Source organism: Pezoporus wallicus, unplaced genomic scaffold (assembly GCF_028554395.1).
Source record: "Pezoporus wallicus isolate ANWC-B61680 ecotype Strahan unplaced genomic scaffold, APGP_CSIRO_Pwel_v1 contig_13817, whole genome shotgun sequence".
NCBI lineage: Eukaryota > Metazoa > Chordata > Aves > Psittaciformes > Psittacidae > Pezoporus > Pezoporus wallicus.
The window spans coordinates 71258-204362 of NW_026637726.1; the positions used below are offsets into that span (position 1 = coordinate 71258).

At 42.3% G+C, this 133105-nt stretch overlaps 5 protein-coding genes across 8 annotated transcripts in view; all 5 read right to left on the reverse strand.

Annotated features, from left to right (window-relative positions):
* Positions 1–20088: 20088 nt before the first annotated feature.
* CUNH3orf52 (chromosome unknown C3orf52 homolog) lies at positions 20089–31371 on the reverse strand. Its single transcript, XM_057407393.1, has 6 exons — positions 30362–31371; positions 26380–26503; positions 25690–25823; positions 24675–24745; positions 22513–22712; positions 20089–21466 (listed from the first exon to the last, which is right to left on the reverse strand). Coding segments are annotated over exons 1-6 (699 nt in total). The 5' UTR covers positions 30530–31371; the 3' UTR covers positions 20089–21464.
* A 2771-nt stretch (positions 31372–34142) lies between these two features.
* On the reverse strand, positions 34143–55796 carry LOC130598194 (suppressor of tumorigenicity 14 protein-like). The gene is made up of 17 exons (XM_057407397.1): positions 55507–55796; positions 55016–55184; positions 54249–54373; positions 53330–53397; positions 51783–51964; positions 51648–51686; positions 50669–50888; positions 47854–47993; positions 46239–46336; positions 45113–45225; positions 44089–44222; positions 40278–40385; positions 39093–39212; positions 38272–38455; positions 37573–37844; positions 35870–36006; positions 34143–34440 (listed from the first exon to the last, which is right to left on the reverse strand). Exons 1-17 carry the CDS (start codon positions 55585–55587, stop codon positions 34282–34284), a joined length of 2349 nt encoding a protein of 782 aa, XP_057263380.1. The 5' UTR covers positions 55588–55796; the 3' UTR covers positions 34143–34281.
* Positions 55797–57306: 1510 nt separating this feature from the next.
* On the reverse strand, positions 57307–98680 carry TMPRSS7 (transmembrane serine protease 7). 3 transcript variants are annotated; one of them, XM_057407394.1, is made up of 18 exons: positions 98562–98680; positions 84029–84227; positions 83073–83203; positions 80796–80863; positions 79809–80002; positions 78873–78911; positions 75354–75582; positions 73869–73999; positions 72530–72642; positions 70800–70906; positions 66697–66833; positions 65641–65748; positions 64703–64813; positions 63631–63747; positions 62052–62229; positions 61604–61872; positions 59632–59768; positions 57307–57548 (listed from the first exon to the last, which is right to left on the reverse strand). In XM_057407394.1, exons 2-18 carry the CDS (start codon positions 84204–84206, stop codon positions 57378–57380), a joined length of 2418 nt encoding a protein of 805 aa, XP_057263377.1. In that variant the 5' UTR covers positions 84207–84227; positions 98562–98680; the 3' UTR covers positions 57307–57377. The 3 variants fall into 3 exon arrangements, with proteins under 3 accessions (XP_057263377.1, XP_057263378.1, XP_057263379.1); XM_057407395.1 differs by lacking the exon at positions 65641–65748; XM_057407396.1 differs by lacking the exons at positions 84029–84227; positions 98562–98680 and adding an exon at positions 83610–83672.
* A 6927-nt stretch (positions 98681–105607) lies between these two features.
* TAGLN3 (transgelin 3) lies at positions 105608–117699 on the reverse strand. 2 transcript variants are annotated; one of them, XM_057407401.1, is made up of 5 exons: positions 117328–117699; positions 116715–116896; positions 115706–115880; positions 110476–110578; positions 105608–106162 (listed from the first exon to the last, which is right to left on the reverse strand). In XM_057407401.1, the coding sequence occupies exons 2-5, from the start codon at positions 116892–116894 to the stop codon at positions 106021–106023; spliced, it is 600 nt and encodes a 199-aa protein (XP_057263384.1). In that variant the 5' UTR covers positions 116895–116896; positions 117328–117699; the 3' UTR covers positions 105608–106020. The 2 variants fall into 2 exon arrangements, with proteins under 2 accessions (XP_057263384.1, XP_057263383.1); XM_057407400.1 differs by lacking the exon at positions 117328–117699 and having other exon boundaries at positions 116715–117072.
* A 9768-nt stretch (positions 117700–127467) lies between these two features.
* Positions 127468–133105, reverse strand: part of ABHD10 (abhydrolase domain containing 10, depalmitoylase) — a 7471-nt gene continuing 1833 nt past the window's right edge. Inside the window, exons 2-5 of the mRNA XM_057407398.1 lie at positions 131210–131393; positions 130297–130408; positions 129189–129326; positions 127468–128140 (exon numbers count right to left, since the gene is read on the reverse strand). Of these exons, the coding sequence (XP_057263381.1) occupies positions 127799–128140; positions 129189–129326; positions 130297–130408; positions 131210–131393 (776 nt within the window). The 3' untranslated portion in view covers positions 127468–127798. The remainder of the gene's footprint in view (positions 128141–129188; positions 129327–130296; positions 130409–131209; positions 131394–133105) is intronic.

The window sequence follows — 133105 nt, forward strand, 5'->3', positions numbered from 1 at the left end:
CAAGTGGCACTGCCAACAGACCTGTCCTCGGGGTCTAATGCTGTTGGGTGTGCATCACCCAGCCCTTTGAGCTACCCAAAGCCAACACATGTGGATGGTGTGTCCGTATCCTACATGATAAGGAAACCCTGTGAGTCCTTAGCAGAGGCAGGGAGGCTGAGGCACACAGGGGACCTAATGGGCAGTAAGACATTGTATGCCATCACCCAGGGTGCCTGCATGGTCCCTGGCACCTCTTCTATCCCTCCCAAGGACCTCTGAGGAGTTTCCTGCTCTAACCCAGGAGGTGTTTAGTGGTTCCCTCCCCACTCCAGAGCAGGAGCAGGATTACACACTGACCCTGCACCAGGCTCTCCGTGGGCAGAACCAGGGTCACGTTTAGAGAGGGGTGTTGGATCTCGCAGGTGATGGGGTACTCCTGGAGGATTTTGGAGAAGGTGTGGGTGAAATTGCTGATGACAGCCACGGTCTGGTTGCCAAGCTGGACGTGGTACTCCCTCGGTTTCTGCTGCAGGATGCTGGGAAGATGCCAGGTGATTTTGGGAGCTGGCTTTCCTGTTGCTGAGCAGCTCATCCCCACCACTTTCTCGGCATCCTCAGCTTTGTCTGGGCTGGGCATAAGCTTTGCCTCCACTTTGGGGTCCGAGATGGCTGTAAAACACAAAGTGACAAAATCCACTTCTTTCTGCTCACATTTGAGCAAAGAGCAAATGTTTTACCATTATCTTGGTGGCCAACCTTGATATCTGATCTTACCTCTCCCTCCCCATAACTCTGGCTGTGACAAACATGAAAGTGATCAGGCAGCGGTCTGGAAACAAATCGTGGAATCATAGAATAGTTATGGTTGGAAAGGACCTTAAGGTCATCCAGTTCCAATCCCCCTGCCATGGGCAGGGACACCTCACACTAAACCATGGCACCCAAGGCTCTGTCCAACCTGGCCTTCAACACCGCCAGGGATGGAGCATTCACAACCTCCCTGGGCAACCCATTCCAGTGCCCCAACACCCTCACAGTAAAGAACTTCTTCCTTATATCCAGTCTAAGAGCTCGGAGAAAACAAAGGACAAGAGGGTAGAAGCATCTGTATTTCAGTTCTGTTATTCAGTTCAACTGTTACGCAGTTCAATACAGCAGCATCCCAACATCCCAACTGGCAAGTGGTGATTATGGGTGAATAAAAAGCAACAGGTAGTGAAACCATAAAACCACACGTCCTCCTACCCCTGCAAGGGCTAAGCTGCTTAAATGAGCCAAAGTTCTTGTCCTTTTGCCTTAAATGTACCTGCAGGGTTAGCTTTACTGCTGTTTCACATGTGAAGGTTTTGTGCTTGTTCAACTCTCTTCCCTCCAGTGTTGTGTTTTGGGGGCATCATGGTACCTCTTAAAACCTTCATTAAAGATCGTTTGTTCTGAGCTCCATCTCACCCTGGAAGATTTGTTGATGCTGCTACATTTAGTCTTTGCAAGAAAGATGAGCCGTAGGCGTCAGTCATTCTTACTCCCATGAAGCCTGCTTGCTGATCCCCATCTATACCAATTGTATTTGCAAGGACTAAAGAAAGGGAGGAGTACAGGAAGCTGTTTTCAAAGTGGGTAGAACTTGAGGGAAGATCTGAACACATAGGGAGACCTCCATCCAAGGACATGAGGACACCAATCTAATCCAAGCCCCTGCTCAAAGCTGTTTTCTTAGTTTGCTCAGGCCAAGCTCTATAAAGGCATGTAGCTCCATTTGGGAGAGCAATCCACAGGTTTCTCTACGGAAGCTCACCAGCCTGCCTTCTACTTCAGTGCATGTGCTGACAAGTGAGGGGTCCAAACCGCACTACTTCTAAGTCCCTGGTTTTGAGAGTGTTAGGGGGGTTTACCATTTAACTGCAGTGGTGATTCTAGTTTTATTCAATTCTGAGTTACTATGAATGCCCTCTGTATAAAAAAGTCTCTATCATTATACCTAGTAGTACTCCATATTGCTATTTACATAGCAAAGTAACAATGGTGAATGCAAATCACCATTTTTGTTAACATATCACTATCATTTAGTGATCCTGCTTTTGAACAAACAAAATAAATCTGTTTATTCTTCTTAAGGAAAAGTGATATTATTTTCTTTGGGGAGGTCAATTAAGACCTGCAGATGGATGAATAGACACCAAATGATCCTTTGAAAGGAGGAAAAAGCTTGTGCCACATGCATAATGGCATCTATAACATCCTGATACAATTCCAAATGCAACCTCACATGGTTATCTGACTCCTCCAAGCCATAAGTAGCAGAGGGTGAAAGCAAGATGTTGTATACCATCAATTTTGCTCTTTTTCCCCCCTCTTTTTATGTCTAGACCTTATTTATTTACTATGGTTGTGCCAGCCTAAGGAAAAAAAGTAGGTATTTCTCCTTTTTTGCATCACCCATAGACAGAAACTCAAACCCCTTCAGAGCTGATGGAACTCACTAGTGTTGCTCTGAGAGCAACAAGAAAAGCACGTAGGGGGATTTCAGCTGGAACTTCTCAAAATCTCCCATGTATTAAAAGGCAAGTGTCACAAACACTTTATGTTTTGATTAATAAATGACCTCTGAACTTCTTCTTTCGCTCACAAGACACATAAAAATAACATATCCACAGCAGTAACTTCAAAGGTTAGCCTGCAGTATCCAAAACCTGCAAAGGAAAGCTGTCAAAGATGCTCCCAGAAGGGATTGTCCAGTGTCAGAAACAGATGCACTCCACATCTGCTCTTCTCCTGACTAAGCAGTCCTTTCTCTTTTCACACTGGACCCCAAGGAATGGTAATCATGTGAATATAGATCATGTTGGGTTGAGCTTCCCCTTAGTGCCTGTAACAGATGCACAGTCAAAACCTGGAAGTGCCTGCTTCTGCGGTAATGTCCCGCTACGCTCTTGGTTAGCGTGTGCCCACTGTTGGTGCTCGATGCATACACTTCGACTTCTTCTTTTGCCTTTCATCAAGATATACACTTCTGGTGAACAAGTACCCACAAGAGATGTGCAAGTGCTTGCTTTAGTAGCTCTTGCAGAGCAGCAATGCAGATGTTCCTAAATTCAAGCTGTGACAGTGTTCCCAAGTGTTTGGAAAAGGGACTTGTTAGTGAAGTACATCAGCTTTGACTTTCTGTAATGACCTTATTTAATGAAAGGGGGACTGTCGGGCTATGATGTGTTTTTTACCTTAATGGCTTGACAGTGGTCTTGGAGGGACAGATAAGTGTAAGAATTACAGTATGCCTTGCGATGACAGGCAGCCTTTTCCAGCTCTGGGGGTTCACCAGCAGCACTGTGCAGCACCTTCCCGGTCTAAAGTATAGCAATGGCATTTCTTTGCTGTGCTCAAGACTTCCAGGTGAATGGTGCATACAGTGAAGGCGGAAAGTCTCTGAAGACAGCCCAGCAAATCCCCCAGGGAATTTTGTCTTTCCCATTCTCATGAGGCACGTCATCCTCTCCATGCTCACTCGAGCCCTGAATTGGGTTTCGTTATCATTCTCTTGGGTGATGAAGGTTGGCAGAACCTTTCCGAAGCAAAACAGAGGGGAAAGAGGAACAGACTGCTCAAAAGAGACCCTCCAAGCACACTCGAAACTCTTCTGGTCCAAAAAGGGGTTTGTTACAGGGTAAGAGATTTCTGCTTTCTCTTCAGTTTGCTGTTTTCAGCCAGGCAGGTCTGAGGTTCCTCCACTCATACCTGCTTCTTTTCTCAGTGTTGTATCCAGTTCTTACGCTGTTTCACTTCCTCTTGTCACGCAGTGATGGTGCCCATCCCTCTTGCGAAGGCTGCTGTAATCGGGCAATTACCAGCTTGTAAACTCCCTGGTAGTCCCCTCTTGAGGGCAAAGACATGGCAGCATTTCGTTTCCAGCTGCTGACTCTGGCTTGCTCATCTCACCCCGAATCCCTGAGTCTTGGGAGATTCCTGCTGCCTTCACACTCTGTCCCTGGGAGTCATAGAATCATAGCAAGCCTCTGCCACAAAAGTCCTCCGGGCTTGCTCAGACAAGTGGTTCCCATCATTATAAGCTGGGGAATAAGGGAGTAAGACTGTGGCTTTTAAGTAGGGTCACGTAAAACAGCTACAAGGAAATACATCATATGTGAACCAAAATCTTCTGTCACGGTGCCGAAAACTGGTTTTATCCATGATGACTTCCCAGGACATGTGCTAAAGCACATTTCACAGAGGCCTCCATGACCCCCATGAGCCAACCCCTGGCACTGGTCCATAGCCCACGCTGGTGAAGCAGGAGCAGTGACCTCCCTGCCCACAAGAGAAGTAAAACCCTTCTCAGTTGATGTGCTTTCATATGGGATGCTCATGGGAGTGCGCATGGCAGCAGAAGAACACCTGATTTTAAAAGCAGTGCTCTGCTACAGGACGAATCATAGTCACAAGGCTGGTGATTTGGGCAAATATTTCTCCCCCTTGGGTAAAAATACCCAAACTAAACACAACAGATTAGCTCTATGTTTAGATTTACATGACAAACAAGCATGGGATCCCTCTGCAAGGCACTGCCATGTTTTCTTGTAATTTATAACCGATGTTTACCCTCTGAATGACTTGATTCAGAGCTGGTTGCCTTTAGGAACACCTTCCAATTCATATCTGAAATATTGAGTTAATATTTTTCCTGATTTCTCTTTTCTGCTCTAGGAGCTTTCCCAATAGGCAGGAAAAAGAACTTTTGTTCCAGACTTCGTTTTCCCTTGTATTGCCCTCCACTTTCTTTCCTTATTGCTTAAGGCATCTTTTACCTATAAGCCAGGGGCATCTTTGTCCCCACACAGGACTCCTGGCACGTGGGTATGTGTGTGGACCTATATGTCTGTGTCTTTGTCAGCAGAAGGTACTAGGGATAAACAGAATACTCTGCAGGGGTCATACCACCAGCAGCAGGTCCCAGACGCTGATATTTCCCACATGGGAATTGATCTTTGGCCAGCATCCCCACAGCAGATTCACAGATGAGAAAGTCAGGAGCCCACAGGCTGCCCTCAGGGCATGGTCAATGTCTCAGCTTTCTCACTGGCAGAAAACCAAGACCCTTCCTCGAAAGATAAAAAGCTTTTCAGTCTTGTTCCATTTGAGCTCATCTATTCGTTTCTATTTCAGCTCGTACTTTCTACTTGACAGCATCCTATGCAGGTGACAAATATTGCCACCTTGATTCATGAGTTGTTTTCTCTCCCTTCTTGAAGCTAACTGATGCTAACCTGCACAAGATATTCATGTAGCAAAGCCCATGAGCTGCACTGTATTTCAGCCTTTTTGGTGTGTTGCCTGCCTTTCCTGAGCCCAGCCTAACTACTGTCATTTTTACTATGGTTTTGAAGCTATACTCTGCAAATGCCTCTCTGCCTTTTAAATACATTGAATTATTTTAAGACCCAAGGCAGAGTAAGAACAGAAAGTGCCTGATTTCCAGGCTTAGGAGGTGAAAGAAGCAGTGAAAGGAAGTCGAGGAGCATGGGGTTGATTGTTGTGGCAGGCCAGCTGCCAGCGCAGCACATAGCCAGCAAAAGTTGGAGGAAGTCATGGGGTACACATCAGCTTTTGGATCTCCCTGTTGTTGGTTTAAAGGGGAAGAAAAACCTATTTGAGCAGTTGGCTTCCCCAGGGAGGTAAAACCAGGCAGGAAGCTGAGCCACCTTTCTCACTGCAATTTAGCAGTGACTAGCAGTCAGGGAAGGCTTTTTTGGTCAGGGAAAACAACTTGCCCATCTGGTGACAGCCCATGAGCAATTATGACACCTTACCGTAAACCTTGAGACACGTCCTGCCGGTGAGAGCCCCGGAGGGGAACGTGTTGAAGATGCACTTGTAGCATCCTTCATCTTGGAGGGTAACTCCATGCAGTGAGATGGCCGAGGCTCGTAACTCTCTGTGGGCAAAGCTCACGTGGCCGACGTAGCCCTTCGCTATCTTTTGGCCGTTCATCATGCTGTAAGTCGCTATGTTGTCTTCAGCCCCGTCCGTCTCCTTCTGCCAGGTCACCTGCAGCACATCTTCTTTCGTGACTGACTGGCATGCAAATGTAACGTTCCCTCCTGCCTGAACGGATTGGACCTTTCTGTGCATCACCTGCACAGAGCCTGGGGGAGAAGGAGGTTTCTTACCACCATTCTGCAACCCACCTCAGCAGAGGCCCCCCGCAACCCCTTGTCTTCACTCCTGAGCAGAGCAGCTCTGGGCAGTCTCTCTGCCCCTTCATCCAGGGAATAATATGAAAAAGCAGCTCAAAATAGGTGCCCTGAGAGCTTTGCTGGACCCAACACCTCTCGCACAAAGCATCTCTCCAGCCTGATACTTGTGCTGCAGAGAGCACTATGAGAAAGGCGGCACTGATGTTGGAAGGAACTGATTTCTATCTGCTAGGATTGTTATCCCACTGGCAAGTGTGGAGGTGTTCCCTAAATGTTCAGCTGTGCCTATGACCAAACAGCCATCGGTGCATCACTGCTCTCTGAGCACCCCTGTGGCACAGACAGAAGCAAATTGGTAAAGCTGCTAAAAACTACTATGTGCATCACTATACATTGTGCATCCACTCTTGTTAGAGACTGATGAGAGAACGGAAAGGCAGCAGGAAAAAACAAGGTAGGGAGGACCACAGGCAAGCTGCCTGTCTCAGGCTTCAGGCGGTGCAGCTGGGAAACAGCTGAGACCTTGTTAAAGGCCCACAGACAGAATTCATAGCATGAACACCGTGATATTAAAGATCTCCAGGGAAGAAAAGAAACCATCAGTCTCCTCTGACAAATCACAAACACATGTGGAAAAACTGGTAAGGGGAGAAGCAGGCAAAACGGATGCTCCCAGGTTTGACAGTTCAGCTGTGGCCATGGGTAGGCAGAGCTCTGCTAGAGACCAAGAAGCCAGCTCTGAAGCTGTGCCGGTCATATTACTTGTCAGAGCTCAGTAGTGCCATAGGCAGAACACAATCCATGACCATGGGAGCTAGTCTGAAACAAACTCAGGCTTTTCTACAGGATTTTTAATGACAGAAAAACCAAACAAAGTAACACACATAGGCTTTTAGTGACCTGAGCAGATACCTACAAGAACCATGTTCACCACTACAAGTACTTCTGTCTTGACTAAAACAAAGCAGTGCCATACTCTGACCTAAATCGCAGCAACAACAGGAGATGAAATCAAACTCCAGTCATATGGGTCATTAGGGACATCTGGACACTTGCTTCACTTATGATTTGCTAATTGCAATAAATTCATAAATTTGCCTGCAGCTTATAGGTGCAATGGTGGTAAATTAATTAGAGGATGCCACCAGGGCAGTGACACGTCTGACGCATCATGCAAGCGGTGCGGTCCCTGCAGTGCCCTGTCACCACTGGGCTTGCCTCAGGGGATGCGAGGTGGGGACCGCAGCACTTGGCTGCAGCAGGCTGGCAGGGCCACCGAGGTCCCTAATGCTGTTACAGTAAAAAGACAGACAGACAGACACGGAGTTACCTGATGCAAAGGCCCAGATGCAGGAGAAGAGCAGAGGAGCGACCATCGTCTTCGCTGCGTTCTCAGCGAGACGAGAGAGTGAGTGACCTATTGAGCACAGCTTCCTCTTTTTTTTATACACTTTGCTCTTACTCTTGGGACATTCCCCTTCCCTGCACGTACGGTAAAAGGCACCTCATGAAAACCTCCTGCCCCACCAGCACTCAGCTGAATAAGAAAACTTCCAGAGGACATGACAACAAATGACAGAGCCAGAAACCAAAGATTTCCCAGCTGGGCTGCAGACAGGCAGGGGTAATGGGTTACAAAGCTGGGTTTTTCACAAATGCCTTTTCCATAAGGTTAGGTTTTTGCAAGTGCCTAAATACAAGCTCAGGTTTCTAAGCTGGCTGAGTACCCAGCATCTGCGGGGCAGCTGAGCTCAGGGAAGGGAGCTGTGGTCAAGAGTCACGCTGCTATGAGTGGTACAAATGTCCCCATCAGATGGCCCAGTTAAGGGTCTGCACCCCATCTATAGATCAGTGGAGACCCTGGAGCTGATGATGCTGCTGTAACACAACTCTCTTTCCAGGTAAGGAGATCAGAGCAAGCCAAGCACCCAACCCAGGATATAGGTCATATGTTGCTCCAGTGAAGAATCAGAGCCTCTCCCTGAGGTTTTCCCCATCTCTGCAGGTCCCTCGGGTAGACAGTGCTGCAGTCCTAGAAGCACACCCTTTCCTCGCCACCCTCATCTGAGATGGCAGAAAGTTAGCTCACACAGCAACCCTGAATCATTGGTTTTGTGCCTTTTTGCCTTGTCATTTTTACACCGGGGTTTCTCTTCCCTGCCGGCTGTGATCACATTGCTGAAACCAACAAAACCCTCATCCTGCGGGTTGCTTATGCACCACGCAGTGGGGCAACTAGCCTGCGAGACCTTGTTTGCTAATCAAAAATACATTGGTAAAGAACGTTTCATGTTCCTGATTTACAGCTAGGATTTCCTTACATGCATTTTCTTATAGTAGAATTGCCACAAAGATTACTCCTGAATCATGCAAATAGGTTGGGGAAAGCCAACGGGCCCAAATCACCACATAATAAAAACAATCTCAGTGATGCTTACACATACACAGTTAATTTTCTCCTCCCAAGTGGCAATTAATTAATTAATATGAAAATAGAAACATCTTAAGTATCAGTATTTCCTTAAAGAAACAATTTGGGTGTGCTTTTGAGTAGGTTCAAGTCATTTCTTCACAGTACTGTCTTTTCCCTTTGCGGTATCACATCTCGTTTCCCTTTCCTTGTGTTATTTTCATAGTCTCATTTTCCTGTAAGTTTTCCGGAAGGACATTTTGGCCTGACCCAAATGTGAAATCAATGTGGGGTTTGCCAGACCGTTTTAAAGCTATTGAGCAGCTCAAGTATCTATCTCCAAAGGCTCTGGACCAAATCAGAAGGAAAAATGCCAGCCTTGAAATGGAGATTCACAGGCAAACATTTGATTATCAGCCTCTCAGATCTTCCAAAACTGAGAATAGATAAATAAGAATATTGCCAGGAGGTTTTTCCCCAAGCTTGCAGATGCTGCTGCTGAAATCCTCATGGCTAAACTTCACCACTTAGTGATCACAAAAGGAACTGCACTCGATTTAAAGACCCATGCAAGCCCGGTTGTTGTCTTTGTTCATGGAAAACGTTCTTGTCAGCTTTAAACATTTTATTTTCTGCCAGAAACACTCTAATCTTCCAAAAATCCTTCCAAACAACCTGGGTTGAAAACCTGGGTGCTGCTACGACGAAGATCTTCTAATAAAGAGCAAACCTCCAGTCTTAGCAACATCCAAGCAAAGGACAGAGATGGCAATTGCAGTCTTGACTTTACGTTGTTTCCAGCATCCCTACCTGGTGATAAAGAACCACGTATGCTGCCTGCTCCTTCCAGGCTCTGCCTCTCCTCTGGCAGCTCCTGATGCCACAGGGAACCGGGCATGCAGGGCCCTCCTTCTGAGCCCATGTGCTTGGGCGCTTGCATGTGTATCTGACTGCTGCAGCATCCCTTTCTGACATCCCCCTTCCTCTAGGGACTAGCCAACATCAGCATTTGATTCATTGAAATGTGAGGTGCACCCATTAACCCCACCACTTACTTCAATTTTGTGAGTGTATCTTTAAAGGTATTTATTCAGATAGTTCCCAATCTGCTCATCTTTGCATAGACTTTAGGTGGATTAAAGCCCTCCTCCTTGCTCCTCAGTCAGATCTCATGCTCTCCCACTTCAGCTGCACAGCAACTTCATTTATGAGGATAGCACACCATGACTAAGCTTCAGGCACTTTCCAAAGCCAGTGAAAGCATTGGGATAAATTAGGCACAAGACAGTTATGAAACCACTGCTTGAAAAACCCAGTGATTCACATCGTCCCCTTCCCTTCTGCTGCACTAGGATGGTGTCTCTAGCTCCCAGTAAATGAGAAAAGGACATACAAGACTTAGTTGCACAGTCACTAAGTGACAACATTTCCACACAGCCCAAGTGACTAATGATATCAATATAGTAGAACTTCTGGAAGACACTGGCAATCAATAGACAGCACTAAGACCCAATTGTAGTATAAAACATTGTTTTATCAACCATCAATCTAAACCATTCTTTTTTCAACTATCCAAACCAGGATGAACAACTGGGTAGGTGCCTACCTTGTCAGCAGGATTCAGTGCCACCTCTCAAGGCATTGCCTGTAAAGAGAACGAAACAGGTGGAAATGGTTTCATCCACTGCTAAATTGTAGTGACTTTTGGAGTTAGGTCCATCAGTACTAGTAGTAGGTACCACTATAAGGAAGCAGCTTGTCGAATGCAATTGAGCAGGCTTGGCACTTCATAACATGCTCATAAATAATGCCTGCGTATTGCAAATCCCTCTGCATCTTGGCTGGAGTTGGAGAGCTGCAGTACACTGAGGTAAAGATGGCACACGTATCTACTGACATACGCTGCAGCCCATATCGCTGCACCAGGGCTGGCTGCAGCAGGAGCTGCAGTCAGGAGCAGAGGGATGCTGCAGGACCAGGAGGTGCTCATTTGCGCACAAGTTTTAGATCAGAGGGCACAAGGGCAGTTTGCATGCAGCCACGGCTGTTTATCCTTGGTAGTGCTTCACTCAGAGGTATTTGATGTGTGATCTCTTCCTAAGTTCTTGTGTTTTAATTCTTCCTTGTCGCTCAGAAGAAATAAAAAGTGATCGAAAAAATAGACAAAAAAAAGAGAGGAGGAAGCAAAACCAGATGACACTGGAAAGCTTCACTAGCAAAGGCTGTGCTCTGTTGGGGTTTTGAGTGCTCGTTTCTCACCACTGGGTTCGTCATGCCATTTCTCAGAACACCAAGACGGATAGGCATGTGGTTTCCTCTTGCTGAGAGCACCCCGAGCTACTGCCTGAATCAAGGGATCCTGGATGGTGTTCATGCCACAACGCTTGGTGGAGGCCACCAGCACGCCGTTGCTGGCCCTGGCACCCCAGGAAGCCACATCACTCACCCATCTTCCTTTCCCACCCCCACTTGTCAGTGGTAGAGGGTTTGGGGTGCTTTTTGTGGTGCGCAATATCTGGGTGCTGTATATGCTTTCAGTGTGACATATAACGAGCCTCTTTGGTCACAGAGTTTTGTTCTGTCACACAGCCAGTGCAGAAAACAACACAGCCAAGCAGGGAAACCGTGCCAAAATTGGCTATCTAAGGGTGCAGAGACCCAGTGGAAGGATGGGAAACTGTCTACCAGAAACGAGGTAGGTTCAATACCATTTTGTATTTAATTACAAAACAAGAGGGCTAAGATTTTAGTAAAAATGATACCTCCAAGGAATCAGCCTTAAGGGACTATGTCAAGCACCATTGAGGAGCCTTTTGATTAAACAAAGGTAATTCAGCAGGCAAATTAAGATGAACAATGTAATTCTTAGTATGTCACAGTATTGCCTCAGGATGACTTTTAGGGAGAGAGCCTGCTGGAGGGAGAATGATATGGCTGAGGAATGCAAGGAGCAGAAGATACTTGCCATCTCCGCTGAGTTCCCAGGCAGGAAAACTACACTTGGAGGTTCACTTGGCCATCTTTTGTCTGTTGGCACCGTGTCTCATAAAGTCAAGCTTTTATATACACTACATAGAAACAGATGAAATTGTACAATAGATGTTGTATATGGGATGCGTAAGTATGCTATAGTGGCTAGAAATAGGTTGTCTCTTAAGGAGCTGTGAAGACAGAGGAGGATGCTTGTCAGAAGCCACTTGGGACAGGCGGGTTGCCTTCAGCACTGCTTGTGCCAGAGATGCTCAGTGCATGGACTGTGAGGCACTGGCCAGGCTGCCCCTTTGCTGTGGCCAACAGGCTGCCATCACTGCCCTCCATGGGGCAGGGGTTTCCAGCAGGATTCACTGTTATTCAGCGATGTCTTTAATGTCATCCATAGAAGGGGGGCAAATTATACTAGCAATTTCCCTTTTACCTGGAATTATGTTAGAGATTTCCTTCTGAACTGGATAAAGTAAAATACTTGGATTTTTCTGAGTTTATCCCATCCAAACAGGATACACAGGAAAGCTTGGGCTCTTGAAGCAGCACAATGCCAAGCAGAGAAAATAAGGTCATGTAGCTGGAGGTCTTTAAGTACTAGTAATGAAGACCTCCCCAACAAATCTGGCTGCCTCAAGCAATGACTTCTTCCACCAATGTGAGCAGGAGGTTTGCTCTGGGAAAGCAGCAGCTCACAGGCTACCTTACAGCAACCTGGGATTTTCAAGGATGGTGCCTAACCCCATGTTATAAATGTGGGAGAGCTGAGAGTCAGAACCCCAGGTACAAGTGGTGAAAGCTGGTACCATAGCTGGCCATGCTGCCCAGCAGTCATTTCAGCTGCTGGAGATGTGATGCATCAGGACCTGGCCTGCTTGCCAGCAGCTTTGCAGCTCATGTTACACAATCGCTGTTTCTCTTCCCTTTGATTTTCACCGAGTCACACTGCAGGGTAAATGGATGTGAATGATCTGGGGGCAATGGGGCTGTTTGTCTCCTGTCTCTTCCTAGTATTTACTGCTCACTCACCCATGTCCATGTATTTAATACGGGCAAGCCCAGAAATGTTGACTGCTCCTAGAACCCACAAAGTTTGCTGAGCTATTGCCAGGCTCCTGCGTGGCACGGAGGCTGTACTTGGCAGGAACAACTGATTGCCATAGCGCCTGCCATCAGCTGATGCTTTGTCCCTGCCATCCCTCCATCCACAGACCTGCGAGCAATGCCTCTCCTCGCCTAGAGCAGCTCCTGCAGGTCCCAGGGCAGGGCTCAGTGCTTGTGTGGGGCTGCATCTCTGGGAGAACAGAGGAAAGGCTGAGAGAGTAGAAGCAGAGAAGCTGCATAAAGTGACTTGTCAAATAGAAGCTGGTGGAGGGGTCTCCCTGCATGGGTGAGGGTGCCTAGGGGTTGGCAGTGGGGAGCAAGGACGATCCAGTGCCAGACCTAACCTGACTACCCTTATTCCCATGCCCTAGGTGGAAAGTGTACCATCCCATCAGGAGAAAAAGATGCTCCCACAAAGAAAGTAAGTAAAGAGGGTCCTCAAACACCCCAGGGGTTGGTGTGGCATGCTGTGGGAGGGACAGCCCTCTGCCAGCACCCAGCATCGCTATGGAGGCAGCTGGTGGGCAGGAGCATGGCTGTGGGCAGCAGGCATGGCAAAGCACTTTGCATTCCAGCCAGAGAACACTGCCTTGTATCCAGTGGGGGGTACCTGCGCTTTTGCTGCCCCACTGCACTGGATAATCTGGGGCCTCTTTGGGGTTTTTATGTTTCTGGAGAAGGGAGCGTAGAAAGGGGTGTCTGTCCACTCCAGCCTCCTAAACTACGTGTGCCTCAGCAACTGCTTTACAGCTGCATCCTGCAATGGCAAACTCAGCTTTCAGATGTCATATTCAGGCCCAGAGGCTTGCAAGCACACGCTCCACAGGACACCTCTGCAACGTTCCTTACTTTGTCCCCTGTGAAGGAAGTAGAGGGCTGCTGGAGGAAGGATGCTGCCAGCACAGCACACCCTGCATTTGTTCGTGTGCCAGCCCATGCTCCCCACATAAAAACGCAGTTTAGGGCTTTCTCTCAACACACATCAGTATGAGGTATTCTCCTAAATGAGTTTCTGCATGTTAAATATGCAAATAGGGAAGACTCACATAGCAGCCAGGATCACGTGTGCCCACGTGAATCACAGGGTTTTGGTTTCAATTCAGACTGTTACCTTTTCCAGCAGTGGGTAAAGCCATTAATGTACGTTATAAAATACCACTTTCACAAGCTGCAGTATTTGCTTAGAGAGGAACAGCTTCTTGTTACTTATGTACATCAGCAATTGCATGGCAATGTCAAGGCAGTACTGACATGTTGAAAACACTGCAAGTTCTCTAAGATGGTAGCTTTAATGCAATACTGAGACTCACGTCTTCCCTTCAATCAGGTTGCAAAACAACTGTGCTTAAAAGCCCCTTTATATTAATCCAAATTGAACGCTCAGCTCTGAAATTTTACGGGACCAACCAATAGCTCCATCAACTTCATAGCAAGAACCAGTTAGGCAGATAACAATAAAGTTGTTTGCATCCTCTTTTCACACAGACCTCTGCTATTTAGATGCTTAAGGACAGAGAGACAAATGTCCAGGAAAGCTTAAGCCTGTTGAATCTGCACACACAGGCACCCCAGCACCCAGCCAATGATCCCAGACAGAATTAAGGCTGCATTGTCCCTGAAGCTGAAATACATCCAGAGAACAAGCAAGCAAGAACAGCCATTTCCAAAAGAGCCATGTAAAACCGATTCCAGTTAAAAACAAGCAGAAAGGTTGCGCATCTAGGTATTACTAAGGTTGATGAGCAGTGCTGCGTGGTGTAATTGTGTGTTAAACTAGAGAAAAGGCAAACCTTGAGAAGATGCAATGTATCTGGCTCTCAGAGATCCAACCCTTTCCCCAGCGAATGTCACATGAGCTCCTGCTATTGCACAGCCTGTGCTCAGTCGCTAAATGACTGAGTAAATCCTGTGCTGCAGAAAGTCCGTGTGTCCCATCACTGCACCATAGACTAAGTCACATGTGTCTTCTTCCTCTTCCCTCAGCACAGACCGACAGTGACCCAACAAGTACCACCAAGGTAATGACTAAATGTGAATGGTTTTGCTGTTTTTTGGGGCAATTGAATCCAAAACACGCATGTGTCACAAAGACAAGCTGCCCATCATACTCCTGCTGAAGAGACAAAAGACAGTAATCAGAGTATTTGCTTGGGATGCAGAAAAACATCACCTTAAGCCTATGTATGAAATACACGTATGTATATGAACTATAATGATGATATGCAACAGCCAAACGGACTGCAGCACTCAGAATTTCAGAGACTGAGTGTAATGCTGCCTGGCCTGACAATGCAGGAGGCTGAACCTCAGGATTATGCCTGATACAAGGGGCCTCAGTCACGGGGCAACTTATGGCTGTGGGGGTACTTTTTCTCTCCTCCTCCTTCCCTTCTCCTCTCAGCTTTCTGATAGCCAGCATAACCTCTCTTGCCTACAGTTTCACCAAAACTGATGTGTTTCCACAAACGTTTAGATTTCAGTCATGGTACCTTCTAATAAAAACCCATTTAACTGGGCTATTACGAACCAGCTTTAGTAAGAAAACAAGTTTTTAGTTGAAAGACAAAGGGAGATGTAATATTTGGAGGCTTAAAAGGTTTTGTTTAACCTTCCCATTGTGAAAAAATAGCACATATCTCAATGAATGGCTAAGTCTCTACTGGAACAGAGTAAGGTTTCACTTTCCAATATGCCACTGCCTCTAGACAGAAGGAAAAATAATAAGAAGAAAATCAATAAACCAAAAACCAAACCCATGCACTGTTAGGTTGAACATTCAGTTTCTCGACCATTTAGTTTCCTATAAAACAGAATGGATCAAATGGTTGTACTGCAGAAGAGGACACTCGGGGAAGACTGGCAGGACAACCACTTTGCGCAGTCCATCTTACTTCCCTGAACTGGGGTTAGATGCAGGAGCTCTGAATACCCCTCCAGGGTTATTTAAGAGATAACTACATCACTTGGTGCGTGCCCTGCTCCTCCGCCCAGGCTCAATGTCCTGGAAGCAAGGGTTGGGGAGCAACCACTTCTCAACTAATGCAATTCACAGCCTTGTGGACTTGTTTGTCTGTTAATACACCAGGCTCCCAGAGGCAGCAGCTGAGTACCTGTGGTTTGCTACCTCTCCTTTGTAAGTAGTTCATTTTAGCAGAGGGCAACTGAAGTTGTTTCTTGAGTCACCCAATGGCAAACGATCACCAGAAGCCCTACGTACCACAATAAAGTGCTGCCATTTAGCAGCCTAACCTGGCTCTTGGGGTTTTTATAAAGATGACAGCAGTAAAACTAAAGTTGGTGCCCAGTGGATATGTGGGTGTTTAGCAGAAATCTCTTAAGTGGGCAAGATGACAGAAAAGGGAGTGATTAAATGAGCTCATCATCTGCACATGTGAGCGTGGGGTGGACTGTGGGGGAAGAGAAAGCAAGGGGGTGGAACTGTAAGGGGGAAATCTGCCAACTAGCTGTCTGGTTTTGAGAGATTCTGGTGTCCCAACTAAAAGCCCCAGCGTGTGGTTTGAAGACAGTCCTGTGAGGGTTGTTAGTGTGGTAGGAGAGATGCCACATCTGAGTATTAAACTTGGCCTGCGAGTAACAGGAGAGTCAAATCATAGAATCATAGAATAGTTAGGGTTGGAAAGGACCTTAAGATCATCCAGTTCCAACCCCCCTGCCATGGGCAGGGACACCTCACACTAAACCATCTCACCCAAGGCTCCATCCAACCTGGTCTTGAATACCACCAGGGATGGAGCATTCACAACTTCCCTGGGCAACCCATTCCAGTGCCTCACCACCCTCACAGTAAAGAACTTCTTCCTTATATCCAATCTAAACTTCCCCTGTTTAAGTTTTAACTCGTTACCCCTTGTCCTATCACTACAGTCCCTAATGAAGAGTCCCTCCCCAGCATCCCTATAGGCCCCCTTCAGATACTGGAAGGCTGCTATGAGGTCTTTCCTTGTGCACTATCGGTGTGTGGGACAAATCACAACCCCTCTGCACTTCAGACTCCCCTCTGAAGAGAAGGTCAATGACAACAGGCTTCCAAAACCTGCACACCGGAAGGATTCTGGGAAGTGGCTATGAACAAGTTTTGAGTAGACCTGTATGATGGAAGGGACAAGAGGTGCTCCAGACTTCACACAGTGGATTTGGAGCCAGGCACTCATGAAAATGAAGAGCCTACCTGTCCTCATTTGACAGGCACATTAAGACAAGTACTGCTTGCACCCCATTGCAACAATGACTGGGGGAAGAGAGAGCCATGCCCCTGCAGGTAGCCTGGGAATTCCTTTTGTGAAGCAAGTCCACCCTGATTGCTCTGCTCCATGAAACTGTAATTTCTAAATCGCTAAATTTTACAAAGCCTCAAATCAAAACTAAGGAATTATTTTCAGTGAAGTGTTCTCAAAATCAGGAAATCTTTCACACCAAGCAGACAAAATTATCTATATAAGCTGGGAAGACCTGAGGCAGGCTGCAGGAATTGCATTTGAACAAGTCTTTCTCACTTCCAGGTTTGAAAAATAAAAGCAAACCCTTTGGGTTTATCAACCCATGGAGCAGAGAGCTCTGTTCTACTTACAGAGTACAAAAGGTAGCCACAAATGTCAGCATGAACTCAGCAACACCCACTTAAAACACTACTACTACTGCAGACAATAGAGAATACTGCTATAAAGCACATACTTATTCAGTAGCTTTATTGCCCAGTGGGTTCAAATCAAGAGCGTCAGGGCAAATAAACTTAACTCCTGGTTCCAAGTCCTTCTTCAGTTCACATCAGTCCTTTAGACTGAATGAGTCATTCTAACTATTTAGATGCACAATCACCCACGACCCATTAGCAAACACTTTCAAGAGGCAGAAGGAAGGACAAGTCTAAACAGAGCTAGGAAGGCACTTACCCACACAGTCTTAACTCTGCCTTCATTAATGGCTCTTCCCTCATTACATGAGGGCCACGAGGGAGGGAGCTGGCCATTGATGCATTTAACCTCCATCCACACCAGGTGTGCATATGCTGTTGAGTGCTCCTGGTGTTCAGTCACAACCTGTATGGCAGGGAAATGGCTGCAGATACTCAGTAATAACGTGTACTGCTCAACACCGCTGCATGAGCCCAAAGGCCATACCAGAGTTGTCCCCATGGCAGACTTCTTCATAGTACAATTACATTGAAGCTTCTCTCTCTCTCTCTCTCCCTCCCGTGCATCCAGAAGCATTTTGACCCCCAAAAATCTATGAATTCCAAAGAACTGTGGTACTCAACTGTCAACCACGACGTAAAACATGAAACCTCTGTGATTAACAGCAATAATCAAACCGAATATGCACTTGTCAACATACCCAAGAGGAAGGAAAACATCACCGGTGCTGAAGAGCAAAGTGATTATGATTATGTGCTCATAACTTAGAAAGGGGCATTTTCTGCTCTTTTATTTGGATGTGTGCAGCCTTGATAATCACTCTACCTCTGCTGTCAGGTCTTCAAACAAAGGACTCGCTCGTTGGCAAGCTTACTCTTGCTTAGAACACATCTGCCAGTCATTTCCAATAAGGCAAATTTGTTTCATTGAAAAGGTGATCAGAGGAAGAGACATGAACAGGGTACAGGACCTCACAATTAAACCAGGAGGAAGAGTAGGAGCTACCATTGTAAGATGAAGTTTCTCTATAGAAAATAAGGTGCTTCCTTACTAGAAGCAACCGAGATTGCCCGCACCACGCTCTGACTGCCTCACCACACCTTGTCACTCCATGCCCTGAATGCCTGCTCCATGCTGTGTGTGCACAAGGACTGCACACATTGCTCCAGGTGGGATTTCAGCAGAGCAGAGGGGCAGGACCACCTCCTTCGACCTGCTGTTCATGCTTCTTTTGATGCGGCCCAGGATACGGTTGGCTTTCTGGACTGCGAGCGCACACTGAAACCAGCTCATGTTCAGTTTCTCATAGACCAACACCTCAAGTTGTTCTCATCCACCAACACCCTCCACAGGGTGCTCTGCAAAGCTATAATATACCCTCCTCATAGCCCACCACCCTTCTGCAAGCAGCATTTCTTGACATGCACACAGGACTGAAACCAGATATTCAGCTATTAACCAGAGCCCATACAGTGATTGTACATAGAGCTTCTGTTCTTGCTTCAGCATGATTTTTTTGCTGCCTTCCATATTTATAATAAAACACTTGGAAAGAAAATGTTGATGAGATTTCCTGATTCTAAATCTTGTATGTAAGTGATTGCTGGCTTCAGCCCTGGCTTTATGGTGTAGCACCTTTGTGATTCCCACCTGCAGTGCCTGTGCTGGGGGGTAGTCCCACAGGTGAATGCTTGCACGCAGCAGTGGTAAGACACACTGCTAGCATGATGCAGCAGCACTGTACAGCTACTGCTGGCTCTCATAAGGGGCAGATGAATCTGCCCCACACTGGTATTGCCTGCTGTGACTGCACAGATGACTGCCTGCCATGGGATGCTAAAGGGCTGATTGTATATTCCACAAGCTGGATTACCAAAACTATCTTTTCTCTTTCTTTTCAACACTGCCTCAGTTGCCTGAAGTGTTACCCACACTCCTTCTAATGAAATTAACATTAAGCATCCACACAAAACACCTACCTTGATGAAATGATTTGTTTTCACATTGCTTTGTCCCTAATGGATGAAGACTCGATTAATTCACTTAGTTATTTTCTGTTACGTTAGTAATTTACCTCAACGATATAAAAGAGAAGCCATATTTTGTCACTTTTTGACATTTCCTTCAATGAGAGTTCAAAGCTTGACTGGGGGTAGACTGTGAAGTTGGACATATTCTGCTGAATATCACATCCTGCTCCGACTCCACCTCCTTCTTTCCTGTGAATTGCTGTGGTACTTAGGTAAAGGAGGATGGCTGGAAAGAAAAGGAATTCTTGGCGTCTCCTTTTGTCTGTTAACTCTTAATTCCCATAGGGGTATCACCATAAAGAAGAAAAATCATTACGTTAAAGTTCTTAGAAGCAGAATCAAGATAAAGATGCACCCAAGGGTAGGTTCAGCAATGAGATCAAGCAGCATCACAAAGGCAAATTATTTCATCACTACTGGTATTTTCATGACCTGATGCTTTTGGGACAAAGCATGCAAACCATGAATTTCACCCTTCCCCAATGTAAAAATCAGAAGGAACATCTCTCCTAGTTGTACACTGCATATAATATTGCATCAAGAGAAATTATGGCTCTCACAACAAGCACTACATCTTACATACCAACACGCGATCAGAATTAGCCGCAAATAAGAGAGCCATGTGAACTACTGATTTGGTCCAGGCTGTTTCCTAAGCTCAGTTAAAACTCAATCAACAACAAATACAGGTTTGAGTGCACAGCTCTTTCAGACAGATGATTCATACAGCTATCAGCATTTGCAGTTCCAATGGTTGTTTTCCAACTCAAACCAGTGAAAGACTAAAGCTACCAAGTAATGAAAGCAATCACATTAAGAGTAAAAATAAATAGTTTAATGCATGGTAAAATTGTCAGATTGCTTCTTAAATAAACTGGTAATATTAGAAAAAAAAAGACATGCAATTTCCCATATTTCTTACTATACAAAAGGTTTCTTAAAACAAATTTGTCTCTCCAATAGTGCTAACGTTGATAATGGCTATAAACAAATGACAAGAAGCCATCTTTCACTAACATGGTAGTGAATCCATTCCACATAAAGTTAATGCTCTAATATTGTCTAACATGTTAGATAAAACTAACCATTACTAGCTGTAACTCTCATGCCACTGTGGCCTACAAGGTCTGTTTCAGCACCTTCCTCTTAGCATTCATTGGTCTATCTATCTCATCTGATCTGTTGTCAACAAGAAGAGCCATTTGCTGCCTTATGAATGCAAATATCTTGCATCTGTTCATTTTTATCCCCACTGCTGGGACAAGGCCTGTAACTAATAATATTGGCTAGTTTCTCTTTGGACTTACAAATATGGCTCAAATAGTTGTCTATTCTCCAGTACCACTAGCTAATTATTAAAACACACAGTTAATCTGACCCTTGAAAGATTCCTATAGCATTCAAATGCATTAGTGAGCAAGATGTATGTCTTACCAATGTTTGTTCCTTCATTTCTATTTCACATTACAGAAGAGAAAAATAAAGCAGATACCACCTTATCCAGTAAGACTGTAGGATGAACAAGGAGATGATGGGAATTGAAGGCCACTTAAGAAGATAGTACAAAGGTCTTGCATGTAATTAAAGAAAATAGAAAGTATATTTAACTTTTCTGCTTGTTTTATGAGGAAAGAACAATGGGGAAGCACAGCATACGTAGTTAGCAGGGGAAAAAAGTAACAGACATGAACATGAGTGGAAGTGATCATTAAGGATGAAGTTGTGCAGATAATTTTGGATGAGACAAGTGAAGAAGCAATGAGCCATATGCAAGACTGCTTTTTAAAGGTCATAATGGAATCCAGATTCAATTTTAAGGTAAGACAAAGCAGAGGTTTCGAAGCCAACAGACCATACATGATTTTCGTGAGTGACATGAGTTATTGAGATATCAGGACAACAATAAAGGAGGAGGTAGTGGTGTTATAGGAGTACAACACTGTTACAAATGTACTACATTTTCCATTAACAATACTGCATCACGGACAGCATGTGCAGGACAACGTCTTTAGAAGTGTTTCTACTAATGAATAACTCGCTATCCTGGGGTTACTAACAGATAGGAGAAGCCCCCTCTTCTAGGTGGTGAGGAAGATGAAGAGTCCTTCCATTTTTTCTCTGAAAAATTAAAAGAGTACAACATTAACATTAAAATGAAACTTTAGCTAGATATTTCAGCATCTTCTTTCCTGCCTCTTTCACACTGCATTTTCTATGAGTCCTCTCAATTATACAAGGAACAAAATGATACTGAGAATTGAAACTCATTGCTTCTTATTCTGCTAACAAATCCTACTTATATACAGTGTATGGTGATATGTTAGCCTAGAATTGTTATAAAAGCACATTGGTCTGGCTCAGTAAGTTGCAGGTGGATGAAAGCAGCTCCATGCTTTCAGTAAAATTGCAAAGAACATAGGACTTTTATAGTGACATTTCAATCAAGACAACTGTAAATGCATAGGGATCACTAGCTAGTTACTGGTAGTCATTGGAATCACTACCTAGACAACCTGGCAGAATAAATGTTTGGTTCCTTTAAAAGGTATGTCTGTACATAATAATTAAAAAAAAAAAAAGAAATATTGAAAAGACAAAAATCAGGAGGGTTTTTCCTCCTTGAAAAAAATAATCCTAAATTTACCCCCAGATTACTTATCCTGTCTTACTTGGATTAAAATTTGTTCTATAAATGTTCAAATATGAATATAGAATCATAGAATAGTTAGGGTTGGAAAGGACATTAAGATCATCCAGTTCCAACCCCCCTGCCATGGGCAGGGACACCTCACACTAAACCATGTCAATATAGAATAAGGAGAAACATTTTTAATTAGGCTCTCTGTTCTGGTACACACATAGGAGATTTTCTGGTTTTAACTATTTTTATGCATAAAATGCAAAAGGAGATCTAAAAAGTTTGGTTGGAGACCGTAGCCAATCAGTCTCATTATCACTCCCTTTCTCATCAGAGGACCAAACAGTGAATTCAAGGTTATAAACTGTGCATAACAAGACTTCCTTGAAACCCGAGTATTCCCAATTTTCTTAACACTGTTGTGCCAAATGTATTTACAAACAGATCCCAACATCTTCCAGAAGGATTTTCTTTCAAGTAAATACTTCTATTCTTTGTAAGGAAATGGTCTTTTTAATGTACTCACATGTCAGTGTGAGAGAAGCAGGGTCAAACTTCAACTTGTTACATTCAAGTGTCCCAGGATTAGAAATATCATCTTCATCATAGATATTTTGACGTAAAACGTTCTTTATAAAGTCTGGGTTCATTGTGTTTTCCATAAACCCCTCTGTTGGTGGTGGTACAGAGAACTCTAGCTGATAAAATACAGTGGAGTTTTCATTACTGAAAAACAAAGCCAAGTATCAGTGCCTTCAAGTCCCCACTGGAACTTTGCTTTTTTGACAAGACTGACTTTTTATATCAATGTTGGGGTGGATTTTTTCTTTTTTCTTATTCTAAAGAAAACCATTATAAAAGAAAAGGGCCAGAGATTCATTTCCTCCTCCCTCTACCTTCTCAGAACAGCTCTTCACATTAACAGAAACGGGGAACATACTTGAATCTAACCTTTCAAATAGATAGAGGTCAATTGGATGTACATTCTAACAGGGTGAGGTTTACAAAACCCATGCTCTACAAGCACATAATGATAAGAGATGCTGTGATATCTCAAAGCATAGGTTGCTCTCCCACTAGCAGGACCTGGGGCCACTCAGCTGTGCTCCTAACTCAGCTCTGGAGTGTGTTGTGAGAACAACCAGGCCAAGTCCATCTTTGGAAATTGCATTGTTTGCAGTCTACCAAATCCACTGACTGCAATTTGGCAGTTACATTTTGCCCTCACTGCATTTAAAACATAAAGAAGTATTTGTGTGGGGGGAAAGACACACAGGGAGACAAGTGAGGAAGAAAGGGGTGGAGGGACAGGGAGAGGTAAGCTAGTTGATATGTATGCAGAACTATAGCTTTGCACTTAATGGTCTAAATCATGCTTCTTACCCCTAAGGCTAAGGAGCTCCATCTCACTCAGTGAACAAGGCTGGCATGCCCGAGGCTGGCAGTGCAGGGGAGCACACTCCCCAAAGTGCCCTCAGGACTACCCCTTGCAGCATCCCAAGGGGACTCTTCCTCTGTCCTTGATCTCTTAAGGGTTTTGGGCCTTTTAAAATCAACTTCCCTCGATTTCCTATTGTCTTTTTAATTCCTTTTGTAACAGTGCTTTTCCTGTAGTCCTTGGGGAAGCTCTCCAACTGCCTTCCCTTGCCTTTCTGCTGTCTCTCCACAGCAGGACCATGCTGTAGCTGATCTTTCCAACTGCCCTTTTCCCTTTGCTGCTCAGCCTCCCTCCTGTTGTAAACGTATGGTATCTCCATAGATCAAAACTTCACGGTCTCAAGCACAGTAAACTTCTTAGCCTTCCTCCAGTCACAGTTTTTGCTGAGAGTAAGAGCCTCCCTCTCTTCCAGCTTGAAGCTTTCTGCTGCCTATGCAAGGCAGGCTTGGATGCTTTCCCCTTCTTACCACTGCTACTCCTCTGGCTCTATTAGGCTTTCGGTGCCTTTCTTCTTCATCTCCCACCCAAGCTAGCCTAGACTACACTCTGTCACCTGCTCTGCCTCTCACTCCTGTTCCCCAGTCTCCCCAGCATGCTGCTGCTTTTAGATTTGCTTCTCTGGTCCAAAATAAAGAGAGGGGGAAAGTGATGCAAACAAGCCAGTAACGCAGTATTACTGTTTGGGCTCTCACAACTTGTATGCCCCTGTTGCACTTAGTTCTTTTGGGAACAAAACTAGTTCAGCCCTCATCCCTCCCCATGAATCCTGTTTTATTTACTTAAGGCTATTTAAGTTATGTCAATCCCAAATAATTCCAGCAGCTCATTTGCCTTGTCATAAGTATCCTTGAATATTATTAAGGGCTGCACTTTGAACCAAAGACAGTAGAGATAATACTTAACAGCAGGAAAATGTTACTCTCATCATAGAATCATAGAATAGTTAGGGTTGGAAAGGACCTTAAGATCATCTAGTTCCAACCCCCCTGCCATGGGCAAGGACACCTCACATTAAACCATATCACCCAGGGCCTCGTCCAACCTGGTCTTGAACACTGCCAGGGATGGATTAGCAGCACTTGCCATTTAAACCAGAGGATCCTTCGACTGCTTTTCACTACCTATGTATATAACTTTCCCCCAGTCTATTTTTCACAGCTTTAAATGTCGTGCATATCCACATAGGCACATGTATGTCTCATCAAAAGCCTGGAATTTTCAGATACCTTTGGTGACAAGAAATTGCTTACCTGAAAGAAACCACCCGAGCTGACCTAAAGTAACGTCCTAGAGCTGGAGATGAACTGTAGACATCTGTTAACTTGTAGGGAAAAAGGAAAAGAAAAAGAGGTTTCTTCCATTCACTGCCTTTTTTCCTCCATAAAAGAGAGTACAGAAAATCATTCTTACAGGGTGCTTGAAGGGGCAGAAACACAGGCGCTGAAGGGTCAATAACAGCAAACCTCTGCCCTAGAAAAGGTACACCATCCCTTTAAGCTCGACAGACAAGTTAATCTGGGTGTTTGAGTGATTGCTACATTACCTTAACACAATGGAGGCACTCAGGGTGAACTAAAAGTGTGTGTTCATGTTGCCTGTGCAATTTAGGTTGTTTGGCTGGGGTTTGTACTAATACCAAAAGCCCTTCTGTTATTACATGACAGAGGAAAGAGTCTCTCTACTGAGACTCCCTTTCCACGGTAAATCTAAATATGCACTGCTGTGCCTGCTGAGCTTAACTCAGAGCTGGGACAGCTCAATGGAAATAGCAGCTATAAACCCAGGCTGCCACCGTGTAGTTACAGGAGAACAGGAGGATGCAAAACACAGTATTTTTAGCCCCCATTTGGTTTAGATGACCTTCACAGGCCTCTCCTAACCTGAATTATTCAATGTTTGCATGGAAAAGGTGAAGGTGTACCAGCCATTAATCAAATTTGTGGGAAAAGTTAGGCACCTTTCTTTAAAAAAACCTAACACATTACAACCAAAACAGGACAAAAATCAGTGTAAACTGCTTGTGTGCTTAAAAGCAGATGCTACAGGGTTAACCAAGAACTGTGGAGTCAATCCGTGTGTCACAAACAGGTCTGTTTTCTAGATGAGGACTTAAATTATGCTAGAAAAAGTACATCTCCTAACTTCTTGTGGACTTGCAAATAGCTGAATTGCTGCACAGAGAAACGGAAACTTTTCAAAAGGGAAAAACACTGAATCTATGTTGCAAACAGAATCAGCTCTGCCGAGAAACGCATCAACACATACCTTCTTAGTAATGTCTTCAGAGACAAGGTGTGGGAGATCACACATTAATTCCAGCGTTCCCAAAAAGCTGTGACAATTTCCACTATTTAGGAGTGCATCAGCATCCCAATAGTCATCCTCATCCGTGTAAACATCTAATATCCAAAAGGGGAAAGTGGAGGAAAACGTTCCAGTTAGAAGAAGTATCCGAGAGAATAACTAACTAAATAACTAACTAACTAAGTCTCTTCTTGGCTTTCTCCCAGATGGCTTCCTCCCAGATTTCCTACTGGGAATGACAAAAAGAAAGTGCAAGTGATCTAAAGGAAAATGACAGCACACGAAGTTCAACCGCCAACTCCCGTTAGCAAAAGTCCCATTAGGTTGGGAGCCTGACAGGCGCTGACACCAGATAAGGGGACCAGAACACTCTATTGCACTTGTTGCAATGTTACAAGCATCCTTTCCATCCTCATCCCAGACCCTGTTCCCGTAACGTTTTCTCACTTAGCTACACAAACTGGAATTGCCATGTGATTGCTGCCTGCTAAAATGAAAGTGTTTAGATCCACTTCTCAACACACCTCACTCTGCAGTCAGCATCCCAGACCCTTCAGCAGTTCACGGAAGTTTAAAGGATGCTACCATTCATTTCAGATTGTGCATATTATACATTTGTATTAGAGGATGAACCAAAAGTGGGATACTTACTAGAATAAAGAATTAGGCTGATGAGAATGACCAGGAAGAATACTAGAAAAATTGTAGCTATAACCATCCATAGTTTACACTTCCAGAAGACGACATTCGTACATGATCTCCAGTGACCTGTCTCCTAGTGTAAAAGGAAAGGGCATATTGATTAATGAAATAAAGCAGGGAGAAAATATTGAAGCATGTATCTGCTGTCACATTTAGAAACAAACAAAACAAAACCCCAGACCCCACATAGGTGGGAGAGCCTCACTGGTAAGCAATGCCCTACATCAGGGCTTTCCACCCTTAACTACTACTGCAGGTGGGAATGTAGACCTGCAGAAGACAAAGAACATTCATAGGCATGATGTTACTTCATAGATGTAAGGTTTCCAACTCCTGAATTGCCCATGCAGCTGAGGTCCTATGAAGGTGCTGTCACATCTTCCAAGTGTTTTTTTAGACTACTGGTGTGGTTTAATCCAATCTGGCAACTAAGTACCAACAGCTGCTTGCTCAATCCTCTCCCTTCCCACTTTCCCTGGTGGGATGGGGAGGGAAATCAGAATAAGGTAGAACTCATGGATTGAGATAAGAATTAAAGAATGAAACAAAGTAATAATAGTGAAAATGAGAGAAGGAGGAATGAAACCCAATAAAATCAAGCGATGCACAGCACAACTGGTTGCCAGCTGCTGACAAATGCACAGCTCATACCCCAGCCTGGAGGCTTCTGGTGTAGTTTATATCCTGAGCATGATATTTTATAGTATGGAACATCCCTTTGGCTGTTTCAGGTCATCTGCCCTGGTTGTGCTCCCTCCTGGCTTCTTGTGCCCCTCCTCACTGGTGGAGCATGAGAGACTGCAAAGTCCTTCACTAGGGTAAGTGCTGCTCAGCAACAACTAAAACATCAGTGTGTTATCAGCATTGCTTTCAGACTAAATCCAAAACACAGCATTGCAGCAGCTACTGGGAAGGAAAATAACTATCCCAGCTGAAACCAGGACAACTGCAACAATTTGATTTACGTGTTCTAGGAGATGATCCTTGTAATATTTGCCATCTCTGGCAACCAAAGAGCTGCTGTGGAAGAAATCTCCAGGATCATTCACCTCTGTGGTGTTGATGATACCAATCTGCACAGCTCCTGGACGCAAGCACCCAAAGCTATTCATTAGATACTCTTGCATTGAAGACCACTGTAAAATAATTAAGACTTTCACAGTTGACTTCCCTTTTGTTCAGAAGATTGGAAACTTAAAGGCTATGGAGTGAGTTTTATTACAAATCTCACCTGTTCTAGGAGATCATAGATAAACTCTCTTCAAAGCAGTTGTACATTCATGCACATTCGTATGGGAGAGAAAGGAGAGTACTTGCCTTTCATTTACCTTTTAATAAGACCATGGCAGAAATTAGTCTTTTAATTAGTTACCCCTAATTAGCAAGTACTGATTAATTAATTAATCATTACTTATATTAAAAAATAAGAAATAAAAATTAAAAAGCTTATGTGAGTATCTGAAGGGGGGCTATAGGGATGCTGGAGATGAACTCTTCATTAGGGACTGTAGTGACAGGACAAGGGGTAACAGGTTCAAACTTAACCAGGGGAAGTTTAGATTGGATATAAGGAAGAAGTTCTTTACTGTAAGGGTGGTGAGGCACTGGAATGGGTTGCCCAGGGAAGTTGTGAATGCTCCATCCCTGGCAGTGTTCAAGGCCAGGCTGGACAGAGCCTTGGGTGGCATGGTTTAGTGTGAGGTGTCCCTGAACTGGATGATCTTAAGGTCATTTCTGACCCAAACTATTCTATGTTTCTATGACATAGGAAATACAACCCAACTCCAACTGTTTTGTTCCGCAGCCAGAAGACTGAAGGAAGAACACCAATTCACAAGTAGACCATGCTGCTCCTTTATTTCCTCTTCCTCCCCATCCACCACAAACGCAGCAGTAAGCTGTGTCCTTTTTGACACCAGTACCAGGCAAGGAAAAGCACATGCTGTAGGTTGTCAGTGCCACACACGTGCAGGTTGGCAGGAGCCAGCTGCTGGCTGGAGGCACTAACCAAGGTTACCTTCCTTTGCTTTTTTAGCTTCCTAAGAGCACAGTATAATAGATAGCCCTTCACTGAATTTAACTCAAGCCCACCAGCTGGCCTATAGCTTCTTTGGGGGTGGCAGATGAACAGGGAGAGAAAACAGACACCCACAGAAAGATCTTAGAGAGGCATTGCTTCAGGAGCACAGGGAGAAAGGGAAAGCCCTTTCTGCACACACCTCTGCATGCAGAACTTTCCTATAGTGGGGAATGAAGGGCAAAGGCAGAATACAGTTTTGCTTACAGCATCCTTTCAGGTGCAATAGTGATTTTTAATATGATTTTTAGTATGATTTTTATAGGTTTTAATATTTTTTAGTTTTTAAATATGATTTTAATATGATATTTATTTTTAATATGATTTTCAATGGATTAGAATATAGTTTTTAATATGATTTTTAAAATGTATTGGAAAAATAAACATTCAATTTATCCAAAAAGCTATGCTAGTGTCAAATACCTGAAAAATTAAAAGGCCAGTAACTACTGCCTAGGGTGCAACTACGAAATCAGCCATGGCAGCATCAATTGAGACAGACAGCTATCAGATCCAGGTTTGGATTAAGTCCCATATTTAGGCCCCCACAAAATAATAATGATAGAATTCTTAAACACACATAGCAGACTGGTTTGATCTCCAGCAAACATTCAGTTCCCTATCACAACACCCTCAGACTTTGTCTGTATATATGGCAGGTCTGTGGGGAAGGAGCAGCAGGAGAGAAAATCAGACTAGTTCTGATTAGCCTGCACATGAGCAGGAAGCAGAGCACGATAAACTTCCAGCAGTCCCAATAAGATAGGAAGCCAATGGCCAGAATTAGCAGAAACAGAGCCCAAATGAAAACTCAATGCTGGGAAGGGGAAGGCTAAACAGAAACCTAAGGGTAAAGTTTCTCACAGCTAAATGGGTCTGACTCATCTCTGCTTTCTCTCCACCCTCTCCCATTCCTCTCTGCACTTCCCTAGAATTAATTTGACCCTGAATTAATCCAGTTTACCAGACTAGAGGAGAAGTAACCAGCCCTCCATATAATAGAGTAAATGGGATCTTTGCCTAGCTGGCAGAGTAAATCAGCCTACAGAGATGATCAATGGGGCCCACACAAGGAAGCAGTTGTGGTTGCTTGGCTGGGAGCAGGGAGGGGTGGCCTGACTAATAGAGATGAGCTGTCTTGGAGGGCTCAGCCAACCCTACAGAAGAGTGGAAAACTTCTTAGCTCTGCCATAGACATACTCTCTGCTGTAAGTGATGAGAATCATTGTACAACAGTCACCTGTGAGCGTAACCTGCCAGCATGAGTCTGTTCCGTAGCTTCAAGCTGAACACTGCGAGTTACCTCCATGGGGGCTCACGTGCTGGCCTTTATAGAGTGCCTCAAAGCCTCAGTTCATACAAATTCATTATTGTTAGCAATTGCAAATGACTCAAAGATAGAGAGAATCCCAGCATGGTCTGTTGCAGGACATCCTAGTCTTATTTGAGTAGTAGTTCTCCCAATTGATTTGATCTGAGAGAAAGCTTGCTTATAGTACAGCTTCCAGTCCTTGTCCTCTCTGGCTTTGAGCCCAATCCCACCAACAGCACATGAAAAGAGAAAGCAAAATCCAGAGTACCAATTACATCTCCATTTCCTAAGTTAAAGTTCACAAACAGCTAACCACAAAAATTAAGAGGGGTTCGAATCCATTCCCATATCAGAACACTGAACCGAGAAGAAGAAATACATCAAACAGGTTTTCAGCCTTTACTTTCAAGTGAATAACCTTTCCCCATCCCACAAACAACAAATTAAACCACCCCTACAAGATGTTCCTGCTAAGTGTCATTTCTCTTGCTGTGTGGTATTTTCCCAAGAGTAAGGATAAAAGGAGCAAGTGAAATTCCTACCTTTCTGGTTTGAGCGTTTGGAGGCTTGTCGTGACCAGCCTCACTTTCCTCCGTGTTATCTTCTCTTAATTCAATGATCTCATGCTCCTGAACACAGCCTTGCCTTTTCATAGCCTCCGTCTCTGCGCGAGGACCTCTGTCTCTGAAGCAAGCAAGAAGGCAGCTCATTTCCTTCTGGTTTCAGCTGCAGTTATGATCAGTAACAGTTTTTGTACGAGGCTGGAGACAGTAAGAGGGAGAGTCTGGATAGTTTTCATGGGAGTGATCTGAAAACACTGGCAAATAAGGGGAATTCCTTGGAAATGACGTTGTCTGCAGTAGCCACAGAGAAACTGGATATGGAGGAAGTGTCGATTTGCCTCGTCCTCAGAACTACACCTCTCAACTATGCAACACCAGGTTTTCCAGTTTGTCTACCTTATCACACCAGCCCTTGGCAAGCAGGTGACTCAACCTTCAGCTATGTTGTCATTTGCCGAGGCGGTTTTGAAAGGAACCGGGTTGCTTTCCCTGCTGCTGTCAGCCAAAATGGTGAAATCCTCTTGCTGTTATCCACACAGCTAAACAAACAGATATGATTCTGAACAGCACAATCTGAGTAAAGGTTCACACGGCTTGTAGTCCGGTTAGGCTGTGAAGGGCACGTACAACATCCATCAGCACTTCTAATTTTAGTCTCTTTATAGTCAATAAAGAAATGAACACTACTGACCTTTGTGCTGTGAATTGTCCACTCTTTAGCTGTTACGCAGGCTAAAATCATCTCTGGTGTAAAGAAATCATTAATGTCTACTCACATTCTACCCAACCTAAACCTGAGAAGCTGCTTCCATGTGAAAGCCAAAAGGGCAAATCTGAAGACAAGAGGAAGATGACCTTCAATTTCAGCCTATGGTCCACAAGGCATGCTTTTATGAAGAGAATCATGGTGTGAGTTAGGATCTGCTCTGCACTAGGATGAACTCTCCTATGCTACTTCAAATCACAGCTTGCTGCAGCCAGGGGCTGATTCCTCCTCTCCTTCCCTCCCTTCTCCCCCAGTTTCCTTCATCCTACCTCTTCTCACTTTTCCTGTTCTGACTCCATCCTCCTGTTTCTTCTCCCCCCCTTGCCCCTTCTCCCTTCCCATTCCCCAAGCACCTCTCCCCCTCTGGATAAAAAGGGTTGGCCAGGCAGCTGTAACCACACTCGTGTTCACCCTCTTGTCCCAGCAGAGAAGATCATGTATTAAGAGGGAAACAAAGCCTCTGTCTCCAGCTCCCTCCCCTGCTGGCTGAGTACCCATTCGTAGCATTGCTCCTTTTTCCTGCCAAATGCAGAGGATGCTTGCTTCATCCCCAACTCTTCATCTCCCCTCTGCCTTCTGGAGCCAGATTTTCTCTTTGTGCAACTCATCTGGTGACTGATGCCTGAAGCATTCCAAGATTCCTGATGTCACGTCATGGCCATCCAGGCAAAAGCACTCCACAAAGCTGAGTACAAGTCTCGGCTTCATTCACCAAACAAAACCAAATGAAGATTGCATATCTCACCTTTTTGTTCTGGAGAATCCTTAAAACTCCAGAAGATGGAAACTGAAGCTGAGCAGCCATCAAGATCAAAACATGTCTTCACCCACAAGCTTTTACTTGGAACATCTTCCCTGGAAAAGCCTTTACCTGCTCTTCTCAGTACTCCTGCTAGATGATGAGCTTCATTTATTTCATTTCCACTCACAGTAAAAGACCTTACCTTCCTACTGAATTGTCTGAAACCAAACCAGTTTTTCCAAGTCAAATGAGTTAATGATTATGGGTCTCATGCTGCAAAAGCCAAAGTCCTTTTATTTACATCTGTGAAGGAGGTCCTTGAGTTTCTTTCGTCTGGGTGATCTAGCTTTCACACTTGGTGCACTTCTTGTGTGTGAAGTACTGACCGTTCTGGCACATAGAGCTGAGAAACTCATAGAGAAAATAGGAAGTCAAGAACTGATCTGAACCTTCTGAGCTAGGCTTTTATCTAAAACAGAACAGCAGGAAAACTGTTCTCTTCCCTAGTGGAGACATCTCTAGTTTCAATGTAAAGAAAAGGAACTTATGCCCTTAAATGTGCACTTCAGTAAATAAGCAAGTTAGCCTCAGCGTTACAAAAAGAGGAACCTCCAAGAATGAAATGTGTTCTGATTTCACCTGGGGATTAGAGTTTCAGAAGCACAAGCAAATGAATAAATCACAGCCACTTGCATTTTTACCACGTGTTTATTAAAAAGAGGTGAATGACTGGCTAGTCATTAGAGATAAACCCCCTAAAGTATAGGTTTGAGCGTAGTTTACAGAGCAAGTTTGACACAACCATGGTGGGCAGGGAGTGGGAATGCCCACCACTAGGGCAAGGAAAGAAGGAAAAGCAGTATCAGTGTTAGACATGGAAACCTCACTGCCTGCAGATTACAGTGCTAGCTCATTGAAGTGTTTTCCTCACATGATGCTGTGGTGGGTCTAAAACTAAACAAGGATCACACATTTACGTACAGCAGAAGGGTGCTGTGGGGACAGCAATGATTGGTATTGAAATTCTTTGTTTCTTAATATGTTAAAGGTGAACACTCAACACTTCCAAATATTGAGCACAACTTAAAGACCATCGAGACAGAACTTTCATTAAACTCAATGCCAGCATTCCTAAGTCCCATAAACAGCTTTGGTAACGGTAAATAATCTTGATTTGGGCTGATCTGCCAATCAGGAGGTTATGATTGTCAAAGCTAGATTTACTGCTAGAGTTAAAGAGTGTGGCTGTCATTTCCTCTTCCACTATCTTCGATTCCAAGGACACATACAGACACATAAATCCCTTTTCCTTTTATGTCCCTTTCAATATAGTGTGACCACGTGAGCACAGCTCAGGAAGAGATATAAAACAAAAGACCTGACACTGAAATTCTGCTTGCTGCAGATCAAGGACATCAGGAGAATCAGTGTGAACCCATCAGAAGCATGCTAAACGTTCACAAAGCATGCAGGAGACAGAGCTGCAGAAATACACTTGTAACACACTGCAAACATCAGACCCTACAACTATGTTTGAATGGTAAAGGTAATGTCAAAAAGAACTGAAGTTTCCTTTTGTTTAATTAATTAAAACTGAGTATTTCTCTCCTCTTATTTCAACATCATCACAAAAAACCTAAATAGAATCATAGAATAGGTAGGGTTGGAAAGGACCTTAAGATCATCCAGTTCCAATCCCCCTGCCACGGGCAGGGACACCTCCCTCTAAACCATGCCACCCAAAATGCACCCAAATGATGCTCTTCCAGTTCTTGATTGAAAATTTCTTACATCCTAACATTTGTGAGATATATATTTGGTGTTTTTAGGAAAGCATGAGAGTTAACAGGCCAGAAGGTAGAGTCATGCAGTGGTAGCATAACTAGAGGATTAGTTAATCTCAGCTTTTCACACTATACTGATTATAGTATTTGTATTTTCAAGAAATATGAAATAACAATTTATGTTTAGAATCCTGTTACACTACTAAGGTCATATATGAGTTGAGTATATATGGGATGTGGCCATGAATATCTACATACGTGTACGTGGAAACATGGATATATAGGCAGCAAAGGAGATGGGAAAAGGGGAGAAGATTCACAAAAGAGAGATTTGGCTGTATTTTGTGGCAGGTCTTAATACATTTTATGTTGTTTTTATGGTTGTGCTGTGTCTGCTGCTGGGGATAAAAAAGAAAAATCCATAAGGAATCTGAAGTTGCTCTGAATCCGAGCAGTGAACAGCACATTATAGTTTCTTCATTAAGAAAGTGCACATTCTTTCATGAAGAAACAGCCAGTGGCATTTCATGTTCTATCATCAGTGTGACAGACTGCTTTAGGAAGCAGCTTTCATATGGGAGATGATCTGCATTTTCTCCTTGGCACATCAGTTTGTATTCTGACGAATCCAGTCATAAAGTGCTGTCACCTTAGTGTATACACCAGGCCGATTGCGTCGAGCACATCCTTCACCCCAGCTCACAATACCAGCAAGGTACCATCTATTTCCCTTTCCTGTGCAGGCCAAGGGACCTCCAGAATCTCCCTGAAATGAAGGGAGTCCAACCATTAGTGCATGCACACATACACACACACAGAGAGAACTGTAACAAAGGTTAGGTTATTCAAAGACAGTAAATTCCTGCCCCTCTTTCTCAATTCCAAATTTAATATTAGAACCTTATTTCTGGATAGAGTGTACCCAGCTAGATGTCAAATTCCTTTAATTTGTTTTACCTTACGGAAGTAGCACCTTCATGGATATAAAACAATGGCAAGAAGTAGTTCTTACAAAGACTCATTGCTAATGTCTCATTCCAGGGTTCTTAAGGTGCCTGATGACAGGTTGAATGGGGAGAGGAGACAACAGGGAGGGAAAGCAGGAATTCTGCTACCGTTTGACCATAGACTGTTCACCTTTAGGTTGAAGGCAGAACTCTTATACTGTGTGTTAAATAGGAACAGAAAGATACCACACGCACCCAACCAAATGAAATAAAGCAAACCCGGGCACAATCAAGTATTCTCAGCGGTTTCATAATCAAGACTGTGTCCACATGCATAGATAAGAGGAAGGAACAAAGACCAAGGAACGTGCAAATAAAAACTGGCTTCTCAAAGGGAGCACGCAGCCCTGTAGAGCAATGTAGGAAAGTAAAAATGGCCATTTAGCTCAGTTCACAGGGTCAAGCTGCATTTGGGCTCACAATGCTTTGTGCCCTTCGCTGTGTTAACCTTGTATGCGTCCTGTAAACACACCACTCCACAGAACTCTGAGCACTTATGAGCACAGCTCGTCTCTGCAGCTGTTTCGGATGCATACAAGGCACTCCTCAGCCTCCAAGTTGACCCTGGGGTGTTGCTGGGGTTTGCTTGGAGCTAAACCGTGGAAGGGGTCAGAAGAAAGCCATGTACCATGAAAAAGGGTAACATCAGAAAGCCTTCATCACCAAACCAAACAAAATTATCAAGAAATAAGAAAAGAGCCACAGCAGTTCTTCCCCAATCTCAGGCTGCTGTCATACTGCCAATTGTGATAACCCAAGAGGCTGATCTCAAAGTGACTTGAGACAGCAGGCTATGCAGTCTGGCCAATTACACAGCTAGTTAGGAAGGAGTGAAGGGGCTGTATGCTGGTGGAGAGAGGGAGGATCCTAAAAACAGAGGAGCCAAGATGAAAGAACAGCCTAGAGTGATGAGAAAACAGAGTCTGAAAGAGTAAAAGTTTTATTTCTCACTCTGAGTATTGCATCCTCTAAAGATGAAAGGTACTTGATATTTATGTCAAATTTCCTTCCTTATTTTGGATACCCTTCAACTGCCATGTTAAGTTAACCACACACACTCAAGACATCTCACTTTACTACTAATGAATAATGCCCCTGAACAACAAACTGCCAACAGCCCACAGCTTTGAACAGTTTTCCAATGAGAGCAAATATTCTTTTGTGGGGTTTTGACAAGTTCTAGATTACCTGGCATGCATCAACACCACCATTAAGATTTCCAGCACACAGCATACGTGATGTGATAGGATTATCATACAGCTTGTTGCAGACACTTTGGTTGATTATCCTCACTCGAGCTTCTTGCAGTGTTTTGGCAAGATGACCTATTAAAAAAATACCAATAGTATTGCAGAGGTTATGGAGATAGAGATTGCTAACAGAGATAGCACCTCAAACAACAGAGAATAACTCCAAACTCAAAATCTACCCAGCTGATGACAGAAGAGTAATTCCCCCCTCCCTTCAATTGCTGCCCGCCCTCCGCTTTTCAAAGCTGTTGTCTAGACAGAGGCTCTCCATCCATCACCTTTCCATTTCCTTAGTCCTTATCCTTACGAGCTTGTTTTGTCAGAAAGTAGTAAAAGAGCCATGCAAGTTATAAGACTCCACGGAGTGCGACTGGTTTTGAATGCTATTTCAAACTATGCCCAAAGCTTTCTGTTGTTATTTACACTATGGTTGTTTTCCGAACATTGCCCAAGTCCTACTAAATGACATTCCTATGCTCTTTTCTATCCTCTCACTTCTGTGGAAGGAGCTGAGGAATGAAGCTGAGATGGGAACAATAAATAATTTTGAAGCACTAAATTTGTAACTCACAAGTGATTTTAAGAGCTTAATTCTGTACTATAGTCTTGATGTCCTCAGTTGAGTATCCTCAGTAATGTTCTGGCTAATGGCGAACATAACCTTTCAATACCTGAATGGTCAGAGGAAGCACTGGGCTTTGGCTTGTTTGCTTATTCATCTCTGATGATGGGTTGGGAATGAAATGGGTAAGATAGAAAAATACGCAGGTTTTTTCACATGCCATTGTACTGACTTTTAAGTATTACTTACATTTGTTGAAAAGGAAGTTATTGTAAGAAGACATCAATTGTAAAACCATTCGTATTTCATTATGCTTTTACTTTATTATCTAGATTTAATGTTATTATTTTAAAAAGGTGTGTTAAGAAAGCCAGAATTACCATAGCAAATGGCTTCTGATCAAACACAAGGACCTAGGTCTCAGCACAATTGTGGGGGCCACTGCGATTCTGAGAAGCTAAGCCCAGATTCCAAAGCTGGCTCCTGTTAAATGCTGAAACAGGGCCAAGATCCTGTGGGATCCCCCACCTCCCCTCTCCAACTGCTTGCTTTTTTTCCTGCCTCTCCACTGCAGCCTGCTGCTCCAAGCTGCACAGAGGCAAAACTCTTCATGGGGCATACATTAAATTGCCTTTGGTTAAGACAAAACAAAAAGATCTTACACAATACTTCTGCAATTATTGCTGTTCATGTCCTCATATCGTCAAACGCAGTCTCAGAAGCAATTTCTTTCTCTATAATAATTGCAAATCACCGTTTTCTTTACCTGTAAGGTTGCTTATGAACCATTCACTAGATAAAATGAGCCATGAACATCAAAATAAGCACATTTTTGCAGACCTATGGTCATTTGGTTTTCAATTGCCTGTGACTCCTGAATACTTAACAATAGTCATCTATCACCTGCCACCCAAGCAGACATTTAGAACTGACAGACTGCAGCTAAGGGGCCATTTTCTAGCTTTTTATAGACCTACTAAGTAAACCAAAGGCATTTGTGTTACAACTTTAAGTATTTCATTGCTAGAGTTTAACACGAAGCCAAACTTGCAAGAAGTAAATCCAGGAAAGGAACATACTATTTTCTTTTATGGCTCCCCAGCCAGTTACATAGCAGACAGTTCCATAAACAAATACTCTAGAGGTGCTGGGTAAACAAATGGGCTGTACCAGCTCACTGAAGAATACAGGAGTCTCCATTTCAAGCAGGGCAATGTCATAGTCTGAGGTAGAGTGGTCATACTGTGGGTGGACAACAATCCTTTTGATTGATCTCATAGCCACACGACTGCTCTTTTCAGTAACAGTACGTAAGCCCATATACGCTCTCCATCCCGAAGGAATGGAGTATCTGTAAAGAGAATGTTTTTAGAATGTCCCATTACAAAGTAATGTGGCGTCACTTCACTCCCTTTTATCTGCTTTTCAGTATTTAATGGAACTCAACAAAACCAAATGGAGCGAGTAGAATGATAGTGTCCATCTCCTAAACTATTAAGAAACATTTTTACTTACTATTTTGAAAATACTGTTTTCCTGGAGCTATAAGACCTATTCCTTGCAAGGCACTATGCTTTAGGAGGCAGAAAAGCTGACTCCTTGACACAATGAGAAAGTAAGTCTTCAATTTACACTACCCAAACAGAACACCGGCAAGTTTAACACTCCACTTATCAATAAATAGTTCTTTTCTTCGGGGAAAGACCATAGCTTTTAGTGAGAAAATCCCTGCCTTATGGTGTTCATCCTAACCCTATGACAGTATAACTTCCTCATACCTCACAGAATCAGAATCCAGGAAGCAATGGGCAGCAGATAGGAGCCACCTATTGGAAATAAGAGATGCACCACACACATGGCCATGCGCTCCCACGTGCAAACTTGCTTGCCAAGGCCACTTTCCAGATCCTGCGTCTTCACCTCCAACAATTCTGCTTTTCATCAGCTGGGGTCTTCCACAAGCTAATGGAGATAATTTAATAAAATCATCACAAAGAACACAAGGGCATTTCACTTTATTATGCTTAATACATGAATTTTTATCCATACTCCTCAAAGCTGTTAGGAAATAAGAAGTATTTTCTTGCTGTGCAATCAGTAAAAGAGTTAAGTGTGCTTGCACAGTTTCATTGAATAAGCAGGCCATTGATAAACCCGTTATTATCTATATTCCCTTTCAGCTTTTTGAAGAGGTTAGTAACTCAAAAAGATATTTCAGCACAGTTCTAAGCTGGGTTGTTCCAAAATCTGGTTTGAATAAAGTCTCATATCTTCTCCCTCCTTACACAAGAGTACGTACAAAGAGTACAGCTCCTTGACTGCATTTCATTCAGCAAAACCCAAGCGCTAAGACCTACCAGCTTACCCTGGAAGAGTGCATTGCTTCAAATAAGTCATCATAGACAGACTGGATCAGTGGATTTAAAATGAAAGAGTGCAAAGTTCAAGGCAGGCACTTTCATAGAGATGTTAGCAGGAGATTAATTTCTTTAATTCATATTTGATTTAATAGAGTCTTAGTCCAATAATGCTTGCCCACAGCACACATTCCTGACTCAGTTTCCCAAAGTCATTCATTTTTAAACAAATGTTACCACACCGCAGTTCATTTCATCAGATCCATCAGCACAGTCTCTTCTCCCATCACACTCAGGATTTGGCTTCAGCAAGCATTTTCCATTGAGGCATTTGTATGAGTAAGGGGAGCAGCTTTCATAGGCTGAAATAATTTGGAGAAGACAGTGTCATGTTTGGAGCCACGGCTTCAAGTGATTAAAATAAACTTGTATTTTCAACCTATGCGATAAAAGTTGCTCAAAGCTACATATTCCAGTCTGCTTGAAGTCATAGTCTGTACTGGTATAAACTGGTCCCTCTATAGATGGCGGAGAGGAGGAATGTACCAGTTTGATTAACAGCCAAGCTAATTTTGGTCTCCAATGTTCATAGGGAAGAAGACAAAGGAGCTTTCTGCTGTTCTCATTTCCATGTTACTTAACTCTAAACCAACCAAGCTAGGCTTGTTTTAGCTTCACCAGCCCTACTGGCATTACAAATCATGAAGCTTCACAGCGGATGTCATCTAGAAGTCAACCTTTTTATTATTAAGTAAAAGTTGAGAAAATTGTGGAGGAGCTTTATACCTGCTTCCAATAAGTTTTTTGGCTAAGGATTATCACAGTTTCACAGGGAATCCTGACAGATCTCAGCAATAGGCTTCCGTTACTGTCATTCTCATTGTCACTTGTTTACAATGACCCATGAACAGTGGATTTATTTGCTTTTCCAACAAACAAGGACATGCCCCTGGCTAACTCAAGGATTCAAGTCAAGGCAAGAATTACAAAGACAAAATGCAACAAGTCACTAGGGAGACATTAGTAGTACCAGCGATGTCTGTAACCATGGTGGATCTACAGTGAAAGAGACCATACATGCAGCAAAGGGCAGAAGTCCCAAAGCTATGATGCCTCTCTCCCTTACATTATTTGGTATTGATCTGGCTGTTGCTCAGAGAAAGTGCTCTTCTAAGAGAATCACCAGCACACTGTAGTTAGGTCAGCTAATTAAAATCACTGTTAGCTTGGGTTTTGCTTCATTAACTTCTTGTCTAGACTTTCCTAAGTAGTTATACTCTGCTGGGGATATTTTCCATTATTATGAAACTTGTACTTCATGCTGTGAAAAAGATACATAGAACTACTACATTAATCCATTAAAATAAATATATTCCTGCTTCTGCTTTCCACCATCTTTTGGAAAATAGCTAAAAATGTATACTTACAGCAGTTGTTTTCATCGCTGTCCTCCCCACAGCTGTCATCATCTTTACAAGTCTTGTACTGGTGCTTGCACTTCCCATCACCACAGTTCAACCGTTCTGGATTACAACCTGAAGAAGAAAGGTCTATAAATGCTTTATAACCCCAATAGCTGGCTAGCAGCCATATGCTACACTGCCTACCAGAGGTCACCTTGATGTTGCTGTGCCATCTCTGCCAAACACTAGTCTACCTTGGTTTTGGTAGCCTCCAGTGACAGAGACTTATTGCATTACTTCACTTGTGCTGCTCTCTCTGACCATGGATTACTTTCCAGTCAATCTTTCTGGCTGCTCTTCATTGTTCCCTATCTTTGGTGTTCAGGGCAGTCTGGATATAATACTTCAGCTGAAGCCTTCTCACTGGTGACTGGGAAGATCAACTGTGGCACTTAAAACCCCAACAAGCCCAAGCGACAAAACACCAAACAAACACAAAGCACAGAAAATTGTGTAATTCTGACTTTCAAATCTGCTTTTGAGCTACTGTCACCCCCATTTTTCAGCTGAAAAAGCAACTTAGGGAATCCACATGTGTATTTGATCACCTAAGCTCATTTCTTGTCTTTATTGAGTGGAATATAGTTTTCTCCATGCACATTCTCCAGCTTGTCAGGATCAGCTGTTTAAATACATCCCTCTTTCTATGATGTGGCACTTTGCCTATTTCACAAGAATCTTCTTCAATCTATCACTTAGATCACTAACAAAAAAATACACAGAACAGACACTGGCAGAATGACAGCAATAATACCCTTCCGTTTTGGTGGAGTCATTGGCAATCATGCTCTGGAAGCAGCTTTGTCTGTTTTTTTCTCACAATGCTTCCTTTACTTACTGATAAGTTTGTCACACAAAGCAGCACCAAAGTACAACTTCTGCTCTATTTATCTTGCCACAGCAGAGAACCAAAATGAAGTTAAAACCTTCATGCTGGTTTTTAACATCTATTTCACTGATTACAAATAGTTTACTTTGACTACTTGTTGCTTTATTTGGTTTTGGAAGCTTAACTTGTAAAGATCAGTGTAAAATCGCCTGCCTGTTTTATTCTGTTCTCCCACTCTTCAAACACATTACTCAGCCTCTTCTGCAGCCTTTTAGATCTTCACCACATCCTTCATGTGATCTTAAAGATAGCTGCCGATATTTTAGAGATCATTTCAGCAGTCTCAAAGCTTCATGGAGGAAGCTGTTTACAGGAGGACACAAACATGAAATAGTTGCCCTACCACAGTCTAATCCATCACTACCATCTGAGCAGCCTTTCCAGCTGTAAGACTGACTGCTTGAAAGAATGCACGTTCTATCCTCACACCTAAGGACAAGCCAGAAAAGTAAGAAACTAATGGCACTAGAAATGCTGTTGCAGTCTAAATGCATTAACACAGAACTGTACCATGGAGAAATATTAAAATGGCTATTAAAAAAAACAAAGCTAGGTGTCATTTTTAACCTAAATTGAATGAAAAACAGGAAATCCTATCCTACTTGGCCTTATCTACCAACGATTTTTATCAAGCAATCCGAGTTAAACGAATCAATACTCACCTAAATGGACTTAGAAAATGAAATTCACATTCATTGCCTGATTCTAAGTGATTCAGCACAGATATATAGTTACTACTGATGGTGAACACCTCTTCAATATGTCAAGGTAATGTATGTTACACAAGAGCGTCTAAGGGCTTGGGGGGGAGATTAACGATGCTGGAAGTCAAAACAAGGCACCCTGTGTAATACTAGCAATACAAATTTCCTGATATTAAAGTGCTGTAGAATTCACCTCTGTGCTACTACACTTCATCTTCATGTCTGATGCGAGCAAATGCTTTATCAGACACATCTCAAATCTAGCAGTTCTATTATGAAGCAGCCTTTCACCAAGAATTCATTGCACTTTCAGTAATTAACAACTGATATTAATGCAAAGGTATCTCTTTGCAATATATAAAAAATATTTTCTTCCACTTTTCTTTCTTTTTTGTTTTTCTTGGCATGTCTAAAAATAAGAACTGTGAGAGAAAAAGTAACCAAAAATACTCTTTTTTTATGCCCAGGTCAATCTAACTTTAAATATTTCCCCTCCAGCACCACAAACAAATTAACAGCTGAATCACATTGAAGCTCTAAACACATTTGTCCCACTTTTATTTAATCAGTTCCAATCTGGAGTCATTTAGCCCTCCTCACTGCCTTGCATGTGATGCTGGTGGGAGGAAAGCACACACTACACAACCAGCACTAGCTCAAAGCTGGAGTCTCTCCAATGTTCTTTTCAGCATTCTCTGAAGTTACTCAACCAACGGCTGGCATTTGCTTCCCAGTTGAACTCAGAGCAGTGCCTGTGGTTTCTAATAACTGTGTTTTGGTAGGCTTTCAACAATGGAAAAGTCTCATCCGAGGTGGTGGGTGACCGCAGGTACTAAAGATGTGGGAGAAAATTCCATCCCCCCTGCCCCTTACTATTGCTACAGGCAAGGCTATAATGGAAGACCAGCACTCTCAATACATCCTGCTCTCTCAGTATCAACTTCATACTGACACATCACGACTAGTCTGCACCTCCTGATGGGTCTTAATACAGGTCCTTAACCTTGTGGCTAAAGGTGAACTACACGGCTCTGTGTCACCTCATCGCTGGCTCAGTTGTAGAAATGGAGCAGAGCACACAAAGTGTAATAAAGACTGGGGATTCTCTCTGTTAAAAAAGCCCCCCAAAACCAAACGAACAAAACAACAAAAAAAAAAACCAAGGTACTTTTAGGCTTTCACTCATCTCTGAGCTGGTTTTGAGGCAGTAAGCACAGTAACAATAGAACACAGCATTGTTTTTAACTTTTTCCATTAGAAAGAGACACAAGTTGGTAGAAAAGGAAACCCCTGAAAATATGAAGCCTATAGAATGACTGAGTACATGAAGCAAGAATCTAGTCCAGGGACCTTAATACATAAATATTTCCAAGTCAGCAACAATACTCAGAACTATACTCAGACAAGCTGAGCATCTGAAGAGGTTTCACAAACTGAACTGATCTCTTGAAATCACAGAGAACTTTAGCTACTTAGATGTCCACTAGGGCAAACAGCAATGGATATCAACTGGGTAAAGGAAAGAGAAGGTATTTGCAAATAATACATTGCAGATGCATCTTTTCTAAGAAATATCACAAATATGTGTATGAAAATCCCTCTTCCACCTTCTAGAAGCGCCCAAAAAAACCTAACACTTACCCAAAAGTGCAGAGACTGGGGAGTCAGGAAAGGGGTGTAAGAAACCCAATCGTATTCCTGCAATACCTGCTAGCAAGGGGTCCTCATTGACTCTCAGTGGAAACTTAATTTGTCTAAACCTAGAAGCTCACCCAAAGCATGCCGAGTTGTGATTTTAAAACGAAGATTAATTATTCATTGTTAACTCCTGTTGGCACAAGAGTCATGCTTAGAGGCTCTCTGCTGTGCTCTTTTCATGGTGCAGCTTGGCTATTTTAAGACTTTGGCAAAGTGACAAATAATTAGATCCAGAGAAACTGGGAAATTTTACTTCCCATTATACAGAAGTGGTGTGAAAAGTTAGAAAATGGGTGCTAACATCTAAAAGCATCTTTTACCTAATTTTGTGCATTTATTTGTTCAATCAGATACATCGTAACATTTCAAACATTGATCTGTTGCGCTTAGGTTAAGGAGAAAAGGCAGGTTGATTTGTATGTGGTTGGTTTGACAAGGTTTCTCGAAGGTTGCTCCTTAAAAAATGAAGTATATGCTTACTCACGGTCTGCGTGACTGAAGGCTTTGTATTCAATGTAAAACCCTCTGTGGGTGACTAGCTCGTCAGAATGGAAGTTGATTGCGACAGAGTAACCGTATTCTCTGTTTCTGTTGCTTTCAGGAAGAGCTTTGCAGTATCTAGCAAGGCAAAAGTGAGAGTAATCAGTTTCTAACCGAACAGACCATTACCATCCAGCTACCTCTCCTTTTAATGAAGGGTACCGACGCCAAAAGCTTTAAAATAAGAAAGATCAGCTATCTTTTAGCGTTAAAACATCACAACAGAAGTACTAGAAAGCCTCCTTACAAATGTCTTCCACTCCACAACTTTTCTGGGACTAGTAGACTTTGAAACAAACACAGCAAGATAACCCATGTCAGAGTCTGCCTTAGAAACACAAACCACTTTGAAGCATGCTTGAGCTCAGATTTCCCCTTTAGGTTTGCAAGCCAAAAGGCTACAAATCCAGTAATAGAATATGGAATCATACAGCCCAATCCAAGTGCTGATGCTGGTTTCACTATACTCTGGATACTGTTTTTTTGAGGTTTGGTGTTTGCTGTTTTTGTTTTTGGGAGGCACGGGGCTTTCTTGTTCTAAGCACACACATTGCAATTCATCTTATTTACAGAAAAGAATATGATCACCGAAGAGTAAGTAGCATAGAAAATGAAACTTCAGATGCCACAAGCTCTTCCCCAACATCAAAACCACTGCCAGGAATTTACACTTCAACTGCAACTGCATAAAATCCCAGTTTTCTATGTCATTGCTCTTAAGGGGATCAACCAAGTGAGTGCCTAACACTGTAGAAAAAGCAGGATGCTTAAATGAACATAATGGCAAATTATCAGTATTAGGGCAGGATTAAGAGCATTCTTCTGCTGAAATTCAGTGGAAGCACCCAATTTTTATTGACATTTATTTTCCTGCACTGGAAGTGGCAAGACATCTTTTGCTGAAGTACAGTATGTTGCTCAACATTGAAGTGCAAATTAATATGTCAGAAAATAGTGTATTTACTCACCTAACCCCATCAATTTCTAACCAGTCTTTATCACATTTACTGGACCCTGGAGACTTCTCTTGAATTTGTATTATGAGGATTTTTAAGGAGAGCTTGTAGCCAGGCAATGGTGCCTAAAAATCAAAGGACGAATATCCTGACACATGCATCCAAAAATTTAAAGACCTGTGCTTCTAAGATGGTAAATCCTATTTTGATTATTATCAGATTAAAAATACTTCATTTTTATTATGTAAATCACCTTTGAAGAACCAAAACACTATTTTAAACATGTATAGAAATCCTTTTAGACCCAAATTCTTTGGCCAGACTGTGCCAGATAGAAGTGTGTAAGTCTTCCTGCAATCAGCGCAAAGCACAGTATTTGGGGTTCGTGCTGTGTTTGTACTGCTGTGTGCTCCAGTAGCTTAAATAAGAGATTAAAGGTGTCTATGGCAGCTGGCCATTCAGTGACCTCTTTGCTATGACCTCTTTGCTTTAGAAAGCCTTTTTCTTCCTTTTCCTGCATATAGGTGAGAGTTTTATGCTACAAACTGCTACCAGTTTTCATTGAGCAGATGAAAGGTAGAGACTTTTACCAACTCATAGACATGATGAGCATCCTTTTCCAGGGAAAGTCAAAAAAGGCAGTTAAACGCTTAATGGAGCAACAGATCAACACACCAGGAAGCTGGTGGAAATCATGAGCAGTTTCTAAGTCCAGCCAAAGGGCTTTCTGGAAAGCCAGAGCTGAATATATGAGTCAGAGAAGTCCTGTTTCTGCAGACTTCAGGGAAATGCAGTGTGGTATCCATCGTATGAGGCATGATTTAAATGACCTTCTCCTTCTTCTTTCTGACATAGAAGCAAAGCCCTGATTATTAGCGATTTTCTCTGGCTGCTAGGAGTTGTCATCTTACCCATCACTTAGTTTCTGTTATGAAAACTCAAGCTTTTGGAAGCTGGCAATGACTCCTTCCCATAACTGGCACTTGTAGGTCAGACAGGAAAAAAAATGGGTGCCTAAGAAGTCAGGTGCAGTTGTCTTAGCATCTTTTCCCTCTATTTCACCCACAACAAAAGCCGTTTCTCCCAGTTTTACATCACATAAAGCAAAGTCATCACTAGAAGATTTCTCATCACTTACTCTGATGATCCAGCTGCAGTCAATATTTGGTGGGTAGTAACTTGGGTAATAAGGGGAACTCAGCGTCCCATTCCAGGAACTATAATGACCACCACATACTGGGAGAGAAATACATCAGCAAGAAACGCAGTTATCTCAACTGGACTAAAGTGCAGAGCCTACTTCACCCGCTAGGACCTCCTCTTCGTACAGAAACAGAAGCAGCAGTTGTGACAATGTTATGGTATTAATATCATATTTTGCCTGTGTTAACAGAAAATCATGTAACTTCACTTCCCCGTCATACTGAATTTCTCCTATTTTTGGATCAAATTACCATAAAGGCTAAATACAAAACAACCCTGACTGAAAGTCTTGGTTTTGGGTTTTTTTTCTAAACTCCCCTTCTTTCATGGTAGGTGGAAACAGCAACGAAATGTGGACACAACAGACCTCCTCCTTCCAACTGACTTCTGACCTTCCTCATTGACTTTTTCAAGCATTACAAAGCAATCAGCCCGAAGTGAAACCTCTGGTTCATTCCCTATGAACCAGGGCGTTGTGTGTGTCAGTTCTCAGTCTGAAAATTCATGCCACATTTGAACAATGCCTCTGAGGTTTTATTTTCTATCAGGATCTCTCTTGCATAACCAGTCTTTAGTGCCTTTACTTCCCTTTAGGTAACAGAGTAAATGCAAACATGAATATAACAGAAAAGAAGACAACTTTGAAAACAGCCAAGTTTTGTGGCAAATTCCAGGCTACACATCCTTTGGAATGCCCATCCTCAGAAGAGTGAAACAACTTTAACTTGTAAGGTGCATGGGATAAGTATTTGCCTAACCAGAGACAGAAGCCAAAATGTATAAGCTTTGGAGAAGCTTATCCACTATAATTTGTTCCACGAGTTAAAACTCTTTCACTTGGACCTGTGGCTAAGTTTTCCCTTAAAAAAGCTCTTATATCTCCTGTAACATTAACAGTTATTAGCAATCGTTTTTTATCCTATAAATTAGCAATTTAAATTTAAGCAATTTAAATTAACATTTAAAAAAAAAATAAATTAATGATTTAAAAATATTTCTCCTATAAATTAACAATTTATTGTTGCTCAAAACACTTCACTGATCACAAGGATCTCCTGCAAAATTCATATTACTCCATAGGCTTAGAATATACTGCTTGTGTCTTGAATACACTTTTCATAACTGCAGATATACACTGTACATATACAGTTAACTACACTGAACAGGGCTTTCAGAAAGGGATCAAAGACATATTAGAGACTTGCTCTTGTTTTCCTTTTTCATTAAAGACACATCCCTAAGCTGGGGATGGATTGCCAAAACTGATGCAAATGCTGCTCTGTCACAGTGGCTATCTAGCTTTGCCCAGATATATAATGCCTGTAGTGCTATGTGGCTGGCTGCTCTGCTGTCATTGCTCAGTGTTACCGTGTACTAAGAGTAATGTCTGGACATTCTTTCAGTGGATGAGAATGATAATTCCATGACTTACATGCCATCAACCCATCTCCCCAAATACACCCAGGCTGTATGAACTTAGTTTTGATTTTAGAGGTGACAAAAGGGATAAGCGTGCTTACATCAGATGCTTGTTTCCATTAATCACTTACTGATTTTAGGAATAGCTTGAAAGTGAGCTTTTAAAATGCTGCTTTCTTCTCTTTGGTCCAGTGAAAAGGTAAGCAACATTACATTACTCGACGAAGTTAAACGTATAATAGGAGGAGTCCAGGCCCCAGGTCCACACCATCTGAAATATCCCAAAAATGGCATCAAAAACCCCAATCAAAGAAAACCAAAAGAAAACATTTCCCACATTCCAGTCATCCTTGCTGAGAAAGGGGGCAGAAGTAACACTCATCTGGTCATCTGTTCTTTCAGAAGCATTCCACTGGCTACCACTTCCCTATTAGTATTGCACCCAATTGGTAGCACACAAGACATTAGTTTCCCAGCACTAAGCCTTCGTCACCCTGGATGAGCATCACCGACACTCTTGCCTAACAGGTGCCCTGGAATTTTCTGACCTGCAGAAGCACCAGAAAGGCAGTGCCAGATTATGTTACTTCAGCAGTGATAGAGACACTGAGAAGCAGCTGGTAGCACTGCAAAGGCAACAAGTGGCAGTGCAGCAGTGCTGAGCACTATCTATGCAATAGATAACAAGCCCAAAGCATTTACAGTCCATTAACTTTCAGCTTGGTTTCACATCACAAAAGCTGTGCAAGATGTGAAGCCCCATGCATGGCAACTACTTCTTCTTATCCTTCTTCTTTTGTTTGAATCATAAGGAGTTAATTTATATCACGAACCTTGAAAACTAGCTACCATTTGTAATCTCAGATGCTCTTTCTTGCATCTTTAAATTCACCTGTGTATTTATTCCAGTTTGAAATCCACAGTGTTTTTTGATTCCTCTTAAACTTACAAATCTGTGTGAAAAAAAAAAATCTAAGTTTTCTCTTTTCCTATGCATAACAAATGAAAGTAATCAAGTTTAGATCTCACCATAGCAGAGTATTTCCATCGCAGGCTTATTATTTGACACCACCAAGATCCAGAGTGACAGCATTAAAAAAACTGAAAGTAGTCATTTTTGGCTTTAGCTGGCCATTCCCTGCTCCCATTTCATGTGAGGCACTAGTCAATGGATCTATGATTTGCCTCTTTCACATACATTATTAAATACTTTTTATCATAATAGCTGTCAAATCCTTAACAATATCAACACTTTGAGTCCCCTCTGCACTGCCGTGTTGAAGTCTTTGAGCATCTTGCTGTGCTACCCGGCTGAATGCCTGACTTATCTTGTAGCTGTACCTCTTGTCACAGTATAACCCAAATAATAAGGCAAGCACGTATGAGAAGAGTTGTAGACATGAGATGTTTTACACTACGCCTCACAATCTCAGCTTGTTCACTCTTTAGTATTTGTCACTGAAAAACTCTGTTGCAGCAACTGGTGAGAATCATTTTAGTCACCATGTGTGATCCTAGACCTGAACATCAGGGAATAATGGCTATAACACAGTAATTTCTGGCTGTCATGGATGTTGGAAATTATATTAGTTCTACCACATCTGTCCAAAATATGTCACTAGCTGTTTGTAGCTTAAATAGAAACTTAATAGGCATATGCAAAACCACACATAACTAGAGTGGCAACAAAAGTAACCAAAAAAAGTTAACTTTTCTTGAGTACCATTAGGATTTTAACATAATTTAAATTATCAGATTCTGTTCTGGTTCTTTGATAGATATCAATGCACATTCTTGAGCTTTATGTCTCATAGCTTACTGCTTTGATGTTCTCTGAACAAGTTAAGTTGTACACAATTGGTTTCGCTAGCTTCCAGGTGCTTTCATGCACATAGCCAACTCTACTTCTCTGGTTCCTAAAAAGCAAAGCCATTCCTTATAATGTGCAACAGTAACAATCCCATAATCAGCAGCAGAGCAGATGTAGCCCGTCATCAGGAATGGGATTCTCAGTGCTATGCTGCAATCTGAGACTAGCTCCTTACACAAACCCTGTGTTCACTTCCATGGCTGTCCTTCTGACAGTCCACCAACAATGACAAGCTCTTTTGTCTTGTTTCATAAGGAGAGAAATAAATCTGTTAGCTTCTCAAGTTAAGGTACTACTAAATGAGTGCTGTTCAAACACTCCTGACTGAACCCACATGCTCAGCTAGCCTCTATAAAAAACATCCCCCTTGAAAACATCTAATCTCAGGTTCTAAAACCTGTTTATTTTGTTAATGAAGACAGACTCAGGGTGGGTAACATGTTCATATGAGAGATTTGACTCTGGAAAATGGGAGCTGTGTGGCTACAGAGGGTTAAATATCATCTAATCTCAGTTATGCTAATGGACTACACAGGGACTCCGAGGATGGAGCCTGCCATCGACACAGTACCCCTGTTATCATTAAAGATTTGGCTATGACTGGACTGCTTTAAAACAAGTCTATTATTTTCTAAAAGGAATAGAACACTGAAAAAAAGGTATCTCTTTGAGTTATTATGAAAAAAGAAGTCTTATAAATTAATCATAATGTAGAATAAACCCTGCAGGAATTCATAACAGCGTTCCCAAGCAAGTGGTCACTTCTCTATCAGAGTTCAAGGAGCATCTGGACAATGGTCTTAGTCATATTGTTTAGTTGTAGGTAGATCTGTGAGGTTTAGGGATTTGGACTTGATCCTCATGGGTGCCTTTGAGCTCAAGATACTCTATTATCCTAATTCACTGTGGGGAGGAGGGACAATACGGAAGATCTTGTTATTGCCCTATCCAAGATTTTTAAGTTGCACTTGGATTCTTACATTTTGGAAGCCCATTTAATATCAATTTGATATCACTACAGTTTCAGAGAATTTCTGTACAGCTCAATAAAACATTTTTTCTCTGTACTATCATACCTTGTAATGATCTTGTTCTGCAGAGGAAGAAGGAAATCGTACGCTGATAAATGGTGTGATGCACAGCTCTCTGGAGTGAGACCATGCAAAGTGATAACTACAAGTCTCACCACATAGTTAGAAGGAACTCGCAGCCTCCATTGATAAAAAGACTTTTTGGGATTCATCAGAGATAGAGTCCTGTTGTTACCGGGCCTGGCATACAGGTCAAAGGATGCTGCTATACAAAAGAAGCTAGATCAGTGGCTGAAAAACTGTTAAGTTGAAAGAGAAATTATTAGGTAAAATTTCAGAATAGGCAGCAAAAGTTGCCTATCCACACTTCTTGACTACTTTAACCTTTTTTTATCCTTACCTTTGCAACTCCATCCCCTTTTCCCTACCAGGCTGCATCAGCTTCTCCTGCTTTGGCCAGGGAAGTACAATGTCCAACCCACCAGCAGCTCATCACACACTCAGCAAGCAGGAGGGTACTTGGCTGAAGCTGCTACATCTCTGCTTGAAACCTACTGCTTCCTTTGCCATTTTCTCTTCATCCATTGCATGGATGCAACAAGAGCAGCAAGTATATGAAGTCAGTCTCAATGTGTGCTTGATATGGATAAATAGGGCAAAGTGAATTAAAGCTCTGTAGTACTTGACTGGTCACTGACTATGTACAACCACAATTATCTAGCCACAAAGCAAATAAGTTATGTATAATTTTGTATTAGCTTTTTAAAAGATGCCAAGTAAAGGAGCCACACCTCATTGCAATGCAGTGGGAACTATTAAATTTCAACCATTCCAGTCAGAACATGAGAACAAAAGCTGGAAGGTATTTTCATCCCAGCTTTCATTTAGGACACAAGCCAGGGAAATCCCTGGTCTGGTTTGGTTTGTAGGCCTTCCAGATACAAGAATAACAAGGACACTGCCATTTTTTCTGTTACAGGATTTTTTCCCCCCAAAGTGAAACCAGTTGGGATAGAAGCATTACCTGATTTTAGCATCACATCATATCCTGTGGAATCTGAAACTGAAATTTAATAACTATCAGCCACACAAGCCAAAGACACAAGCAGGAGAAAGAAAAATAGACAGAACAGGTACTAAACGACAGGTACATTGTTACCAAAAAGCTCCATCATAACAAGATCAAAATCTTCCTCCCCAGAAGAACTGAACACGTGAGCTGCTTGTTTAGCACTGATTTTCTTTAGTTCCACTGGGGTTAAGTTTTGAAAAGAAGCAACCACATCCTTTGGTGCCCAGAATGTATTCCAGTAGTAAGCTCGAAGCCCAGACTCTCCTTCGCTGTGGAGGGAAAAAAGGGCATTATAAATAGACTCTAATTAGTGTCTTGGACGTGCTTTCCACTGATCTGCATTTTTGGCTTGCACAATACATAGCCAGTTGAACTGCTGCGCAGAGAATTGCAGCTGAACATGGGAGCCAAAAGCTCTCTTGTTTAACAACTGTTTTTTCTATACAGTAGAAATGCTTTGGAAATATACTGCTTCAACTGTTATACGCTGAGATTGAAAGCTACACCTTGCAGCAAATCCTTACAATATCTCTTATGGAATTGGATATTTCCATCCTTGATGTATAATTACACACTTTTAAGATCATATTACAGCTGCAGACACATTTTTCTTTAATATTCGTTGACTGTGGCAACATATGACAGGATAGTTTTATGCTCATACGCACATTTTACATAATTCTTGTTGAAATAGACAATCTGTATGTGCACAATCTGTATGTGTGTGGAGACCTCATAGCAGCCTTCCAGTATCTGAGGGAGGGCTATAGGGATGCTGGAGAGGGACTCTTCATTAGGGACTGTAGTGATAGGACAAGGGGTAACAGGTTAAAACTTAAACAGGGGAAGTTTAGATTGGATATAAGGAAGCAGTTCTTTACTGTAAGGGTGGTGAGGCACTGGAATGGGTTGCCCAGGGAGGTTGTGAATGCTCCATCCCTGGCGGTATTCAAGGCCAGGTTGGACAGAGCCTTGGGTGCCATGGTTTAGTGTGAGGTGTCCCTGCCCATGGCAGGGGGTTGGAACTGGATGATCTTAAGGTCCTTTCCAACCCTGACTATTCTATGATTCTACATATGCAAAGTACTACTTAAATGATAAAAAGACAGCCCATCACACTCCTGTTAAAATAGCCTATGGACTGGACTTCCAGAAGTTTTAGGATGCTACCAAAACAGTAGTAGCCATCTGCTCAGTGTACTCGTATTTCTCATGAGAAGCTTAAATAGAGTGCCCTGTCTAATTATGCTCCTGATTTTTGCATTGAGAGGTGAAGAAGGAACTTCACAGCAAGACCAGATTCTGCAAGCAGTCAAGGAAATGAATTGTCATTTCAAAAATGAAACTGTAATTTAAAACTAATTTCAAAATTGAAAAGCAGATAAAAGAATCCAAAGAAATCTATAAACCAAGGAGCAGTCAATCAGACGTTGCTTTTCTCTCCGATTCTATAGGGCAATTCAGAATTCACACCATTAGCATAGCTCTTAGCTCTCACACTTGGGTGCATTTCTCATTCTCTGTTGTAGAGATCTGCAGTGCTCTTCCAGACTCATTTAAGATCCATGGAAAAAAGATAAAACTATTGCAAAAGAATATCTCAAATGTATATCATATGCAGGAACAGGACCCACCTGAAAGCAGCCACTACAGACTTCAAGTAATACTTTCCCAACAAGGAAGATTCATATGTTTCTGCAAACTGTTAAGCAATAGTAAAAGAAAACGTAAAGCATTACATTTTAGTATCAATACCATCTCCTATTCTATAAAGTATTTGCCTTTTTCCTCCTTTCCCCTTCCTCATCCCTCATATTGCAAGCCCTACTTGTATTTCGTACAAAATGTCTCAGATGAATCAGAAATGTGCATTCATTTACACTAAAACCAGAACCAAAACCTTTTCAGATGCAAAAGGTTTCAAGGCCATTGAGACAGCTCTTGAAAATTAGCCATCAAAAAGAAGTCTTTATGGATACCTTTATATTTCTGTTTCAGTCTTTAAGTTTCTAACATATAAACTGGACACCAGCAATGTGTATTGGCTCTGCACAAAGCAGCTTTGAGACACTAGATTAGCTCTTTTGAGAGGTAGAGGCTAACAGAGAACTGCTTTGTGTTGAAGATTGTTGTTCAGAGGGACCCAAGAAAGAGTATTAATCTCATGAATAGGAAGTTGCATATGAAAAGCAAGAAAGCAAATGTTGCAGGGGGTAGAGGGAAAACAAAACCAAGTTAGACACTGAATTGGAGCTATATTTAAAAAACAAACCCAAAACAACAGCACAAATAAACCCACACCAAAACAAACACACTCCAAATTCCTTTAAGAAGGAGGATTTGTCCATAACCTTGAAACCCCCCAGGTTTTATTACCTAGGGGATAGGTATTAAAAGCCCCAGCTCTCCAACTGCATTCCTAAAACTGTACACCATCGAGGCACATTCTAGCTTTAAAACCCCTATGTGACTAAACGGAGTATTCTCTTCATTCCCAGTCCAATTCTGTATTAACTCTTTTGAAGTTATTGCTGTATTTATGTGGGAACTTACATAATTTTGGATCGCTTCTGCTTGCAGGAGGAATTTCTGTGACTTTGGATCATTGAAGTCACTTGTGTAAGTCACATTAGGAATTTCTACACTCCCACCAATATAAATAAAGGAGAATGCTGGAGCTGAGGAAAAAAGGGATAAAAAGATGAGCACAGCAAAGAACATTATGGAAAAACTTCCAGAACAAGAGGTTTGAAGAAGCAAGTGTTTGTCCTTGGCATCTGTAGGTATTAGCTCTTCAAAGAAACTTCCAATAGTAGCCAGAGTGCTAAGTCAGTTGCAAGGAAAGGAATTGAGGTACAGGTTCAGACAGGTGCTTCTACCGGGAAGCTCCAATTGCTAAACTTCCATTTACTGCAGCTATCTCCTCCTGAGAGATGCAGTTTTAAGAGCTGTTTGTTGAGACCTGGGAAGGACCATACATAATTTACCTACCCATTCTGTCTGGAAAAAGGGAGCAGAAGATCTTTAATTCCTATGTGTTCTGGGAAAGACAACAGTTACAACAACAACAGTATTGACAAGCAGAGACAAAAAAAGAGTTTAGAGAGAAAACACATACCTTTGTTATTCTTGTGCAACTACCATCTGTTAATTATTGTGCATTTTGTTGCTTTAGCAAAGCCATGAACGAGAAGGGAAAGCGAGTAGTTTATACATGCATTATGTGCTTAGCTGTTTCAAGCAGAGCTTTTCCATAGTAATCATTCACACAGCGCAAAAACACCCATCCCACCCAGACCATGATGGGGAATAACTCTTACAGAATGAGTAGTGCAGGACTAGTATGGTTATTGTAAGTATTAAAAAAACAATAGGTAATATTCCTAGAAGCCATCTTCTCCAGAAACAGGACCTCATCCATTTGAAGAAGCAGTACTTCTGACACAAGCCTTCTTGGTAGGCTGGGCAGTAGCAAATATGCAGGCTTTCCTAGAGAAAGACACAGGAATGCATCAGTAAGATAACAAAAGAAAAGCTATCATACAGTGTATTTACCTTCTTAGTTTTTGTAAAGAGGTTTAAATTGAGATAATATATTTCATGTTATCAGCCCTGTCACACCTAAAACCTATATTTCTCTGTTGCTTGCTTGCAGCATGCGTTTCAAGCTATGTAAGCAAAGGGGAAATCTGTTATCGCTTTCATTAGGAGCAGTTTGCATATGAAGAACAGAGGTGAATACACACCGGAGTAGGCAGAGAGATCATTTACTGTGTTCCTACAGTAAAGCTTAGCTAGCAGTGTCTCTTACCTGCCCTGCAGCCTGCTCAGAGCCGTGTGGAGCTGGTATGCTGTACACAGAAACCCGGCTGGAGGGGAAAGCTGGTATCATGATGCCTTGACAAATGCCTTTTGACTAACCTAATAACAGAGCCCTAAATGAACCTCATCTCTTCAGCATAACCCAGAATATTGCGCTGCTCTCCACTATGCACTCCAGGCTTCTCTCATTTCACCTTTGCCATACTGCTTGAAGCCAGAGCCAGCCGATCTGCAATCAAAGAAGGTGGGGAGGAGAAGTTACCATCACTGTAACTCTTTGTTTTCCTAACTGGCTAAGTAGGATCTCAATTTCCAAACAGATCCATTACTCTTTCAGAAATACAAGCGTAGGAAATAATTTGTGACAGAATGCAAAGGACAGGCAAGCAATTTACAGATAACAAGTTCCAGAGCAAGATAAACGAGGAAACTTCTAATGAATACCTGGTGGAATCCACAGAAATATATATGAGCGAGAAGAAAAGCACAGGTCCACAAACCACCTGAATTTTCCAGCCACAGGCCAGTACCACACAATAAATGTAATTGCAAAGCAGTTCACATTCAAATTTCTGATTTGAAATTAAAAAAAACAGTTTCAAGTTACCAAACCAACAAGTTCTATGTTTTATACGTGCAAATAGGAAAATCAAGGATGTGTGCAGGAGAATAACATATTTCATACGTGTTGAGAGAGAGAGCGGGTGCACAAAGATTGAAACTTGGAGAAACAAAACAGGTCCGAGAAATCTCAGCCCTGGGAAACAGAAAGGGAACAAACCAACCAACCCCAGCACAGATCACACAGAGACTACAAAAGGGATCAATTGGAAGGCGATCCTCACAGCTCAGGAATGCAAACTACACTGTAGAGAGATTGCTTTGCTGTAGTCCTCTATTTCTGTACACTATCTCCGCCACACACCCAACATGCTGACCAACTGATAGTTTGCTCCTTCCTTTATGGAACAGAATCACATAGAAAAAGTACCTAGAGGAAACAAAGACTCTTTTTCATCATCTCTAAAAATTGTATCAGGACTTTATTTAACATTATATACATCCAGAGAACCCAGTTCCATGGCAGTACCTCTCAGAGGGAAGAAGCATCCGTTTCATTGGGCGAGGACAAGATCATTGCAGTAACAGGCATCACCATGTTTACTCATCTTGTTAAGGTTGCCTAAAGATAAAGAATTCAAGTCCTCAGGTGGATGAACTTGATTATGAACAAATTAAGGCAGGAAATGAAAGAGTTGTAACTCCAAACCATGCACTGAATTAAAATGAAAATTGGAGTAAGAGTAATGTTTTTTACCATGCTTAACCACAGAACTAAAACATGAAGGCCCTACAGCTTTTAGAGGATTGAGTTCGCTTTCTGCCCTCTCTGACAGCTTTTCTTTGTGGAGGAGGAGGGTAAGAGGTAGGGAAAGTAGTATTTGCAAGAGTACTAACAGTCTATTGCTACCTCACAGTTACTACTGTATTGGGCCATACACAGCTCAGAGGACATGGCTAACACTTCTCCCTCTACGTGGTCAATTGTACCTTCAGCTTCCCAATAAATGGTGGCACATGCACTCATCTGGTACCTGGAAAATTAACATAAAGTGCCAGAAGTTAATTATTGCACCTCCTCCTGCATCTCCAGGCATCTGCAAAGAACAACCACCACACAGAACAGTCTTGTCCTCTTTCATCAAAGTTTGAACAACGGGTATTTTTTACATCCGTATGCACAGTGCACAATCAGCAGGGAGAAGTGCAAAGAAGGTCCACCAAAGAACAATTTTACCAAATTTGATTTTTAATGAAGAAATCCAAAACGTGTTTTATTCCAGGAAAACAGTTTTCGAGTTACAATACTGAAGGCACATATTTGTGAATCCATGGTGCAAAATTTGACACTCTTGTGTAGACACCTGGGAAATTCGGTCTTCCACATCCATAACCCCAGCTAACAATGCCAGTCAAAAACCATTTTCCACCTCCATTGCTTTGACATGACAGTGGTCCACCGGAATCACCCTAAAAAGAATATATTGAGTTGTAAGTGTTTACAATGAAGATTACTAAAACTGGGACAAAATTCCACATGGCATATTTTGCCTATGTAATCCCAACAGTGATTATATTTTCCCATTCACACAGTTCAAACCATCAGATGGTCAATAGGGTTTTTTCTTTCTTTCTTCTTTAAAGAGACTTATTAGACTAGGTTTGAAATTCATATTTTGTTCCCTAGCCTCAAACTTGAAGCTAAGCCCCTAATCTGCTCCTTAATATGCATCTTGATTTATAGGTTACACATTTACTACTCCAAAAAATAGTAAGCTTAAAAAAACATGAACCAAACCAAACAAAAATATTAAATGATGAAATAAGTTCTTTCAAGTTAAATGGAAACAGGTTGAATTCCTCAACCGATTTCAGTGGAGTTTTCCTAAAGGCAAAAAGCCCCACGTGCTTTCCTCTAGTAGATACAAACCAGCATGTAATGTTTAGGAGCACGTAGCATCTTTGTAACTTGAGCAGTTAAAATGAAGCCTGTTATTGACGTCAAAGATTTATACAGGGTGACATAATTCCATAATACAGAACAAAGTGAAGAGTACTCTTCCTTTATACAGTATTCTTGCAGAAATAATTTGGCAGAGGTTTAGGCAAAACAATGTGCCACCATATGGGCAAATTATCTTGGACCAAGCTTATACTTCCCTGAAAGACTCTACTGTACACACAACACCACTGAAATAGACAACTAGTAGCAAATTAAACTTTACCAAAACACTGGATGCAAAAAAGGACTTTCAAAAGCAAAAGGGGAGTTGGTCAAATGTAGAAGTTTTGCAAGAGAAATGCCTTCCTTCCAGACATATTTTGTTAGGGCTAGCAAATGATTTTGCTTTAACTTTATAGGATTTTAGGATATGCAGGTTAGAAGGGCATCAGAAGATGATCTAGTAAAGCCACCTGCTGCTCAAAATAAGATGATATTGAAATGTACAACAGAATTGTTAAAGATTTAGTTTAGAAGGCAATTGCCAAGGAAATAATAAATAGTGGGATTTTGCATTTAGCAAGCTTTCAAGCTTTTTCTTCAGTTCCTGGGACAAAAGTGGAACAGCAGCATTTTTCATGACAGAAATAACACATTTCAATCAGTTCTAACAACTGCCATACATAGTCACAAATCATTTGCCCTTACAGAAATGCAGCCAAAAGACCTGTAAATTGTGCCTTACCTTGCCTATATCTTCAGTGGCCATACAGATTCTTCAGTTAGTGAAATTGATACAAACTCTCCAGCTAGTGAAAATGATGCTTTATGTCAACAGCTTCACTAATCTCTAAGAAGCAGCTAGAGCATTATACTCACAAAGCCCTAGAACACTGCCTGTCCTAAGAGCAATTGTGGTCTTCCTCACTTTTACTAGACCAGTAAAAGCTAGAACATCTTGCAGATTTCATATCTCCAGCATTATATATAAAAGAACTCAGTGCTTTTATATTTTAGCAATAAACACACTATTTTATTAGTAAATATATGTTTATACAAGTCCTATATAATAGTTACATAACATATATAATATAAACTCTATGAAATATATTCTATAAATTTATAGTGTGTATATATAGTTTTACTACAATTTGTTAGAAGCACATTTAGAACTTCACATTTGTCATCTTTCAGCATTCCCAGATCAGAAATATAATGCGTTTGAAAATTTATGCCTAGATGTCTGCATCTCATCAGACGGCCCTGTAGTTCCAAACTGGGAGGAAGGAATCCTGGAAACAGACTGGCTGGTTCCTAACTTATTCCTTCAGCTGGGAGACCCTTGTGCCAAAAATTGCCCGACTTGGACTTGTTATTGCAGCTTGCAAATTGACCATCCCTTGGCCTGCCACTGAAACTTAGGGTGGCCACTCATGCACATAGAGCAGTACCAGACTGAAAACACTTGCACGACAGATTTGGTGCTAGAGAACTCTTACACTGCTGTTTTTCTGAACTGAAATGTACAGACCACACAGTCATCTCTTACACCTCGTCAGGCAACAACAAAAGACAAGATAAACTCTATGCAAAGTGTGCTAAGATACGTACTTTGCATCCATCTCTTTTCCCAGACATGAGTCCAGCGCAGAACATCCTAGCTGTGATAATCCCGTACGTGGAATGACATACTGTTTGGTCAATGATTTTTACCTCTGCTTTCTGAAGGACTGCTGAACCTTCATCATCTGGAAGACACATTGAAACAAGAATGATCCAACAGGACTTGGGATTTTACTCATCTATTGAAATACAAACCAGGAAGTCTTCAGAAAACATTCACAGGTGCTTTTGACATCCAAGTTATTCCAGATCCCAAACAACTAACTGCAATAACATAGAAGCACTCTTCTAATATCAGGCATTTTTGTAATGTGGCCTTGGGCCTTTGGCCACATCAAATCCAATGGCATATTCACTAGGGTCAGTTAAAAAGCCTTTTCTAATGCCTTTTGCAAACACCTCAAGGCTTAACTTGGTCTCTTTTTAGTTTTAAAAGGAATCAGAATCTCACAAAGGTATTCAGCTCATCACGACACAGATTCACAATTAGGGTGCTCTGTCTGAAGGTGCAGGATCTAAAAGCAAGATTATGAGTCAGAGTTACAGAACGCAAATTATTCCTCTAGCAGCATAAAGAACTTGGACATATCTGAAGACTTGGTTCTCTCTGTCTGAAAGCTTTGCTAAAACACTTCTGTAAGTTACCTGCTTCCAGAAAAATAGGATTAAACTGGGTTGTCCCCTTCTTTGTATACAATTGCTCTAAAATATCACCAGGTGATCACTGAATATAGCCAAATAAACCTTACCAACATTTTAAAATACACAAGTGTTGCCTTACATCATGAAACTTTGTTTCAGGTTTTGATAAAGCTGCTATTAATGAAATACGTTGAAAAAATACTTAAAAGATCAATTTGGCAATTAAATTGTATAAAACGATGACGAGAAAAGAGGGGATCAGGGAAAAGAAAACTCTTTTTCAGGCATCACATTTATCTTTCAAATAACCAGCTTTTAAGTTTCACAGATAACTAACCAATTGGTCAAAGAGGAAACCAGAGATGTTGCCCAGAGTTATAGATGCCCATTCCTGGAATTGCCCATGGGCAAGTTAGATGGGGCTTTGAGCAACCTGGTCTAGTGGAAGGTATCACTGCCCATGGCAGAGAGGTTGGAACTGGATGATCTTTAATATCCCTTATAAGCCAAACCATTCTCTGATTGAAAGACCACACCACACATCTGTATCACCATCCTTTCCCGGTCAGGTGGTTGCAGTTGGTTTTGCAACCATATATTCTCTCACAGGTATTTATAAGGAGGCTGACTGTAATTTAGCAGATGGTAATTCTGCCTCTGGACATCATGTCAAAATGCTGGAGGTTCACTACCTGCTGCTGCCTTGTACCATGCATTTGCCTCTCCTACAGTCTGCAAGGAGCAGCAGGATGGCCGAGTCCCCCCCAGTGCTCTCAGTACCGGGAGAGCAGGTGAGGCTGGACCAGGAAAGCCCTGCAAGTGCAGGCAAACCACCTGGACCAGGGCATTGGTGGCAAGACCTCAGTCTTGGTGCAGTGGCAGTTACATGATTTACATCAAGGGAAGCCATCACACCTGTAGTTACACCAGAAGGGCTTTAGGAAAGCAGCCACAAGAGAGGCAGAAGGTACCAGCATTCACACAAGCAAAGAGGGACAAGCAGGTTGGAGTGCAGCCATCGTGTCAAGCTGCAATCCAAGGACAGAGCTAGCACCTCACAGCATAGCTCCCTTCAAGCCTTAGCTAACAACATGAGTACACAGGACTTCCAGATCCACAGGACCAGCAGCCAATTTTCCTGAGCATATGGATGCTGCGTGCATGCAGGAACCTCCTTCTGTAGGACAGTAGGTTCAAACCATTATGGTTTTCTGCACACCTCAGCAACGCAACCAAGGCAGGTGTCCTGCACAACCACCCCCTTACAACTGTGTGAGGGTGGTGGTTTACCCGGGAAATGAAGCTACAAAAACCATACCTGCTTCCTGCTTTTGGCCCCAACCTGTTATCCAGCACTTGTCACCACTGCGGGCTACGTGTGAAAAGGGAGGCACGCAGATGGGCTGGATGACGTGGCTCATTGTGTCTGGCCATGGCTTGCTCAGCTGCAGCAGTGCAATGTCATAATCATAGTTCCTGCTGTTGTAGTATTCATGGACTACGATCCGTCTCACCGCAGAGACAAATTTGGCATGCCCTTGTGTTTGCATGCCCAGGTGAGCGCTCCAGGCTCTGGGGTCAGCCAGCCTGGTTGGGAGCAAACACACAAGTCATCTCTTTAAAAAGCACCCCAAAACACCTACCAACAGTGAGATGGGTAAAAGAGGAGAGCACATCCCACCTCAGAACATTCAGTCTCTGGAAGCTAAAGGTGTCTGGCGACACTGGTGTTATTTGGGACAGAGTTTAGGGGGAAGACTGCTTACTTGCTCCCTTGAAAGCAGTGTGCTGCAGACACAAGCCACTCTCTCGATATCACTGATGCCCCACAGTAAGCAGCTCCTACAAAGTGGAGGCTGACCTGCCAAGGCCATTCACCTTCCTCAGTGTTTGTACCGCCTACAATCCGAGAGTTGGGATTGCTGCTTTTGCTGCTGCCACAACCTGCAAGGGATATTTCAGGTTATAATCCACATCCGTGGTGCTTTCCTTTAGTGAGAGAAGCTCCAGAGAAACTATCACTTATGTCCTGCTCTAACCAGAAAACTCTTCCTTGAAACAAGAAGTGAATCCATAAAAAAGGCTCTGGCTTGGGAAATATAATAAGCTTTTGTAGGTCTGCTGTGGAAATCAGCCTCTATTTCTTGTGCCAGCAATGTCAAAGGACCAACTGATTTAATAAGTGTCAACATGAATATCTAAAACCAGGCAATCCCTCATCATTGTTTTAATAGCCCTGAACAGAAAGGAGTCCATCAGGAAGGAATGAAGTTCAGAATCATCAGGGCACTTATTTCTTGCCAAAACAGTGGGAATGATACAAGAAAAACGTTGATAATAGCAGCCAAGTATGTGGAGTTTGATCATTTATTACTGCAGAAACCAGATGGTCTAATCATTAATTTGCATGGAAACAACTGACAGTCAGAAAATGCTGTATATTACTAACTCACAGGTGAATAAGTAATCTCCCAACGCAAAAAACTGCACACTGTAGATTGAAGGAAGAAAGACCATTCTGTAAAGCCATATATCCATCTCTACTGTATGCACATAAAGCTTTTGCTCAGGAGTCTTAGTCCCACATACAAGTGTTAATGCTTTTGGGCACTTCCCGTCACTCAAAGTGTCAAAAGCAGCATTTATGTTTCCAAACGCAAGCAGACTTACAGCTAGGCTTCTAAGATGCCCTGCTGAATCCAAGGCACACAGGTAGCAGGCCAGAAACACCCGAAAATACTCAGTTCAAGCAACAAATCCTAATCCCACTTCTATTGCTATGGCAGTAACAATCACCTATTTACTTTCCAGCAAAACAAGCTGAAAAGCTTGTATAGGGGTTACTTTAGGAAGATTTGAGACTAGAACCTAACTTCATCCTATGATATATTGGCATCTTCTCTGTCCAGAAGAGAGAAGCAAAGAGTAGGTGGGTTTTATCTCATTGCAGCTGTGTAGCTCCTGAAGTCCAAATACAGTCTGACTCCAACAGAGGACCCTGACACTGCCGCAGGCAGCAAAACCACTGCCTTACCAGCTAGCCAGGTTCACCCTGCAATTAACCCTGTTTCCCTGCTCCTTAACATAGCTACAATAAACTTTACAGCTAAGACTCCCCCTAACAGTGAGCTCACCTTCCCACAAGATCTTTAACCAGACTTGAAGTAAACCAATAGCTGATCATTCCCCCTTACCCTGACAGCATGCAATAAACTGGAGGCTGCATTGCCCACTTCTCAGTACCCTCTGCGTGCGTTCTACCTGCTCCAAAACACAAAGTAATAAAGGGCTTTACTGTGTAAAAAGTTTGAAGTTCAAAAAGATGAGCATTTGAGAGGGACTTACTGCAGCTGCTTTCATCGCTTCCATCGATACAGTCCACAGTCCCATCGCACTTTGCATTTTGTTTCCTAATGCACATGTTATTCCTGCACTGAAATGTGTGGTTGGTGCAAGGAACACCTGAAACAGTTGGAGGGGGAAACAAAGAGAGACTATTGGCTCAGCTTGACACATGAAGACCTGTCTGCACAAATAAAAGATTCATTCATATATTAATAGATAGGAGAGAACATGGCAAAAGAGCACTTTAGCTTAAACTAGTCTCTAAGTAGAAGAGACTATTCAAGTAGAACTACTAAGGTTCATCAAGTCGGCCGAGTCCTTTCCCATAGCACTAATGAACTTGGATATAATAGTGAAAGATTAGCTGTAGAGCAAATGTTAGGCTAGAAACAGAAAACATCCAGTACTCTGGAAAGAAGCCCTCTTTTCATGTTTACTACTGAAATATAAGATCATAGTGAAAGCAGTCATGCAAATTGTATTCAGTTAAATTGCAATCCTTGACTTGAGCATTTGGTATTTCCTTGTGGCTTGCAACAAATAAGGCCGCTCAAACCCCTTTGTCAATGCACAGAAGTATCTCGTCCATTTATCTAAAGAGTTAAAGAAATGACTGATTCAAAGCTTTCACGTGCCTAATGCTAAATTTACAGCTTCCATAGCATTTTAAACATATTAACCTTATAACCCTGAAAACGGCTTCAGGGAAACCATCACTTTCATGGTTATTTTACAGATGGTAAAACAGACCTAGGAAATAATTTGCACAGATTATGCTTTAAAGGGATAAAATCAGGGATTCAAGCTTTAAATCCCCAGATGCCTATCTTCCATCCAGAGTACTTAGTTCTGCTGCCAGTATTTTGCTGAAACAGATGCTCGAGAGCTCATTAAAAAGAAATGGTTTAAAATCAATAGTGGCTTGTTCATATCAGAAAACTAAACAGAATTAGATAGCCTCAGTTAGATTTGATAGTGCCTCTTAACTCTTTGAATATGGCATCCAGTATTCAAGTCGGGATTGGATAGGTGATAGAAGAGAGGAAGAAATTAATCAGGAGAATATCCTTACTGTGGGTGCAGTTCTGCTCATCTTTTCCATCCTCACAATCACTTACTCCATTGCAGGCAAGTGGGCTATCCTGTATTGCGAAGCTGGAGTTACAGTTCCACTCAGGGACAACTTGAAAAACATAAGTCAGATCAGCCACAGAGGAGTGCTTGTATTGCTAACACTACCCTTCTGAACATGCCTGGGTACCACTTTCATGCCTTCGATGCACAGCACGAGGATGAGTACGAGGGCCACATTATCCACACAGAAAATAAAGCACAAAGGAGTTCAGCCACTCAGATCACGCACTGCCCCAAGTGCTGTGGCCCCAGTGCTAACCCTCTTTCACCATGGACATTATTATCTACTCTATGCACCCCGATTTGTCATTGCCCCACAAAAATAACTCAAAATAAAACTTTATAAATACCAGCATTTATCACTTGAGGAAAAATCAAAATACAGCCTAATAAAGATATTTTTGCACATCTGTCTTTCTTGTGCTTTCCAATGCCATACTTTCTTTGCTCTTAGTTCTGTCCCTTGCTAATTAACTATGAATTAAGCATTGAAGAGACTGACTCACTGGATATAAGGAGGAAGTTCTTTACTGTGAGGGTGGTGAGGCACTGGAATGGGTTGCCCAGGGAAGCTGTGAATGCTCCATCCCTGGTGGTTTCTAAGGCCAGGTTGGACGAAGCCTTGGGGAAGATGGTTTAGTGTGAGGTGTCCCTGCCCGTGGCAGGGGGGTTGGAACTGGATGATCTTAAGGTCCTTTCCAACCCAAACTATTCTATGATTCTATGATTGTCTGTAGCTGGAATTGCAGAGGAAGCTATATACATATTCTTTCTCTTTATTCTCCCTCCTATAAAGTTTTCACCTTGCTTCATCTATCTTCAAAGGCTAGAGAATACATTTGTCAGGGTCAGGATCTCTAATAAGCAAATACAAACCGCAAAAGAGTTCATCGCTTTCATCGAAGCAGTTGTTTATCCCATCACAGCGCTGCATCTGCCGGATGCATAAGCCGGTAGAACACTTGAAATGTCCAGGTGGACATGCTGGAAGTATAACAAAAACAGACAAAACAGCAAAACAAAACACAAACAAAACAAGCAAAACCCCATTTTAAAGCTTCCTTCTCCCAGATATTGCCAGCTCATTTCAATTTGCAGTCGCTGGCACGAGACAGCTTAGAATGCCTTTCTTTAAGGGTAATCTCACTTTCAATAACCAACGTACACAGCACTTTGCAGCTTCAGTCAGTAACCTGTACTAAGGTGACTTCTGAGTTAAATAGATGTTTGTCTTACAGAATAGAATCATGAAGTTACCATCTTTCTATGTACTCCACATACACGGAATGCATAAAATTGCCTTAACATGACAAGTATCTCTGACTAGACATCACTGCTTCTCTAGTACTTTGACATGAACACATAAGATTAACACAGGGTGAAAAGTATCAGTAAACAGTTGTTTGCTGTAGGCCTTGAAAAAGCTTGCAGTTGGTACACTTTTATCAACTTCTTGAGACCTTTTTCAGCTCAGATTTCTATTTGCACATGAAGTATTTAAATGGATGGAAACACTGGAATAAGCGGTTGGCGACTGGATGCTCTCTATTACTTGGAAGTCCTTGTAGTAATAGAAACACTGCAAACAAAACCTTGATGGTTAAAACAAGCAGGGACAGAAGGCTTCAACTGACTGCACTGTGGCCACTGCCTTAAAGGAAGCTTTAAGATGATGAGGGCAGACTGTGTGCGTAGAGGAAACCAGAGCATGCTGCAGATGCCTGCAAACATCGGCTGCATAGCCTTAATAAGCTAAGTAAAGGTTCTCTGTTTGACAGTCACCTGGCTTAGTAAGATTAGAAAGGAAAACAAACTGAAACCCAAGAGGGAATTTCCTGCATAAGCCTAACTAGGTCCTAAAGGACCTCAAAAATGCTGCTTCACAGGTCTGAAATGCAAAGGTGGGTTGAAAAACGATTAAACCCATCTTACGCTGGCTGATGTTGTAGCTGCCATACTCCACCAGAAGTGGCTTCTCTGAGACCTTCGAACTGCACTGAAGCTCGATGCTGACAGCAAAACTTGCAATGTGGAAGACTGTTTGGTGATCGACATAGTAACCGCAGTACCTAAGAAGTGTTCAAAGAGCTTTAAAGCAGCCTGCACGTCAAAATTGCCTTTAAATGTGAGCATCACAGGAATTCAGCAATCCCATCATACTGCATGTAATTAAAGAGCCAAAAACTGAAACAAGCGCCCAAATTCCCCAAAATGCTGGTCATGATCCTTCATGACCACGCAAACAGATATGAGCAAAATGTTTTGCCATAACGTCTGCAGGAATAGGGATATAATGAAGAAATGAGTATTTTTGTCACCAGTTCTGATAGATGTTTTTCAGAAGATTTGGATTTTGGGGAAGACTTAAGTTTGGTGGCAGGAGAAACATCAGCACAGTAGAGAGCAAATTTAGCTGCTCTGATTTTGAGGACTGCCCCTAATGAAGAGTATGCAAAGGCACTGGGATAACTTTGGAGGCAGAGGGGAATAGAGGTAGGGAATCTGAAATTACTTCGAAGTAGTGACCCAGCCTTCATCCACCATTTACATTCTGGAGTTTTACCTTTGAAAGTTACATGTTCAGATAACTAGGCTGGATGGGGCAGGAGAGGAAATCCCTTGGGGGCACATCTACATCCAGCTGCCCTGGATTTCAACCTGGGGGGCCACTTAACTCAGAGATACCCAAATGCTCCCTGATGCCAGCAAACATTTAATCCACTCATCCCCTTTCACCAAAGACACCAAAAGATGTTGCAACTGGCACTTCCATGTTACAAACACACCCCCAAAAAAATGCTTTAACAGGGACAGATCATGCTGGATCATGCTTTAAGACTTTGAGAGAGATTTAAACATAATAAACCAGTGAACATTGACAGTACAAGTTGTTCTAGAAGTAAAAATAAACCTTTTCTTCTGTTCCACTAAAATTCTCCAGAAAGGAAATACTTAAGACAAAAAGCATCTAGCTTTAAGACTCCTGTCAAGAAGAGTCTCATCTATCTAAGCAGACCTAAAAGCAGAAACAGCTGTATTGATTCTTGGCACCCACACTTGCTGGACAGCAGTGCAAGTCACATGCTGAAGTTAGAGCTCAAAAAAACCCCATGAAAATGGATTATTGCATTGTTAAATGGACTAATGGGCTATTATGGACTTTAATGTGAGGTGTCCCTCCCATGGCAGGGGAGTTGGAACCGGATGATCTTAAGGTCCTTTCCAGCCTTAACTGTTCTATGACTCTATGAGTCCATTATCCAGAGGTAAATATTTGCCTTGTTTATTTGGCAACACCAGGCATTGCACCACAAATACTCTTCATTTCAATGGATGTAGGAAAACTGGTCAGTAATTTCCACATGGATAGATATTGCCTTGGTGTCCTATGCACCACACTGAAGCATGCCATAGGGAATGCCCATGCTCCTTCATATGCTTCTGTATGTGCTTTGTTTCACCGTATGAAAATGAAACATCCTTTGAACAGACCTGGGAGCTTCTGTTCCAGCAATACGAAAAAGAAATGAAGAAAACAGTTGTAAAAATAGAAAAAAAAAACAACCTATCAGAGCTAAGAGTGAAGACTTCCTGCTACAGGAAGTCTCATTCTCACTCATTTTAGCGTCTCTGTTGTCAGCGTTCCCAACCTAAAACAGCCTGCCAAAGTGCACAGCAAAATACCACCTAACCATCTGATTCCCCTCAATCAACCCACAGCATTTTCTACATTTCTCCTTCTGTCAGTGACTTGGGCCACGTTCTTACAACAAATCTTGGCACCTTTTAAAGCAAACAAAAAACCCCACCACCACCATCACCTTCCAAAAAAACCCAACAAAACACACCCAAAAACTGAGGGCTGCATTGCCCACTTCGCTGGCACATGAAACTACCTCATCTCACCGAAAGCAGAGAAAGCTCCAGCCTATCTGTGGAAGATCTGATGCAGCTACATCAAGGAGGCCATGTGCTTGTGGGACTTGTAAGATAGAGCTACAAATCCTTGGGAGCCTTCTACTGGTTTTACTAGCCATTTCTCCAGGCCCAGGGCAAACGGAGGTTGCAAGGCACCATCTGTAACTGCGCTATTGCCACAGAGAGAAACTAATTAAGGGATTCAGTCTCATTTGTTGAAGCAGGAAGTGGGATACCACATCCCCAAGTAAGGGGCTGAGTAGATACATACATCATGTAGCAGAAACAACAGGATGTTGCACCAATCGTAGAATACCAGGTTAGAAGGGACCCCAAGGACCATCGGGTCTAAACTTCCTTGGTAAAAACATGACCTAGACTAAATGGCCCAACATTGGCCAGCTGAATCTTAAAAGAGCCCAATTCAGCACTTCCCTGGAGAGATTATTCCAATGGCTGATTGTTCTCACTGTGAAAAACTTTCCTTGTGTCCAGTCAGAATCTCCCCAGAAGAAACTTGTGCCCATTACTCGTTGTCTTTCTCATGTAAAAAGGAAGTCTTCTTGGTAGCCACACTTTAATTACTGGCTTTAAGAAAAAGAAAATACTGCAACCTCTTTGTTCACATAAACCTCTAATGGTTTGCTTGCAAAAACTCATTGATATTTGTGCCTCTAAGAACATCAGCAAAAGTAGTTCATCAACTGCAACACCTCTTGACGAGGCAAAGGAACCTTTGTATGTCCACTGGAAGAAAGACAAGGAAGAACAGCATGATTGTGTTCAGTGTTTCTGGTTAGATAAAGTCTCTAGTGGTTCAAAAGGCCTTATCTGCACTATCTTCACAGTAGCAGTCTTTATTTACCAAGATCTGCCTTCTGAAGCTTCTTCACCCTTTTTACCCAAGATAGCAGAAGATCCACGCTATGAGCTGCAATTGCAGGAAGCTGAAAAAGTGAGGTCTGTCCCTTTTCATTAACCATTAAAATTTAGGGAAAGAAAAACAAATATTGACTATAAAAATGTTTCATGAACTAAATCATATCCTTACAATATAAACCCATCACCTTTTTTCCTCCAGATTTTACTTTTATTTGATTCATATCTCAAATCTTTCCAATTGTGTCATAAAAAGGACATTAAAAAAAAAAACCAAAACACATCAAATGTTCTTTTTTGACTGGTGTTTTTATATGCCCATCTAGTCCAGCAACCAGTTTCCAACAAGGTTCCACTTTAGGAGGTTCAGACAAACCGAGTTTTGCCTATGTAAGTACAACGTGATATCAAGGAATATAGAAAGTTCTCTCCTCTCTAATTCTTTCACTTACATTTTCAAAGGCCTAACTGGCTCTGCTTTGTTTCAGCAGCAAGTTCACAAATTCAGTTTCAAGTCTGATCTTACTGAGGTTTCCACCTGAACAAAGGTTTTGAAAGAAATAAATAAATACAACCCAACATCCTAAATCCAACTTTGTCGCCTCATGCAGTAACTGAAAGATGACTTATAAATCTGAGAGAAAATGGGTGGACAATGTGTATAGAAAAGCAGTACTTTACTTTAAAAAACAGCATCAGTATTTTAATAATAAACATTTAAGGAATACAGTGGTACCTTGGCAGCCAATGCGTGCAGCTTCTCTTTCAAGAGAACCAGTGACTAGAATGCGGAAGCAGTTGCTCTTCTATGTCCAATAATCTCATTGTAATAGCTTTCACTGAGAAGTTAATTAGGTTCAGTGTCCTCATGAGCAAGCATAGAATCAAGTTTCACTTAAAAGGGTTTTTAACAGGCCTTGTTCAACGATCCCAGAAAACCCTTAATTACTTTAGGGTTCACAGGGCATCCTTCTGCACTCAACTGTTCCCATTTCTTTCTCTCCAGAGAATACCAAAGGCTCTTGTTTTCATGTTTCTGGTACTTCACAATAGAAAATTTTATATATCCACATAGATATTTTTGTAGCATTTCAAATACACCATGAGCCAAAGTGAAAGAATGCTAAGAGACAACCAGTGAGGTGTCTGTCTGTGGAAACCATCCGAGTGAGCTGCAGGAGCGATAGGAAGGTTTATTTTGGTAATGCTAGTTTAATAACATTAGAAGAAGTACTTACATGTGTTCATTAATTTTCCACCACCCTCGCTCACAGCCTTTAATATTCTTCTCACTGATGGTATAGTTATGAAACTTCAGAGCTATACCAAGGCTCTTCTGTGGAGTCTGTTGTGAACAAGAGAGACAGTGAAAGCAGTCATCGTTTTCCTTCTGCAGACATTGAACACGAAAGTCTTTAGACTTATCTCAGCAATTATGGTGCTTGGCAATGCAACACTCCAGGAACTGTATTGGCTTTGTTGGCTCAACAGCCAGCACTTGAGACACCTGCCAGCTACTGAGTAAAAGCAAAGGTTGGCAAAGTCCCACCATAGCTGCGAGCTTTCTCCTCATCCAACAACAGTCCTTTCATCTTCAAAAAGCCACTGGCCACAGAACGCAGCTTTTGTATCCTGATCAAAGCACTCAAACACATCCAAATTTACTTGTGTAGGGACACACAGCCTGAGTGGATTGTTAGCTAAGGTACTGCACTGAATACCTGTGTCACCTTTGTAATGCTAGAAGTTATTTCTACCACCATATTGTAGTCTTCTGCAAGCACCCAATCAGCCAAGCATTCTTCACCACTCTATAGAAGATTTTTAAGACCCGCAGTACCACAAAGGCTCATACTGAATTAGAATTTCCTTTATTTAAAGGAGCAAAACTTTTTTGCAAGATACGGCAACGTTCCTTTAAAAACAAGGGCTGGTCTAGGACAAGAATCCACAAATGGAGGGTTTTTTCTCCTTTTCTTTAACAGAGAACAGGAGGAAATAAGAGACACTTTCAGCATTGAACTACTGACAAATTAAACTGTTGTGAGAAATAAGTTTTGGGGGTTGCTCATGTTAAATGTTCAGGAGCTTTCCCCTCAGAAGTCCAGGGTGAACTGAAGACCTGAAGCCTAACAAAGGAAAAAGAAGTAATTGCCTTCGCTTTCTAGAAAAGGAATTGGCTGTAGGTCATCGCTAGCTGGATTCCATGCAGATGGGTGAGTTTCAACATGGGCAACCACTAGCTCAACCAGACATGAGTAACACAAACAGAAAGATAAGATAGGTAGAGAGTGGACTGTGCCATATCCATTGCCATATTACTTAGAAAACACTGAAAGGCAAACCACAAGTCAAAGATCTTATCTTAGCAGCATCAATAGGGAAACACTAATGTCATCAGACCAGGCATGACAATATTCTAAACTGATGTAAACTTGTGGACATTTGCTTGCAGGAAAGTACCTGTAAAGATGCAGAAAAATGATACCAAGAGGAAACAATCTGTGGGATTGTACCGATAGGACAAACCATCTTAGCCAGAAAATTTATTAAGCATATCAAAATAGACTGAAAAGAGATACCACGGAAGTGGCAGCAATAACTACATCAGGGGAATATTTTTTACCAGTTTTTTTGGGGTGGGAAGAGTTGATTTAAAAACAGTGAAGTCTTACATTCTCTGCCACTAAAACAATCCTGCAGGCTAAACATTAAAACTTAGCTCTTTATCGTTATAATAGGGCAGTTTAGGAACTGTGTTCCCCTAGTTAAGAGAAGGTTCTAAGAACAAAAACAGAAAGGAAAACCCCAATACAAGACACCTGAGCACAGCCAGCTATTCAGCTATATCACATCTATAAACTGCTGCATTCGTAAGGATGAAGGTTACTCCCTACACAATCGTTTCTGCTCTGCTTACAGGCTCTGTGTGCCCAGAGCATGCAATAGCCTAAGAGAATCATGTTACCTGGAAGTTCCACGCACAAAGACATTTTGGAGGATAATAGCTTGGGTAATAGGGACTTGTGATTCTTCCTTCATAGCCAATTTTCTCTTTTGTTACTATTGCTTTTCCACACCCTAGGGAATAGAAAAGAAAGCAAAGTTTGGTGAACCTCAATATACTTCATATAGATAGATATTCAGATGGCTAAGCCCAGATTTATCAGAACTCTTCACTGCAAAATGGGGCAGCTGACAAATTCCATTTATCTGGGTCACGTTGCAAAAGGATTCCCTTTCCAATTGTGCACACAGACAGGAAAGGGATGTCAATTCTAGGAATGCTTGCAGGGCTCTGCAAGACCAGGATAAAACATTGTGAAGATTCATATTGGTTGTTTCACTAAAGGCAGTTCTGCCAACAGGTCTTAGTGAACCGTGTTGCACATCAGTGCATCCACACTGCAGTAATACATGAGTATCTCTAGTTCTAAAATGCAGCTCTTTAGAAGAGAAATGGACAACGTACTAAACTAACCAGCCTCCTCGAAGCCAAAGTTTCCTTTTATGACTGCTGAATGGATTTAAATAACTCATTAAAAACAAAAAATACAGAAGCAAAATACACAGAAACAATGAAAACTCAGCTCTGAATTTAAATCTACCAAATAAGAGCTTGGAATTTAAAGTTACTTAAGATGGAGGTTTTCTCACATGCTTTTATGATGGTACTTTGATGCCTAATTACTTTCAAAAGGAAAGTATGCAGCATCTTTTGGGGCAGCTTGAATTCCCTGGCATTAGCTTGGAGTTTTACTCCTTGTGCTTTTAGGGTAGGTTTCCTTGTGCCATTTGTGATTATGATCTGTAGGTTTCCTTGTACTATTTGGTTTTATGATCTAAGCACTTCTTAAAGCAACAAAAAGCAAATGATTAACTTGCTGGACAAACAAAACTGGCTCCTTTGCGTTAATGTGGAAACAGGCACCGGTAGAAAATGCAGACAAAGCTACTGAAGTTTTGCTTTCTGAAAGCAGGTTTTCGTGCTGAACTCTCTCCGCCTTTAACATCATCACCGAGCCCCAAACCAGGAGAGATCCCGAGCAGGGCTACTCCCGGAATAACAGCTCCATCTACTGCTACAAGCAGCCGCGATCAGCTGAGCTCAGGCTGCAGGTTACTGCCTTCTACCTCCGAATTTCAGTGAAGAGCAGTTAATCTGCACAGATTAAATCACTCAGGAGGAAGGCAGATGCTTGGCAATGCAGAGGAAAGGAAGGAGAGAGAGAGGCATGCAGAAGAAAACCAACTGAGATACAGGAGTCGTTTGTTCATAGTCAGGAACTTGGCAATCACAAACCTACTTTCTTGTGTAATGACCTCAACATAGCCATGGAATTCCTTCTGTTCCTTTATTTGTGCTGCCTTAAACATTACCAGCATGAGGTTATTTGTGGACACAAGCGACACCAGTGAATCGGCTGGTTCACAGGCTCTGAGGGGGAAGAAAGGAGAGTACATACAATTGGTAAAAACAAATAACAAACCAAAATCCCAACACGTCTGCTCTCCTTCTGTGCACTAATTTTTCCACTGTTGCAGTGCTTACTTACTTTAAAGCCTGGTTAAAAACTCCCTGCTCTTAAACATCTATTACAAGGCCAATTAGAAACCCAGTATTGGAAAGTCACGTCTTAGAGATAAATTGCAAACATGATAATGAAGATGGAATGGTTAGGTCTAGTAGATAATACCGACTTGGAGCCTTCACTCCAAGTTAAAATGAATGAAGCCAATAGTAAAGAAAGTCTTGTAGAAAGAGAAAAATTCTTTCATTAGACCGACATATTTAGCTTGTTGTTGGGGAGTAGGAAAGACAAGCAAGTTATTCTTTAAGTCAGAAATGAAGAACCTAAGAGATCAACTAATCTCATTAAAAAATAATAAGTTATTTTCCGTATGCATTACCTAGCAGGCATCCTCAGCCATCTACAGATAATAGCAAGTAAGGGAACACCATTTGCTGGTTTATAGACAAGCCAGAGAGTGATTCAGGTTAGTAAAGGCCAGCTATGGAAGAGGACTGAAAAGCCAATGCTCTTTTTTGAGGCTTACACACACATTGACAGGACAAAGAAAAGGATTTCAGGGGTCAAAGCACTGAGCTCTTCAACTGCTTGATGGAGGTGCTTTCTCTTAGACCAAAGGTGCTGTCTTCACCTTTTGGTCTAACAAAGCCCTGTGGAAGCAGTTAACAGGAACTTAGGACAAAACTATCACCCAACAAGTATACTGGATCATTGAGGGGAGGCTGGGGAAGTGATAGTCCACAGCACTCAAGCCACCACAGCTTCAACTCTAGATTTTAAAACCCCTATAATAGACTCAAATGGAGCAGCTAAAAAAAAGGCACTGAGCTGGTGAGCGGTGGTGGTAAGTATCCAAACATCACGAGACTCAGTTTTAGAACTTCAGTCTCCGTATGAAGAGCACTAATATTAGAATGGAAGAAGAGTTTGCTTAGGGGAGGAAATTCTGAGTTTCTTTTAGTTAACATCTGTTTCCCAACAGAAACAGAAAATCCCACCCGGTAACGTGGGAACTTCTCATAGCTCTGTAGCTAAGCGAAGACGCACTCTAGTTGAAGACTACAGAAGAATTAAAAGAATAATTTAACTGTTTCTTTTATTAGCAACATAAACTTTTCCAGTTTTGTAAGGCAGGAGGAGGCGGCGGTGGTGGGACACAACTTGCCAGGTGTTGTATGTGTAATGCATGAAGATTAAAGTGTTTTTAACAACACAAAAAACAAACAACCAAGCAAAAAAACCCCCCACAAATGTACTCACCGGTACAGTATCTTATGTGTGATTGGCATGAGAGAGTCGTAGATGGTTAGAGAGTCCGTGATGCAGTTATCTGCTTCAATATGAAGGGATACTATTGAAAGACGAATAAGATGGCCCACTGATGCAGTCAGCTTAAAATAGCAGATCGTCGACCCCGAGGCAGTGCGGATATCCAGAGGAAAGCGCTCATGTAGGCGATCAGCATACATATCATACATACAATTTGTTCCTGTGAAAATAGCACACATTCTCAACATTGGGCACTCTGAAACTGTTAAATCCACGTGGCATTTAATAAAATACAATTACTTTCAAGTAAAGCAACATATGATAGCATAGCTAAACCTGAAAACAAAGTAATCTGTGCCACTCACTGTATTCATCTTCATTATAAGTCTGTGGTCAAGGGAAAGTCCATTCATAAAACTACAAAGCATAGCAAACAATGCTGTTAAGAGTCTTTGCAGTGTAGTCGCATTAAAGCGGCATCATTTTGTACAACAAAGCTCTGTGGAGCTCCCAGAGGATAAATCGCTTAAATAAAATAATTGTTCGCTAGGAAATGCCCTACTGCTAAGGTAGAAATCAACTCCCCCCCCCCTACAGATATTATGATATAATAAATAAAATCAACATAAAAATTCAGCTACACGTCTGTATTACTCTGGGGTTTTTTAGGCTACTCTTCAAACATCTGGGTTCTTGTATTGTGAAACAGGCTATAAGTGCTACCACTAAATTCAGATTGACCAACTCCTTCAGTTTGGAAGGGATACTAGGATTTTTCTTGTTCAACATAATGTCCTGCTCAAAGCAGGTTCAAAATGAATTCAGATCAGGCCTTTGTCCTGTCAAGTCTTGTAAACATTTGCCGCATTAGAAGTCACTGCTACAAATGGAATTAGTGTGAAATATATAGAGCCCAACCTACACAATAATTTTATATTTAAAAAAGGCAAAAAAAGTGTGTCATATTTTAGTTAATAATAACTATAAAATTACCCTACTTGCATCCAGTTTTCCAATTAAACCGGAACAATTTTGACTTTCAAGTCAAATATATTGAGGTCTTCAATTCAATATTGCAGCTCACAGTCAGCAAAAAGCTTAGGGATTTTTTTGTTTGGTCATATCTAAAACTCTAAACATAGCTCTTTGAATGACGAGAAGGAGGAAAAATACAAATTAGGGAGAGTAAGATCCAAAGTAAATATTTGCATTAATTCCTGCCTATTAAGAACACAAGTCTCTGAAATAGTTACTATCATGGAACATCTTTTACCGCACTATGAAAGTTCACTATCAGTTGTTGACTCGAATTCAATGTTGGCCTTTTAACCAGGAATTAATCAAGACAGGCAGAGGCAGGCTTTGTTTGACTTCCACTTCTAATTTGCAATCTTGAAACTAATGCTCTGAGTGTTTATGAACAATTTATAAGGGTCACATACCATTCAGTTGAATTAGAGTTACGACTATTTAAAGCTTTGGTTGAACCATTGTTGCTCTTACTTCCTTCTTGTTCTTATCTCTTCCCAGTAACATTCTTCTTATAATGGTTGTTTGTGCTTATTTACTCACCCTTGACAAAGACAGCTGTGATCATAATCTTCAGAATTATGTGACTGCCATTATTTCTACTAAGTAATTAATAAACTGACAAACTCACTGCTGGTATAGAGCACAGTGCAGAGAATTCAGAGCTAGCTCTGGAACTAGTATTAATGCAAGCATACCAGCTTGAAAGCACATCTAGATACAGTCCTTGCCCAAACCAACCCTGCATTGCCAGATACCATAGCAATGCAAGTCACTCACCTCAGCTAAATACAAGTCTCCTCTCCAAGCCATTCTTTAATAGATCTGCACTCCAGTGCTGGGCCATCTTCATGACAATGTAACTCCATTACTCTCAAAATACACACCATGAGATGCACCTTCCTTTTATGTGCTGCATTAACACTTTCATCTATGCACACATTCTATAGCCTTAAGCAGACACACTCAATGAACCCCAACAAACTAAATTACACCAATATAAGACTTTCTCAACTCCTGTGGTAATCCATGCTGCTCTTCCCCTAAAATTTCATTGCATACCAGCACTAAGCTTTTGGGAGATACCAGTTGCCGCCTGTGGTTGAAACTAAGTCTCTGAAAGACATCTAGAATATGAGAGGCCATCCTTCAGCCTTTGTGTGAGAGATACCAGATGAATCCTAAAAAATACTTAGCATCAGTATTTGTGTTGGACCCTTCTTATTTTCCTCTCTTTTAGGGACTGCACTCTGTAATAAATTGAAACACAAGATCTGACTATACTAATTCCTCTGCCCTGGAACACTTGGTGATGCAACTGTGGTGCGGGTAAGTACCAATGCACAAAATCATGCTGTATAATTGCAGTGTGTGTCAAGGAGATGTGACAAAGACCAATATTGCTACGCTTTGTTTGCAGTGTAAGTTGGGAAAGGCTTTGGGCAAATGAATGCTGTAGCAAACTTGACTTGAACTCTGACAAATTCCATGCTGATACCACTCTAAGCATTGCAAACCATGGTCCAGGGTCTATGACCCCAATTCCAACCGTGGACTACAGAACTAGATCTTAACTTGGCTGTAACAGTGACAAAAGTAATTGTTCAATCCTTAAAAAGCATGCAAGTTAAAACCTTGTAAGATAGCAGAAGTGGAAATCACAGCTAGAACTATAACAAGTTAATGTCTCACAAAAAGAAGTTAAATACACAGACATGGAAAGGTATAAACCCCTTAAGAAACTGGAACAGTGCAACTTCAAAAGATGAAGAATAAGCCTGTGTCAATGAGCAAGGAACACAAACACATCCCTAGCTGACTGATAACTGCTAGCCCAACAGAAACTTATCAGGTGTCTACCAAGGGTGATTGCCACACTTGTTTAGCCCAGCAGCACATTTTTTCTAGGTGCCTATTCCACATACTAGTGAACATAGATGTGCTGTACTTTTAAACTGTTTGTGAAGCCTCTGCCCACTGCCAATATAAACTAAAGCAGGTATGCAAGTAACCATAAAAACTTGGTAAAACTGAGCTGCTTGAGCTAATTTCTGTTAGGGAATTCATTTGAAAGAAAAGCTCATCATTAACCTTGGAAAAAAGGGAGTAAAGGAGGATAAAGGATGGACAGATGGACCAAAGCATCGCTGCTGTTCAGTGTAAAAGGCAATGATTTAAATTCAGTACCACCCAGGTTAGAAAAGGTTAATCTCTTCAGCACAGTGAATAATAAAGAGCTGACCGAGTTTATTTCCTACCATGGCACAGGGTGCATGCATGAAGTTTACTAGTCACATTAGAGGCAGATCATATTTCTTGCACATAAGACTCTTGGTCTTTCTTATAGCAAGTCAGGACACAAATGTCAAAGCTGAATTTAACCCTCTTAAATTGACTCTGAAGAGCACCTTTGAGCTTAAGGTAAGAACTAAGCTTTATTCTCCACTTCTTTACCAGGAAGCTGCCAAAATGGTGAATTACCTGTTCCCGTTGATGACCAATAATCTGACCGAAGACCTGCTGCATGGAAAAAGAGTTGTGTGAGTTTCTTCATTTGCCCAAAAGCCAGAATTTAGGGTTAAATTCAATCACACTTTAGTTCTAGCACTAAACACAGGACAGAACAGCTAACTTTATGGGGGAGGCCACCCAAGCCCCCTTCATTTCTGCAGATCCTGCAATCAGCTTTGGAAGTATCACATCCCCAGACACCTCAGCACCTGAGGCGTAGAGAGACTGCATGTCAATTAAACAGTCAAATTCAATTGAAGGACTGATACTGAGGTACCCAGGTCATTTGCTCACCCTTGGACACAAAGTCCTTCTCATCTTTCAGTTAGACGGCGACCTTGGGCTGCAGCTTGTTCTGTCCTTCATTCATAGGACTGAAAGTCATGCAACAATTACATCACCTACAGATAACTTGAATCCCACATGGCTAATTTCTTCCCCAGACAGGAATGGTACAGGAGTTGTTTAATGAATGGGCAGCTTTATAATCCATTTTCTTAATCTTTAATAAAGGGGTGACAAGAATCACATTTTCAGTGAGGAGCTAAAGTTTGATCCATGTGGAAACCTTAACCCTTCATCTTTTTATACTTTTGAAGGCACACGCTAACCCAAATCCGTGTTGCCTACAAAGTGTCAGGCTTAGCTCCTGAATATGAACATAAGCACCCCAAATACAGGAAGTTTTGCAGTCATTGTTCACAAGGACACTTTGTACCTTCATTTGACCTCAAGTCTGGTTTTGACTTTCCTTTTTCCCCCCTTTTTTTCTGTAAAAATTTTAATATTAGAAGCTAAAGATGCCAGATAAAGATTTTGGTTTATTTATAGAATTTGCTACTCCAAGATAACATGTTTGTTTAATGAAGTGTTTCCTCAAGGCTATGGGCAAGAGCTAATACTAACCACTTAGTACAATGGAGTCCATGTCGACCGCAAGGCCCTGAAGACTTCCCACAGAGGTCCGGTTAATGATACTTGTCTGAATGGAATCCTTTAAAATGGCAGCCACACAATCCTCACACAGCACTTGGCCTTTTGCCTGTGGCACCACAAATACGATCCAGAAGTGGACAAGAAGGCCTCCGTTGTTGTTATTACTGAAATACAATGGTCCTACAGGTTATCATCGTGTTGAAAGCTCTCTGAAGACTAGACTCAACACAGGCTTCTGAAGTTTGGAAGTGTATGGCTCATTTCCATCTTGTGTGGCAGCTTTGACACACTGGATACGTTTACTTTATCTTGGGGAAACAAAAACTACTTGAATTAGAGCTGGATTAGCTCCTAAAAAAAATCAAAGCAGTAGTAAAATTATCACCACTAGACATGCAGAACACTGCATCACGATGCATTTCACCCTGTACTGTGCATTGCAGTACGTAAGGAACAATTCCTAGACTATTAAGGTAACACATCAGAGGACGTGTATGATCACCCCAATCTTGGAATCATAGAATCATTATGTAGATTCTATGATTCTATAGAGATTTTGCCCTTCTGTTAATGGGAAATAGTTTTATGACAATAACATAACTTAGAAAACACGTGCATCTTAGCCTATAATACAGGGCTGTGCTCTAAGAACATCTTAAAGTGGTTAAATCTCTGTGTGACCTATAAGCCAGAGCATCACCAAATCCCTTTAGGGAATTTCTGTTTGCCTTTGATTATACTTCTGGCAGACAAGCAACTGCTTACATAACTTTAGTTTTGCCCATACTTTAATGAAACTAATTGGTATAGGTTGTAAATGTATTTTGCTATCAGTACAAGTACATAGCAGAGATAAAAATCATAACCACCAGAAATAGGCTCACTTGCATTATATTACATTCTCATTACATTATATACTACCCTGCAGAAATGCAGTTATATTAACCACACTTTTACCTGACTTCTGAAACTGTGGTCTGCTTATAAAATTTGGAGAAAGAGGAGGTTGTGTAGACCAAGTTCATCTGAAAGAGAGAGTATTAAGATTTAGCCTAGGCTTTCCTAGGAATATCCTCTTTCCCACCAAGAACACGCAGCACGCACACATTTCCAGGCATACATCAGCCAAGCTAGGCAAAGCAGCAGACATAAACAGACCAGCTCTTCAATGCACCCATAACAAGTCAAATATTCCCAGGAAACACCAAACCTTCTGCCGAGGCCAGATGACACGTACAGCAATGCTTCTTCCACGTAGATGAGTTTTGAATATGGTGCACGTTCTTTGCCCAGGGAATTCCAAGCACAGAGGGCTTCCCTATCCTTATGCTGAAACTTCAGGCCAGTCTTCTGGCGTGCTTGTGATATTTTGTGTCTTGCTGCTAAGGTGCAGTTTACAGCATGCATTAGAGCCTTCAGGAGGGACCTCTGGAGAGCATCTAGTCCAGTCCCTCTGCTCAAAGCAGGGTCAATTACACCCGGTTGCTCAGGGCCATGTTCAATTGAGTACCTCCAAGAAAAGAGGCTTCACAGGCTCTGGAAACTGCTCCAGTGTTCCATCACCTTCACAGTTAAGCAGTTATTTCTAATATTTATATGGATTTTTTTTTTGCATTTTGATTCAATGCGTGCCTATTTTCTTCTCTGACAGCTTAATAATAACATACTTCTTTCCAAAACACCCAGTGTAAAATACATGGAGAAAGAAAAACTGCCCATTTCATGCTGCAGGACTGCCTTTGAGGAAAACAAGCTTCTGATTCCACCACTTCTTTGGGTGCATGTGACAGTGTGGCAAGGTAATAATAACCTTCCTTCCTCTTGTTCAAGGAGGCACACTTCTAAAGCCACAAGGTGGCATGTACCTCAAGCTGTTCAGATCGTGCTGGTTAAGATAAGTACCCAAGGGACTAAAACACAGATTATTTTGAAGAAAAGGCTGCAAAAATTGCAGTAATATTAGTCCCTAACTTTCAGTAGTTGACAAAGGAAGTCTGACAGTTATTTTAAGGGCTTAAATAAAACTGTGGGAGCTCAATCTTTCTCCAGATTAAACTACAAGGGATTCTATATATTACTGTTACTATCAAAGGGGAAAGAAGCCCATCTTGAGAGGTTCTTCCACTACCACTCTGGGGGTCTGTGGGCCAGCAGCCATGAACGCACGGGTTTTAAGTAGTAAAACAAGCAAAACCCCAAATCCCCCTAGCAATTTTAGTGCCATCACCATGAAGCACAGTTTCAGCAATGCAAAATCCATCGGTGAGTTCAGGCAAAATTTACAGACAAAAAGTAAATTCCAAGTTACATTCAAGCAGGAGGTGGTGACACTGGCAGTTCACACCTGCTGTATGTCACCTCTCTCCGCTGTGTGTGGCGATGGCGGGATGCTCTGGATCAAGAGCAAGACACAGGGCTCTCAATAGGTTAAAATTGCTCCATTGAGAGCAGGGGAAAGACATGGCCTGTGCAGGAGAACAGGAACCTGAGTTCTTATGATAAGACAAAACAAGAAGTTTTTCAAGATTGTCATGGGTGCATCTGACATTGTGTTGTTTGGTTGGTTGGGTTTTCAGCAGTTTTCATACTATTGCTTTAATCCTTATGTGGACAGTGCTGCACTTCCTGGCATTAAGGTCTTTTCCCTCCCTATGCCAAATGTCTTTAAAGTCAAATTCCATTTCAGTCAAGGTTCCCACTCCTCTCTCCCCACTTTAGAGCAGCCTCAATTGCCTACAACAGATTGCTATTTCTGCTTTGACTGATGCAAGGTGTTTGGGGAAAATGATGGTCTTTAGAATACCTACCATCAGAAGGAAACATAAATGCAAATATGCTTGAGAGCTCTAGGGTAATTACAGATGCTTTAAGGCATAAGACTGGCAGAAAATACCAATTTAAATGCAAAAGACTTAATCGGTTTAATATCTCTGGAGTGGCAATTAAGTTTTGAAGGGCTTTCGTAGAGTTCTATTCGTAGATGTCTATTTGTGGGGGGAAGTACATAAGATTTGGAGTAAACGTTAAAGCCAAAGAGACCTTTTCAAAATTCAGCTAGTGATTAGCAAGCTGAAAGCAGTCAGTTCCTTCCTACCTGCAGATAGCCACCCTTTGTACATGGTCTTCCAGAGGGGAGACAAAACAAGGAACAGAAAAAGAACACCACAGCAGACTCAGCGGCACCTGAAAGTCACTCTGTTTTTTTTTGCTACCCAAGCAGCCCACTCATCTTACCACATGCTGCACGTTCTTTGCCACGGAGAGGAACTCTTTTGACTCCTTCTGCCTGTATTCTGGGAGAAACTCTATGTTGGCCACACGGAACAGCCCAACAAAATACAATGCATCTTTGTTTTCTGCCTGAACTGTAAGACACAAAGAAGACAGCTCCCTCTTCTTGCTTTTCTCTGTCTTAATAACAATGAGTTTTTTTCTGATTGCATTCTAAACAAAATCATTCTATTCAGTCTAACAATGGGAACAGCAACTGAAAGAACATTACGTTTTCACAGCCAAATGGGTCTAGATGAGTACCACAATACGGTTAATTGAGCACCTGCTCCCTACACAGGTGATCGTACCATACATATGAACCTCTATAATGAATATCAACATCTAGATTCTGGAGCATCCCTATGGAATCTTAAGCAGGATTAGCGTCAGGGGTCTGAAGAGCAGAACATCGTTTTTACTGCCCAGTTTTTACACTTCTATATTTTACTCCCCTTTAATTTCTATCAATCTGTTCCGCATGAGCGACAAAAGACTTACCTGACCCTCAGCAGGCCAAGAAACACAGTGGAAGTCAACATTTCTGAAGGGTAAAGCTCATAGGAACTGTCAGGTCTGTGCAATAGCTAGCACATAAAACACAATTTTCATAATAATAAAAAAGCTACATATATAAATGTGATAATAAAAAATAAAATTATTAATAAAAATAATAAAAATATTAATAAGAAAGTGACTTAATAAAAAAAGTCACACAAAAAAAGAAAGCCAGCAGCTATGCCTGCTCTCATAATTACTTGTTAAATCTTAACAAAGACACCCAAAAGTGTTTTGGGCCGCATTTTAGTTAGTTCCATGTTTATTTTAGAAACAGCCTTCAGGGTGAGATCCTAAACCCAGCTGAAAGTGCTACTGAGGATGGCGATGTGAAAAATTGGCATAAGCTTTCAGCAACTCACCAATGAACAGCCACAGTAACGTCCAGGTTACAACTCCTAAAATGAATAGAATGAGGGTAAAGAGAATTATTTTGTTTTGAAAACTCCACAGCAAGCTATCCTTTTTCTTCAATTTCAATTTGCCATGTTTTTTCCTTGCCAGAATCCTCTTTGCCAGCTTATCTTCTGCTGTTACCATTTGGACTGAGATGTTGGCTACCTAAAATAAGGTGAAAGACAACAAAAAACATGGAATGTTTCTAACAGCAACTGACTGATCAACAACCAGAACGTATTTCCATATATATTTGCCTGTGACTGCATATACACAACTATAACTTAGTAGCAGTTTAAAACTTCAGTCAGAAAGAAATGTCGTTTCCTTCCAAACACTTGTAGATACAACAAAGCCAGTCCCTATTTACCATCATTACATCCTTCAAAGCTTCTCAGAAGGTACACTGCAAGAGTATGTGGCTTGTTATATACTAGAAGGTGTGGACACAAGGCTTACTTTTCGTTCCCACTAGCTATACTTCACTCGATGAGTATATGACTATGAAAGTCAGGGAGTGCCCAGCTAAGAACTGTGCTTTGAGTTATCAATGTAGTATTATAAGTTTAATATAGTGGCTACAAAAACTATGTGCTGATGGAACTTGACACCCAGGAAGTGACAAGCATAACTACTAGCCATTTGCAGAAGCGGTGCTATAATCTGCAATAAGTAATTGGTTCCTTCTGCCCAGTGCTAGTAAAACCACATCTGAAATACTGTGTCTGGTTTTGGGCCAGAGATGTTGATAAACTGGGGTGGTTTCAGGGGAAAGCCACAAAGAGGTGAGGGACAGGAGGGTATGATGTACACTTCAGGCCCCTGGGGTTGTATAACTGGAGACAAGGAGGAAAAGACAGTGTGAGTAAATCTAATTATAGATTTCCTTATCTAAAGTGGGTTATGGAGAAGACAGAGCCATGTTTTTATCACTGATGCACAGTGAAGAGACAGCCACAACAGTCATACATGACAGCAGGAGAAATTCCAGCTAGACTGAGCAGGGTGTGTGAACTTATTTCAGCACGAGGGCCATACACCTGATCCATGTCTAGAGGCACCAGGGAACCTCCATCCCTAGAGATATTCAAACCTCAGTGATACAAAGCCCCAGGAAATCTGTGCTGCCTCTCATGTTAGCCCTCCTTCTTTAACATTTAAAAGCCTTCAGAAGACCCCACCAATGCAGATTTATATTACGCCCTAGGAATGCTTGCAGTAAGAGAGATCTGTGTATCCTCACAGAGAAAGCGTAAGCAATGTCACCATAAATATCCTGCCAGTCCCATAGTCGAATACAACGGCTGGCAATCTTTTACCTCAGAGCTGAGGAAGTTGAAAGATGAGAAGAAAAATGAGTAATAAATAATGAGAATAATAATTAAATGTACATTTCATTCCCTGAAAAAAAGAAAACATGAAAATATTGAACTGGAGGATTTCAGACTCCTATCTTCTGTCTATGTAATTAACTGCACTTGTTTTGCATGTTCTCAAGAAGGACCCCATTTGCCAGTCTTCGCTATGTTTTAAATACCTTATTGAGTACAATCCTGTATAAGTACAAAAACCAAACTGCCTATGTGTTTGTTTAAAGCTCTGCCCTGCCATGTAGAGTTCCCTTACACAACCAAACATTCAGTAGGACAGCTTGAGACAGCTCAATGGATGCCCAGTTCTGCACTTGAAATTTGGGCCACTCTGATCACGTTTCCCCCAAGATTATCTTAGGTTTAAGTTTTCCCTTGTCTTTTGCTTGTAGCTGTAGACCTGTCCAGACAGCTTTATTCTTGAAAACTATATCCTTTCCAGGATCATTAAAGACTGTAAGTATGCTTTTGAAACAACTGATGTCTTCATCGCATCCACTGCAATTCTAACTTTATTGTGAATAATAGAAAGCAAAATGCACTTGACGTATGAAGGCTTGCATGTCAAAATTCTCAGTTACACAGGTTTCATAGGAAAACTGAATGCTATGTGCTACATTTTAAATATTTCCCTAGATTACATTGGTTTACCATAAACATTTTATAGTAAGAGAAAAAAGGCAAAGTTAAGATGGTCTCTTCTCTCAATAAGAATCATTATTCTTAACTCAGCTTTCTTCACCACTGCAACTTAGTCCTTGTATTCTAGAATTGGTTTCCAGCCGGAGTTGCAATGTGACTATCACCACACACTAAATTATTTATCGCTTCTTTGTCACGAGTTAACGCTCATGCAAGTGGTCGCTTCTGCATCTTCTCATTTTCTCAGGGAAAAACAAAACACTTTACCTTTAATGTTGCCTTCCTTGTCAAGAAATCCTTTTTCCTTTAAACCCACTGCCACTACACCAATATAAGCTTTTCACATTGTCACACTGACATGCCCGTTATTTCAATTGCCTGAAAATACATGTTACCAGCAGTGAAACATATGCTGACATTTTCAGACTGAGTTACAAAACAGAAAATTATACTAAATCTAACTGTGATGTTAAGTTTAATACCTGAGAAATAGATCATAAGAGATCTAATAGTGTCAAGAAGCGTATGAAATCAAGGATGCTTAAGTCACCTACTTACACTTAGTTCATCTTCAGTTTTAGCTTCTGGGTGATCTGTTTTTTTGTCCATACCAGCAAAACTAATGTTATTGCTTGTCCGAGCTGCAAAAGAGCCTTGCACCTTTTCTCAGGCACTACTTCCACTTCTGAAGCTGAAGACAGCTAACAACAACATCAGGATCAAAAGAGGCATCAATTTACTTTGATGAGTTTCCAACTGTAATCTCATCTGCCCTATTGCTCCTTTGTGAATATTAGAAGGATGCTATCATGTAACTTTAGACATCAAGTCAGGCTGAATAAAATAGCTTTTTTATAGTCTTTTTAAGCTAAAATAGACTCCATTTGTTAAAACACAAAATCACACTGCTAAAATCTATATATCATTAAATCTTCACAAAATAAATTGCCATGAACAAGAAAAGAAGTAAATGTAAATATGAGAGCAAACTCGTGCAACTAAAAGAAGCAAAATGTAAACACCTTGAGTAAAAGTGCTGCAAATAGCAGGTAACAACTGCAAGCCAAGAAGAGCACTTTGACTCTTTCATGGAGTTTTGTAATGTCCCTGCTGAGCGCTCCAACTTGGTTATTTATTGTAACTGAGAAATAAACTGCTCCGGGCAACATATTTCATAGCTTTAAAATAGATTAGGCTTCAGACTTACAATCTTTTTATAATCAGATGCAGGAAGGCACTTATACCATAGCAGTTCCATCCTATTTTCTTTAGTAATTAAATATTTATAGAGGATGTAAACCAGCACTTTCCTCAATGGATGCGAACTACAGAGCTGACTTGACTTTTAAGTGATTAACAGTCTCAATGCCTTCGGTGGGTCAGCTTCAGAAATGGCACCGAAGAAATGCCAACTTTTTGTTAAAAAAACCAAACCATCCTTCTATTAATTAATCTTTGAAGATAAAAAACCCAAACTAACAACCACCAAAACTAAGAATAGAAAAGATGTCGTCAGACCTCATAGCAAGTGAACTCCAGCCACGATCTACGTTCTGTGTAGCCAGCAACAGATTCCTTCAACTACAAGGCAAAAAGTCCTACAGTTAGATAATGGACTTGTAAACTAAAATATTTCTTTCCATCTGTTAGTCTTTGGCTGTTCCCTGAAGCACAGTATTTATGTCCTCAATCATTTTCTGTTATGTTCTCTAGAACAGCAACCAGTTCTACACCATATTTTAACCATATGAAACAAGGCTTTAAGCTCTGCATCTTATTACTGCTTTAGAAGCATACTCCATTTTACTATATATATAAAATGGCTTCCAAATCCCACTTCTTTTCTTTTCATTAAACTTAATTTTTGGAAGATGACATGGTCTCCTAAGTGTTTATGGAATTCCCAAAGCCTTCCACTATATGTGCGCAGGGAGCTCCTATAATACAAATGGTATATCAGAAGCTGGTCCATAGATTAAAAGAGCATTGTACATACAAAATACTTTCTCAGTATCAAATCTTTTGCATGTTTATTCAAGCTCTATGCTCTGAGGAAGCACAGATTTCATTTTGAATCAGCTACTGAACTTCACGTTTTCTCCTGAGAATATAAAAATAACCATGGTGTTAAACTGAAGCAGCAACAAGAGTCAATGGAAAGGTAGAGTGTTAAATGCGTGCTTTAAACCTGGCACGAAAATTATATGCCATTTTCTCAAGACTATACAGAAAGGCTGAGATGAAACTTATTTGCATCCCTTCAAAGAGGTAAATAACATTATTACCCACCTTTCACACATCTAAGGTGTATGGGGGGTGCTTTAAGAAATAAATACATTAAGCAAAGAATACAATGCTAGAGGAGGAGGAGGTTCTCCAGGTGCCAGGATTTTGCAGTCCATGTAGGAGACCACACTGGAGCAGATGGATATTCCTGAAGGACTGTGGCCCACAGAAAGCCTGTGTTAAAGCAGAGGAAAAGACCATCAGAGAGAAGCCACTGTATACTGACCCTAACCCCCCATCACCACTGCACCACTCTGGGTTCAGGGGGTGGAGGGAGGTGGGCAAGTAGAGGAGTGGTATGTGAAGAAATAAGGCTGAACTTGGGAAAGGGGGAAGGAACAGTGTTGTTTCCATGCTTCAAATTGGTAGTTACATTTTAATTGACGACAAATTAAGTCGATTTTCCCCAAGCTGAGTCTGTTTTGCCTGTGACAGAAATTGGCAGACAACCTCCCTGTCTTTGTCTCAAACTAGTATTTATATCTCCTTGTTCTTCCCATTTTCTCCCCCAGTCCTGATGAGGAGGGGAGGAAGGGACTGAGCAGCTGGGTGGGAGTCTGGGTGATAGCCATGCATAACCCACAGCAGCGTTGCAGTACCTGGCACTCGCTTTCCACATCTTCCTTTTACAAAGGAAGATTAGGGTTTGAGGGGTTATTTTTCCAAGATAAGCACATTCTGTTTCCAAGCAAAGCTGAGAATAAAGAGGTTGGCAAACTGAAATAAAACACGAAACACATTAGCAATAAAATCATCTCATGTAAGCCAGCACTGCCGTTTCCTTCTGAGCCATTAATTGCATGCTCCCTATATAAAAAAAGTCTGAAGACTGAAAAAAAAGAAAATCAAGGCAATGCTCCCTCATGTTCCTCTGATATCAACCATTCCAGGTCAGCTTGAAAAGCAAGCATAAGCCAGTTATTCCATTTCTGAGCTCTTTGGGGAAACACGCTTTCACACAGGTCCACCTGAAAGGGCTATTGGCTTTAAATCATTGCTTAGTATGCATGAACTGGCTGGTATTAAGCAGCTTGATTTTATCTCCTGCAAGTAATACATATCAAAAGACAACTTTTATCTCTTTCTGACCCAAACCAACATACCACCTATATTGATTAATTTTTCAGATGCATCCTATTTTCTTGCCCTTCATGACTTCCACACCAGTTCTACCTCCCCATGCTTCCCCACTACTGTAAACCCCACTCTCAAATCACAGGCTTTCAGTTTATTCACACAGTGACAGTGATGCTTGGGCTTACTCACACCATTCTCTGTTAGGGCTGCAGCTTTCTCATGCACATCTCTTTGGCAGCTTGACTATCTGTTTCCCACCTCTCCAAGACCATCACAGAACCAGGGGCAGCTTTTTAGCTTAATATGTGCTCCTCCCTCTCCCACACTGAGTCCCTGATTAAAGGAAGGGCTGCAATGGATTGACTTGACAGCCTCAAGCCACAGCTGAGATGCCTGCCTATATTCCACAGATACCATGCAGGAAGCCAGGGTACCAGCAGTTCAGTTCTATAGGAGGAAAAAAAGCTTATTTTGTGCTGCACAGATCTAGTGCAATGCCAGGAGAGCAGTAGGGTTTATCTCACCTGTCTCAGCCTGTCTAGAAGTTAGGCATATCAATCCAAGTTTGTTTTCGAAACTCAGTCTATACACAATGGTGACAAAAAAAGCAATCAAAACAGAAAAGATGAATCACACTTTCACCACTGGGTACAGACAGAAAAGAGGCAATTATTTTAGCAAACTTGTCATCCACAAAATCCTCTCTGTGTAATAGAAATATAATCCAAACTGTACATTGATTAAATACTGTGGAATTATTCCACCACATGGCTGACAACTCTAGGAGAAAAGAGAAAGAAATAATAGAATCATTGAATAGTCAGGGTTAGAAAGGAGCTTAAGATCACCCAGTTCCAACTCCCCTGCCATGGGCAGGGACACCTCACACTAAACCATCTCACCCAAGGCTCTGTCCAACCTGGCCTTAAGCACTGCCAGGGATGGAGCATTCACAACTTCCTTGGGCAACCCATGCCAGTGCTTCACCACCCTAACAGTAAAGAACCTCTTCCTTATATCCAATCCTGTTTAAGTTAGGACAAGGGTAACAGGTTCAATCACTACAGTCCCTAATGAATGTCTGACAAGCTGCAGAAAAGCATGGAAGGAAGAATAGTGCACGCACAATGCAAAGTGTATTCTACTATGACCTTGTTTTAGTACCCGTAAGAATTCCTTTGCATGTTACTTGTAGCTTTTTCTTTCCTCAAACTCTGGTAAAGTGCAGGTCTTAACGTGCCTGTGCAAACCAAAGTGTTGAAGTGATGATTCACGTTAACATTTGAGAAGGCATTCATAAGTACTCCTGAGTCAATCAATTTGCATCACACCTGACAAAGACTAATGCCGTATGATTGCATATTTTGTCCCTTGAATCATTTCTTCAAATTACAGCCAGGATTACTTCCAACGGAGGAAGAAAAGGTTTTGGCTGCTCTTCCCAATAACCCAGCTGAATTTATGATTTAGCTTCATTTTGAACCTAGAGAAGGTCAAACACCTCTACCTTTGTTAAGCGCATACTCATAATGACTGGTATGCTATTAATGGTATGCAAAGATCTGCATGCATGCAGGCAAGTCAGTGACATTTTGGTCTTCCATCACAAGGGACAAAACCAGCACACAATAGCTGTTTCTTTAATTTCTTATTTTTCTGGAAGCTGAAATTGTCAGCAAATTGAAATGAGGCTTTTACCAAAGCATGGAAATGAATTACAACCGATTACTAAATATTCAGTTATTAATTGTCTGCTAATATTTGTTCCAGCATCAAATTTGAACCTCTTCCTGCACTGAATGAAGACCATGCTGCTTGATTTCAAGATCTTTGTCATGTGGAGATGCAGCTTCAAATCACGGTGTTCCTATTTACTTCTTTTCTCCTTGAGCTCCTAATTCCCAATTCCTGACAATACTTGACTATGCACTAGAGGCCTCTGATGTGACACCACAGCTTCCAGCACACAAAATCATCTTGGACATTAGAGCCAATTGAACTGTCTTCAGAGATCCAGGCATGATATATAACTGCCATTGACAGAGCATCTCATCTAGAATGAAGCAGCTGACTGCCCTGCCTAGCAGCTTCCCTGAGTGCTAATGGAGGAGCTATTTTGCCTCGCCTGTGTGAACTGAGAACAGTTTAGTTATTTGTATGCCCATCAATTCAAATTAAAATAAAAAGGCTAAGTGAGCACATCTTTTTTGGCACAGTATCCATTCATCAGTCTGTGGCATTTTAAAGGCAGACAAGCCCTGCTATTCCATCAGTTAATAGTCTTGTTCCACTTGTCTGGCCATTAACCAATTTTACTCTCATTTTCTCTCTTCCTTGTATGGACAGCTATGTGTAGCAGGGAGCAAGAGAAGTAATACCGACACAGACTATATGAATCATACTAGTAGATTAAATATGGCTTGTTAAGAGAATCACAGCACTCTGAAACCTGATGCATTTCAAATAGCATAAATAATACATAAAAAAAGATAGAGTTTCTACAATAATGAGGTTGACCCAGTTAAGCTACCACTGAAGCCAACGATAACACCCTCTGCAGAAGTCAAGTCAGGGCAGTGCTTCAGCCAAGCAAAAGCAGCGTTTGAGCTTTTCAGGCGATGACACGTGCCGACGTGCAAACTCACATCTACCAGAGTGCTCAGTCCTGTGTGCTCGGGTAGGTCAGGCCTGAGCAGAGTTTGACAAGTCAAAGCACTTTATCGGTCAGCAGTGCTGGCCAAAAGCATTGGTCCTAAAGGCTGAGACCCCCAGAGGCTGTTATGATTAATGGATACCCTGCTCTTTGAGTGCCATGCAGACAGCAAACGGGAAAACATCTCTCTTCTTACACGTCCTTAGCATCCAGTTGCCCCAAGGGATGTGCAGCTGAAATGAGGCTACTTTTTAGTGCAAGCAAACCAAAGATTTCTCTTTCACATATGCAGGGCTGCAGTGTTTCCCCCAGGAAACACCATGCCCATGACCCCCACAAGCTGCCTCATGCCAGCTTAGCCTCAGTGTTTGCCACAAATGTATTTCCATATAAAATGCCAATGTAATCTACTTGTCCTGCCTCTCCGCAGTCCTTGCAATGAAGCAGAGAGTAGCTTTGATACCCTGTAAGAAAACCATCACTGGAAGTTTAACTCTTTGTCTTCCCTCCTTTGTCTTTCAAAACCTATCCATGCCCCTCCCTTTAAGCCTTGACTTTTCATCTCATTTCTATTTCTCCAATTATCTTTTAAGTAGGAAAGGAGAACAAAAAAAAAAGAGAGAAAAAATGAAAATAAACTTCAGGGGTTTTTAGCATCATTATTTCCACTTAAAAGCCTTCAGCAGGGCATTCAGCCCATCTATGCCACTTTTATCCCTACTAGATGAGGTCTCGGAGTCAGGTGATGCTATCACCCAGGCAGTGATGGGCTGCAGCAAGCACATAGTACTTCAAACTGTTAAAGAGCAGAACAGATTTACTTTTTTTATAGGAAATACCTTGAATGAAGTTGCTATTACACCGATTATTTGCACTTCCAAGTGTTAAACAAGCTGTTTCGCTCACTCTTTTGAATTTGAGGTTTCAGTTTCCTTATTCAGGGTTATGGGGCAGCTCAACATTCCACCCCTTACACAGGGCTGACATTGCTGTTGTCATCCCTCACCCAGCAAAAAGTTTGCAAAGTAGATTACCCAAAAGACCTGCAGAGGTTATTCAAGTACTGAAAACTCATACTTGACAGCGAGTGACACCAGGAAGTTAGTCCAGTTAGCATTAAAAGGAGAAGATAGACAAAAGTATTTGTAGCATTTGAATTGCATAGCTCTGTTATTGGCAGGCTCCTCACCGAGATAAAGGAAATTGTAAATGCCAGCAGAGGCAGGGCAGTGCAACTGGATAACTGATAAAGAAAATCTGGTGTTCAGAAGAAAACCACACACAAGCACAGACAAACCAGTTGAGATGAATCACTAGTGAGGGCTGTTAACCACGAATACAGCTGACCAAGAATTTCACTCGCTCCTGTTGACTATAGTGCACAGTCAACTGCTCAAACCTTGTTTTCCAGCAATGTTCCTGATGTTCTTGGTGGGTCATCACAGTCCCCTTCGACCTTGACATCTTTGAGCACCGGCAGGCAACCGCTATGTCTCAGCTGCAGGGACACTGATCTTAGAACCAGAGAACAGTTAGGGTTGGAAAAGACCTTAAGATCATCCAGTTCCAACCCCCCTGCCATGGGCAGGGACACCTCACACTAAACCATCTCACCCAAGGCTCTGTCCAACCTGGTCTTGAACACCACCAAGGATGGAGCATTCATAGCCTCCCCGGGCAACCCATTCCAGTGCCTCACCACCCTAACAGGAAAGAACTTCTTCCTTATATCCAATCTATACTTCCCCTGTTTAAGTTTTAACCCATTACCCCTTGTCCTATCACTACAGTCCCTAATGAAGAGTTCCTCCCCAGCATCCTTATAGGCCCCCTAATCTTCACTAGGGGGCTGAATATGTGCTCATGCCCTTGGGCTGAGCGCAGTGAAGTAGCAGGCAGCAGTCATGAGGACCTAGATTGAAGGAAACAAAAATGAAAGTAAACATAAAACTTGTCGCTGTGACCCACATAAGCTGCATCTGTTTCTCCTGCTTGCTTCTAGGTTCTGCATTATACACTGCTGTTTGTATGTCAGTCAAAGCAGCAGGAGTTAGAAGGGCTGAATATATTGTGGTCTGTATATGGTAGTGTCCTTACGTATTCACTGCCACACGATGAAATCACAAGAACAGAAGAGCTATTAACATGGACGGAGCTACAGCCCTGTCCACTGCATTTACAAGGTCATCACAAGACCCTGACAGAGAAAAAGTGACCCTAGTTTGCCCTACAGCTGAGGGGGGGGTGTTTCATTTTTACCTTCTGTGTCTGCTGTGTGGAAGGTCAGCAGAGGGAAGGACCCTTTCCAGCCCTTGGTCTCCACACAGCCTCAATTCAAGCTTGTGAACCTTCCTCCAGCACCATTGTATTACCTAGCTCCACCAGTCAACCTCTCACAGCAATACCCCTTGATCCAGCTCTGTGGACATAAGCTTTATCTGGGATTTAAACACTGTGTTTTCCCACAAGCAGGTCCCACTCCATGTTCTTTCAAGCAGGTTCAACTCTTCCAATACTAGAGCCAATCACCTCACAGAAGACAAAATGAAGCTGATCAAGACCATTGGGGAAATCAGTCTGATTGACGACGTGCCAGAGTGGGAAAGCCACCTGAGATTTGTTTAGGGCTCAGTACTTGAGGATCAGGAGGATATCGCAGCAAACAGAAGCTGATCACACAGGTACAAGTACAGTGCCTGTTAAAGATAGCTGCATTTGCCTACTGCAGTGAAATTCCAGTATCCCTTGTTGTCTGGAAAGCACAAGATAAGATTCCCACAGCAAATCCTTTGTGTACAGTAATGTCAGAACCTGCCAAGACTCTCTGCTTCCTCTGTGTAACAGAGCAGAGCTGAATGTCTGTGTGCCTTGACCTTTAGACACAGGATGCTTCCCATATCCACTTCCCTGTTGGCTGGTCATCCTCCTACCTTTTGCCTGTCTGGACTTGTAGTGGATAGATTTTAACTGGCAAGATGGATTCATCATGGTGTTTTGCTATGTCAAAGAAGGAGAGAGCTAATTTAGCATCATCCAAGATGCTGGCAGAGCCACCCTCTGAAGAGTTCTTACTGCCCTGACCACAAAACAATACAAACATAACAAAACATACCTACAGTTTTATATGGACCCCTCCTCACGTAGCTTAGGATCTTGTGCAGCCTCACAGTGTCTTGGATCTCAATCTCGCAAGTGACATGCAGGGCTGTCAACGTTTCTCCTTCAGAACCATTATAGGACACAGCTGTAAGGGCCTTGCTACCCTTACCCTGCACCCATCACATTGCTGGGATCCTGTTCGAGAGCCTCACCATTTCTCAGGCTCTTCTTTTCCTTACATTTCAGTGGGGTGGTGACGGATGGGACTGTATGTACGTGACTCCTACCATTTAAACGGGTGATAGAAACTGTGTTTTCCAACGAGCCTTCATTGCATTTTCAGAGCAGCCTCCTCCAGAGGATTTTAGAGCACTCCCAGACACCACGATAAGCCTCAGAAGTGTTTTGCATTTGTAATGAACCCTGAGGGAGGAAACATGATTCATTCTGCAAAACGCCAAGCAAACAGCAATAGCCAAAGCCTTTATCTCAAAGGACAAAATGTAGTTACAAGTGCCCGGATCATAAGTAATGTTCTATAAAGAGCTATTTTTGGAGTCAATTTTCCTCACTCCAAGGAGCAAAACAGTTGAAAGAAGGAAAGAAAAGAAACCTGGTTTTTTGGAGGTCTGGGTTTCCTTTTGATGGACAGACACTCATCCATCTTAGACTAAAAACACTTCAGCAGGAACACTGTCTTCTGTTTCTTCGTTCCCCAGTAGCTCCCACTGGACATGGGTACAGCTTATCCCAGTGCAGCAGCTTTGCCTGGTTCTGGGGAGAGCATGTACATTTTGCTGGGCATTTGGTCTTATTTTTAGACAGCCAAAGAAACAAGCACATGCCAGCTCTCTTTAAGCAACGCACATTACCGGTCTCTGCTATGAGCAACTTCCCACTAATGCGAAGAGAGATCCGCCTTCCCTCATTCCCAGCCAAGATGACAGGACTTTCCCCTTCACTTGCTATATATAGGCTTAAATTAGAAACATTACCTGAGAATATATAAAAACCCTGACCAAAGGGACACCTAAAATTCGAGACCCTTGGTGGCCTGCGATGACAGAAGGAGTGGTATCAATGGCATTAAGTCTGACTCTTTTATGTTTCCATTTGTAGAGGTCATTTATCTCCTCCTCACAAACGAGGGGGATCCCCCTTTTTCTAATAGGGCAGCTGGCTCCCCTCCTAGGGACCCCTCCACTCCAGTCTTCTTTTTGTCCAAGAGCATCTTATTCTGTCTACCTTTTCCCATATTCCATGGGTTATAGCAAGCCTGCTCACTGGAAAGACAACTTAAAATCCATCATCTATTCTTCTAATTCATCTATTTTCCAACTTGCATTTTTTCCCTACAGACCCAACACATGTTTGAAACAGACAAATCAGTACTAGGCAGGAAACGTTTGCTTTTGATTTTGTTTTCCTATCAGACCTTCCCCTCCTCTCTCTTTTTGCTCTTAAACAAGGAGTCCAGGAATCGAGTAAATGCCTTTGTTTTCTCTGCCCATTGCAGGGTGCTGCATGCATCATCCCCCACTTAGAGCAATCACAACCACTGCGGTTCAGTTCCTTGCAGGCTTTGTTGACCACGCAGTGCTCTGTTGTGAGTTCTCCTCTCACCACTGGGACATTGCAAGTGAACAAAGAAATCCAGCTGTTTCCATCCTCTTACTCTAAAAATATCAGGGCAAGGAAAGGGTCTGAGGTTTAAAGCACTCTTACTGCTCTCAGCTGGCCTTGATCACACATGGTATACCTACAGTACAGATGAAACTATCATTTTAAGATGATTGTCCCAAACACAAAGCTGAATCACTGCTTTTACTTCAAAATTACTATGGAGAAGGTAACATTTGGCTGAAATTCATCGTCTTCAAAACTGAAGATTCATTCTAGATGAATGCTAAGGTTTATGATTCATCCCAGTATAGCTGGTACACAGCCTCTTAAAGAAAACAGGCATTGTTCAGAACTGAAACATCCTGCTCCATACCTTTTGTAAGAGACAGCATTTATACTTAGCTGAAGGGCATGAGCATCAGCACTCCCTCAGTTAAGTGCTCCCAGGGCCCATTTATCTCCAGCTAATAATCCAATTTGCCTGGATGTGCTTGCCTCCAGTGGGAGTGCAATTCACAGAGCAACTGCAGAAGGCAGTTCTTAAGGGACTCATCATATTACACCGAGACAGACATCTTAAATACAGAACATACTCTGCCAAAGTGAGGTTCACTCGTGCAGCCTGCTTCAGTGACATGGCAGTAGTACGGCTTGGTTTCATTCTGCAGCTCCCACTTAGAAGGCATAAAAGCTGTTTAATCATTTATGGGTTTGTTTTGCAGAATACTGCTTAATCTGGCTGTAAAAAGTAACTTTGCTTTGATCCTTATCCTATACCAAGTATATAAAGAGAGGAAAAAAATAAAGAAGTAACAGGAGAAAGAGAAAAACAGACAATTACTACAAAGGCTGTTTAATAATCGACAATTTAATAATAGCCAATTACGACAAAGGCCACTAATTCCAGTTACTTTGGCTCAACTGGTTACAGGTCCTTCACATCCAGAAGGCACAGAAACCTACCACAACAATCACCTTCACATAATGCTTCTCTTTACATTCTCTCTTGAAAGGCTATCGCAATAGCTTGACTTATTAACACATAGAAAAATCATCTCTGTTCCAGCCATTGTTTTTAGTACCTCATAACACAGCTTCTACTACAGTAATGCTTCTGGGGAAAGGATTCATGTAATTGAACTTTTCACAGCAGGAAGAGAAAGGAACTTGTTTCTAAGCAAGACCTTCAGGGCTAAGTAAATCTCTTACAAAAGACAGACTGTGATTGCAGTGGGTCTCTTCCTGGGAGCCAAGCAGAAGTGCTTTTTAGTTACACTAAGAAATCCTAAAAGGATAGCTCTCCAGGACAAATGGTAGAGAATTAGACTGAATGAATGCACAGGAGCCTGAAAATCAATTCCCAGGATGTAGGGACTGCAGGTCTGTTCCTGAAAGCTCCCTACACTGACCTTCACAGTGCCAGCCAGCACATCTGAACCGTAAGCCTTTCCCAAGAGAGCCAGCTTGCCCTTGACCCCAGCAGCTCCTGCGAGAGCCATGAGCACATAGGAGACACATGCCACACTCCTACACAGCTCTCTTTCAGCTGTGGCCACACTGCCACTGATTAATAACAGCTCCATCAACATCCAGAAATAAAACACCCTTAATAACAAACAGCAAAGAAGGATTAATAGCTGCTTTGTTACATTCCCAGCAGCTCCTGGCAGTGCTGAGCCATTTCAGGATCACTGCCTCCGAGCAAAAGCTCCCATAACAGCAAAACAAAGTGCACTCCAGCTTATGCACATGAGCCTGAGGTTTTTGTAACCTCAACTTACCTTTCCCCAGGCAAGGCCTGAACCTTTCACTGCAGCCCCTTCATGCAGTCTAGCACTCAATCCACCTGACTACAGCTCAAGCTCTTGTACTACAGTAGCAAAACCTTCTCCACCTGCTATTTGTGTGAGGACTCAGCTGTAGCCCATCTTCACGGAGCCATAGAATCCTTTAGGTTGGAAAGGAGATCATCAAGTCCAGCTGTTGACCATATTCCGAGGCCTTGGGAATCCCAAAACCACTGTTCTGATTTAACACCACTGCCACAGCTACGGCACAGTGCTTGATTCATCTGGACTGTTGCGGCAGATCAGAGGAAAAGGTCTCTGGAGGATGTCAGGAGATGCTCATTGCTCTGGGCACATGCACAGATGCCCTTGATATCCCACTGAGGTGCTACCTGGAGTAGTGGTTTTCCTCCTTGTATCAAAAGCTTTTCCTATTCACTTGGAAAACCAATGTTGCCATGGTATCCTGGCAATTTAAAGCCAGACCTGCGCTTATGTGGCTGTGGAAGTGGTTTTGCTCCCCGTTTACCAAAAACAAACCCACAAAAACCAGGTCCAGTACTCAGCAGCTCTGAGGTCTTAAGGCACTTCCATGGCACTCCAGCACCTTTAAGAACATGATCAAAACAACACCTTTTGGGTTGTGTGTTGGAAGGATCTGGAAGCAGCAGAGCAACCTTTCAATCTACGTTATGTGTGGGAGCTAATACAAAGAAACTTAGAGTGAAGTGTTGACTTATAATGACACTAATGCAAAACCTGTTCCTAAAAACAATCTCTGCTCATTTTTGTCCTTCTCTTCTTCCGTGCCTTAACAAGAAATGAAAGAAACATAGCATTTGGCTGCTTTTTTGTGCAAACACAAATGCTTTCGTGCTCTTGACACCGTTATTGACAAGATGACAATGCGTACACTTCCTTAAAATCCAGTTTGGAAACACCCAGCAGTCATCAGTCTGTCTCAGACACGTTGCGCTGCTTCAAGCCCCCGCTATCCACGTGCCTGCTCCTTCCCTCTGGAGCTGCCTCTCCCCTCACCACGCAATCCTGGCCCTGCAGATCCTCAGACCAGAGCAGAGACCACTCCTGCATTTCTGGACATCACTTCTGAACCTACACATAAGCATTAAACCTGCCACGTGGTCTGCAGAGCGCTGACTCATTGGGGCACAGGATTTGCTCCTGGCCTATAACAGGATAACATTTCTACCAAATCAAACCATTTAAGACAAATTTAATTAGGAAGAAAGGTCACCTCTTTAATTTCCCCTATAAACCCAATAGGACAACTGTTAAATTTGTTTCTGCATCTGAGAAATAGCACTATAACTTTACTTGAATGTCACAGCATCGTGCACTGTGCTGTTGTACAAACAATGCCAGATGAGAGCAGAAAAACATCCTTCCATCCAAGGCTGTGATTTTCCCCTGATGGTAATAGTTCATATCCTTTTTACCTCCCCTCTCTGCCATTTTATACCATGGTTTTCTACTGCTTGAGCTTTGCCGCAGAACTGTGGTTGCTTTATTTTGGAGGCTCAGGTGGGAATACCAGCCCCAGAGTAGTGTGAACGGGTGTATCAATAGGTTAGAGTGGGAAGAGGTGGCTGTTGGACATGTTTTCCTGGCAGTCATTTGTATTATCTTCCTGTCCTTGTCACTTGCCTTTTCTGCAGGACAGGAAGCCCCACAGGGAGGGAAAACGCAGTAAAGAAATGCATGTGCTCAAAGCACATGCCACCAAAATTGCCTGCTCCTCTCCCTGCCTGCTTGGTGTTTGCCTTGAATTTAGGGTGCTGCAGGTTGTTTGCCTTGGTAGCTCAAGCATGCATTAACAAATTAGCTTTTATGCTTCCTTTTAAGATCATAGAAGACGAAAGAGCTGGAAGCAGATCTGCGTACACATGCTCATCTGCAGCCTTTGCAGTACCTCTCTTGATGGCTCAGGAACTATCATTTGCAGTAACAGAGCAGGCTTAAAGCAACTTAGAGCAACTTAAAGCAACTATTTCCTCCAAAGGTGCTCACTTCCCTTCTCAGCATACTTAAAGCTTATTTCTAGGAGACATTGCCACGTCACTGATCCTACTGATGTCCGGGATGCTCAGATCATCCTTATTAAGTATTAGCGCAGCTTTCATAAAAAGAAACAGAGGCAGCACATCCAAACAACGCAACCAGACCCAAATCCAATGAATTACAGACATAGAAATGAAAGTCTGACATCTTGAGTCCTTATTCTTCCTCCTTGGTGGCTCTGTTTTGGCCTAAGCAGTTAGGAAAACAAGACAGCTTGGTCTGAGTGCATTGTGGCTGGAGTGCAAGCAGCCAACCCTGCCAGCTCGCAGGCAGAAAGCAACCATGGGCACCATCAGCCCCTTCTCCTCGCACCCAGCTAAGCCTTGGGATGCCGTTCAGCAGAGGCATGAAGCAAAGCGATGCTGAGGGCACATTTACTGAAGAGCAAAGCCTCTTCATGCCGTTCACTCTCATTAGTTTTTATTTAAAACACATGATGTTATGTTAGCCTAATGGTCCTCAAGGTCCAGCTTCATTGAACTGGCTGAACTTCATATTGACTTTCTGTTTGTTGAATTTTCTTTCTGCTCTCCTTATAAATGGGGATAAACTTGGATCCCGTTCTCATGTATGTGGTTCTGCACTCACATACCTGTTGAGCATCCTTTCAGAAGGCCATTAGACGTCACTTTAGTGTTGCAAAGATGTTACTAAGCAATTGTCCCAAATGAGGTCACGGTCCCAAAATCTTCATGAAGGCAGATAAATGTCACTTACATTTGTACAAGTATGGCAAACTGAAGCACAAGGAGGGCAATGTTTAAGGTGTTTCTGGTCCAGCTGGCTCTGATGGGGCTTTCTCTGGTACAGCTGCTGAAGGGGAGGATATTGAAAGCATTTTCCTACCAAAACAGTGTGGCTTATTTTTAAGCTGGGGCAGCTGACCAACTTACAGCCAGGCTTCAAACAGCAACGTAAGGCAGCATGTGAGGTGCCTTATATTAGCTCACACTTGCTGTCAAAGCGAGCCCACAGCCTCAAGTGAGATGCTGTTCATCATCTGTGGGAAGAACCATCCCCCAAGCATTAGCAAGCCCAACAGCCAGGAGAGGAAACACACACACATACACCATACCCTTCAGTACATGTTCAAAGCTCCTGCATGTCTCATTCTAATGTATAACAAGGCTTTCAGTAGCAACAACGCAGAAGGTTGTCATAGAAATCAATTAAGCTTCTGGAAGAGCTCAGCAAATGCTTTTGGTGCAGTAGAAGCAAACTTACAACAGTTTGTTGTTAATATAAGGAAAGCAATAATGCTTCCTGCTAACTTGGTTACTAAAGTAGCCTGGAACTGTATTAACTTACTTCCTGGCTTAAGATGTTTGCAAACTCAGTAGTAAGGAGGTTTGAATAGAAGAACATTAGTAGGCCAGAATGTGTTAATATTTAATTAATAATAACATTAATATTTCTATGTCATATGGGAATATGGAAGGATCAGATTAACCTGCAAGATAAAGTATAATGTGCAGCAGCTACCTCCAGATTTGAACAGCTAGATTAGTTTGATGCTCTAAGGTAAAGAAAGAAGGTGTTGTGAAGAGGGGTTACCAAATATAAGACCCTGGGGAATCAGTCATTTTTTGCTGCTGGTCCCATAGTAAATCAGGTCCTGTGTCCGCAGCCACAGGGTATAGTTTTTCTTTCCTGGAGCACTTAGCTGTTGTTGCTAATACAGTCTGCTAAAATTGCCTTTTTAACTACTAGTTTTTGTTTCTGTAACTTCCATGAAGCTAGAACGTCAAACCTAAGGAAAGGACATTTAATTAGGGAATGTAACTTTGGTGACAGAACAGTTAATTCGGGCATGGTCTTTCTTTTGCTGGGACATACCCTATTGCAACCATATCAGATGCTGATGGAAGAAGAAGGACAAGGACTGCAGCAAGTGGACGAATGGGCTCAAGTGCTCCAAGCAGCCTTTTTGTTGCTGCCAGATGCAGAGTGCTGGGCTAGGCAGACCTCTGTGCTGACCAGTGGATCTATCTGCCCTTCTGAGTCAGCCCTGTTGATGGCTGGGACCTGAATTTGGCCTTGTCCCCTCCTCTGGCTGCAAGGTCAGGAAGAAAATCTAATAGAGAAGGAGGGCAGGCATCAGGGATACAGAAAGTAACGTACCCTGGGGATCCAATTGGCACGTGGAACGTGAAAAGTGATTCCAAAGGGAAGGACATACAGAATGGCAATTCTGCAGCCAAAGAGAGGGGAGAGACTGAGGTCTCCAAGCTCAGGTCCGGCTCCTGGAGGCTGTGTCCCCCATGCAGGTGGAGTGGGACAGAAGGGTCAGGTTGTGACCTCTCAGACCTCTTCCCTCACTCAGCCACTTGGTCTGCTGTGACTGTCACTTCCTAGTTTCTCTTGAGGGAACATGGCTGCTGCTCCTATTGACCAAGGTGGAGCTTCTGGTGGCAGTCATTTGTCTTGCCATCAGCCCAGATTTTCTTAATCAGCTGATTTGCTTTTCAGAAGTAAAACTGCTGTTCTCTTCACGTTACACCTCGTGTCATATCTAGGAAGAAGTTATGTGCTATGCTTTGCACTGAGTTAATGCCCCATCACAGCTGGGAGGTGACCTCCTACTCCAGACGTACCATGTGGGGTGTTCATCTGACCCTCTGCTGAGCTCATTCACTTAAATAACTGAAAAACAGCCCTAAGCAAGTAGTAAACACCAAAAAAGATGCTTGACAAGCACAGCAGAGGAGCCAAGATGCCCTGGCAGATAGGAGGTACAAGTGGAGGCAGCTGCTATAGATCCGTTCAGCCCCAACCATGTAACATGACCTCTACATCACTTCTTGCTTGCTGTGCTCCACAGTGCTTCAGCAAACCTTGTCTGAAATGGGGAGATATTATTGCCACCCTTCTCCCAACAGGGAGGATAGAGCTTCACCTGAGCTGGGGGAATCATCCCTTCAGTATACACAGTGAGCTTTTGAAGCCACACCAATCTGTGTCACTGACTCCAGGGGCTACTTAGTGGACAACAAGCTGGCACTATGTGTCACAACGTTCAAACCCAGACAGAAGTCACCTCTACCTACATATGTAGGCACTCAGCTGCCAGAACAGATGACCCTTCATTTCTTCCCTAGACAGATATCACATTTTCAGGCCTTCTTGGATGTCTGTCAGGAGTTTAAAAAGCCCACAGAGTTCAATTATCATGTTTCCCTTCCCATTTGCCTGTGGGGAAGAAGTGGGTGAAGCCAACAGAGATAGCTAACAGCAATAAAACTCTGCAGAGAAAACTGCCTGCATCCCCCAAGTGTACACACCACATAGCTGCAAGGCAGCCTGCACTGACTAGCAGGTCAACCTGCTCTGATAAGATTAGGATTGACTATGTCAATAAGTTCTTCTATTGACTCTCCAGCAAACTGTCCCACGATGAACTATGAGCTGCATTTACAGCCCATCAAATGAGCATAACAGATTACTGGATTTTGAGCTGTGGGAGTTTTTCAGGTCAGAAGCATTCTGGAAATTGTCTGCTATTTCTTCCTTTGCATGTAAAACGCACCTTGTTTTGTGTTCTCCTTGAAATGATATGAACTACCAACGTAAAGCCCGTTCTCACCTCTGACAGACAGATTGCCCTTTCATAGTGCCCTGGTTTCAGCTGGGTAGAGTTAATGTTCTTCCTAGTAGCTGGTGCACGGCTGTGTTTTGGCTTTAGTCTGGGAATAACGCTGATAACACATGTATATTTTAGTTGTTGCTCAGTAGCACTTACCCTGATCAAGGACTTCTCAGTCTCATGCTCTGCCAGTGAGGAGGGGCACAAGAAGCTGAGAGGCAGCAGAGAGAGGACACCTGACCCAAACCAGTCAAAGGGGTATTCCATACCACAGCACATCATGCCCAGTATAGAAACTGGGGGGAGTTACCCAGGATTGCTGCTTAGGTTGGGCTGCGCATCAGTCAGCAGGTGGTGAGCTATTGTACTGTGCATCACTTGCGTTTATTGGGGCTTATTCCTCTTTTTCTTTCCTATTATTTTCCTTTGCTTCAATTATGAATCTGTTCTTATCTCAACCTGTGGGTTTTACCTTTTTCCAATCCTCCTCCCATCCCATTGAGGCAGGGGGAGGACAGGGAGTAAGCATCTGCATGGTCCTTAGTTGCTGGGTAGGGTTAAACCACAATACACGGGGAGGAATTCCCTAAGTGTGGAGACTCACCTGGCTGGGATGGAGTCAGCCTTCTCCCCAGCAACTTGTAGTATGCCATGCTTTGGATTTGTGACTAAAGCAGTTGGTAAACACCAGTGTGATGGCTATTGCTAAACAGTGCCTGCACAGTGTCAAGGTCTTCTCCCTTTCTCATCCTTCCCCTGTAGCTGAGACCTCAACTAACTGACCTCAACAACTGACCTCAACTAACCAAAGGGATATCCCATACATACGGTGTCATGGTCAGCAACCAAAACTCGGGGAAAAGGAGTAGGAAGGAGATACATCTAAGGTAACAGGTACCCATCATGCATATTGAGGCCCTGCTTTCCAGGAAGGGGCTAAACGTCTGCCTGCCAGTGGGAGTGGGGAATTAATTCCTTATTTTGCTTTGTCCTCGCACACAGCTTTTGCCTTCTTTATTAAACTGATTTTAGCTCCATCCCCAAGTTTGCTGGCTGCAGTCAACCCAGCACACTAGATCAATGGAAATCAGACCTAATTTGGGTGGGATTTCAGGAATCAAACTCAATGGATAAGCATACATCTTAGTTTAGAAAAACACATTGGATGTGCCTTTAGACAAACACTAAATTGCACATTACCCCAGACTGTAAAGACTGCAGCAGGGAGTCACTCAGAGTTAGGGATGAGAAAGACTGACCCTTCAAAACACTTAACTCCTCAGCACTGTACCATGCGGTGACTGGTTTTGCTTTTACCCCCTTTAAATAATGAGCCTAAGAGGTGGTGTCTTTAATTCATCTTTATTCTTAGGTCAAACAATACCATCACCGAATCGAAGAACGAGGTTACCGGTTGAAATACAAGTGCAGTGTGAGACAAATACGGAAGAGAACGCTTTGCAAATAAATTAAACACAGAATAATTCTCTTTGCATAGTTCAGAAGTGAAAAGGAGGAGAGGCAGCAGTGCGCACGTGCTGGGAACTGACACACACCACCACAAGAAACCAGAGCCCCTAGGTGAACTCTTGCAGCTGCAAATGAAACGAACCAAACCCAAAATACCCCAAACCTCAGAGAGCACTAACTATTAAAAACCAGGCAGAAAGGGAAATAATGAGCTTTTTTTTTTTTCCTCTTTTTCTTGTTTTTTAAACAGACCATGCTGCAGAAGGAGCGTTTTCTCTACAGAGATGCTTCAGATAATCTGCCTTGGCATCCCATAGCCTGTCATACCCGACTGCGATGCTCCTTTGTTGCTGCCCATCTGAAGGCCTATAACGTTCTGTCCCTGACGAAGCTGCTCCTCTGAAAATCCTCGTCGATTCTGCTGTGCTTTCCTGTCCAGACACACACAAAAAAGGCAACATACACACATCATTCTGCGTGTGCCCCAAGGATCATGAAATATTGGCTCGCGTTAATAGATGCGTCCCCCGTAATGCAATATCTCATTTGCACCATCCCGTGGGCTGGACAATACTGGCTGGGCTAATTGCTTTCCTGCAGTTAGGAGTAATGCTGTAGTCAAACCCACAACACTTCAGGCTTTCACTGTACCACTTGTTCCAGAACCCAAAGGCCTTTCCCAGCAGCTATGACAGGTAAAATACGTAGTGCTGTATATAACACACATGATAAGAGTTAATTGGTGTTAAACCCTACAGCTCTCAACAGACGCTTACCTGTGCTATAATACAGATTGATACCCATCTAGTGCAGCAGTAAAAATAGGCATAATTTAACTCAGTGGAGTAAATAGGAGCTGGATGTACCCAGAGAAACAAGAGGTCAGAGGTGTGACTTGCTCATTTTGACAGAGCAGATGATGGTTGCCTGCTGGACAGAACAGTTGCTCTGTTGCCATTTCCAGCTCTCTCCCCTTTAAGCAATAGACTTCACCCTTTGGACCTGCATCTTAACTCCATAACAGTCCTTTATCTTCTGTCAAACCATACTGAGCGGTTTTGTTTGGTGTCCCCGGTCTCAAAAGCCCTTTGGATCCATAAACCTTTGTTGGAGTTTAAAAGGAACCCCTTTTCCCTGAAAATGGCACTGGGGCTCAAAGTGGGAGTTAAAAAGAAGCATGGAAGTTTGTACTGTGCTGCCTTGAGATAAACTGCTCATCCTGGATTAGTCTTACATTTGTAACAGGTGGGGAAAACAAGCGATTTTTACAAGGAAGAAGGATCACCCTGCTGCTGCCAAATAAGCCATATAAACCAGCAGAGCTCCAGACCAAAGGCCTTCAATCAACCAAACTCCCACCCAGGTACAATCTTTGCCCCTGCTGTGTCTGTCCATCCTGGGTTCAGGTTATCCTGCAATACGATGTAGTGTTACAGCTCCCTGTTTCTCCCCACCCCACTGCTAGATTAGGGGGCCTGCTGTGATTGAAAACCATCCACATGATCCTCTCCATGGGGGTCTGATCCTGCACCATGCTGAACACCCTGGCTGGAGTCCACAGAAGCACTTAAACTCCTTGCTGGGCTCAGGGTGTTCAGGATCTTGCAGGATGAAAGCCCAGCAAAGCAGAGAGGTGAGAAAGAGCCACAGGACATCAGTGCTGACCCATCACTTTTCACAATGGATATCCAGTGTGAACACACAGACTAATAAGAGGGCTTGGAGAAACCCATGTCCAGCTCTCAGATACTGCAGCCCACACAAGGCTTTGGAGGGATGCACACACAACTGTGGGTGCCTCAGAAAGCAGCCCCCTCTCACTGCTGCTTAATTTCTTTCCCAGAATACTTACACTGTAGGATCTCCACGAGAGGCTGTTTTTAGACCTACTCCTATTACCTCATTGAATCCCAGGTTCACTGCGTCTGCCTTGGTTTAAATTAAAATCTCAGGAACGCATTCATCCGGTATTGCAGCCTTCCAGTACATGAAGGGGGCCTGTAGGGATGTTTGGGAGGGACTCTTCATTAGGGACTGTAGTGATAGGACAAAGGGTGATGGATTAAAACTTAAACAGGGGAAGTTTAGATTGGATATAAGGAAGAAGTTCTTTCCTGTTAGGGTGCTGAGGCACTGGAATGGGCTGCCCAGGGAAGCTGTGAATGCTCCATCCCTGGCGGTGTTCAAGGCCAGGCTGGACAGAGCCTTGGGTGCCATGGTTTAGTGTGAGGTGTCCCTGCCCATGGCAGGGGGGTTGGAACTGGATGATCTTAAGGTCCTTTCCAACTCTAACTGTTCTCTGGTTCTATTATTTCTTTCTCTTTTCTCCTAGAGTTTTCAGCCACGTGGTGGAATAATTCCACAGTATTAATTCAATACACAGTTTGGATTATATACTGTTATTTAACCATCGTAAGCACCACATTCATTGTACAACGGTCTCGCAGACAAGAACATGTACTTACATTTTGCTTTCAGTTTGGTAGAAATAGCTTTAACTGAGACTGTAGAACAAGTCTTTTCCCCTCAGTGTCCTACACCACATCAAGTTCTGTTTGGCCTGTCTACCATAACCTGGCATCACCCATACCACAGACTGAGCCCACCAGATGTGTTCACTTTTTGTGCCAACTTGGCACCAGTGCTTGTGGTTGCCAAACCATAAGATAGGAAATAGCCACTGATCCATGAACCTTGCTAGGGCACACAAGGAAAGGGGAATCAGGCCTGGTGGGACTGGGTATGTGAGACACTGACAATGGAAAGCTAAACAGCTTAGGTCAAGTGTATCTTAATCACTGTAGATCCCTGCATGGATACTGTTACTCCATTTAATCTTGACTTCTTTCAATTTAACTTAAGGAGATTAAGAATGAGCTTGAAAGCCCTGACTCACAACTAATACCGGGTGGCAGTGAGAGGGCTTGAACTGCCTAAAGGGGTGGGTAAAGTACTCAGAAAACAGCTCCTGATCTGCAAGATGCTATCTCCTTATAGAAATAACACCTGTTTTCCTTAAGGCAGTGGCAACAAAATGGAATTACAGGGACTGCAATAGATAGGGGTTGGCTATATCCAAGCAGCACGGGCAGGAGAGACAGCTAGGGGAGGAGGGAGGTGATCACATCTTCATTTATGCCAATGAAAACTGTTCCCACCCACAATTAGGAGTCCAGATGTAAATTAATTTTTCCATGTAGTACTTTGCTTTAGTTACACAAAACGAATAAGCCTGTCTGGGTCATAGTGATTTCATGTCTGGTTTATATTAAAGCATGGAACTGGATTTGAACCCAATTTTAAACCCAATTACATTCCATAAATACAAACCTATTCGTGCACTGTATTAAGTTAAAGTAATTTCATATAAAGAACGCATGGGAGTTTGCAGTTATTCTCCTAAAACTCAAGTCTCCCTTAGCCTCAGTTAAATGAGGTGAAGGTTTAAGACAAACCAAGTGAAGTTTGTTATCCTTCTGCTGACCCTCACCTTGACATCCGAAAAGCCAAGGACACCAAAGACAAGCAGCCAGAATTCATTTTGCTAACACTCTTCAGACATCTCAGCATAAGTAATACCCTTGGACGACAGAAGCTCATGTCAATAGTATGTCTGTGAGGCAGGAGGGCTAACTAACCATGGGAAGATTTCCTTTTCTTTCTGTCCCTCCTTCTCAGCCTCCCTACCTGAAACAAATGGAGTTTTAAAGCAAATAAACAGCTTGGCCAGGATAGAAAACTCCCCATAGGGAAGTGGCTCTCTCCAAGGGAAAAAAAAAGACTGGAAATGAATTAATTTTGATTTGCTAAAATATGGGAAAAGGCTTCATCCCTTCTCTTTGTTTGGTAAAGGGGTTGTTATATTGGGGTTTGCAGACATCCATGACAGCGATGTCTTCATCAGCCTTTCTGTCTGTTATCTGATGTGAGGCAAAGGTACCCTTTACCTGCCAGCTACTCTTAGGACACCCTTATCTGCATGGCTGTTGCCATTTTTGTTCCCTTTTCTTCATAAATAGATACAGAGGATTAGCCGAAGCTACTAAATAGATGAATGCCATCAAAACTGGTGGCTGAATTTCCTAAGTATCATTGACCTCCTTTTGGTGAATAAGAATCAGGGATAACATCAGTGGACAAGAGAATTATCTCTTCTTCAGCGATCAGTGTGGGCCCCTCATGAAGCAGGATGGATAAGCCCCACAGGTGCTTGGAGCAGGATGCTGCAATCCTCCTCCCTGTGTGCACTACCAAAAGCCAGCCACCCAGGAGGGTCCCCACACATGCACGCACATGTCCACACCAGCACAGCCTGGAACAGCCTCCTTCAAAAGCAGTGCCTCCAGGAGAAAACCAGAGCTGGAGCCACGGGCGATGCACTCCTTACTCCTGGTACCAGTAATGCTGTCCCAGCTCTGGGACAGGAGAGACAAGTAAGGTGGCCTGACTTGGTTACATGAGAAAAGGCTGCGCTAAACAGCTCCCACAAGGCTCCTCCTGGGTGTTACTCTAGGCTGACAAGATATGGTAACACATGGGGCTGGCAGTGATAATGATAAAGCTGGGAACCATTGAAGGGTAGAAAACGTTGCTGCCTGGTTGGGTCTTGGCTTTCCTCCTCCAGGCTCTGGAAAGACAATCTTTCCCTTAGAAGGAAACTGGAAAGTTTCTTCCCCTCTTTTCCCAACAATATGACCAGCTTCCCAGGGAAGGCAGCTCTGAGCAGCTCTGCTTTGGACTTTACCTGTGAAACCAGGACGGATCTCCTTTGTAGCAGCCGTCATCCTTGGTGACTGCCAAACTGCCTAGAGCCATTAAGGTTCTCTGCACTGCTGCCATGTCCTTCCCTAGAAAGCCAGACAGAGAAATGAATACAGGAAACCCATGCACAAGGAATAGCTTGGCACACTAATTAACAGCCTTATCCAATGTATTAACTAACTCCTCCAGCCCCCCCCCCCCCCAAACTTGCATTAATAGCATTACAAAAGCTATTTTACCATTGCTGAAATGGAGGTACCGACGTCCAAGAGCATATTAAAAGTCATCAAAGGGACAGCATTAAAGCTAAACTTGACATTCCCAGGTTTCCAGTCCTCTGCCTATTTTAATGGCTTCCCCCATTCTATTCTGTCCTTCCTCCTTTTCTATTTAATGCCTTCCCCTATTCTATTCTATCCTTCCAGATAATCCTTCTGGCAAAATTTTCTCCGAATAAAAGATCACTTTGGTGTACAAAGAACAACAAATAGACTCAGTAAAACGCATCTTTAGGAGAACAGTGTGTTTCTTCACCTGTAACCTGGTAAAACTGCTCCCACCATTTAATCCCTGGCAATTCCAGGCAGTCCCTCTGCTAACAGACCTCACAGCAGCCCCAGAGAGCTCCTGTGCAGATAATTCCTATCAGCCCTTCCCAATTTAACTATAAAATCACCTCCCAAATCCCTCCTACTGGCTTCCTTTCTCAGGCTGCCAAAACCTGATGCTTTGCAGTTTCATACCTTCAGGTCCTGCCATCCAGCACCCAGATCTTTCACTTATGTTACCTCACTTCATTCCTCATTGCAAGAAGTCAGGGCTCATCTCATCTTTAGCCAGGTAGAAGTTACTGATCTGATCATCACTAGTTCTTAATGTTACCTCCATAAACAACAGCAAGACAAAAGCTTCTGAGGAGATAATGTATCCCACCTGCATTGGGAAGGGTGAAGTTGCCTGTCACTTGCTTAGAGGCAAGCCTTCCACCTGGCTGAAAATTCACCAGCTTTCCAAAAGGGCATCTGACATCTTTGCAATACAAAGCTCATTTTCAATAGGGTTTGCATTTAAAAACCCTGACTCCTCCTGCCTCCCCTTCAAAAACGAGGATAATCAATAACTTTTCCTTTTTGCTCATATTTTGCCCTTTCCTCCAAGAAGCTGAACAAACAAACAGCAAACAAAACGAGGGAGACATGGAACATCTTATAAAGTTAAGGTTGCTCCTCTTTTCTTGGTTCTAACTCCTGCACTTTGTCACTTGGTGTGAAAAGGGAAGGAACATAGAGATATCAGCCAGGCAGGGTCTAACTCATTACCCAATATGTTAACTTTTGGAACACTTCCTAGCAGAAATGAGCTGCAGCTCATATTTCCAACCGTGTGAAGTGGTAAGTTATTGGAAATCTGCCTTTTGCCTCTCCCTTCTTCTGAAATCCTTCCGTAAGCGTTTCCATGACTCCCCTCCCTTCCTTTTGGTTCCAGTGCTTCCTCTTTCCTAAAGTAATTTATCTGGTTCACAGATTTGATCTTGACTGTAGGCTCTTCACATGGGAAAAGAGGTAACTCATTAAATTAACTCTAGATCCTGGAGACATGATGATGAAAACAGACTTCAGAACTACCTCCAGTGGAGCAATATTAATGAAGATCCCTGCAGACCAGCTGGAACACAGAGGGAAGCGAGCTTTGCACATCCTGTGTTTATGCTGTGCATCACCCTCATTATAGGCAGATGCAGTTCAAGGCTTTGACTCGTACAAGCCTAACTGTATAACACACTGGCTGAGGTGAGGAAGGCACCCTAAAGCTGAAAATGTCTAGCAGCTTCCAACTGTGGCTGTCATACAGCCTATTATGGTTTGTAGGAAACCTATCTGCAGGGGACCATTTGCTCAGACAATAAATTGTCAGCTACCCAGAACCCTCGTTTTACTGTATTTGTTAATGCAGGGTGCATCAGACGGGGTCCTTGCTTAAGAGGGCAGCTGAGGAGCTGACATCCCACACATGCACACGTACACAGGCACCAATGGAAGAGGGTGAGGCAGAGAAGCACTCGGAGCTCCCCGAAGCAGCAGATGTACCATATGCTGTAACAGATGCCGTGCACAACGTCCTTGCGATGCCTCCCATATAACAAGGAGCGCGGTGGCTTGATTGGGATGAAGAGGGATGCGAAGAAGGGTTTAAAAGTGAATGAGCTGAATAATGACAGCGAGCACGGAAAACAAGAGAAAGAAACAAAAGACGGGTAGCAAAATACAATGACGGGCCCCATGGAGCCATCTGGCAGCTCCCCCCCTCCACGCTCTGCACTCAGCTCTGCTTTATTTGTCATTGCCGAGTGGGAGACGCTGCAGGGAAAAATAGATCCAGTGGGAGCTGAGCACCATGTGACAAAACAAAGCCACTGCCCTGCTTTGCAGAGCCTTCCTGCTGTGTATGAGGGGTGCTGCAGGTGAGGGAACACCCCGAATCCATGTGGTCTTGTGGTGTTTGCCCTCTTACAGCAGAGGGTGCATGGGGCCCAATGGCCAGCATAGAAAGGCATGAAGTGAGAGCCACCACACACTGCGGGCGCCTGACAGCAGGGACCGTACACATTGTCCTAAGGCTGGCATTGCAGTGTCCCTGCCCATGGCACAGGGGTTGGAACTAGATGATATTAAGGTCCTTTCCAACCCTATCTATTCTATGATTCTATGAAACTGCAGTCAGTGCCTTTCCTCAGCTCCAGCACTTGTTCATCAACAGCCACTGGGGCTGCCTGCCTGGCCCCCCACATCAGCCTCCCTGGATCATGCTGCAGGGACCTACGCTGATGGCATTCCTTCTGCATCTTCAGTGTCCTCTGCAGTACGCTTTGGATAGCACTGTCTCATCAAGGATCTTGGCACTGCCTGGACAAGGAGGAAGGAGCCTCTGTTCACCTCTTATGCTAAGCCTTTCTCTTTGGGGAAACCTGGTTGGAAGGCCTTCTCCTCCAGGACCAGAAATAGGAAGTTTCAAAGTTAAAGACCAAGAACTGCTCGGCATAGTATTCCTAAAATGCTTTTTAGTAAAGATTAACAAGAACCCAGAGGTACATCTGCTTCCTCCTTGCCTCAAAATATACCAGGGATGTATCTGTAAAAAACAATGAATATAATATCTTGGGACGGATTAGGGAAAGCTGCTCAGCACACAACATTTATGTAAGAAAGGACCAAAAGAGGCAATACTTCTTCTGGACCAAGAAGTTGCAGAGATGAAGGAAAATGCACCAGACGGGACTGAGTTGGAAACAGCCAACAGCAAATTGCATCCTAAACCATTTTCATTAACCATAACTACGATTCAAAGCAAAAGCTCTCAGAAAACAACTCAACTAGTGCCAGAGAAAAGCTGGTTTTCACTCACAAATACTGTTATGTCCCTCTTTATAACCACACGTTGACATCTCCTCTGTTTCTGAAGGGGTTATGGTGTGAATTATAGGAGTGCTGTAATTATGACACAGTGAAAAAGAGACTGCCCTTTCTATCCAGCTAATGCATCCAGGTTCAGACGGTTCAGCCCTGAAGCAGCACAGATGCTAGAGGTCAGAGTTACGGTTAGACACAAAAAGCTTGCAGCGAGTCCCTGCTGGAGACACATCCTGTTTCATCTCGGCACTGCAATGAGCAGCAGAAGGGATGAAAAGGGAGACACAGCTTAGTTTTGGTAAGTCCTAAAATAACAGCGGAGCGATGACTTGCATGTTTGCCTCCTCGGCAGCAAGTTGGTTCCTTACTTCCTGTCCTCTGGAAGTTACTAGCTTTTCCCCTTACATTTGTGGAGAAAAGGTGATGAGTGAAAGGAAATGAGGAGAGAACCACCATCATTAGCAGCTTTTTGTCTTCAAAGCAAGTTGTTCTGTACCACGTTTTCATTTGCATGCTGTGAAGCCATTATAAGATGCAAAAGACTGCAAAGAAAAGCATCTGAAATGAGCTATTATCATCCCTTGCAAGAGCTTCTCTTTCAACAGCATGCTAGGCTGAGGGGTGGGAGGGTGTTACGCCAGGGAAGTGAAAATCCCTTCCTTTAAGACACTTAAAGGTAGACGGGATGAAACCTTAAAGGGTGAACTGGAAGAAACAATCCTGCCCTTGCACCCAAGGGAAGGTTTATCACGCAAATCTGGCACCCTAAGAACACTACAGATCCCAGTAACTCCAGCTGTCAGTACATCCTTCCCTTCTAACCCAGCCACAGAGTACCCTCAGCTCATTCCTTGAGCTGCCCTTCAGAGGTGTGACCTCTTCCACATAGCCCGCCACTCTGCTCCATGTGTGCTCCCACAAAACTGTGCCCACCAGCTTTCCCAGGGGTTTGTTCTCCTCTTTCCACTGTTTCATTCTCATGGCAGACTTCTGATCCTCTCACTATCCTCCAGCTGTCCTTGCTCTGAGCCTGCACACAAGGCATTTTGCACTGCTTTGTCCAGAGAGATGCAGCATCTACAGTGAATTTGGTTAGCGCACCAGGAAGGGATGCAGCACCACAGAAGCAGGCAAACCCAGCCATACAGATGCACAAATGACTCAGCTCCTCAGGAACCAGAACACACAGTTTCCATTTCGAGCATTGGATGGAGATAGGCTTCACCTGGCTTACTGCAAAATCATCAGGGTACTCTGAATTATTTCTGCTGTTGCCATAGTGACCTCTCTTACAAGACTGTATCCTTAGAGATGCTCTGCTAACACGGTGTAGCAGTGAGTTTTACTTCTCTCTATTCATAAACAAGCCCTCATATGCTTCAGGGAGGCATAGATGCTCCTGGGAATGCATTTTAAAGCTCTAATTTAAGCTTTGCTTAAATTTGAAAACTGCAATAAAATCTTCTCACCAGAAAATGAGGGGTTACAATATTTGCTGGTAGAAGCTATTTACTTGGAAATAATTAGCATAGAGAACATGGATTTTATTAGGTCTGTGGATTTCTATGAGAATGATGGGCTTTTGGATAACACAAGCTTGGAAAGGCTCCGTTATGCCCTCAGGGTAATATAAAACCCTCAGAGGAGATAATGCACCACGGGAAGAACATGGCAATAAGGTAAGGCAAACAGAAACAAAAGATAATTACATTAGAGAATACGCCTTAGACAAAATGCACCGTTCACAACACATCAAAGCAAAGCCAAATGAAGACTGCAAGATCACTTCCAGTTCATTATTGTTACCTTCCCATAAATCCACTGTCTGGAAAATATCTGTTGTTCTGACTCCGTAGATTTCAGCAGCTTTTAAGAACTGAGAAATTTGTTCCATCTGCTTAAAAGCCATTTTTGACTCAGAGATCTTTGCAATGGGCTCGTTTCCCTTTGGATGTAAACTGTTTATTAGCTTGCATAACAGCTGAGAGAGAAATACAGAAACAAAATTAGAAAGCAGTCACCAAGCTAGAAGGCAGTTTCTGCACAGGAAATGATGCTGCAAAATGCTTTTGACCTGGCCAAGGACACAATCCCTTCAATTCAAAACAAAAGGAGTGAATTGATAATAATCAAAGTATATTAGAAATACATTAAAGCTTTCATTAACTGATGGCAATACCCTGACCGTATAAATCCTAATCTGCTTGCCAGGAACAACAGAGTTATCACTGGTAAAGGTTATATAACAACTGACAGAGAAGAAACCACATGCCCGTGCCAAAAACATAAGCAATGTCAATTGAAATATTGTTAAAGTCACTTTGGCAGAGGTTCAGCGATTAGCGTATTCTTACAGCCCACTGCAAACAGCAGCATCTGCCTGTTGTTCAATAACCCAATGGAATACAGTGTTTGAGCTGCAGAATTGGTTCCCAAGGAGAAAACAGTTCTGACAGAATCCAGTCCTTCCTCTTAACCTTTCCCTTCTCAACACTGATTGTTTCTTAACCGGAAAAGTATATGTCTGATTTTAAAGCAGATCTCATTTAACTGTATGAGAAAAGGTGGCTGAAGGCGTGAGTCATACTCATATATAACATGCGTGACTCACAAGAATCTGAACTAATCACACTGCACTGGTAGAATAATTGCCTTCCGAGATTAAGACTCCTGGTCAACAGAAGATAAATCAGATACTAACATACCTATTTCTGCACTGGCCGTAAGCTCTGACCAGTTTAGCTAGAGGAACACAGAAAATGAGGACACTGTGAATGCAAACACATGCAAGAGCATAACTGGACAAACCACTTACCGTTCCATCCATCAACCAGGTCTGAAAATGTTGCCTGCCAGGAGGAGGGTGCTCTATCTGTTCTCCACACTGTACAATAATCCAGTTCACCAGCCTCGACTCTAACTCCGGGTCATATTTCTGTTCAATCTTTTCCTGAACTTCTCGGCTTAAGCCATAGCTTGGTCCCCTGTTTGCCATCTCTGGAACCAAAGCAGAACTTTCTTAGTGGGCAGAGTCCAGATCTGCAGCTGTGAAGTAACGCACCGGAAAATGAAAGGATAAAAGGGTGAGCAGCTTGCCCTGTACGTTAGACAGTTGAACAGATGTTCATCAACACTGAAAGTAACTGTACGGCACCGGTTATAGCTGTTCTGCAGAGCAGGGGAGGGATCAAAGAGGGAATACCCTTTTCCAAAAGCAGAAATCAGCCACAACATTCTTTTTTCTTTAAAGAAGGAAAAAAACAACAGTCCCCCCCTGCCCAACCACCACAACAGGAAAAGAAAAGCAAGATCTAAAACAGAGTAGGTTTTAAAGAGAGGCTTCTGCTGTGTTTACAGAGAATACAATAGACTTTTCAGATCAACATCAAAGCTGCCGGCAAATCCAAAAGCACTTTAAAATTGCCTACCTAAGACTTGCTAATAAGAAGGCGGCTGTACATGGGAGCTCAATCAATCCGATCAAAGATGCAGTCAGGGTCTTCCTCAGCAGAGATGCAGGGATGGGTATCCAGAGATCGGCAAAGTGAGAAGCGCTGATGAATTTAGGAGACGAAGGCTGCCACAATGCCCTGCTGCTGCTGCAGCATCGTGGTTTGAAGAACAGTGTATTGATTTGATTTTCCTTGCATATGAGGAGGGTCAAAGCAGGGGCGTTGCTAAGAGCCATTAAAGAGGCCTGCCTACTCAGTCACAGCCTGGGGATCCTGTTTATCTCGCCCATCTGCAGTCTATTTCCATGCATGTTTCCTCAGCCTGGCGCTGCTCACCCTACAGGCTCAGTTTTACTCCTCCTAGTCTGCATCAACCTAAAACTGCACTGAGCATCCCAGTCCCAGACAATAAGAAATACAAATGGAGGGGATGCATTCTCTCAAATGAAGGCAACATAAATTACTGCTGCTGAAACCAGGACACTGCACAGCTTGTTTATTTTTAATCACAAAGCAGAAGCAAAACCTTTTTCTCTCTGTTCTGCATCACACTAACAGGCTTTGAGCATGGAAATTAACTTCTCCCCCTCCCTGTTCAAGTGCTGATAAAAAGTTTCAACATGGGGGCAACAGGATGAAAAGCCAAAGAAGAGAAGGGAAGTAGTAGAATATTGTTATCACCCTATCATCATATATATTTGACTATGAGATAGTGTAATAGTGTCCTGAGAAAACAACTTGAACCTCTAAAACCAAGGGGAAATCACAGAAAACTAGCAAGCACAGAGATCATATGGTATGAGTCAGCATACCTCCAGTGATAACAAGGGAGCTGTGGCCACGTACGGTAGTTTAAACTTTGATTACACCACTGCAGTGGTGGGAGGGTAGAGAAGGGAAGTTAAGACAAGAGACTTTTTCATCTGGTCTGATTTGCACAGATTTACCTTTTATTAAGACCATGAATTCCAAGATATAAACAGCTTCAGATGCTGCTGGGCTCGAGCAGACTCAAGAGATGAAAAATTGAATAGATGACCCAATTCATTGTTGTCCTCCACAGGCTTTTCATTTAGTGCTTTCTCTTCTGTGCACTGGTAGTCTTAAATCCCAATGAAATATTCGCTTACATAACTGAGAGCACGCTACGTGACAAGGCCACCACTTTGAGCACTTTCCGGCCCAGCGAACACGCTGTTGAAGGCACAGCAAACTCACAGGAACCAAGATGCAAACCAAGCCTGGAGTATGAACTGCACCTGCAACGGTGAAAGGAAGTATGTGATTTTGACATCCTTTGCATTCAAGTAACTGTTAAGGGTCAGGCTTCACACCCTTTGGCTGGCCCCACAAAGAATAAAACCCTTTATTTTGCACTTGGAGGTATTTCTGCCCTCTTCTGTTTATAAGGGAGCTACCTAGGTTGCCTGGCTCTTTCTGGTCACAGCCATTCAGTGCTTCAGAGCTCTCACAAAAGCCACCTACCTTTGCCTCAGCCCCTGACCTCACTTTCTAACCTGGGGGGCAGGGATGGGTAATTTAACCTTCCTAAGCTGCAGAGCAGAGGTCCCCCCCTTCACAGATGTTGGCTATGCAACCTGCTCTCCAGGGACCTTCCCATCCTGCGAAGGCTGAAAAGCAAGCTTGTCCATCAATATCAATTATTAATAAGGCTTTGAAAACCAGGAAAGCTGCAGAGAATTGGACAAATGCCAGCCCCCACCACTACTTCCAGAGTACGAATGATCCAACCATAAGCCTGTTTCTGTGCCATCAATCCTGGGAAAAAAGACAATGGAATGATTTATTCTCTTTTAAAGCCATAGTGTTGATGCCATCTACTCAAAGCTCTGTAATATATTAGAGATGGCCATGACACGTTGAAGAGGGAACTAAAGCGATTCTGAAACCACATGACACGTTAAAGAGATGAAAGCTGGGTAACTAGTATGTCCTGTAGCATGACTTTAACTGAAAAATCATTAATGACTGTATATTTTTATGCAGTCTGTACAAGAACGCGTTCTCAGGCCTGAACTATTGACTAGGTTATTAGAAGCCATAAAAGAAACCCAGAACCAGAAAAGTGCTTTTCAGAACACAGCAATGTCCTATGTGTTAAAATGCAGAGGGTGATGGAAGATAACCAGGTGGGCATAGACACTGAGTAAGACATCGTGACCAAAGGGCTCGGCTGAAGAAAACATGGGAGGCACAACAGGAATAGGAACATCATATCCAGTTCTGACAATCACTCTCCAGACAAAGCGGTGAACGAATGAAGTCAATTCAAATAGTCACTATAGTAACCAGAGGACTGAAAATCAGAACCTGCACCGTAACCGCTTCGGAAGGATTATCTGTTTAGCTCACCAAAACCAGAAGTTAAGAAATGGCAAACACTTGTGGCTACAAAGCAAAGAAGAACTGAAGGGACTCGAGTTCTTTCTGTCAGACACAGGCATATTAAAGCCTGGTGGCTAGAAACGTGATGTAGAAGAAAGGGAAGGTACTGCAGCAACGGTTCCATGTCCTTTTTATGTTGAACTGTTGGAACAAGTCCAGAGAAGGGCCACGAGGATGATCAGGGCACTGGAGCACCTCCCATATGAAGACAGGCTGAGGAAGTTCGGGCTGTTCAGCCTGGAGAAGAAAAGGCTGCGTGGAGACCTCATTTAAAAGTCATATTCAAATAAACACTCATGATAAAGACTCTAACTTCCCCATTCATTTGAAATCTAAAATCTAGAAAGCCTCAAAGACAAAAGCTGCTAACATAAGCATCCTCTCTTCCACCTGCAGCAGGGCTTCTCTGCCAGCTCTGAAGATGTTAAACCCCAAGGAAGTGCATAGTTTGAACACTTTGAGATTAAAAGCAAAGTAATTTAGAAAGGAAGAACCTTCCCAGTTGTGAGACGGACCAAAATGGACTGACACTCTGGTCTGCAGAACAGGGCATCTCCTAAGGCTGCCATGGCCAACAGGGTTTCTGGGATTCTTATGCCATTAACCACCTTCCATGCAGCTTGCCAGCAGAACCTTTTCCCACTTACCATTGGAAATCAATTTCTGTGGATATAATTGCCAGCATTCCCCAAATTCAAGATGGCCTTGGAGGTAAATTGTGCATTTTAATTCTCAGGATCTTTTAAGTCTTGTGCTGGATTGACAGATTCCTGGAAAGAAAAGCAACACATTCCGGTTTTGATCTGTCCCCAACCCAAACGATACCTCTGGAGAACTACCTTGGCTTGAAAATTACTCATTGCATTATGCATTTACTGGAAGAGCAGAAAAAATAGTAGCATCTTTATTTCATTGAAACATAGGTCAAACAGGCAGCAACATTTGCAAGCAAACAACAAAGATCAAATCCCCATACTAAATCATAGAACCATTGAATAGTTTGGGTTGGAAAGGACCTTAAGATCATCTAGTTCCAACTCCCTGCCATGGGCAGGGACACCTCACACTAAACCAAACTAGTAAGTGTTGCTTCTTATGATTAGGGATTGAGCTTTGCTGTCAGGGACTCTTTCAATAGTCACTGTCCTAAGGGCTATCACACTCGGGCACACAGCCTGCCAGCAAACCATATTGACTACAGAAGCAAAGGAGAAGCTTCTCACGAGGCCAACACCTGATCCCAGTCAGCCTGTGTCCTTCAGGGATTGCTTTTCCAGGACCACAGCCTGGTCAGGCCATTCACATCACTGCAACCTTTAAGAGTGCTGCTGTTCGGCATACCTTTGCCACAGACACGAGCACCTGCTTTCACCCCGATAGGCAGCAGCGACCTTCTCATGTTGCCTTGTGGGAGGCGAGCAGGCAACACGGTGCGGGTCAGGAGGCCCAAAAAGAACGCAGCCTTTCACGTGCTAGCCTAAAACCATTTGTATTTTAGTTTCAGAACCAAGCGAGTGGAAGTTTTAGCAGCTGTCACTTGCTCTTCATCCCAAGTATAAACGCAGAGATAGCCAAAGCTCCTTTCCAAATGCAAATCAAGACACAACAGCAGGCTGAGAACGTGCCTATTCCTCACAAGCTACACTTACTGCATCATATGGAAGACACCCATTTATCTTTAATGGAATAGAAGCACTGGACCATATAACTTACATACGCAGGACTTGAAAGAGAAATACAAGGTCAAGCCTGCAACTAGGTTGCAATAAGTCCTGTAATTTAGATTTAGACATAGCATGGCCAAGGCTGTAACTAACATTCTTCTGTCCTAGGCAAACACATATTGAAGAGAGATGAGGTCCTACAGCCGCACAGTAAATCTGAGCTATAAAAACTGACCTATGAACAGTAAATCTGTGAGCAGGTATTTCTGTCCTTCATCTCTCTTTTCAACTATTAAAGTAATCTCTTCCCCTATAAAACACCTGCCAGGAGAAAAGCACGATGCACAGTAGCATTAAAACCTTGTATGCAGCAAGCTGCCTGCTGTTAAACAGGGTAACTGAGTTCCCTCTGCCTTTGCTGCCCCTGCAGGGCTTGAGAACAAGGGTGGAAGGGCAAGAGCGCACACTGATTGCTGGTATTTCTGTGCCAGCTAGAACGCAGTGAGTGAATTTTCACCAAGCTTTAGTGTAATTCTGCATCCTCACACATCTGACTGAATTTGTGCATCCGCTCAGAGCAGAGATTGCTGATCTTACAGACAGGTGAGAGACATAACCCTCTGCTCTTTCCAGGGAGGCCTTTAACATGTTTTAGCATTAAGAAACCCCTCCAAATCTGGAAGGGTAAGGCATGCCCGTCTAAGACAGCACAACTATGTCACTTAAGAACCAAATAAGTACAAACCTCACTATTCCTCAGGACATCATTATTCCCTCCCGCTTCTGCACCCTCCCCCAGTCAGAGAAGGGGATAAAGCTCAAGGAGAAATGCCAAGCAGAGACCTAATGTAGTGACTCTGACCAAGAGACTGGTTCTGAACACGTAACTCTGCATTGCAGTATGACTAGAGCATTGGAAACATCCGAGCAGCTGCAGACACGGAGCTGGTTGGAAGCTAGGCTCTAAGCACGTTTTAATTTTGTGTGGAAAGTACGGTACCATAAATCTGTTAGCCCCATTGAATAACAGCCGTGTCCGAGAGAGCACATCATCAAAATTAACATAAGAAAGAAACAGCAGGAGGCAGTTCTTCTAAGGCCTATCCAGCTAGGAGGGTTTTGTGAACTGCTTTGTTTGCATTTAGCGTTGATGCAAAGACACAGTAAGTTAAACTGAAATTGCATGAAACACTTAACACCATTTAACAAAGAAAAACAACAAACCCCAAAAGACCCCAACAAAACCAAACCAGCTGAAATGTGTAATACAAAGCCAAACAATGGAAGAGACAGAACAAATAGAACATTTGACAAGATAAAAATACATGTATATAAAACTGCATTAGTACAGCTCAAAATCCATAGAAGAAGATCCCTTGTTTATTAGGAAACAAGTTGAATGAGCTTTAGAGACTCTTTCAATACATACTGGTCTATTGCAGAGTTTAACCCCAAACATGGAAAGCATGCCTCATCACTTCCTCTCTTTTTAGAAGGCAAAATGGGATTGTAGGGTTTCTAGGTTTGGGGTTTTTGGGGTGCTGTGGGTTAAGCCCAGCCGTAAATGAGAACCACGCAGCCTCTCACTCCCTCCCTCCCTGCACCGCTCCCATAGGGATGGAGAGGAGAATGGAAAGAATGTAACTCCCACGGTTGAGATAAGAGCAGTCCAGTAACTAAGGTATAACACAAATCACTGCTGCTACCACCAATAATAATAATGATAAGGGAAATAACAAGGGAAGAGAATACAACCGCTCACCACCCGCAGACCGATATCCGGCCTGACCGAGCAGTGATCTAACCCTTCCGGGTAACTGGCCCCAGTTCTACATCCTGGGCATGACATGCTGTGGTATGGAATACCTCTTTGGTCAGTTTGGGTCAGGTGTCCTGTCTCTGCTTCCTCCTGGCTTCCTCTCCTCCCTGGCAGAGCATGAGGCTCACAAAGTCCTTGGTCAGAGTAAACATTACTGAGCAGTGTTATCAGCGCTGTTCCCAGGCTGAAAGTCAACACCACAGCACTGCATCAGCTACTAAGAAGGAGAAAAATGACTGCTACTGCTGAACCCAGGACAGGGTGGTTTTTTTTCCCCTACAAGTTAAGGCACAAGTAGATTGATTTTACAATAGATCTGAAACAAAAAATTCTGGTAAGGACTAGGAACAGACAAGGTCAGCTGGCAACGCTTTTGCTTCTTGTTAATGAAAACCATTAGCTGCTTCTTTGGCATTGCATGCTAATCAAGCTTTCTGCCTAGCTAGAAAAGCTTTTTGTTACTAACTCATGAAACTTGAATGACTGTAACTCCCCAGCAGGAGTCATTTTTTAAGCATTACATAGATTACAAATACCTCCAGGTGCTTCTTCAACTACTATTGGTTGATTATAACCACCACCACAAGCAGCAGAGTTGCCCTGTCAGTGCCCTGAACTTCCTTGTACTGTGACAGCAGTGTCAGCCCCAACAGGTCCATACCACGCTCAGCGAGATGAGCCCAGAAGTCATATTCACATCTGCCAAAGGTTATAGACAATTAGAAGGCTAACAGCTTGAGCTAAGAGCGCTACTAAGAATAACTATGTGCAGATTACAGTAGTCAACAAAAACCCAACTCCACAGGCAGCACAAGATGGAGTTGGTAAATCTGAAAGACACTGATTATTTTGTGCAAGGAAACACATATTCGTTAGATATTCACAAAACATACTTTGCATGCAACAGCAAATGAGAAGTCCTTAAGAAAAAAAAACCCAAGGGTTTTAAACGTTTTCACCATGCAGAGCTTCCCCAATCTGTAATACCCTAGTTTAACACAGTATTTCTACAGAGAAAATAAATACTTGTTTTGAAACATGGCTAATACTCAAAGTAATTCATTATCCGGGCACTTACTGGCAATGACTAAAGAGATGCCACAGGCATTAACTCAGGGGACAAAACATGGTTCTGTACCATTCAAGACTGTCAAAACTTCCTGACAGGTCAAGAGCTAGTCATGGGTAAAACGTTAATCTTCCTGGTTATCATCTACCCCTTGTTTTCAGGCACGTGGACATGCCAAGTTGACGGTAATCAACGTGGTGCTACTTTCCAGCATGAACACAAGGAAAATGCTACGCTTGCAAAATGAAACACCAATGGAACTACCGTGGCAAAGTCAGAGGAAAAACTCTCTGCTTAAGGTTACCTCAGAGCCACCTCTTCATACTTAGGGAATATGGGCTGGATAGGTGAACACAGAGAGAAGGGCACTGGCATCCACTGCATCTCAAAATACTATCTGGAATACTGTATAAAGCAAGCATAATCTCTGCCTTTGCAGATGTAGCAGATGTGGGATGTACCTGTAACATGAATGCTACCACTAACAGTCATATTACATTAACTGATTTAGGAAGCAGAGAAGGAAGACAGAGGAAACAACAAAACTCCCTAGAATTGAGTTTCACTAATGCTGTGGTTTGAGGAAACCGATGCTGCAGTTTTGTATCCTAAACAATTGTGTCAACCCTGTTATGCTGCCTTCTCCCACCTAAAGTTATTACAGCAGACTAATGGGGGAAAGGGTACAAGAAAAAGAACCCCCCAAAACCTAATCCTGAGACTGCTCCCCTTCACATTTGTTTTCATCTAGCTCTAAGGCATTGGAAAAAAAGACCTTATCCATAAAATACCAATTGTTTAATACAGGCTAAAGTGAAGCTTTGAATGACTACAATGCCATTCTTTCAAGAGAAACACATTACAGTATATGCAGACACATGAAAGCTTTTCCCTGTCTGAAGTATTCTGGTTAAATTCAGTGTTTATAGGTATAAATCCCAACATAAAAGAAGAAATAGCTCAAAAGCTTTCAGTTACTAAAATACCTTTGATACCTGTGAACACAAAGGACATCAAAACAACTCGTTACTTTGAGCCTTAATTAAAATGAATTGCTCTGGAATTACTGCAGTTCACTTTCTGCCAACTTTCTCTTCCAAAAGCCACCCAAGAGCTGTGACAAGAGTAAATTAAAAACATTGCCACAGGTAAGAGCAGAAAGCGCTGAAGGAACTGGATTTTGATTCACCTGTGTCCTTAAAACCCACAACATCTATTTTTCAGGTTTTATCTGATGCATAAAAAGACAACAACTGTTTAACAATACATGAACACAGCTCAAGCTTCAGGAATGGAAGTGGCTGAGCAAGCTGCATAAATCACCTGAACTGATTTTTCTCACAAGCAAAAAACCCATTCAAGAGGTTTTAAAGCTTAAGTACTGGATTGCATATTCATACAAAGAGAAGACAAGACTACACCAGAAACAGAAATATCTGGAATTTCATATTATACAGAATGCTATGATTCCTCAAACAAGTTTCCTGAGCTAAGGAATCACTACCCTTGAATTAGAAGGTTTACATCTAAACTAGAGCTGCCTGTTTTACTCTCATACTAGAATTCAATTTTTTATTACTTCATAGCTTCTTGAGTTTTGCAGTATTCGAGCCTAAATAAAACTCTATTTCACAGGAACTTATTTGAAATTTAGGGTTTGGAGGTTTTTTGTTTTGCTGTTGCATTTTTTTGTTTGTGATTTGTTTTAAACTTAAAACCTTAAATTAAAACCGTAGCAAAGCTCTATACAATATACTTCTACTGAAAATGACAATCTCTCTAAAAATACCTTACCCCCAAGAGTTTAAGTTTTTTAAGGTAGAATCATCAAATTGTTAGGGTTGGAAAAGACCTTAAGATCATCCAGTTCTAACCCCCCTGCCATGGGCAGGGACACCTCACATTAAACCATGGCACACAAGACTTTGTCCAACCTGGCCTTGAACACTGCCGGGGATGGAGCATTTGCAGCTTCCCTGGGCAACCCATTCCAGTGCCTCACCACCCTCACAGGAAAGAACTTCTTCCTTATATCCAATCTAAACTTCCCCTGTTTAAGTTTTAACCCATTACCCCTTGTCCTGTCACTACAGTCCCTAATGAAGAGTCCCTCCCCAGCATCCCTATAGGCCCCCTTCAGATACTGGAAGGCGGCTATGAGGTCTCCACACAGCCTTCTCTTCTCCAGGCTGAACAGCCCCAACTTTCTCAGCCTGTCTTCATATGGGAGCTGCTCCAGTCCCCTGATCATCCTCGTGGCCTCCTCCGGACTTGTTCCAACAGCTCCATGTCCTTTTTATATTGAGGATACCAGAACTGCACACAATACTCCAGGTAGCAATAGTGATGCCATTTACTACTTGAAATAATAAAGCCAGAAACAACTTGTACATTTGACTGATGTTTCACATTAAGGCCAGCCTCACCTATTTCCAGCCTCTCACCTAAGCTCCTCTCTCTTTTTCAAGTGTATGAATGGCACCATACTTTTTGACAAAACTGAGATTATAGTTACATTTGCAATTAAATCCATTTACTAGTAATTCTATGGATTGACATTACAGGAATTATCCAACTATCAAGTTTCATTTACAAGTTTTCAGGCTTGCACTTCAAATTTCTAACTCTGAAGACACTGCTCCTAGTAATCTACAGTTCCCAAGTCCCAGAGAAGAGGCAGTGTTACCCTGTGATGCTGTACTCTCCACTTTATAAAGAAGTTACTATAAGAGTCGCTACACTGATCCAGTTTCAGTACATACCAAGATAATATATTGATTCCTTAATAGTAGGCCCACAAATTAACTACCTCAAGATGTAAGCCTGGACAAGAGGACAGAAGCCTTACTGATAAACCTACATAAAAGAGGTCTGCTTGCAATGTGAAGCCCTGCATTCTTTTAAGTTAACTTCTTCTTTACATGGTACTTTAAGTACTTGAAGCACACCATCAGGGTGTGCCTTCCACTCTTCAATTTTAACAGTATTAAAGAACAACATAATAATTTATCTGAAATCTGTTTATTGTGCTTCATGGTATTAGCTATTTCTAGTAATAATAACACAAGTAAACGCTTAAGTTACATTTTGCCTTGCACTGATGGTTTCAAACATAAGACACAAAAAAGTTACAGCAAAAGGACAGTACTGAAAAGGTATCAAACACGGGAAATTAAAGTTTTACTGTACAGGCCAATAGTGACAAAGACAAATCAACATTTCAGTACAAAAGTGTAGGAAGTCTATGAAAAAAGGTTTAAACGGTGAAGGAGAGGTTCTGAACACACCAGCAGCACTCCTTCAGCTTTGGGACTGTCTGTGCAAATGCAGCATTAATACCTGTATTTACGAAACAGAGGTAAGAAAACAGCAGATAAAGCTCAGCTCCTACTGTGATAGTCACAGGCATCACCTTGTTAAGATCAGGGTTTCTGCTACTCATGGAAAAGAGTCAGGTGTAGAGTTCATGCACTTATGCTACTCTGCAGCTTAAGAGAACGTTGCCAGCTTGTCAATTAAATCATCAACAGTGTTCACAAGAAGTTTTATATCCTCCTTTTCACTCATCCGGTGCTGGCCAGTTTTGCGGAGGATAACATCCACATCTTTGCTCAAAACACGATCAGCGACTTGCATAGAGATCTGCCAAGGGACGTCGCTGTCCTTCATGCCATGAATAAGTCGTATGGGACATGTTATAGGAATAGGGCTATTTAGCAAACAGTGATTTTCTGCTTCTTGGATAACGTCATATCTCAGTGAGTAATATCCTTCCTCATTATACCTTGTTGGAAACCTCCATTCACCTTTTTCTTCTATTTCATTTTGTGTCTATAAAAAAAAGAGCAAAGAATAGACAAGACAGATGTTACCAGCTCTTTGGAGCATCTCAGCTTATTTCTGTTCTAAATGCAGCAAAACTTCACCAGGCATAAAACTTAACTTTGTTCATTTTTATCAGCAGAGGAGCTACATTCCTGTTTCACTTCCAGCATCTGAAAAGACAACCCCCCCTACCACAGCACAAAAGCTACTCTGCATGCCTCTCCTGCAAATTAATCCAATTGGGATTCACCAGGGAAATAAAGTTTCTCAGTCAGAATCTATCAGAAAGGAAAAGACATAGAGCCACCATGAACAGTAAGTCTCTTGGGCTTTAATCAGCTCACTTCAAACAAGAAGAATCCCAGGAAAAAAGGATTTTCCAGTGATCAGTCTTTTTCAGTCATTGCCACAACAGCTATGCCTAAACATCACACTTCCAGAATCTCACCTAAGGTACTATGGAGTGCCTTTAAAGACAAAAATCAGGAAAATACTTTAATTATTCTAAGGTAGAGTCATTTATTGCTGTATTTATTTGTCACATTATAACACCCAACTCACTTTCCTTAAGACTAGACATCATTATCAAGGAAGCAACTCAAAGAGACTTCCCACCACCTACATCTCCTAGTCTTTACAAACACACTGATTCGAAGAATTCCCTTTCTACGCACACACACAACCTGTATGTCAGACTCATCTCACCCAGTGTCATCTCTACTACTTCAGCAGCTACTTCCCCATCCCTGAAAGCACACGGATCTGATCTGAATACAAATATACAGTACTCAACACTGAAATCGAATGGACCCTAACTTTATGTCCTATATGCCACAGTCATATAAACACGTTCCAGGTAGTGCTCACAGTAGGTTCATACTCCAAGCACAGTATTTTGCAGACTTTTAGATTAACGTAAATTTGCAGCTTTTCTCCACCACCAACACAGAAAATTTAGAGAAAGACTTACAGGGAAAGTACAGTTTGAACAACAGAATGTCTTAAATGCGTGATAGATTTCTAGACTGCACAAAGGCCAACAATCAACATTTACCTCAATGGGAAGCTTCTTAAAAGTTGTTACAAGATAGTCTGCTGCTGCAGCTACTCCAACTAGAGCAGCTACTTTATCTGGGCGTGCTATTGCGGCATGAAGCATCAGCCATCCACCCATGCTGGAGCCCACCAGAATCTGAAAAAGAGAGAAAATAAGACATTACTTCACAGGAAATGGCTAATAATTTTTTTCCTTCTTTTACAAGTTCTTTTTGTTTAATTACTTAAACCTTAGGCATTATCCTGCTGTCCTTACCCAGGCAGAACTGCTGTCACCTCCAGTGGGAATTTTGCCTGAGTAAGCACCATAGGACCTGGTATTTTACTATTCTTTTTGTTTAGCATGGCTGGTTATTGCTGCCTGAGCCTGAAATACTGTAAAGAAAATGAGAGTTGAAGCAATTCAGTATCACATGCATACTTTATGTTTCTTTCTTAAAATAAATGCACGTGGTAAAGGCTCAGTGCAGTGAAAGAGGTTAACAAATGCAATAATACAGATCAAAATACAAATTTGTAATACAAAATCATTTTAAACACAACACTAGGTATGGCATTTCCAGGCTGCAGGAGATTTTAAGTTTCTTACAGTCATTTTTAAAGTAACTAAAGAAGTCAAGTGCTGCTTCTGCCAGTTTTTGTAAGTTATTTTATCATATAGAATCTCTGGCAGTATCGTCTAGTGCGAGGCATCCCTACACATGGCAGGGCGGTTGGAACTAGATGATCTTAAGGTCCTTTCCAACCCTAACTATTCCATGATAGAGTACCTTAACTTGTACCACTCCTGCAAACCCTTTAATTAATGTATCAGAATGGGGCAATGTCACACTTTCCATTGGGAGGGATGACAGCCCTGCTCTGAGCAGGAGGCTCTAATAAACGACCTCCAGGAGGTCCTGCCAACTCACATTTCCAAGATCTTGTGATCCACCTGCTTGCAAAAGAGGTCCTATGAATACAACCTCTGAAATGAGTCAGCTTGAAAGTGAGCAGATGGCAGTTGTTAAACAGAAGCTACTGTTGACCAGAGCTATTATGATGTATTTGATTCATGTTCTACCTTGAGGACAAAAAGCATTCTATATTTAAAAATAAAATATAACCTGTGGTCCATCTGTAAGTTCATCCAGTATACAGAGAACATCTTTTCTCCACTTCCCAAATGTACACTCTTCAAATTTACCATCTGAACTTCCACATCCTGTATAATCAAATCTGAAAAAGAAACCATCAAAATGAAAATCATTGTACTGTCTACAGCAATAGAGAAGCTATAGTACCATTTAACCAAATGAAACAGGGACAAGATACTGCATTTCCTACTTAGTCCTGTGTATCACTAGCACCAGAAATCACATGAAAAGAGATTGAAAGACAACACAAACAACTAGCAATGCAGTGCTCTCTTATGATTTGATCTAACAATATCCAAAGTTACAAGAGTATTTCCCAGCCAAAGAATTTCCCTTACAGACAAAAAAAACCAAAACAACAAACCAACAACCAAATACTGCAAGTTTAAAGGTATTTTTTTAAATATACAAACTCTCTTTCAAATGCTACACCCAAATACGAAGAATTATGAAACTCAGGATTCAACCTAGTCTATCAAAGGAGAGTATCACCAAGCATGTACGTGGTGGTGTAAAACTGCAGAAGACACTGGGTAACTGAAGATTTGGCAGTTAAGAAGCACTCTTATAGATGTAACTTACAGTTGTAACTTAAAAAACTAGAACCCCTGTTCCTTTCTTCTTGATCTTTTGTACTTATAGCCTTAATGTAACATATAGCACTGGCTAGACTACAAAAATTAATTCCTTTTCTGAATTACTTTGAGAATACATTGTCCTTGCCACAGACAGAAATCCCACATTTGAAAAGGAGGAAAGACACTTCTTAGCTTGTGCGTACAGCACAGCATGCATTCCAAAGTCTGTATGGTTTTGTCAAAATACCTTCCCCAACCCACGATACTAATCTTGTTTTTTCAAGACCAATGTAATTTGAATGTACCTGACGAAGGCATGACCTAGAGAGCTGCAGAAATCTTCAAGGGCAGTTGCTTTCTGACCATTCATATTTGAATTAAAGCCTGGAAGGAAAATAACCCCTGGATGCCTGCCTTTTAGCTTATGATAAGCAAGATTTGGTTGATCTGGTCGAGTGAGAAAGCTGATTGATGATTTCAGCCTGCAAACTAATAAAAAGAACTATTTAGTACAACCATCATGAGAACTTCAGCAGAAACACTGTATTTTATAAAACTAGGATTCAGGAAATATGGGCATATTATCTGAAAATAAGATGTTTTGATTCAAATAAGTATTGCCTTTATTTTTTGATGACTACCTAGTACTGATCAATCTGAAAGGGAAAGCTGACTGTGATTTATTCTCAAATCATTAAATGACAATCATGTATGCAAGGAGTTCACTCAGCAGAGAGGATGACTGAAGCCAAATGCCAATATTCCCTATACAATATTTGTCTTCCAGTTTTATACCATCTTGAATATGTTTACTCAGCTTAACTCTTCATTTTTCAGCTTCCCCCCCCCCCCCAATCCCCCCCAACTGAATTTCAAACAAATACAACTTTGGGACTGAATATGGGCAATGATAAGTCTACAAAGACATGAGGAGACAAATTTTTTGATGAAAACTAAAACTGAAGGACAAAACTGCATCTGCGTAAAACCCCAGATCCACAAAAGTTAGGAAGATGATGTACAACAGGGAAGTTCAGAAGTGGAAACGGGGAAAGAATCTTGTGACTAACTTTTCCAACATGATGAACATAAACCAACATTAGCATTGTTTCAAAGCAAATGAAGTAAATGACATCTAGCCTTTTTCATCATATCATCAACAGGTATTTCTGCTTAAGAAAAAGATTATTGCCAGGAACAGTGAAAAAAGGTTCATTTTAACACTATGCCACCTTAACATATGTCCTTTTCTCAGATATGAAACACAAAAGGCAAAAAACCAAAACAAACCTACATTTTCTGTAAATACAAAGCAATACATTAAACACATCTCATAAGAAGAGTTGATTGTTGCAGAGCTATGATTTTCTTATGCCTGTACAAATGTGGCACAGATATCCCATTATATGGTTTGGTGTATTCTCACTGTAGAGGTTATATTATTCCAGTACTCAGATTGTTCTGTTTATACAGAATGAATCAGCACTCTGCAAATGAATTTGGTACACGGTTTACAAACGAAAGATCACTGAGTGCAACTTCAGTCAAAGTAACCTGCAGTGTATTATGTGAGAGTTTTCCTGTTGGCATTGTCTTCACATTATTTTGCTTTTGTATAGTTCAAGATAAGAAACTAGATACATTTGGAAACCAAACACTAAGTTGGACCCTATTATTCACATTCATAACTGAAAAAATAAGCTGGTTTTAAACAAGGAAAAAGGATTTATACAGGAAATATGAACTAATTAATAACTATGCTGAATGTCAACAGCTGCTAAAGTATTTAAGCTTAGCAGTTAATTAATTGCACCTCTACTGTGGATGAGAAGTGATGCGTAGGGGTATTACGGAGACTTAATCCACTCTGATACCCTACTCAGGAAGATAATTTGTTAAACTGAAGGACTGGTTGAGACTTCAAAGACTTTGATACTCTTAATTCTTAGGTTAGAAGACGCTTAGTTCTTCCACAAAGAGGTACAAAACCAATGCAACTGGGCTTCCTAGTGTTACATCTACTGGATAAATACTGCGAAATCAGGCTGTGACAGTCACCCCATTTAACTGTTCTGCAGGCTTGAGTTCCGTTTTCTCACTATCAGAGATATTACATTCAAGGGATTTGGGGGGTTTTGTCTGTCTGCTTTTAAACTTGCACATGTATGAGTAAATGTGGATGCCTAACAGATGCAGGATGC

Bases quoted from the DNA above. Each gene is read 5' to 3' on its own strand.
- LOC130598194 (XM_057407397.1), bottom strand. From the start codon at position 55,587: ATGATACCAGCTTTCCCCTCCAGCCGGGTTTCTGTGTACAGCATACCA. The intron at 44,223-45,112 runs GTGAGTAAATAC...TTGCCTTGCTAG, and splicing joins TTAGAAATTGATGGGGTTAG to ATACTGCAAAGCTCTTCCTG. The intron at 40,386-44,088 runs GTGAGTAAGCAT...TTTCTTCTTCAG, and splicing joins AGCCTTCAGTCACGCAGACC to GTTGTAATCCAGAACGGTTG.
- CUNH3orf52 (XM_057407393.1), bottom strand. From the start codon at position 30,529: ATGAGCTGCCTTCTTGCTTGCTTCAGAGACAGAGGTCCTCGCGCAGAG. The intron at 26,504-30,361 runs GTAGGAATTTCA...CTTTTACACTAG, and splicing joins CAAACGCTCAAACCAGAAAG to GAGACAGGTCACTGGAGATC. The intron at 22,713-24,674 runs GTAAGCAATTTC...TTTGTTTTTCAG, and splicing joins GCTCGGGTGGTTTCTTTCAG to TAATGAAAACTCCACTGTAT.
- TMPRSS7 (XM_057407394.1), bottom strand. From the start codon at position 84,206: ATGGTAACAGCAGAAGATAAGCTGGCAAAGAGGATTCTGGCAAGGAAA. The intron at 70,907-72,529 runs GTAACATGATTC...TGTTCACAACAG, and splicing joins TTTGTGCGTGGAACTTCCAG to ACTCCACAGAAGAGCCTTGG. The intron at 65,749-66,696 runs GTAAGATGGGTT...TTATACTTCCAG, and splicing joins CAGCTACAACATCAGCCAGC to CATGTCCACCTGGACATTTC.
- TAGLN3 (XM_057407401.1), bottom strand. From the start codon at position 116,894: ATGGCAAACAGGGGACCAAGCTATGGCTTAAGCCGAGAAGTTCAGGAA. The intron at 110,579-115,705 runs GTAACAATAATG...CTGGCTTTCTAG, and splicing joins GACAGTGGATTTATGGGAAG to GGAAGGACATGGCAGCAGTG. The intron at 106,163-110,475 runs GTAAAGTCCAAA...GTGTCTGGACAG, and splicing joins GATCCGTCCTGGTTTCACAG to GAAAGCACAGCAGAATCGAC.